At 37.9% G+C, this 125,208-nt stretch overlaps 3 protein-coding genes and 3 long non-coding RNA genes across 7 annotated transcripts; 2 read left to right on the top strand and 4 right to left on the bottom strand.

Annotated features, from left to right (window-relative positions):
• Positions 1 to 32,786: 32,786 nt before the first annotated feature.
• On the bottom strand, positions 32,787 to 33,328 carry LOC110678988. The gene is made up of 2 exons (XR_002502112.1): positions 32,999 to 33,328; positions 32,787 to 32,933 (listed from the first exon to the last, which is right to left on the bottom strand). It is a non-coding gene; the product is annotated as an uncharacterized LOC110678988 (long non-coding RNA).
• Positions 33,329 to 39,132: 5,804 nt separating this feature from the next.
• Positions 39,133 to 39,642, top strand: LOC110678586. Its single transcript, XR_002501759.1, has 2 exons — positions 39,133 to 39,307; positions 39,416 to 39,642. It is a non-coding gene; the product is annotated as an uncharacterized LOC110678586 (long non-coding RNA).
• Positions 39,643 to 40,998: 1,356 nt separating this feature from the next.
• Positions 40,999 to 41,865, bottom strand: LOC110678929. The gene is made up of 2 exons (XR_002502061.1): positions 41,248 to 41,865; positions 40,999 to 41,028 (listed from the first exon to the last, which is right to left on the bottom strand). It is a non-coding gene; the product is annotated as an uncharacterized LOC110678929 (long non-coding RNA).
• A 7,564-nt stretch (positions 41,866 to 49,429) lies between these two features.
• Positions 49,430 to 71,507, bottom strand: LOC5568987 (surfeit locus protein 6 homolog). Its single transcript, XM_001652592.2, has 3 exons — positions 71,300 to 71,507; positions 60,463 to 61,010; positions 49,430 to 49,754 (listed from the first exon to the last, which is right to left on the bottom strand). The coding sequence occupies exons 1-3, from the start codon at positions 71,397 to 71,399 to the stop codon at positions 49,533 to 49,535; spliced, it is 870 nt and encodes a 289-aa protein (XP_001652642.1). The 5' UTR covers positions 71,400 to 71,507; the 3' UTR covers positions 49,430 to 49,532.
• A 1,378-nt stretch (positions 71,508 to 72,885) lies between these two features.
• Positions 72,886 to 90,614, top strand: LOC5568991. 2 transcript variants are annotated; one of them, XM_021853882.1, is made up of 7 exons: positions 72,886 to 73,065; positions 82,494 to 82,615; positions 85,590 to 85,812; positions 85,971 to 86,108; positions 86,294 to 87,454; positions 90,214 to 90,354; positions 90,419 to 90,614. In XM_021853882.1, exons 2-7 carry the CDS (start codon positions 82,504 to 82,506, stop codon positions 90,534 to 90,536), a joined length of 1,893 nt encoding a protein of 630 aa, XP_021709574.1. In that variant the 5' UTR covers positions 72,886 to 73,065; positions 82,494 to 82,503; the 3' UTR covers positions 90,537 to 90,614. The 2 variants fall into 2 exon arrangements, with proteins under 2 accessions (XP_021709574.1, XP_021709575.1); XM_021853883.1 differs by lacking the exon at positions 72,886 to 73,065 and adding an exon at positions 79,301 to 79,324 and having other exon boundaries at positions 90,419 to 90,606.
• Positions 90,615 to 102,930: 12,316 nt separating this feature from the next.
• LOC5568998 (26S proteasome regulatory subunit 6B) lies at positions 102,931 to 124,059 on the bottom strand. The gene is made up of 5 exons (XM_021853880.1): positions 123,927 to 124,059; positions 123,785 to 123,862; positions 109,532 to 110,082; positions 103,143 to 103,628; positions 102,931 to 103,078 (listed from the first exon to the last, which is right to left on the bottom strand). Exons 1-5 carry the CDS (start codon positions 123,957 to 123,959, stop codon positions 102,994 to 102,996), a joined length of 1,233 nt encoding a protein of 410 aa, XP_021709572.1. The 5' UTR covers positions 123,960 to 124,059; the 3' UTR covers positions 102,931 to 102,993.
• Between the last annotated feature and the right edge of the window lie 1,149 nt (positions 124,060 to 125,208).

Raw genomic sequence — 125,208 nt, 5'->3', positions numbered from 1 at the left:
TCATTATTATTAAACCAACAATAAAGGAATCAATGATCGTTGAATGTTTTATTCCATGCTAAATTAACACAACATATGTAATCGAGCTTGGCGGATTTGACTTAATTAGGTTGAGCATATCATTCAAGAAGCATTACAATAGGGGTAGACAGGGCAAGAAGAAGACTGATAAATTGATTGAATTTGATCCCCTATGTTCAAAAGATATAAATAATGAAAACTGTCACCTCTCCAAAGCTTGACATGGTTCAGATGAAATTTGGTTGTGCACACGTATTTTGAAATTCATATGGAAATTACTATAGAAAGGGCCAACCTTTTGTATTCGGCCCTCTAATTCTTTGTCATAATATTTCATGGAAAAGTTAAGCCTTCTCAGATGAAGGCCTCCCAGCTTAAACGTTTCCGAAAAATATTGTTTTTAAGTCTAAATCATGCCGAAATGATAATTTAGTTACTTTCAAAGCCACCGCTTTTGCAATACAAACTAGTGGTTTTGATTACTTTGATCTATTCTTCCCGCCAAAAGCTTCATTGTTGCCTGTTGGTCTAATGATGAAAAAACGGGTTTTCTGAGGAAATTGAAAATGGCCGCCAAATTTTTTAGCTTCTAATGAAAGGTACATCCTTCCTCTATAAGATGACATTAAGTTTCTAATGTGTCCCAAGGGAAATATGAGACATATCACGCGAAGAAATACCTAAGATTTATCAAAAAATGGGCTTTTCGTGCAAACTGTTTAGCTAGTTGACGAGTGGTACGAGTGGTCCAAAAACCAAAAGTACCACTCTGTAGTTTTAGCGTATTCCAAGTGGCCAAATTTGCAGAAGCCAATATTTTTTTGTGAATATTCTAAATATCACAATACGACAAACATTCAATTTGATTATTTTGGCATTTTTTTTTTCAAAATAGTACAATTTTATTAACTTACAAACTCTTGAATGTAATTATATGAATTTCTCTCATTTAAATTTCAGATCAATCGGTTTGCTAGAGGCTGGGATACAAGTCAAAACGATTTTATTTTTAGCTTAAACTATTCCATATTCACTCAAAAACTAAATATGAAGTAGTTTAATGACGACATAACAATAAATCTAATATTACCGATTAATGCCTTTTACACTAATGCACGGTAATTGGAACCATATATATTGAAAAGGATCCATTCACCGTGCATTTGGGTTTCAACTGAAACACAATAAAAATTCTAATTTGCATAAAATCTCATTCCTCATACGATGAAATACATCTTGCTAATAGTACTTACAGCGAAAACTTGAAATTTTGAAAAATTTCATTGAACGATAGCAATGAAAAATGGGAATTTTTGGCGTTTTTACTGAATGTTGAAAAATCTAATTATCAAACAGAATTCATATGATTTTGACTACATAAACTAGTTTTTTTCAAAATTCATTGGAAAACTACTTCATTTCATCAGTTTTATCTTATTTTGCTGACAAAAGAATAATTTGTGAAAATTAAATCAATATTCTGTAGGAATTTGTATATGTGCACGGTGAATGGAGCCACGGTGAGTGGTGACTTAACGGTATGACTTTTGAAACTTTTTTGTATTTTTGAAAAAAATTGTTTGAAAAATTGTATTGTTGTATGGTCGGTGTTCAGACAGACTGGATCAAGTATTTTTTAATGATTTCAGGAAAACGTACCCCAAGCCATCGGAATGACAAAATATTGGAATTATTTGCTGTTATAATGGAACTTATCTGTTTAATGAAACATCTGTATCAAAATTCCATAAAAAAAATAGAATTGACAGAGTCCTAGATTTATTTTTAAAAGGCCAAAATATCATCTAGTTCGGTCTGTCTGAACACCGACCATATAACCTACAAATGCATGGGGTTCATTTAACGTGTAATATAAAAAATCGTACCTTTATATTTTTCTACTATCAACCTATCACAGAAGAAGAGCTTGGTGGTATTAAAATAAGTTCAAACCTGTTTTTCCGTTCATTATAGGAAAATAAAAAATATTTAAAATTTAGGGGGAGATCCCCCAGTGCCGGACAGCACCCAATACCGGATAAAGTCGAAACAATGAGAAATCATGGTCCAATCAAGATGGTGTATTAGTAGAAAAGAAAGCTATTATGTAGACTAATGTTTGCGTAGAATAACACATCCTTGAAATATGCATCTCTTTTTAGAAAAGTAGACAAGTTTGGAAATCTTTAAAAAATTGACGTATCCTCTTAATTTTGAGCCTATTTAGTAATTATTTTGAATATGAAAACATACTTTGGATCCCGCAAGCATGATCGAACATAATCCCAATTTGATAGTATGAATGTAATTTGTACCATAATTGAAGTAAATATGAACACATTACAATTTTGGTTAAACACCCCCTGTCCCTCAGTTTCGGACAGCTTTGTAATTATTGCATCAGTGTCTCAAAATACTTTCATTTTTCATGGGTTCCGTCGACCATGTTCGATATGCAATAAAATTAAGAAGAATGAACATTCACAACAACATCGTAAAATGTGCTATTTTTCATCATATATGAAAGAGGTTTTTGATAGGCATCTTGCAAACTAAGAAAAACTCAAATTTTTTTTTGTAAATGTTGCAATTGCATTGAATTGGTAATTATAAACTATTTCTATAGTGTACACATTCAATGATGTTCAAATTTACAGAATTCGAGGCATTTCCAGACCGTGTCCGGTATTGAGTGCCACCTTTCAAGATCGATCAATTTGGTACTAAAATACATCATCAAAACTCAATGTCAAAATTCATATTTAAATTTTCAATTTTATTTTTGTACGCTATAAAAATGATAATATTTATCATAAATGGGTAACACGAGCCCATCAAATCAATATTTTTCGAATTATGAATTTAGTGGCTTAAGTGTCCGGTACTGGGGGATCTCCCCCTAATATTTATGTTAAGGTACCGTGGGGCAAGTGGGTAATGGAATTCGCATAGTTGAGATTCTTCCATTTCTAGAGACTTTAAATTGAAACAAATGAGGTTGTGTATATTTTTTAGCTTGACTCCCACCATATATAAGCAGCATGCTGAAATTGATTTTTATGAAAAATTGAAGAAAAAAATACAGAAAAAGTTTTTGAAAAATGTCTCCTTACTTTTGGGGCAAGTGAAAAGTTTGCCATTTTGAACAATAAATTCAAAACCAAACAGTTATATTCACGATTTCTATTAGTTTTAACACTTGTTAAGGCTTCCCAATGAACAATAACATAAGTAACATGTAAACAAAGAAAATGTTATTCTTTTCACTTCAATTTTCTTCTGTTCAGTTATGTTAGTTGAAATGATTCGACAACATTATAACTGCAACATTTCCAATGTTAGTTCTTACTTTATAGGACAGCAATTGCATTTCTGCTCTGTAAAATTCCCACCGCTCGTTATTTGTTTCTGACAAAGTCGGATATGACGTCGGATAACTCTTCGGGAGAAAACAAACGGAATCCTTCAATAACGTATTTAGGGTCTTTTTTATGTGGATAGACCTATACCCCATTTTTATGTTTTGAACTAGCTTTACATAGACATTGCACGAGATTTCCGTGTGTTCTCTAATATTGCAACTTTTCAGTCAACGTCTTCCTTTTAATTGGCTGCCCGAAGTAGACATATTGATATTGTAATGTTTGGCAACATCTTTTAGAGAATTTCCATGATTTCTAATAGCTTTTAACGCTTGAGTATAGTGTTTCTTGAATTATCAGCACGTTATGTTTTTCTACGATAATTGCGAACCATGTTTACTTATGGCTACTTAAAGAGAAAACACAAATTCAATCTCTAATGATAAACTTTTCACTTGCCCCACCTGATAAGAAAATTGACGGTGTTTAAATTTAGTTATTTTTAGGTCTACGTCGAATTAATTCTAAAACTTTTTTATTGCAGTTTGAAACTGTCACAGAGGACAACTAAGAAGTGGTACAGGAAATTATTTTCCGCAACTTTTTTCCACTGAAAATATTAAAATAAGATAGTACGCCGCCAACTTGTTACGGAGTAACAGTTGACAGGTTAACAATTTTTTCACTCTGTTATGCAGCAATGGCTGAAAAATCTCAGAAATCTCTTACCTATCGTAATGTTCTCAATTAACTCAAAGGTTTACGCATGAGTTTAAAACGTTGTTTCACATATTCAGTAAAATATATCAATTGTTTTCACTTACCCCATTTACCCACTTGCCCCGCGGTACCTTATTGCCAAAAATCAGTAACTAGAAGAGGCTTCAAAAAAAAATTAGAAAGGAAAGGAATGTTCAAAAATAAAAATTATAAAAATCAAAAACCAAAATTTATAGATTTGCGAATAAAAATGAATCGTTGCCCAAAACTTGTTTAGAACGATTTTAGATAAGTAAAATGATTCTTCTTCTTTCTGGCGTTACGTCCCCACTGGGACAGAACCTGCTTCTCAGCTTAGTGTTCTTATGAGCACTTCCACAGTTATTAACTGAGAGCTTACTGTGCCAATGACCATTTTTGCATGCGTATATCGTGTGGCAGGTACGATGATACTTTATGCCTTGGGAAGTCGAGAAAATTTCCAACCCGAAAAGATCCTCGACCGGTGGGATTCGAACCCACGACCCTCAGCTTGGTCTTGCTGAATAGCTGCGCGTTTACCGCCACGGCTATCTGGGCCCCCAATGATATTTAGATCGAAAATTAAAATTTGGGTATTAGAGGGTTAATGAACGATGGTTTAAAAAATTTACACCCAAATTTCTTCGGAAATTCTGTCAGGAGAATTATTTATCCACAAACGTTATCTATTGCCTCTATTATGAGGAAAAGGGGTAGCCTAGAAAGAAAACAAACGAATTCGTTTCAATGCTTTAAAGCGGTATTACACCTTTTAAAAATTGGTTTTCTTATTTATTCTGAAATTTCTTCAGTATTCTTCAAAAAGTTCTTTAAAGTAGGTTTAAAAATTGTCGGGAGTGTTATGACTTCTCTATGGGAGCCAGATATCAGGAACATTACGGCCAAATAATCTGAAAGGTTTCCTTATAATTGAGGCTTACCACATTGTTTTCATTATGCTGGCATTAGTTTGCTGTGAAAAATTTGGCCCAAAGTCATCCTTATGGCCCAATGGTACCTCGCTCGACAGTAATGGACATTCCTTTGACTTCCATGGGCATATACAGTCTACTCTCCACATCTCGATGTTCTACATCTCGATATCTCTCCCTATGTCGATGATTGCTTCGGTCCCTTCATTCTGCATACAAATTCCCTCTCCACATATCGATATCCTCCTTATCTCGATATTTCCATACCTCGATGTGTTTCTGTTGATATTCGTTCCCAGTTTTCTCTCCATATGTCGATATGAACACTATCAAAGGTTACTAGACCAGATTTAAGTTATTCAGAAAAAAATGGAAACTCGAAATGAAGTTTATTTGTTTATTATTTTCCTAGTAACGGAGTGATTTTCAATCTAGTGTGCATTAAATTATTGTTCTCTGTCTCGATCTCTCCTTATCTCGATGGTCCCTTCGATATCGAGATGTGGAGCGGCGACTGTAGTATCATTGTATCAGGTATCAGGTATCAGAACGTCGGCTCAGGTGGCACGTTCCCCTCCAGATGGGAGATTTGTGCCTCGCCCACTTAATGCCTATGTCATCATCTACCTGTGGGTAAATAAGGAATAAAAGGGAAAAAGGAAGGGAAGTGGGAGGGGGAGGGGATGGTATTTACCCTGGAAGAGGGAAATACAAAACGCCATGGCGCAATAGAGCCTATAGCTCAAGAATGATCATGATCTGATCACAATACCGATAGAATCGGCAAATTCTATAAAAGAAAAGAAGCAGACTCGCTGCAATTATGAACCCAGAGTTCAATCTCGGAGACATAAGGTCTCATAAGAAGATAAGAAAAAAGACGAAAAGAAAGCACATTAATCACTTATTTCTTAGACTTTTTGACAGTCTTCTTCTGAGGCAATATGTCTACCTGGACTTTATGAAACCCATAGTTCAGACGAAACTTTTGATTCCTCAAAAGCTTCAAAGATGCATCGTCAATGTAACACATCAACAATTGGTTTCCAGAATTTGTTGGCTGGAGTTTTATAGGCCTCCAACAATCGACTGGAATGCGAGGATTCTGAAATTTAAACCGTTTCAGAACATTGTCAATGCATAAACCTTCCTTAGCATCCCAAGGAATGTTCACACAAATCTTATTCTGATGTACAGAATACGGTTCGATGATGAACTTATAATCCCCAGCTTTTTCGTTGATAGCAGTGAGCTTCTCAACAATCCAGTTGTAGCTTTCTTCATTGTCTGGAGAAAACCATACAATTCCGAACCTCAAACCAGAACCTCCAAAACTGGGAATAAAGGACGAGCTTGTTGAGGAGTATAGACATCCATGCAAGTCCCGAACAAGAGCGTCTTTCAACGCAACATTAAAATTACCATTTTCAAGCCTGACTTGAAAACGCCATTTATCACTAACATGGGTTTCTTTGGCATCAAGAATTCCACAATTGGAACTCTTATCCACAGACCCATGATCGCCTTTATCGTGCGGTTTTTTATCACCACTAACCCCAGCAACAGAAGTAGAAGGCGTTGATGATGAGTGTGTTCCTAAATCACAAGAATCGGCGATACTTACGATCTCAGGATCCACAATCTCACCAGCAGTACGCTTTCCACTATCCGATGCTGCCATCTTAGCCACGAGAAAAAAAAAGGAATATTCTCAGCTAATATAAAATGGAGAGACCGTCTTGAGCTACGATGTATACTCGTTGATGTCCACGTGAGGAAAGAACGAATGCAGTATTCGTTCCTCATAGCTGACTTGCAGCAAAGAAAGGCTGTATTCGTATACAGCGAATGTAAAAGTAGATGAATAGCATACTACGAACGAGCAATACCAAATGTATAATTTCTCGTCATAGACGAATACAACAGTAATTATACACATGATATAATCAATTTCACAGTATGTATTCTATAAGACCACTTGTAGATATACATCCAACGGAAAATACCGCCGAATAAATGACACACACATATATTTGAGTGTGTTTGCAATTACCCGAAAGTCTGTTACGAATGTATAAAATGAACAAAGGGCAATTGTGACTATAGCAGACGAATACTGTAGCAAATTTGAGGGATGGTGGATTGATAAACACCTTGACCTAAACGATTTTTTCTGTTATTTTTGATCATACTACCAACATATAATCAAGAACTTACCTGATTATAAAACAACAATTTTACAGGATTACCTGAAAAGCATCGAAAGGTTGGCAGAGCCACAAATCATCAATTCTCCTAGGAGGAGTGAATTACTTCACAGCCCCCTACTTGTTATGAGAAAAGAACAACATCTCATCAATTTTCTTTACAGCGGCACAAAGTGAGATAGAATCAGGTACAGATGCATAGTACCAGTAGACAGCTGCACATGCTGTATATGTCACTACACGTTGGCTACTCAACACATTCACACATGCAATGACAAAAAACACAAATACATGACATGATATTGTTAAAAGTGCTAAATGACACCATTTCACTTCACTAATTATCTACAGATAATCAACAAATATGCTCTTTAGGAATACATTTTTACAATTGGGTCCTAAAATTTTTAATGAAATCTTGTTTTTATTTAATAACACGAAAAAGCATGTTACTGTAACTACTTTAGCAATTTTTCCCGCTCAAATAATGTCTATATCATGTTTAAACTTTTATTTAAAAATTTGGTCCATAAATGAACCTTGACACTTTTGATCATGTTTGACGTTCGATTAGTCGACAAAAACACCACAGGGGTTTTAGTTCTACCACTTGGGTTGTTCCTATCTGACATTTCGTAAGGGACACGGAAAACAAAATACAACCTAAATATGAGTTTAGGCCAAAGGATGTGACAAAATCTAAAAAAATGTTTTTTGGGCTTAAACCAACGGAAAACATTAGAAAATTGAGTAAATATGTGTTTTTGGCCTAAACTTAAGCGTTTGGCACTAAAATTGGGACAGGGCTTTAGGACCCTATTCACTCCATATCAATCACAAAGCACAGAACTTAATTTAAAAACTAAGTGCAATTATAAATTTATAGCACCAGTATTTCACAGAAAAAAAATCTTCCGAGTGAAGAAAGATCAACACTGTACGTCCACTACCCAAGAGACACCGCACGCAGATTCTACATCTCGATATCTCTCCCTATGTCGATGATTGCTTCGGTCCCTTCATTCTGCATACAAATTCCCTCTCCACATATCGATATCCTCCTTATCTCGATATTTCCATATCTCGATGTGTTTCTGTTGATATTCGTTCCCAGTTTTCTCTCCATATGTCGATATGAACACTATCAAAGGTGACTAGACCAGATTTAAGTTATTCAGAAAAAAATGGAAACTCGAAATGAAGTTTGTTTGTTTATTATTTTCCTAGTAACGGAGTGATTTTCAATCTAGTGTGCATTAAATTATTGTTCTCTGTCTCGATCTCTCCTTATCTCGATGGTCCCTTCGATATCGAGATGTGGAGAGGCGACTGTAGTATCATTGTACTTGTCATACGATACACGAATGCAAAAATGGAAACTTTGGCAAAGAAAGGTTTTAATTAACAACTGTGGAAGTGCTCATAGAACACTAAGCTAAGTAGCAGGTGTCAGTGGACGCGTAAGCAGGGAGTGAAATTATCGGTCACGGCGATAATCATAAACCTATCGCTCAAGCCGATTTTCCGGAGGAAAGAGACGTGCGATAATATCCTACCCGTCCAGCACTGCGAGAATGTGCTCTCGCGAGATATGCACTCAGGCAAATGGACTATCGATAAACATAGGAACCCCTTATGAAAATTCGCCACAAGGAATCGGGTTGAAATTCATAAATTTGCCTTATGAAACCGAAATTTGAAAACAAAAATAGATTTCGCGGCAACCTGGAATCGAACCAAGGACCTTGCTATCGATAGACTCATACGTACACCCCGCGCCTATCGACGCCTTGGTGTGGAGTGATGCTAAAACGATACATAAAGCGTTCGTATTGCGATAATCGTTCCATCTTTCATAAGGCAAAAAGTATGAATTTCGATAGTCCAGTTCGCTGCGTGTGCAGCAGCGAATTTATATTATCACCAGCAACGAGAAGTTGGCTTCATTCTTTTCTATTCTTGTTTCGTCGTTTTGAGTGTCCTTCGCATCCGCATGTAACTTTTATATACCAAATTTCTCCCTCCGTTCGTTCAGATGGCGTGGTCGAGTGGTTATGGTGTGCGCGCGCTCTGAAAACGTTTTTGCTCATGGTCATGGGTTCGAATCCCGTCGGTGGCAAACATTTTTGTTATTTACCTTGTGATAATTATCGCGATAAGTTTAGAGCCGATAAAGTTGGATCAGTGCATATGATTGGACCGATCTTGGCTTTTCGTCGGTACAATGATCAACAATTATAGCAGTTCACGAAATCTGTTTCTCGCAGATAAAGGCGGCAACGAATTGTCGGGTTGCTTGAAAAATGCCTATTTTCGTCTCATTTCCGCGATAATTTCATTCACTGCGCGTAAGTCTTTAAAGATTTGTTCAAGGATTCTTCCAGGAATTTCTCCATGGAAATAAGAACGAATTTTTTACGAAATTTGAGAAAATTAAAAAAAAAAATCGTGAGGTATTTCTAAAGTAATTTTTAAAGTAACCTCTTATGAAATTTATGTAAATTCTTAAGTCACCTTTGATGAATAAGGTCTACTAAACGAACTCAGACCATTGAGGAAATATTTGAAGGAGTTTCTATTTAAATTTTTGGGATGAATAAAAAAACGAATCAATCGAATCTTCGGATAATATCTTGCAGAATTTTCTGAAGGGACTCCTTGGAAAACATCGGAGTCCCTTCAATGGAGAATATTCTGTAAAAAAATGCTACATAATTAGTATGGAACTTTTGTAGATTCCATGGGATTTTTTTTTTTAATTCGTTGAGAAATGATTGGAAGAATTTGGATGAAATTCTTGAGAAAATCCTAGAAAAAAATCTGGAGGAACTCAAGTATGAAACACAGAGTAGAATTTGAGGAAATATTTGAAAACTTCTCTATAGATTTTCTCGAATAACCCTTACAGGAATTTCGGGAGAAATTCTTTGGAGTTACCGTGAATTTCAGCACATTTTTTTAACTCACTAACTTATCTTTGCGGGTTTTCTTGGGAGAAATTCTGTAAAAGTCTTTTGAAGATCTCCTAGAGTAACAACTGAAACATTCGGTCTTAGGATTAGTGAAAAATATCTAGTCATAGGATGGTGTTTGGAAAAATTTTGAAAGTAATCCATTAACAAATAACTGGGGTATTGAAGTGCTCGAGAATTCCATGGAGCAAATTCTGGAGAAATTCCTGGGAGAGTTGGTAAATGAATCTTGAGAAATCCCTGAAAGTATTCCAGATGAAATATCTGGAGAAGCCGTAAGGATAATTTCTCATGACTCATAGTCTCATAACAGTCACTGAAGCTATCTGGAGCCTGCAAAAATCAGTCACTGCTAGTAAAAACAACTGATTGTTATCAAAATTCCCTGAGAATTACAGGTTTTTTCCAGGTTCCATAAAATTTCCTGATAATTCCAGGTTTCTCCAGGTAGAAGACATCCTGATTCAGAAATTGCCCAAAGATTCAAGAAAATCTTTGAGGTTCTAGTAAGAATCGATCATTTGTCAAAACTGAAAAAGCAGTTTTCTTTCGAATATTCAAAACGAAATAGAAGAACGTCAATTTTTGACAATTGATTAAATGAAGAAACTTACGTTTTTGTTTTCTAGATTGGTTGTACGTTCAGGAGAAAACTGATTGTTTAGTATTGGAAAATGTCATACTGTAAATGGAACCTTGAGGAATTTATCCAGCGATTTTTCCATAAATCTTCATAGGATTCCTTCAAGATTGTCATTTAGAGCTTCTTTAATCTCTCCTATTTCCCTAGGAACTCTATCATCATTTTTTACAGGTTTTTTCAAGCTTTCAACCAATTCCTTTGAAGATATCACCAACATTTTCCAGAAATATGCTTAGAAATTCTCCCAGAGATTCTTTCAGAAGTCCTTAAAGAAATTACCCACGAATTTATCTGGGGTTCTTTAAGATTTCAACCAGGAATGTCTTTAACAAACCTTTGTTGTACTAACCCGTTCTCATAGCATTATAGCAGATCAAGTGTTCACTGTGGTAGTACACGTTCTGTATGATTATAGCAAAGGTGTCTTGATGAGTAATAAAGATGAGGTCGGCCTCTTTTGGTTTAAACCTTCAAGTGAATAACACGTATTTTAATAAGTGCTCTTGTACAACATATCAGTTGCGACGAGAAAAAAAAAATAATTTAGTGGATTACCTACTTGGAAAACTGTGATTTGTTAGCAATCTCAGTATAGAGTGGTAAGATAAAAAAATCATAGCGGCAATAGTAGGAGCAATTGACCGTGTGTGAGCAATAGAACTGAAGCTTGTGTCCCATGAAAAATTAATCACTGTTAATTATTGGGTGCAGTGATTAATTGTTTCAAGAGGTGTTGGAATCAGTTCATTTCATCGTAGCTGTTGAATTGTGTAAAAAAATAGAACTTTCAAAAATAAATTTGTGAAATTTACGGTGCACGTGTTCGGTACAGTACAATAGATTTAAATCTACGAGACACCATTGTGAGGCCGAAACAATAAGCTTCAATATATAGGCCAGCAATAGCTTTGTGCTCTTTTGTTAATTTATGCAGTGTGATTCTGGAGAAAAGTTTGTATCGGATAGTGATCGTTGATTTCATGTGTCCGTGAGCAAATAGTTAATTCTGCATAGATATCCAAGCAACACACTATGGCTTATCAGGTGGCCAATAATCAAAAAAGTGATGTGCCCCAAATTTCAATTATTGTTCGCCATTTCATTGTAAACATGTCTGCTAAGAAATCCCCAAAATATTAGGGCATGATTTGCATTGCACACTCAGATATGAGGTGCCAAAGTTGAGCCTATGGAGAAAAACTTGTTTTTATAAACAAAAACTATGGTTTACTCAAATGAATATAACTTTTCTTCTATAATACTTACGTAAATTGTTTTTACACCATTTGAAAGCTTACAATAAGAGCTTCCTAGAAACAATAAACAAAATAAAAAAGCTTTAAAATAGTGGCTTTAATGATGTTTTTTTATAAAGCGGTTAAAAAATCGAATAAGCTTATTGTTAACACATCGAGTACTTTTTTGTCCCAAGTTGTCCCAGGCTTAAATTCAGTTCCAAGGGTACTTTGAGATGTAAACTAAAGGATCGTAAAGAATTTAGCTGCACAAATTTGCACTTTTTTAATTTAAGGCTTTTTGAATTTTTCCAATATTTTTAACCATTTTCTATTGAAAACAGCTAAAAACTAATTCAGAAAATAACTGAATTTCGCTAAATCATTCATATCATCATTTCTATGTAAGTTTTAATATATATACTGGTTTGCACAACGTTAATCGCATAAATGGCGTATATGCATTATAAGTAACAAAGTTTAATATTTCGCTATAGGCCCTATTCAAAAGTTAGTCTCGAAAACTTGTTTTTGAAAATAAAACATCAAATTTATATCATAAAACTCATAAATACGACATGAGATGGAAAAAATATTTTTGGCCGCCAGTCTGTATGGAAACCGCCCATAGTGCAGTGACTAGAAAGTGTATATTGGATTCAACTTGATTGGAGGCGGCCAGCACCGGCTGTTGGATTACCACGTGAAATCAGCATCAGCAGCATCAGCGGTGTGAAAACCAGACAGAAGGTTCTACCAGACCAGCGTCGTAAGAAAAGGTCACGTAAGTCGTTATTTCTTATTACTCATATTCTATTCTTTTAGTGTCTATTGTTTGTGAATACTTACGCCATTATGTCTTCCTTGATTGGCACGGTCGACCATTTTGTTAGAGGGTCCAGTTTCGCACAATATATGGAACGTATGGACATACTCTATCAATTGAATAATGTGGCAGACAATATGAAGAAAAGTCTTTTTATAACAATGAGTGGCCCAGTGGTTTTTGAGGAAGTAAAATTGATTTATCCAGGGAAAAATGTAAAAGATATTGACTACGCTGATATGATTGATAAACTTAAAAATCGGTTTGATAAAATTGAGCCTAATATGATGCACAGACATAGGCTGCACATGAGAAAACAGGGTATTGACGAACCAGCAGAAAATTATGTGCTAGGAATTAAACTTATTGCGGCTCAATGTGGGTTTGGCGCGCATAAAGATGAAGCAGTTAAGGATGCAATAATATTTGGTTTGAGAGATCAGGAATTAAAACAAAAATTGCTCATGAAGGATGATATAAGTTTAGATGAAGTGGAACAGATCGTCATTAGAACAGAGTTGGCGAAATTGCGGGTTAAAGCTCTAAGTGGAGAAGAAGATGGTGCTAGGTGTATAAATTCCGTGAAATACCGCTTGGGTCATAATCATAGTGAGCACAATTGGAACTCGAGCAGAAATAGTAGGCAGGAGTCACGTAGGTTTGTAAACCGCAGTCATAGTCTGGATAGTAATCGAAGCCGTTCACCAAGACGTGAATATCACATAGATAGAAGCCATTACGGAAACCGAAATCGTTCTGATAATAGAAATTATCGTCCATCATACCAACAGCAATGTCGTAGATCTGAAAATGAAGATATGCATGCTAACATCATTTGTAACTTTTGTAAGAAACGCGGTCACGTTAAGCGTAACTGTTTTAAACTAAAAAACCGTCGGGCTGTTAATTTTGTTCAGGAAAATGATGTCCATTCTGTTCAGGAGAGGGATTCGGAGAAAGATGAGAGCTATGATTTCAAGCGTTTGAGCATTCGTGATTCGGAGGATTCAGAGGATTTTGCATGTATGATGATTAAATCAGGGATTAGCGATGGTGGACCGTGTATGGTAGAAGTGGTTGTAGAGGGCAGAAAATTCAACATGGAGGTTGATTGCGGGGCAGCAGTGTCCGTAATAAGTTTGATCACATACAAAAAGTATTTTGAAAACGTTAAAGTGGCCGATTGTGCTAGTCGATTAGTCGTGGTGAATGGCCAGCGGTTGAACATTCATGGAAAAATTCAAGTTAGAGTCAGTGTTAACAACAACGAAAAACATGTCAGCTTGATCATTCTGGATTGTGCAAACAACTTTATGCCACTTTTAGGTAGAAATTGGTTGGAAGTGTTTTTCCCGCACTGGAGAAATGCTTTTGTAAGCGCTAAGGCTATCAACTCTCTTCAATCAGAAAACACCAACTTGAATAGTACGGGTAAATTTGAAATGGATATTAAGGCCAAATTTCCGAAAAGTTTTGATGGTGATTTTTCCAAACCAATTATAGGACACGAAGCAGATTTAGCTCTGAAGGATACATCACCAATCTTTCAGAAAGCATACGAAGTCCCATTCAAACTCAGAGAGAAGGTGTTGGAACACTTGGACTCTCTTGAAAGACAGAATGTGATCACCCCCATCCAGGTTAGCGAGTGGGCGTCCCCGGTAATTATCGTTTTGAAAAAGGACGATGATATACGCATGGTCATCGATTGTAAGGTATCTATTAATAAAGTCATTATACCTAACACGTATCCTCTTCCTTTGGTACAGGATATATTTGCTTCTTTAGCTGGGTGTAAATGGTTTTGTTGCCTAGATATGGCGGGGGCGTACACGCAATTGCAACTTTCGAAGAGGGCCAGGAAATTCATGGTAATAAACACTATAAAAGGTTTATACACCTACAATCGTTTACCTCAGGGCGCATCCTCAAGTGCTTCCCTTTTTCAAAAAATTATGGACCAGATCCTAGCAGGATTAAAATACGTACGAGTTTACTTGGACGACGTTCTTATAGCAGGAAGAACGAAAGAAGAATGTTACAAAAAATTGATGTTAGTGATGGAGAAACTTCAAGCTGCAAACATTAAAATAAATTTAAAAAAGTGTAGGTTCTTCGTGAATTCTCTTCCTTTTTTAGGCCACCTTATTACCGAAAAGGGTTTACTACCTTCACCTGAGAAGTTGTTGACCATAGAAGAAGCGAAAGTTCCTAAAGATGTAGCGGAATTGAAAGCTTTCCTTGGGTTAATTAATTATTATGGTAAATTTGTTCCAAGATTATCAGCCAAACTTGGACCGCTATATCAATTGTTAAAAAAAGATTCTAAATTTGTGTGGAATGAAACAAGTCAGCTATCCTTCGAAGAATGTAAAAAAGCATTGCTGACAGCGAGTATTTTGGAATTTTATGATCCAAGTAAACCAGTAGTTGTGATTTCGGATGCATGTACCTACGGATTAGGGGGAGTAATTGCACACATAGTAGATGGCCAAGAAAAACCTATAAGCTTCACATCTTTTTCTCTGAATAGCGCACAACAAAAATACCCTATTTTGCATCTAGAAGCATTAGCTTTGGTGTGCACAGTGAAAAAGTTTCACAAATTCTTGTTCGGACAAAAGTTTACAATATTCACCGATCACAAACCGTTGCTGGGTATCTTTGGAAAAGAAGGAAAAAATCAACTTTGTGTTACTAGACTGCAGAGATATGTAATGGATATGGCAATTTATGATTACGAAATACAATACCGACCATCTGCACAAATGGGTAACGCGGATTTCTGCTCTAGGTTTCCTTTGGAAGTTGAAGTTCCAAGGTGTGTGGATAGTGGTAGTGTGAAAAGTATAAATTTCTTCAATGATTTTCCTATTGATTACTCTCTTATTGCCAAAGAAACCAGAGTAGATGATTTTCTTTCTAAAATTGTACACTATGTTACTAATGGTTGGCCTCAAAGAATTGAGAATGAATGGAAGAAAGCTTATTCATTAAGGTTTGATCTTGAGGTGGTAGAAGGTTGCCTTTTATATCAAGACCGAGTATTTGTACCGTTCAAACTCCATGAACCTATACTAAAGTTATTACATTCAAATCACATAGGAATGGTTAAAATGAAACAAATGGCTAGACGGTGTTTATTTTGGCTGGGAATTAATGAGGATATCGAATGGCATGTTAAACAATGCCAGGCATGTTTACAGATGTCAGTGATACCTAAATCAACTAATAGTACATCTTGGACTCAAACAAATCGGCCATTCAGTCGCATCCATGCCGATTTCTTTCATTTCGATAACAGAACTTTTTTATTGGTAGTGGATAGCTATAGTAAATGGCTGGAAATAGATTTCATGAAAACGGGAACGAATGCTACCAAAGTAATTCGTAAATTTGTGGCGATATTTGCTCGATTTGGACTGCCAGATGTATTGGTTACCGATGGAGGTCCTCCGTTTAACGCTTTTCAATTTACGTCTTTCATGGAAAGACAAGGCATTAAAGTTTTAAAAAACCCACCATATAATCCAAGCAGCAATGGTCAGGCAGAGAGAATGGTGAGAGTAGCTAAGGACATTTTCAAAAAATTCTTGTTAGATCCTTTCACTAAAACCCTTGATATTGAAGACCGTATTTTGTACTTTTTATCTATCTACCGTAATACTTGTTCTGGTGAAGATGAGAGGTTCCCAACTGAAAAGGTTTTTTGTTTTAAACCAAAGACTTTGACGGACCTTTTACATCCAAAAAGGACGTATAAGGACCATTTGATAATTCCTGACACCAAAGAAAAACTTGACGACGAAGTTGATAATTCATGCAGTACGCCCTCCCAAGATCCTTTTCTCAAGCTGAAATTAGGAGATCAAATACTCTATAAAAATTATGATAAGACGGCGCTTGAGAAGTGGATTGCTGCTCAGTTTGTGACTAGAGTATCGACTAATGTTTTTCGAATTTCTATTGGCAGAAACACCCTGAACGCACACCGATCGCAGCTAAAGATAATGGAAAAAAGACCAACTGGTTCGCAAATGAGAGTGACTATGCAGCGAGTCAAGAGGCCGAGAACGGCCAGTGATTCTGAGGAGGACTTCCTTGGTTTTCCGGATGTGCCAATGGTGCCAGGACAAATAGACGATGATCGAAGGCGGTTCAAGCAGCTAAAGCGTAGTCCGATCGTCACGAGAAGTAAATCAAGCTCAAAGCCGAATTTGAATTAATTGTGTCCGAACAGGTCGAGCATTACATTGATTGTTCAAAGGCAAGTTGTGCTTGCGGTCTGAATTGAAATAAGCTACAGAAATTGTGTTTTGTAGAAGTTGTGTTTGAGACCTGAATTAAAATAAGCAATCAAAATGAATTTGTACTCGAAATAGTTTTAAAACCAATATTATTTATTAGAGCATGCTAAGTGTTAAATTTTGGTATCGAATTAAAGTTTTGTCAAAAGCAATCATGGTTTATTGAAGCATGTTCACTGATTTGAATTAGGATTAGCTATTTGATCGAATATTGTATTGAAAGATATATTTGTAAATAGAATCAAATTTGTTTTTAGATAGAGAAAGTTTTTAGCTAAAGGGAAAAGAATTGTTGTGTATATCTAATGGGTCGAACCCGTTCTCATAGCATTATAGCAGATCAAGTGTTCACTGTGGTAGTACACGTTCTGTATGATTATAGCAAAGGTGTCTTGATGAGTAATAAAGATGAGGTCGGCCTCCTTTGGTTTAAACCTTCAAGTGAATAACACGTATTTTAATAAGTGCTCTTGTACAACATATCAACCTTCATTTATTACTACAGAGATTTTTTTCCTAAAAGCGACCCAAATAACCGTAGCGATAAACGCACAGGTAGCGGTGCCACCTTGAACAATTTGTTCTCTAGCTTTGTTCAAAGCTAAACAAAACCACCAATTAAATATCACATCTTCTCATAAGTACTGTGTCATTTAAAATGAAAAGAACTTCCAAACGTAGTAGTTTTCGAGCTACTCAAATATGATCTAAAATATCGTGTTTTTCAGCATTATGGGACAAGTGTGCCACCCATACAGGGCAAGACGGCCACCGATTAAATATCAAGTTAAGTATAGAGTTATTTTTTTTTTTGTATTTTACTGACTTATGATCTCGCTCTAAAAGCCATTGGTAACCGAGTGTGTAGCTCGTTGTTTTTACGCACACGAATGGAAAGTATCACCACTGAGAGATAGAGGAGGATCTTCTCTTCATCGTAACATTGTTAAATAAGGTGTAAATTCATTCGTTTTCTCAGTAACAACTAGCTACATATTTGGTTACCAATGGCTTTTAGAGCGAGATCATAAATTATGCGAGATTTATATTACTTACAAAGCAAAGTTTTAGTAGCAATTAGAGACATATTTTGAAGTATACCGTCATAAGGAGCTGCTTTTTAACAAGGTTTATCACATGTTGAACTATCTATAAGTGAATTAAGCAGTGCCTAAAAAACTAAATTCCTGAAGTAGTTTTTTATATCTTCATTTCATACAAATTCGATTACAGTGTATGTATGTAATATTCGACTAGGTCAGCACAAAGTTACGAAATTCTTTTTCCATATTGGTTACGAACTTCTGCTTAGGGTTTTTTTTTTGAATTTACAAATGAGCATAACTTAAAATGATTGTAGGCCGGGAATGAGATGCACAGACAATTCAGGTGCATGAGAATTTCCATGACGAAAGAGACGACACACCAGAAAACATATTAATATAAACTAGGTATTTCCAAAAAAAGCTTTGGGATTATAATGATCTGATAATTTCTTTCACCACGACAAAAACCACTAGGGGAAAGTGGAGCAGTTTGGCCACCATAAGAAAATAATGTCCTACGACGTACATGATAATGAATTATATTGTTTTTTTTTAATGAATCAAAGTTGAAATGTAAGAGCTCATTTCTGGTTAACTAGTAAAGTTTCAACTGAGTTATGTTTTAACCCAGGCGAATTGACAAATAGGAATAAAATTTCCTGCAGAATGAAAGGGAGACAGATAGAAAATAGTCATAAATAATTAAAATTTAGTAATTCTGTGACTACCCGTGTTTCTGAGTGTACTAGACTCGAAAAATAAGTTATTTTTTTTTTAGAGACCCCCTCTAACCTCTTTCACTCACTTTACCTCTATTCAACACATATACTATCATTTTTAAAATCACATAGCTCTCCTTCAAATGATACTTAAACGATGTTTTTGTAAAGGTTGGTAACGCGGAACTGATTAATAACTGAAATTATTCATTTTATTCCAAGAGTTTAAATGGAAACGTCAAAAAATTCAGTCTGCGTAAGCCATAAAAAATCATGTAAATTTACAGTAAATTCAAGTTCAAAATGGCGCAATTCCATCACATTGAACCTAATGCCATCAAAATGAACTTAATTTTATTCAGATCACAATAAGTTGCTGTCAGCTTGGACGTTGATCAACAAGAATGACCCATTTTAAGTGTATATAATGACAAACAAATTTCTTCTTTTTCTTTCTGACGATACAGAAGCCTGCTTCTCAACTTCTCATGAGTACTTCCACAGTTGTTAACTGACAGCTTTCTTTTTCAATCGACCAATTTTGCATGTGTATATCGTGTAACCAGGTACGATCATACTCTACGCTCAGGAAAGTCGAGAAAATTTCCTTTACGAAAAGATCCTCCAACGGCGGGACTCGAACCTACGACCCTCAACTTGGTCTTGCTGAGTAGCTGCGCGTTTACCGTTAAGGCTGGCCTCCAGTATCAAATTTACTTTGTTTTATTTTTTACATCGAGTATTTTGCTGAAACTGGAATTCACGTCACTGTAATATTAGTTTTTAGTAATGTGTAGGGCTTCGACGGATAGCTTACATATTACAGGGAATTTTGAAGCCCGTTTAAAATGGATTATTGTTAAAATCAGGTCTTCAACCAAATTAAAGCATGCATATGCCAGCTATTTGAAAAATTACATAAAATAATCAAAATATATTGTTCGAAAACTATCAGATTTGAAAATAAAGACACTGACAATGCTTCTAATAAAACAATCCAAGTTTCGCCGTTAGGTTGGAAAGCTCTGATCACACTTGTATGTTTTGTTCACCCTTTCGTTTCGGTTGCATGGACACTTTTAGCTATCAATCCTACCGTGGAAAGTCTTCCTGGAAAGCATTATGTACGATTATGATCTTTGATGGGAGCATCACACGAATCAACGGACTAGAATGCAAAGCCAAATGGCACAGCCGTAATACGTTCCTGACGAAAAAATAACCGGGCTGAAGCGGAAATTGAACTCACACTTCTCTGATCAATACAGCTAGTTATTTTGCAACACTATACGCACTACAATGAAGTCCAGATTTTAAATTTTCATATATCAACTTATGTAAGTCTCAAAATTCAAGATTTGGACAGTATACTTTTTAAGGTAAAAGAAAGGAAACGATTTTTTTATATGATCGGATAATCTAGACTCCAGAACTTCATACATTGCTTACCAGTTTGGTAAAGTATTTCATAGCACTGCTAAAGTTTAAAGTTTCCCAGTTTAAAACGCATTTCGTTCATCAACATCACAAACAACATTTTTGCGAGTAATACCAACATGGGCTGGAAACATCAATAGAATGCCATTTAAAAGACTCTGTAGTTCAGAATCATATAGTAAGTGAAGGTTTTCAGCTCCAACTGCTCCAGCTGTTCAACATCATAAATATTATAGCAGATAGTGAACCTGCATGCATGAGCCTTTGTACGTGCCATAGATTCTTTTGTTCTTTTGACTTTTACTGTGCGTCGTATGTTGGTGCTGTCTCGCTCTCTCTCACGGGCAACTTGAAAACAGGGCGCACAGTAAAAATCAAACGTTTTATGGCATGCATAGGCTCATTGTAGAGCAAGGGGGATTCAGAAATTACGTTCATTGTTTTTAAGTCTATCTTAATCCACCCTATGCTCACTATCACGCTTTTTCCAAAGCCCCTAGTATATGCACTTTCACACTGCCATACATCCCCTCTCCCCTAAATGATTGGTTTGAAAATGTATTACATACTTGATTACATAGAACAATCAAAATTTTTCAAAAAGTAATTTTCGAACGTTCCCCAAAAATTTTACTTTTTCTTAAACTTTGCTATAGGAGATTTAAAACATAATATGTGATTCCCAATCTATTTCAAATATGGACGACGTTTAAAAAAATTAAAGGTTTTAAATCAAAGCTATAAGTTTCTGTAACATAGTTTTTGTACGGTACATCATTTTTATGATTCGTATGTAATAACTCATTCATGTTTCAATGCAATATTATGCACTATTGTGGACATTAGAACCAGATTCAGCCAGTAGTCCACAATGAACATCGACCGGGTATTGTGCTGGACCCACTTTGTCCCTCCAGAAATCTTTGCTGTTTGAATCAGGGGGGTGGCAAGAGCCAATATTTACCAACCCAACATCAATTCAACATGGCGTCCGGTGTTATTTCTTTGATTATTTTGGGAGGGACAAAACATATGTTTTTATGGGTAGAAGACATCAATGATACCTCGATGATGCTTAAAACATTAAACAAAATGATGAACTTATGAAAAACATCTTCAAATACGACGATTCAATGCGATATGTTTAATTGCCAGAATCTGGCACTAGCAGCGTATGAGCCGTATACTCGAAAATCAGGAACAAGCTTAGGGCAAACCGACCAGAAAGTGGGTACCAAAACGCGAAGTACCAAAACGATGTGAGGAAGAGCCGAAATGTATGCAGGATGACAGCCGTGTCGGTCACCTGGTTTGAATCAATTCACATTTGGTCTTCGTCATTTCAAAAAATGACTCTTCCACTTTCGTATCTGTATCTGTGTATACCTAGAAAAAAACAAATAGTTGAAAAGTTGCGACAGATAAAACTTTTCCAATTCTTACGGTGTTTGTTTACATTTTGTTTGCCCTGAGCTGGTGTTTTCCTGGGAAGGAGGCACAGATACTACATACGAAATTTGATATAAAATGTTTCCAAACTGCAAGATAACTCCAGTTCGCCAACAACAATCAAGGCAGGCTTGGTGAAAATCGCTAGTTTTCATTTGTTGTGTACCTTTGATATTTCTGGACAAACATTAAAAAAGGCCACAGTTTCCTATGCGTTTAATTTTCAGTTTTATTGAAAACCGTAAAAAGAGCTTCATTCCAATACATTATACTCAATTAGAATAAACGGTGATCTCGTGACGTTACTTTTGAATGTGCATGAATTGATTCTAATTCGATTTTTGCTACTTTTGATGAAATGCAAAAATATGCTTTGGCTAATTAGGCGCTTTTATCATGTTTGTCCATTGTTTAAGATCCGGGCTCACAGTGACAGTTCGTGACAGCAAAATCTCGGCTCACTGTGACGTAGAGAAATTTTGTATTGGTTTCTCCCTCCCAGGTGTTTTCTAAACACGATGTAAACAAAAGCTTTTGTGCTTAATTACAAGTATAAATGATAATTCAATAATCGAAATCAAAAAATCCAAAACAATGATTTATTGGCTCAAACAATCATCCAATGTCATGGGTGCTGAACAGCACAATTGTGCTGTTTCGTCCCGTAAGGATTATGACGGGTTACTTAATACCTTATACTTTTCTCCTCAACATTGGCCATTTTTATAAGCCAATTCTTAGAAAGCAAATTTGAAAGTACATATAAACTTCAGTCAATAATTTTCAGTTATCAACTTTTAGCATGATATTCTACAATACCTTCAATTATCTTTAATTGTTTCTTTTGTTCTAAAGTTTTGGTGAGTTTTCAAATTCTGAAGCAAATTGCTTTAATATTATGACTTAATTTTTTACTACACTTGCATTCATAAGTATTATAGAAAATTTGAAAAAAAAATCCATAAATAGTCATGCTAAGTTTTTATTTATGTTAATTTACTTCAACAGAATACGAAAACCAGATATGAAATATGATTTGTTATAATTATTGGAAAGCATTATCTTTTTTATTTTATTTAAAATTATTGTATTGTTGAATTTGTACTTCTATTTCTACCAAAAGACTAGATTTATTGAAAATTTTATGAATCCCGGGATTTCCCGGGACAAGTTAAGATTTTTGTGCCCAATCCCGGGACGAGTAAAATGGCCGTTATATATCCATAATTGACACTCTATTATGGATCAAATAGCGTGGAGTCCAACCTATAAAATTCAATAAAACACCATGGAAAACGTAAAATGGTAATTTAAAAGCACGAATTGAATCGTTTCAAATTGGAACTTCGGTTAGTAAACTATTTTGAGTATAATATTTACATAGGATTGCATAAAAATTAAAAATTGTATCGGTTTCTGAAAATCATATTATGGATCAATGTTCATATTATGGATCAAATTGTGACATATTACGGATCAGTGCGCAAAATCACGAGATTTTCAACTCAATGCATCTGTATTGCATGATTTGGCGAAAGTTAACAATGCGTCACATATTACTGCAAAAAATCGAGCTGGAAACAAGGGTAAAATGCCCTTTTTTTGTGATGCTGCATTGTAGTAACTGAGACATGAACTGTTTTCGCTCCACACCAAAGTTTCCACCCATATTTGTCGGCTAAAAATGAAATTTACAAACCTTGATGTTTCACAGTAGCGTAGCTAGGGGGGTGCGGTCCGCACCGGGCCCCGTATTCTTAGGGGCCCCGAAATCATGATGAAAATTTCTAATAGCAATAGAAATTCAGTTTTAGCAAACAAAACGTATACAGGTAAGCAAGAGCATGGACCTGAATTGGTAATATGTAGGGGCCCTATTTTTACCAATATTTTTGGATTCAAATGCACATTATTCTGTTAATCTGAATATCCGGGGGCCCAGGAACTGGTTTGTAAACTTTTAATTATAAAAGTCACATTCTGAACCAAGCCGATATATATGCCTTTTGAAACGAATATTTGTACTTCATATTTGATGCATTCTTGAAAAATACCAAAGCATTTTCCGATAACGTGAACAAACATTTATAAAGTCTCCTTTTTTACACAAAGCAGTATCTGATGTCACTTTTTCCATTTTTCGCATCCTGGTGTATTCTTGAAATTCCAGAGGAATTCCTTATGGAAAACCATCAGGACTTCTTCTAGTGCATCATCTAGAGCTTCTTCCGGGAGTACGTATAAATACTTCTTCAGGGGTCTCTCCATAAATGGTTAAAAAGGTTACTCTAGCGATTCTCCCATGAATTCGACTTGAAAAGGATTTCTCAAGATATGTTCAGATAAATTTCATCATAATTTGCTCTAGGGAATTCTCCAGCAGTCCAGCAATTACAGAATTTTCTAGAAAGATTCTTTCAAAAGTTCTTCTGCCGTTTTCTTAAGTACAGTACTGACCCGATTTTGTCAGCCACCTTTCGTGGAGAATTTTTGCTTTCACCGTATCGTTATAGAAATTTCTCCATTTTTTTAACCCAGTTTAAAGTACAGTTACTCGATATTCCGTTTCTCGATATCGAGTTAGAGAACCATAGTAAAAGTTGGTTTTCATGGCTAACTCGATGGTCCCTTGGGACGCAATTGCACTGCTTTTGTGTTATGTAACTCAATACCGTAAAACGGGGTAACTTTGATAGTTTTTTCGAAGAAAACTTGAATATTTGTGCATGCTGTTTCAAAGAATTATAATTTATATTTTTAAAACAAGTACTGGCATCCTACCTATCGTTTACTGTTGATAGAATGCCGAAAGATTTATTTTGAATTGATATATAATTTTTCATATAATCGAAAGTCGGTTTTCTGTTTTGGGGTAACTTTGATAAAGGAGTATGCGTCGAACAAAATTCAATGGATTACGAACATTTGTAGGGCATTGCATACCTCTAGGCGTTTAACGTTATATGGAAATTTCTGACTTAGATTACAAAAATGGTCCCAGTTTGTGAAAATGCTTTTCGCTAAGAGATTTGAGACCGTATTCAAGTTCTATGATAACTAGGCTGTCAAAGATAAGTGGCTAACTATTCAAAAGTACATCAAATAGTGATCGTACAACAGATTGTACGAAAATGCTAAAATTGTGTCAATTTTTAATATTTGTATAAAAAGCCTCAAATGTTTTCGATTCAAATGAAAACAGCTCTTACATGAAGTGTCATACTAATATTCTTCAGTTTTGCATTCGTTTTGCTTAACCGATTAACAGAAATTATGATATTTCGTTTAGTATATGGATGGTTACGCACTATCAAAGTTACCCGCATTATGAAAGATACCCCGTTTTACGGTACCTCCCTAACTCGATGGTCCCTTCAATATCGAGTAAGGGAGAGCTGATTGTATTATGAATATGCATAACATAAGGAAGTAATAATTTTGAAAACTTTTCTACATTTTGAATGAGAGCTTCAAAAAGATTTGAAAAAGGGACTGATAAAATCGGGTCATATTTGTATTACATTTTCAGATCAATAATTGGAGAAATATGCTTCCAGAAAAATTTACTAAGGTTTATTTTAGGGTTGAAGAAACTCATGTTGATAATTTTTCAGTGGAATCATACAAGAACTTCTCGAATAGCTCTCATGTCGTTTTTTCCGTAATGCTTTCAGTCTTTTTTAGAATCACTCCTTCATGAATTGTCTCAGTAATTTTCCTAGGAGTCATTCCATAAATTATTTCACAATTGCTATTAATAATTCTTCCAGAAATTTTACAACAAATTAATTCGGAGATTTTTCATAATTCTCCCCTGAAATTGCGAGATTTGCTGATTTTTTTAAAGTAAATTATCCATGGATTTTTCAGCTTTTCGTGAGACTTATCCAAGGCTTTCTCAAGAGTCCAGAAAAAAACAGAAAAGAAAGACTTCTCTCTTGTAGGAATTTAGCATGTTTTTCATCATGAATTCTCTGAAAATTTGTTTTGAAGAACCTGTTGAAAAATAGCTAAAGAAAACTTAGGAAAAATTGCTCAAGGTGGCTTTGTATAAATTTCTTTTTGGAATGTTTAATAAATTGTGAATGAACATAAGAGTAGATTCTACAAAATCTACGAGAGAGTCTCTGGAGTAATTTCTGAAATCTATGGAAGAATCACTGGATGATTGAAACATCACTAATTTTGGAACGAATCTTTGATTAAACTCTTGGTTCAATTTTTAAGAGTATCCTTGGATGAATTTCCGGATGAATTCTTAAACGTATCTCAAACAAAATTCTGGATAGAATTCCTTAGAAATTTTTGAAGCAATAGCTTAATGAACTCCTGAAGCCAAAATATCTGGATTAAATTGTGATGAAATTTATTTTGTTGAATTCTCTGAAGAATCCCAATTAAAACGTGATTCCTATTCAGTCATCTTTTAGTCACGTTTTTCTGGCATGAAATTCCTAAAATGCATTAAAAAAAAGACAATTTACACCGTCTTCAGCCAAAGGCTGCACAGACTGAACACAATCACTAACATTAGGCAATGGACAACACGAAACACCCAGTAGCCCAGTGATGATTTTTTCGTTTTGACGAAATGTTTCCACCGACTGGAGTGGGAATCGAACCCCCTCATCGTGGCACAATACGCCTAAACGACTAACGCCTCTAGCCGCACGGCCACGAAGCCCGTAAAGACACTTAGCCGCTACCAGCTCTGAAATAGTCGTACGTCAAATTATTACTCATTTATTGACATTTTGATTCCTGAATAAAAAAGTTAAAAATGACTTCATTAATTACATGAACAGTAGCTTAAAGACAAGTTTATTACCAATTTCAAATCGTAATATTGATTGAAAACATTTTATGATTCTGAGTACTAGACTAGTCGCATGTGAATTGTATGTTAACTTAGCGGCACACAGCCCTTTTTTAAGGTGATTATAAAACGAAGCCAAACTTTGAATTTTCAAGTGCACAAGACTGGAGAATCTGGCAACAGTTTGCGTTGAAAATCAATCAAATTGCTCGCTTCCTGATGGTGCCCAATGGGATGAATTTTGAACGCGGAGCGCTTTTTGGTTCTCAAGTCTTGTGCTCTTGAAAATTTGAGGTCTGTCTTTGTTCTATAATTTCCTTAAAGGGCCCCCGAATATGACTCCGCACCGGGCCCCGAAAACTCTAGCTACGCCACTGATGTTTCATGAGGATAAGGATAAGGATAAAACTTAGTGCTATTGTCTCAAAATGTCGAATCCAATGCTTAAAATGGCAGAAATCTACATTCTTTGGAAGTGATCCATAACCGTGGTAAACAATCATTTCTTGGCCCATATTATGGATCACTAGTTAGAAGTGCTAATATTCGGTATTTAGAATCAACAATCAAGAAAAATGTTTTCCAAAGATGAATTCATAGTAGATCGAAGCGAACGAGCATGTTTTATGCTATAACATTTGAATTTTACCACCTGTGAGAGCTAATGAATGCTGACGGCACTTCTTACAGAAAACGACCATATAATATAATGATAGCTGTGTGGTACCAACTAAATATTTGTCAAATACGCCGCTATTTAGCGATTGAACGTTGTGCTTAACATTACAATTGGTAGAAAACAAATAGTATAACATGGGAAAAATATGTTTTAAGTCAACGTTTATGTTTTGAGCGAGTTATCCGATGTTGAACGCCAAAGTGATCCGTAACTGTGTGGGCATTAGACTGACGCAAATTTTGAAGTTTTTGCTCCCCTATGCTTAAACGATGTCAATGATGAAAATGATCCTCCCAAAATTTGAAGTGCTTCGGAAGAAATTTGGTTGTGCACACGCTACTGTGAACGTACCCGTACCATATTTGACGCGGGTCCAAACTTGACGCATTTTTTAATTAATGTTATCATAAAGTAATTCTAGTTCAGACTAGCACTCGAAAATGTATTGCCTAATCTTCATTTACATGTTATTAAAGGATTCCAATCGAAAAATGTTTATTTTTGATTAATAATAGGCAAAACATAAAATTTTCAAGTGCGTCAATTTTTTCATTCCTTAATGAATGTGCTAAATATTGTTAATCAATTTTCGTGCTGTTTTACAGCAGTATCATCAACAACAGTCAGTAATAATCTTTTATTCATTAATTGAGATCGAAATTTTTCTATTTTTAAGGTTTAATACATATTTTTGTATGAAAATGTTGTGCGTCAAGTTAGGCACACAATTTTTTTTTTTTTTTTTTCAAGGCACTCTGTGCTCATGGCCACTACTGTGCCGGAATCAGTTGATCTGTAGCTTCTTTATCGATACAGATCTATTTTTAACTTATCTATATTTACATCAACTTTCACTCTCTCCTACTCTTTTACTCTCACACCGAGCAGGTAGGAGAGAGCTCTGCTGTTAGTGAGGCTAGCTGCCTGCGAAGAGGGTCAGTTTGTCTCAGTCACCATCTGATACTGACGGAGGATGGATGTGCTCCCCAAAGCACGCTCCTCCGTGCGGTGTCTTCTGGTGGCTGGACAGGTTTTTTTTTGTGGAGGGGCTGGGAATCGAATCCATGACCCTCCGCTTATGAAGCGAAAGCGTAACCTCAAGGCTACGGACCCCCCAAGTTAGGCACACAATGTTCCTTATTATTTTCTATTTTGTTCAGCATGTTTTGTTGTTTGAAAATATGAAAAGAAATATTTATGGTGCTTGCATTCAATAAATCCGTGCGTTGAACAACCCCACGCTTTATGTAACCACATGTAAAGGATCATCCATATATTACGTCATGTTTTTAAAGAGAGGAGGAGATTCATAGAAACGCAACGATTCATACAAAATATTCGCACTTTTCATACAATAAATGTGGCCAAGGTGGAGAGGGATTGTGATTGTGGCACAATTTACCGCGTTTCATGGACGTCCCCTATTGTTTCAATGAAGCTTCAATAAATACGTAGTGTACCTAGGTTCAATAGTTGGTGTAGTACTATTTATACAATAGGGAGTGTCCATGAGATACGTATCACAAAAACATACCATGTTCTACAGCAACCCCGCCCATCCGCCCTACGTCGAACTTTTTATGTGGAACCTTAAAAAAAATGTATGATTCGTCACACATTGCTGAACACCTCCTGCCCCCTAGTAATATGACGCACCAAATAAATGACCCCATATATGGTTCTCGATCGTTTTCGAGGCCCATACTGCCGTTGGTTCTACGCATATTTATCCCGCGGTCCATAAAATTTACATAGAACATGGGACAAGTAGGCGTAGTTCACGTTTTATAAGTTATGAAGATTCTCAAACGGCCATTTTTGAAATCGGTTGTTCTCGTTCTAGTTTTCGACCTATTTTTGCTTATTTTTTGCAACTTCCTTCCCCATCCAGCGCAACGTAGTATTCAAACCTTTCCCTTGTTTGATATCGCGACAAAAATACATTAAACTAAATAATAATGCTTGACTATGGATTAAACTCAATCACCGGTTTTATTTTCTACACTTAAACTAAACGCACAGCAAAAGTACTACCGGATGACGTCATTGACAACTTTTTCCAAAAGTTCTAAGTTTTATGTTCACCCTAAAGCGCTTTTTTAATTAATTGAACTTTTGAATACTGAAACTCTTGTATAGGGTACCGTGGGGCAAGTGGGTAATGCATTTCGCATAGTTGGGATTATTCAAAGCCTAGAGACTTTAAATTAAAACAAATGAGGTCGTGTATATTTTTTAGCTTGACTCCCACCAAATATAAGCAGTATGCTGAAATTTATTTTTATGTAAAATTGAGCAAAAAAGTAGGGGAACCTGGTCCAATTCGGACCCTGTTCTAATTCGGACCATCAATCATTTTTTCATACAGCCGCTACTGTAAAGATCGTGTATACTGTTTTTCTACTCACCGTCTGGCTGGGATATAACACAATAAATTTGACCCATTTTAGTTATTTCGTTTGCTTTTTATATTAGTTTGTTGTTTTGAAGTGGTCTAGTGTACTGTCGGTTAGCACTTTTTCCAAGCTTCTGTAAGCGACAATAATACTTCAATTTTTCTGTGTTATCTTATAATCGAACCCCTTCAGCCTAAACTTTCACCTGACCATATGGTTTTGAAATATCTATGCACTGTTTGTGCTCAACTAGTTTGTAAATCACAAAATGTGTGTTGGTCCAAACCGGACCTTTTGATATGGTTCAATACGGACCTCTCGAATTCCAACGAGAATACAGCCTATTCCAAGAGCTCCATCACGTGAGAGTTTCTTCGACTTGGTAGAAAATCATAGAAGTTGCAATATTGATCGATGGTGTCTTTGTTTCTTTTGTGGTTAAAAAAAGTATTCGGAAAAATAAGAAATACGGTAGACCACTGAAAAATAGAGAAAATAATAAATCATCTACTTAGAGAGTATCTTTATGAATACCACAGCCAAGCTGTATCCAAAATAGTATGACAATACGTTACAAAACACGTTTACGAGTGCTGAGAACAATACAGTCAACTCTTCCTTACGTGATTCTCTGTGTTTTTGTTCCCTTGCTCGATGGAATGCGCAGTTCCTTCAATATAGCATACTTTGACTCCTAAATTTAAGTCTAAACTTCTCCAACTTTATGTTCCCAGATTCGATGCTGTCTGCTTCAGTATCCCATACACAATACCAATTTTTTTACCAGTTTCGGATATCACCTCTTTTTTTTAAATAAAATCCACATTTTACTTGAGCTAGTTTTGACTCTAATTCAATTGAAATTTGACGTGCATTCTGTTTATTTTTTTGAGCTTCCGTTTACAGGAGAAGTTCAAAAAGCATGATACCACACAAATCAGAGTTATATTTTATTACTACCTAAGCAAAACCCCATAAAATATAACGTGGTCCTATTTAGAACATGGGGGGTCCGAATTGGAACAGTGTTGGTCCAATTCGGACCTTCTGAAGAATTTTGTTCAAACATGTCTAGTCATGTCCTATTAGAAGATATCACAAAACTCTCTGAGAGAAAAGTGTGCGCACTGAATCAGGCTTTAACGCAAACATCATGCCATTTATCGTACTAAAAAGATATGGCCAAAAAACTGTTACTAGGTCCGAATTGGACCATGTTCCCCTACAGAAAAAGTTTTTGAAAAACGTCTCCTTACTTTTCACTTGCGCCATTAGTAGGGTAAGTGAAAAGTGTATCGTTTTGATCAATAAATTCAAAAACTAACAGTTATATTCACGATTTCTATAACCTTTAACATTTGTTAAGGAGTCCCAATGAACAATAACATAAGTAACATGTAAACAAAGAAATTTTATTTTTGTTACTTGAATTTTCTTCTGTTCAGTTATGTTTGTTGAAATTATTCGACAACATTATAGCTGCAACATTTCCAATGTTAGTTCTTACTCCATGGGACAGCAATTGCATTTTTGCTCTGTATAATTAACACCGCTCGTCATTTGTTAAGAAAATCGGGTAATAACTCTTCGGGAGAAATCAAACGGAATCCTTCAATAAAGTATTTAGAAACTTTTTTATGTGGATACATTTATACCCCATTTTTTATGTTTTGAACTAGCTTTACATAGACATTCCACGAGATTTCCGTGCGTTCTCTTATATTGGAAATTTTCAATCAACGTCTTCCATTTAATCGGCTGTCCGAAGTAAACATATTAATATCGTAATATTTGGCATTTTTTTTAGAGAAATTCCATAGTTTGGCCATGATAACAGCTTTTAACGCTTTGAGTATAGTGTTTCTTGAATTATCAGCACGTTCTGTTGTTCTATGATAATTGCGAACCTTGTTTACTTATAGCTACCTAAAGAGAAAACACAAATTCAATCTCTAATGAGAAACTTTTCACTTGCCCCACGAGAGTAGAAAATTGACAGTGTTTCAATTTAGTTATTTTTAGGTCTTTGTCGAATTGATTCTAAAACTTTTTTTATTGCAGTTTAAAACTGACAGAAGGGACAACTTAGAAGTGGTACAGAAAATTATTTTCCGCAACTTTTTTCTGCTGAAAATATTAAAATAAGATTGCACGCCGTGACCTTGTTACGGAGTGATAGTTAACAGGTTAACAATATTTCGCTCTATTATGCAATAATGGCTGAAAAATCTCAGAATTTTCTTGTTTAACGTAATGTTCTCAATGGCCTCAAAGGTTTACGCATGAGTTTGAAACGTTAATTCACATATTCAGTTAAATATACCAATTATTTTCACTTACCCCATATACCCACTTGCCCCGCGGTACCTTATTTTGAACTTTAGACATTATTTTTAGTGCGTCAAATAAGGAACATAGTGCGTCAAATTAGGCACATTGAAGAATTGATGCGTCAATTAAGGAACCTAATGTGTTCCTCAAAAAGTCGTTAAAACATGGAGAAAAAAACGACTAATATAATTTTACTGATTTTACCCTAATTCTAAAATAGTTGAGCAGGCACAGCTTCAAATTTCAACAAAATCGGACAGATTTTGACGATTTGACAAATGTTTGAATTTAGAATTTTCTTAACCAAATATGGTACGTCCACGGTATTTGAAGTTTATATGGAAATTACTATGGAAAAGGCCAACCTTTTATGTTCAGTCCTCTAACTGCTCATCATAATAATCTACACGCTAACATGAAAGTACCCATTAATGGGTAAAAAAGTACCCATTTTCAAGAAAAGTGGTTTAACTCATTTAAAGAGTAAACTCGACTTACTCATTAAAGAGTATTCGCTTCGAACTTCAAATAATGGGTATTTATCACTCTTGACCTCCGATATGAACATGGGTAATAAAACCCCATTATTTTATGAGCGAAGCAGTGGATTGAGGTTATGACAAAAGCTTTGGTTTAGAAAGTTCCATATAATGAATAACAGCATAAATAACGGAATTAATAAAATACATCGTACATTTATTTCATAATTTAACAAAACAATAATTCAACATGTATATGATCATTTAGTAGACGACCCAGGTACTTAGGAAATCGCTGCAGTTGGCATTGAACTCAGCTGCAGTCATCCAAAAATCTACAATCAGAAAAACGATTGTTAAAAGATCTACTTTCTGAGAAGTATATGCTGATATTACTTACGTGTCGCAAAGAGTGTGTGCAATCTGCTCCTCCATAATTATTTATTTGTCGAACAATGAAATAAACCCTGACTTTTTTTCATTAACACCGAGCTGAAAAACAACTGAAATTGAAAATGGCGCTATTGCCTTGCAAACTACATCATGTGTACTATGTACCCATTTATATTAGCTGGAAGAATACTTCATAATGAGGTTAAAGTACCCTTTTTTATGTCACTGAAAAGTACTCTTTTTCTGACAACTCCATACTGACCATAAAAATGGGTACTAGAAACCCATTTAATGGGTACTTTTATGTTAGCGTGTATGGAAAAGTGAACACACTCATCTCATGTGAACACTTCCTAGCTACAACTTTGCCGAAAACCACATTTCGATGGGACGTAAGGATAATTTGTTATTATTGATAACAAAGTCTAAATCATGCTGAGATGATCATTCAATTACTTCAGAGCAACACTGCTTTTTTGCTGTAGAACATAGTAGCCTGGATTACTTTGATCTATTATTCCCGCCAGGAGCACCACTGTTGTCTGCCGAACAGTTGGTGAAGCATGCTACATGCAAATCCACTTTATAATGATGAATAACAATTTATCCTGAGGTCCAATCAAAAAGTGGTCTTCAACAAAGTTGTTGCTGGGAGGATTTCACATTAGAAGAATTTGTTCACATTTCCATAAAATATTATGTTCAAGAGATAGAGGGCTGAACACAAAAGATTGGCGTCTTCCATAGTAATCTCCATATAAACTTCAAATGGCGTGTGCACAGTCAAATTTCTTCCGAATCACTTCAAACTTTGGGAGGATGCTATTTACCATAAATAAAATAGTTTAAGCATAGGGGAGCAAACATTTCAAAATTTGCGTCACTCTAGAGGGCATGGTACACTTCACTTTAGTAGAACAGTAAAATTCTATCACACTTTTAAAGGGATTTAGCAATTAATCGCCAATTTCATGAGCAGGGTTTCAACACCGCGAACAACTTATCACAAGATAAAATACTCTAACACTAACTTTCCGATGATTAATATCGATCACGAATTCAGGCCTCAGGAAGGAAGTAGTTTGCAATGTCCATGTTCGCATAGTCAGCGCGATTGACAATTTTAACATTTTTACTGCCTTATTCATCCTATGATTGCAAATCATATCTTATTATATCAAAAGGACGATCGATCTAACGCTCATCTAGGTGCCTGCATGAAAAAAGTTTTCGTTATCTGTCGTTAAAAAAACGAAAATATGCTGAAAACGTCATTGGCGCTTACGTCGCACTGCACTACCTATGGCAATAAGAAAGAAAGTTGATGACAATAATCCTGTTTTGATGAATTGTGCAGAACAAGAAAATAGACTGAGGCTAGGATAAGATATTAAATAACTATATCGAACTAATCGGTGGGAATAATAAATGTAATGTACTGTAATTCTGCAAAACTTCAAATATTTACGTACAATATTACAATCATTGTAATGTCGCTTGGACAAAAGTGCATTGAGCTGGCAAGTTTCTCAATTTGGAACATACAATGAAATGAAATTGTCTGCTAGTGAAGTTATCGAGATCAACAAAACATATTAAATTAAAAAAAAAATTAAATTAAAAGTTATCACAATAATTAGTTTTGCATTTTTTCTGCATAGACTGCGGACCTAAACTACCTAAATATATATTAATCATCTTCACTATTACAAACAACATTGTTCAGCCCTGACAGTTCAGTCTGCTCATATAAATTATCGTTTTATACTTTGGAACATTAGAATGAAAATATTACATTGATTATTTTTGAATAACATGAGCACGAAGGATGTGAAATAGCACGAAATATACTTTTTAAAAGTTACTTACAAGAGTTATTTTTTATAATTATTGAGCAAAACACTTCACCACTTTTATTATTTATTATACTGACTGACAAGACACACACTGAACGGAAACATCCATTTAAAAATGAATGATACCTCAGCCAATGTTTGCGGGCTTCGTAGCCGTACGTCTAGTAGATGATTTGTATGTAGTGCCGATGCACAGGGACATCCATCGCATTTACGTTAACGCGACATCAACGCTACTAAATACTTTAATTGAATCCTATCAAGATTTGTTATGGATTCGATTCAATGCCTTAAGGATGAACAGATTTCTGCTGAATGTGGCCATTTTTTCACTTCAAATGACATTATTACCGTAAAACGGAGTGAATAGAAAAAGTTTCGCGAATAGAAACAAAGCAACCTACAGTTAGAAATGCGACTATTATGTAATGATAAACTTTAAAAACCTACCGAAATATATTTTTTCCATTGGTTCAATAACAATAGAGTATTGCTAGACTTCTTTCAAAATAAAAGTTTTGCTACATTTCTCATAAACAAATTAAAAAGAAAATATTGAAATCTCAACCCTTTTTGATAGCTCCGCCATTTTTTCGATTTCTAACATGATTAAAAATTGAAATTGTTTTTAATTATTTTTCCATTAAAATTTAAACAAAAAACTATTGATATTTACTGAACAGTGTTTCTATTCACCCCATTGCGGGGTGAATAGAAACACACAACATTTTTATAAATCTTAGTCCGATTATTTTTATTTTCTCACAGCAATTGGGGTCTCAGCAATCCACACAGTTTAAGTTGTTCACATTCGAACATGTCGGAGGGTGTTTCTATTCGCCCCATTTTACGGTATATTTTCTAGCATTCATAAACATAAAAGGTTTCAAAAATAATATTGTTTAAAATGATTTACAAAAAAAAGAAACGGATTAGTGAAAGCTGGTGGAAAATCCATTTAAAGTCACAACAATTGTGGGGCATACATATGTCAACAAGTTAAACACTAGTCGCTAAGTGGGCTGAGATAGAAATCACTAGTCTATTTACATAAAAATTGTCCAACTACGACGGACGAGGAGATGAAACCGACAAAAATCATTCGATTCTATTGATTTGTTCATGAATCGTGAAATAAAGTCATAAATTCATTTTCTTTTTAAATATGTCCAATTTCACACAAACGGACCGTGCATGGAGCATATTTTCAATGGTCGAACATTGTGTTGCATTGAAATTGAATGTAATGAAACATATGTTTTTTTTGTATACCGCAATAATAGGACGAAATACCGCAATGCTCTTTTTCACTCTTTGGGCTCATTCATTTATTTTATAACGCTTAAATTGGCCATTTCGGACACCCACCCACCCCCTTGTTACGCTTTTTGTATGAATATTTTTCAGTTTTTGTATGGACCGTCACAAAGTAAGGACACCTACCCACCCCCTTCAGCAGCGTTATGAAATTTGTGAATGGGCCCTTTCATGAAATTAATAAACAACAAGACCGGCGATCTGTAGAATCACATATAGGCCTTTTCACGAGACGTTTCAAACAGCCGATTTTGAAGCACTTTGACAGCTTTTCTATGGAGATGACAGTTCCGTGTTTGCACAGGTCTTCCACCACATGAAATCAGCCTATATAGTAAAACATTCATAATTAAGGTGATGTTTTCGTTTGGTGCACGACAATGACACAGTGTGCACACTTATTTTGTTTAACCTCATATCCCGCAAAATTTAACTCAACCGTGAGGGCAGAGTCTATGAATGGAGAGTTCTCTTACACTCAGGAAAAATATAATAAACTCTTTGGTAAATTTCTTTGCAATGCCGGCCCGATTAATACTTTTTAGTAGTTAAAAAATGGTGACATCAAGCAGGAATAAATTATAGACTATTGTACACTATAGAATTTATTTCTATGGTGTACAATAGTCTATAATTTATTCCTGCTTGAGTCCGGAAAACTTTTCGTCAGTATTGTACGTATTTCGTTAAATATTGTATGTACTAGTGTGGTGCTTCCTTCAAAAGGCAAATCGTCCACTGGAAGCATTAACGTGTCGGTGTCTTAAGGCCCAAGTAAAAATGGTGCAAAAGTCAAAACTTAGAAAGCAGTTTTCTCTCTTTAAACCAATAAATCGAAGAAAATAAAAACACACATCTGTTTTATTTGGCAAATAAAAGAGCTGGGTGTTTTTATTTTCTTCGATTTGTTCATTTAAAAAGAGAAAACTGTTTTTTAGTTTTGACTTTTGTCATTTCTGACAAGTTTCTTGAAGTGTTAGTGAGAAAAGTGATCATAAGCTGTGTCGGATAAAGTAGTCACTGGATGTTCAGCGACAACATGAAAATTTTCGATGCAAGCATCGAATACCTAAATTATTTGACTCATTACGCGTGGTAAAGATGGATAAATTAAGGCAGAACCTATGGAAAAAAAAATCCACGTGCTCAGTTGGGATTCGATACCAGGACACTTGCATGCTTGTCGTGCGCTTTACCAACTAAAGGTTGGTTTGCTACTGACAAGAAAAGGAATCGTCTATTTCGATGTGTGGGAAATTTCTTTCAAGAAATGGTCCAGAAAATCACATTTTTCTGATCGCAGTACGCAGTTGAGAAGAAATGTCATTTCAAATGGGGGCTCTCTGTAGGAAATGTTTTGACCCATTCAATCAAGAAATTTTTTCTACTTTTCTTGAGCGAAACAGCAGGCTTTAAGCTAAGCCTGATTTGCTACTGAAAAGGAATCGCTGAAGAAATTTCTCACCGATTCCTTGCAGAAATTTTCTACAGCGACTCCCATTTGAACTGATATTTCTTTTCAACTGCGTACTGCGATCCGAAAAAGCGCATTCTTGATCGATTCCTTGCAGAAATTTCCCATGCATCAAGATAGGCCGAGAAATTACTTGTCAGCAGCGAATCAGGCTTAAGTGAATACCTAGTAAATGACCTAGTACAAAGGTAATAAACTATCCGAATCAGGTGTTATTTGCTACTTAATCTTCTTATTTCGACGCATTCCCGGAACATAACATATCTGCGTCGTGTTTTCCCTAGGCATGCGAATCAATATATCCCTAAAAAGTTATGATAAACCCTTTAGCCACGACCCACCGGTTAGGTTCCTTTGTTTCGTTATCTGCTATACTGCTTCGCGACTAAAAATGGGTGAACCAACGTGCGAATTTCGATTTTTGACCAACTTCGCCGCGTCGCGAGACGCTTCGCGATCTGCTTATAAGAGACATAAAAACGCTTTCAATTTACTAAACCTAACTTGACCTAAATATATAATGCCTTGATCGTGGCAACTGTCGAAAACTATTTATTGGGTCCTAAAATGTTTTAAGAATTCTTGTTTTTATTTAATAACTAGTGGTCCCGGCAAACTTCGTCTTGCCATCAAGTAGGCTGTTGATAAACGCTATGGATCGTCCCATACAAAATGACAGTTCCGTCCATTCTCGTTTTTCCGACTTTCCCGGTGAATATGTTGGGATTTTTATACACACAAACACGTCGGAACCCTTGACGAACAAAATGGAGAAATAATCATTCAGATCCGTTGACCCGTTCGTAAGCCATTCCGTGACATACAAACACCATTCCATTTTTATTTATATAGATAGCATGTACTTGCAACTAGTTCAGCAATTTTTCCAGCTCAAATAACGGCTATAACATTTTTAAAAATAATTCCAAATATGAACCTTGACATTTTTAATCATGTTCGACGTTCGTCAGATCTCTACATCTCTGCTAACCATTCAGCTCAATTTCCACGTTATATAAAGAGTTACGAAGATGTCCATCAATTATGTTATACAATTTTCATGATTTTTAAACCTCCCCTCTCCCCTTAATAACATTTTTGTATGAAAATAAAAATTGTATAAGGTGTAAGAATTCTTCAAGTCTGCATATCTCCATATTTCGTACGTAATTTATGGACGGCCAATGCTAATTCATTGCTTAACTACACGCAAAAAAATTGTGCGGTAAGAACTACTATTTTAGGGGGTTAACTTAAGCGCTCGCACCGGCAATTTTCAGCAGACCAGAAACGCGCTTGATTTTACCATGTTTGTAGTCGAAATCAGATTGTTGTAAATTATTTCTGTCGAATGTACCAGTTATATGGTGGGATGTACCGTAAACATAGTAAATTGGTCTAAAATTCCATGGTAGTTTCAAGAATGGGCGTAGTCAGCTACAATAGTAATTATTACCACAGAATTTTTTCCCGTGTAGTGGTTCCGGCGCAATGTGCTGTAATAGAGGTGAGGAGATGCTTTTGTGTAATACACATATGTTTGAATGTGTTAGTGCACCGCTTGTGTTTTAACGCAGCAACCCTTTGCATATTGACTATGTGTGACGTCATACAGTTTGTTATCGAACGTTTCTTGGGATTCGTTGCTAGCAACCCTTCTGTTACCAAGGTTGTTCTGTGCTGTTATTCAAACAAAAACATGAAAAAATGCAGCACGCAAAGATGGCACTTCAGGTAATTAATATTCAATTGAGTTCTAACTATTGTTTTATTGTAGGACGAAATCTTGAACGAAGGGAATAGAGGCATGGAAAACAAGGACCTTACGGAACTGATGGAAGTGCTGGAATTATTCCACTTTTCACGAATACTTTGTGTGAGCTAACAAGTTTATGGCCGTAGTGCTGAAAGTCTCTATAATTGTAAAAGTTTTTTAACTCGCATATTTCTCAGGAATACAGATATTCAATGATTAAGGTCCTGAATAAACTTTCAAAAAATTTACATCAAGGCGTTTGTGATGCAGATTTTTTTCAGTTCTGCTTTTGAATAGTTCCACAATATGAAGTGTTTCTATATATAAATAAAAATGGAATGGTGTTTGTATGTCACGAAATGGCTTACGAACGGGTCAACTGATTTGAATGATTCTTTCTCAGTTTTGTTCGTCAAGGGCTCCGACGTGTTTGTGTGTATAAAAATCCCAGGATATTCACCAGAAAAGTTGAAAAAACGAGCGCGAACGAAACTGTCATTTTATATGGGACGATCAAAAGTGTTTTTCAACAGCCTACTTGATGACAAGACGAAGTATGCCGGGACGCCGGAACCAATGTGATATAGAAAAGGTGTGGAGATAGTCGATGTGTGCTTGTGTTAGTGTTATAAAATCAAAACAAACATTAAGTAAAAGGGGAGTGACGTCATACAGTTTCATCATCCCGTCAGCTAGTATCTGTGTAGTCCCGGCAAACTTCGTCTTGCCATCAAGTAGGCTTTTGAAAAACGTTAAAGATCATCCCATACAAAATGACAGTTCCATCCACTCTAGTTTTTCCGACTTTCCCGGTGAATATACTGTAATTTTTATACACACAAACACGTCGGAACCCTTGACGAACAAAACGGAGGAATTAGCATTCAAATCCGTTGACCCGTTCTCAAGCCATTTCGTGACATACAAACACCACTCCATTTTTATTTATATAGATTTATTCCAATGTTTCAACATTAGTACTATACCAAGGAGGAAGCTTCAAAATCATTTTCAAAATTTTATTTTGAATCCTCTGCAGATCTTTCTTCCCGGTATTACAACAGCTAGTTTATATTGGTACAGCATACAACATAGCAGGTCTGACAATTTTCATGAAGATCAAAAGCTTATTCTTAAGACAAAGTTTCGATTTTCGGTTAATGAATGATTTTTGAAAGTTAAATTCTTATCTAGCATGAACCCTAGATACTTAACTTAATCTGACCAATTTATTGGAACCCCTCTCATCGTGACATGTCTACTTGAAGGTTTCAAATTTACTAAACCTAACTTATTTTATTTTATTGATGTACAAGGGCGTCAGGGGCCAAGTCTCCAGCATGAGTTTGAAAACTCACACCGTCCATAATACACCGAGGGGGTTTTGGAGTTTGGGAAATAGGCAACGCAACATCTTTGACCAGCAGGTTCTTTAAGTTTTGCTTCTACTCTTGACTTCCAATACACGTATGAATGATGCAAGGTCAAAAGAACATAAATCAGTCATACATATAGCGGTATTGAAGTGTGTTTTGCCTAAGGATATTGGAAAGGAGGGATTTTGAGTGGTGTTTTGTAAATAGCTCTGTGGAACAAGTTTGTAATTAGTTAAAAATTTAGTTAATCTGATTCACCTTCTTCTTCTTCTTCTTGGCATTAACGTCCCCATTGTTCTCAGCTTAGTGTTCTTATTAGCACTTCCACAGTTATTAACTGCCATTTTCGCATTCGTATATCGTGTGGCAGGCACGATGATACTCTATGCCCAGCGAAGTCAAGGAAATTTCTACTACGAAAAGATCCTGGACCGACCGGGAATCGAACCCAGACACCTTCAGCATGCTCTGATTCACCTTGCAATCAGTAATAAGAATATTTACAAAAACATGATACTTATCTTTTCTCGGCCAATACGCTGCCATGTCTTTCCTCTCCGATGGATTTTTCCTCGTTGTAATGGCGGGTTAGATATGAAAACAAGGATAAAGAGAGAAGAAATGTTAGTGATTGTTACATGCTTTATTGCTGTATTGGCCTACAATGAAATCATACAAAATTCGCTCTTTGGATTCCCATGATAACTATCCCCATGCAGCTTACGAGAAACTCCATGGCAATGATCACTGTACGCCATGTGCGGCATTCAGGACATCTCAACAATACTGATGACGAACAACAAAAAATGAATCCAAAAGAGCGAAAACCTCAATGTTTCAATGTAGGACAATTCAGCTTTAATGCATGTGAGAAGTTCTTGGTTTTGAGAAGTTCTCACAACGACCATTCAGAATGGTTCGACGGATGTAGATAAAAGATCATTATGATAAAATTAACGCGACGACATGTTAGTAAGCTCAGAACGATTATTGTATTAGCAAATGTTAATTTAGATAGTTAAACTTAGGGTCGGTTATTGTATATAACTTTTAAGATAAGCAAGAGTAAAGCACGAACGCGAAGTAATGACCTTCCATCCCATCTTCACGTGCTCCCCACAAGCACAACACTTTATTCTGGCACCTTAGAACGTCCATGTTGTAACTTGTTCACACAAGAAATCTGTCTCGACCGAGTTGGCAGAACGCGCCCATACCTCTTTCTGAACCAAAGGACAGGGAAAATTTACTACACCTAGCTTAACCATAATATATAACGCATTAATCGTGGCAACAGAAGATTGCAACGATTTTTGTCTAAAATTATTGATTACTTATTGTATTTGACATTTGTTCCAATGTTTCAACATTGGATATTCTATGTAACTCATTAGTACTATACCAAGAAGGAAGCTTCAAAATCATTTTCAAAATTTTATTTTGAATCCTCTGCAGAGCTTTCTTCCCGGTATTACAACAGCTATATTATATTGGTACAGCATACAACATGGCAGGCCTGAAAATTTGTATGAAGATCAAACGCTTGTTCTTAAGACAAAGTTTCAATTTTCTGTTAATGAATGATTTTTGAAAGTTAAAGTCTTATCTAGCATGAGCCCTAGATACTTAACTTAATCTGACCAATTTATTGAAACCCGTCTCATCGTGACAACATTTCTACTTGAAGATTTCAAATAAACGGCATTTGGTTTATTTTTATTTTTTTTTTGTATGGTATTCAGTTGGAGCTGCCTGACAGCTTAACTTGTCAAGGCTGAACCCTCGGTCTGGATTTTAGCCAAGTTTCCCCTCTACCAGAACCAATACCCAGACAGACTAGGCAATGGCGCCCACATGAACACTGCTTTTTTATTAGTATTGTGACGTGGTAGTTTTTTGAAAAGTACCCATATTCCCTTGCTTCTGAGAAAAGGAATCATTGTGAAAATCAGCAGCTCCATCAGAATTTGTTTGAAATAGTAGTGTAGTAGTGTCATTACTAATACTGTCTAGTCGAAATGGTTTTGAATAATTTGTCATTCAAGTGCTATTCTGATTACTCCTGTCTTTTACGTAAGATTAGAGTCTTAAATGTCAATTGTCGTCAAGTCTTAACAAAATTAGGCTGTTTAGTAAGAGCTCTAGTTAATTTCATTTTTTGTTGTTAAAAGTATTTATTGGTCATTACGTTCATATATCCTTAAAGAAAAAAGTCGCTTTCCTTGTATGTTCAACAATTTTTCGAAATTAGCAAGTGTACCCTAATGATCGATCTCAGCGTCTTACTTTCCATAGTCATTTTTATAGTGAATATTGAAGAGTAAAGTTACCTTAGGCTTCTATTACAGTCTCCTATAAGATTCACTTTTCGGTGGCAAATGCAATGCTTCCCAACGCCTACTTTCTACTTGTAAATTTTGCGAAAATGAAGCTGGAATTAGATTATTTATACCGCTGTTACAGAAGAGATATTTCTTATTATGGCAATGTAAAAACCATATGAAAATAAGATTGTCGCCACTTATTTCTACTCTGTGAATCTACTAGTAATTTTCCTAACAGTTCCTAAGTATTCCCTACGTCGTATATGATAACGATGTATCTAGCTAGCTAATAGTAAGAGTGGCTACGGATCATTCTGGTTAGCAAAAGGCAAACTGAACGTCACCAATAGTATTAATGTCCACAGTTCCTAAGTATTCCCTACGTCGTATATGATAACGATGTATCTAGCTAGCTAATAGTAAGAGTGGCTACGGATCATTCTGGTTAGCAAAAGGCAAACTGAACGTCACCAATAGTATTAATGTCCACTTCGAATAGATTAATTATTTGAAATGGGCATCAATTCTATCAATGACGCAGAATGTCCGTTGGATCACATCCGAGATATTATTGCGTCTATGCCATATGAATTATGACGCGGCTTTAAGCAAAAAATGCCAAAATGTGATACCACCACTACAGGTTACGCCTTTGGTTTCCATCATATGGGCTAATGGATTATGCCCTCCCATCGCGGCAAGGTCGCATAACCAAGGGGAGCGGGTTTCAAATAAACGGCATTTGGTTTATGTGGGAATATTATTAGTTGAGTTTTGGAACCATTAGGAGAAATCTTCTTTTTTTGCAAGTATGATGAAAAAATATCCAAACTCTTTTGCAATCTACTACAGATGACACGCAGTCTTCGTCCTTTGGCGGAGAGGCCTGTGTCATCCGCAAACAAGGATTTTTGATATCCTTGAGGTAACTGAAGTAAGTCAGATGTGAAAATATTGTATAATATTGGTCCCAAAATGCTGCCTTGAGGAACACCAGCTCTTACAGGAAGTCTTTCAGACCTGGAGTTCTGATAATAAACCTGAAGTGTACGATTTGACAGATAGCTTTGGATTATTCTAACAATATATGTTGGAAAATTAAAGATTTATGATTTTAAAATCAAACCTTCATGCCAAACACTGTCGAATGCTTTTTCTATGTCTAGAAGAGGAAGACCAGTAGAATAGCCTACAAATTTGTTGGAACGGATCAAATTTGTAACACGTAAAAGTTGATAAGTGGTCGAATGTCCATGGCGGAATCCGAACTGTTCATTGGCAAAAATTGAATTTTCATTTATGTGGACCATCATTCTGTTCAAAATGACCTTTTGAAAAAGTTTACTGATGGAGGAAAGCAAACTGATTGGACGATAGCTAGAAACTTCTGCGGGATTTGTCTGGTTTTAAAATTGGAACAGCCTTAGCATTTTTCCATTTGTCAGAAAAATATGCCAATTGAAAACATTGGATAAATATATCAACTAAGAATGATAAGCTTCTTCTTCTTTCTGGCGTTACATCCCCACTGGGACAGAGCCTGCTTCTCAGCTTAGTGTTCTTACGAGCACTTCCACAGTTATTAACTGAAAGCTTTCTTTGTCAATCGACCATTTTTGCATGCGTATATCGTGTGGCAGGTACGAAGATACTCTATGCCCTGGGATGTCGAGAAAATTTCCAACCCGAAAAGATCCTCGACTAGTGGGATTCGAACCCACGACCCTCAGCTTGGTCTTGCTGAATAGCTGCGCGTTTACCGCTACGGCTATCTGGGCCCCAAGAAGAATGATAAGCTACTTCTGGAAATTTCTTGATGGGGATGTAAAAAAAATCCCATCATCTCCAGGAGCTTTCATATTTTTGAACTTTTTAACAATAGTTTAACAATGGAATATGTTAGTTTCGAGAGCATTGTCAATATCAGGTTTTGTTTGCAAAGAAATGTTAACATCAAAATTAGAATCGATGTATGTTTCATAAATATTCCAGTCGGCTCGAAAATAATTGAAAGTGGAGCTGATAGGATTAAGAATCGCTTCATGTGATATTTGAAAAGTAACAGGGACATAATCAGAATCAAAATCAGCATGAGTAATCAGTTGGCTACAATGATGACTAGAATAGGTTAAGACCAAATCAATTGTAGAAGGGTTTCTAAAAGAGGAAAAACATGTAGGGCTATCAGGGTATTGCAATGAGAAATATCCTGAAGAGCACTCATCAAATAAAATTCTGCCGTTCCTTTGCGAATTATTTCATGACCGATGTTTGGTATTAAAGTCACCAATGACATACCATTTTCGCATTATAAAGTAAAATAATTTGCGTACTTCTTTCAATACAGTATACAGTATATAGGACAACCACAGTCCATTCGATCGCAATCCAAAATTCCGTAGCTTGCAGTTCTTCAAGGTGGTCGTTCTGAAACGAAATTAAAGAGAGGGCCGCTCCACTCCACAAATAGGCGGCCCATCTTAATTAAGTTTTCATACGCTTATAATTGAGCTGAGTTGAGTGAATGAGCATTTAAGCAAAAAACTTAAGCAATCGTGATCCTCATTCTGTTTGTTGAGAATTCGGTGAAATTTTACAGAAATCTGCCATTTATTCTAAGTGTGTACCATCAGTGCACCAGTATCCGCTCATGCTCCAGTAGCCCGCTCACACTGAAAAAAGATAATTTTGCACAAAGTAAATTTGAAAACTATAACCGCTATACGGTTGAAATCGACAAATTGAATCATACTGTGGACATTTTTGTGTGTATTTACTCAAATTACCTTACTTTTTGAACTCGTGAGCGGGCTACTGGAACATGAGCGGGTACTGGTACGTTGACGGTAATTAGGTATAGGAAAATATGCTACGATGGGGGAAAGGGATGTCAAAAATTGACCCAAAACATCTATGTCTTTAAAAGTGAGCTATTAAACATAATTGTTCAAAATTAAAAAAAATAAAAGAAAACCAAACTACCAAATAGAAGCTTATTGTGCATCCCGATAAAAATCAGAAAGAGAGCTTCGCTCATTTTCCTCTTCATTATCAACGGAATTAAGATAACACACGATGAACTCATTGTGGCATCCATGAACAATCTATGTTCAAACTATCGTTGAAACGAAAATATGTAGGGGGAGATCCCCCAGTACCGGACACTTAAGCCACTAAATTCATAATTCGAAAAATATTGATTTTATGGGCTCGTGTTACCCATTTATGATAAATATTTGTGCTTATTCTGCGCGGCGTGTGAGTCGAGACGACTCGCTCTCACCGCGAGTGACGTGAGACGACTAATGTTAATCAAATGGGAACGAGTCGACAATTGTCACCTCATTCGACTCGTGTCACCTCACACGCCGCGCAGAATAGGCCCGATTATCATTTTTAAAGTGTACAAAAATAAATTTGAAAATATAAATATGAATTTTGACATTGTGTTTTGATGATGTATTTTAGTATTAAATTGATCGATCTTGAAAGGTGGCACCCAATACCGGACACGATCTGTAAATGCCTCGAATTCTGTAAATTTGAACATAATTGAATGTGTACACTATAGAAATAGTTTATAATTACCAATTCAATGCAATTGCAACATTTACAAAAATAATTTGAGTTTTTCTTAGTTTGCAAGATGCCTATCAAAAACCTCTTTCATATATGATGAAAAATAGCACATTTTACGATGTTGTTATGAATGTTCATTCTTCTTAATTTTATTGCATGTTTGATACCATGGTCGACGGAACCCATGAAAAATGAAAGTATTTTGAGACACTGATGCAATAATTACAAAGATATCATATAACAAATCAAGCTGTCCGAAACTGAGGGACAGGAGGTGCTTAACCAAAATTGTAATTTGTCCATATTTACTGCAATTATGGTACAAAATACATTCATAGGGGGAGATCCCCCAGTACCGGACACCTAAGCTTCTAAAATCATAACTAAAAAACTATTGATTTTTTGTGGTCTTGGTGCCCAATTATGATAAATATTATCATTATTGTAGCGTACAAAAATAAATATGGAAATATAAATATGAATTTTCACATTGTATTTTGATGATGTATTTTAGTACCAAATTGACGTATCATAAAAGGTGGCTCCCAATACCGGACACGATCTGGAAATGTCCCGAATTCTAAAAAATTGTACATCATCGAATGTTTTTACTTCAGGAATAGTATTTTATCAATAATTCAATGCATTTGCAACTTTCACAAGAATAATTTGAGCTTTACTAAGTCTGCAAGTTGGTCATCAAAAAACCTCTTTCATATATGACGAAAAACAACATTTTTTATATGTTGTTCTGAATTTTCATTCTTCTTATTTTTATTGCATGTTCGATACCAGGATCGATGAAATCCATGAAAAACGAATGTATTTTGAGTCACTGGTGCGAAAATTACAAAGATATTATGTAACAAATCAAACTGTCCGAAACTGGGGGACAGGAGGTGCTAGACCAAAATTGTAGTTTGATCATATTTAGTTTAAATATGGTACAAAATACATTCACACTTTCAAATTATGATTATATGCGATCATGCTTGCGTGTTTTAAATTATTTTGCCATGTTAAAAATAATTACTAATTAGGCTTAAATTTAGGGCGATACGTCAAATTTTTAAAAATTTTCATTCATCTCTACTTTTTTAAAAAGTCAAGCATATTTCAAGGATGTGATATTCTACGCAAACATTACTCTCCATTATAGCTTCCTTTTCTTCTAATACACCATCTTGATTGGATCATGATTTCTCAATTTTCGAACTTTGTCCGGTATTGGGTGCTGTCCGGTACTGGGGGATCTCCCCCTACTATCAAATTAGGATTATGTTCAATCATGCTTGCGGGATCCAAAGTATTTTTTCATATTCAAAATAATTACTAAATAGGCTTAAAATTAAGAAGATACGTCAATTTTTTAAAGATTTTCAAACTTTTCTACTTTTTAAAAAAGGGATGCATATTTCAAGGATGTGTTATTCTACGCAAACATTAGTCTACATAATAGCTTTCTTTTCTACTAATACACCATCTTGATTGGACCATGATTTCTCAATGTTTCAACTTTGTCCGGTATTGGGTGCTGTCCGGCACTGGGGGATCTCCCCCTATGTATTATATCTTCTTCTTTCTGGCGTTATGTCCCAACTGGGACAAAGCCTGCTTCTCAGATTAGTGTTCTTATGAGCACTTCCACAGTTATTAACTGAGAGCTTTCTTTGCCGATTGACCATTTTTGCATGTGTATATCGTGTGGCAGGTACGAAGATACTCTTATGCCCTGGGAGTCGAGAAAATTTCTTTTACGAAAAGATCCTCAACCAGCGGGATTCGAACCCACGGCCCTCAGCATGGTCATGCTGAATAGCTGCGCGTTTACCGCTACGGCTATCTGGGCCCCCTATGTATTATATCATATCGGTCATTCAGTGATCTTTCGGATCATATGCTTGCTAACAACAGTCATGTATCATTTCAGTTCATCTGTCTGGTAGAACGGGATTCATATCCCTAAAACTACAAAATTGATCATCATTTATAAAAAGCAAACAGTTGCACCTTCAGCACAGCCACCATATTTTCAATCGGAAGGATTTTGGCGCGTTCGAACTGATAAATTCTCCGTTGTGGTGAAATTGCTTCCGTCGACGTGATGTCGGACTGTCGAGCCGACAGAGCAAGGACAGTTAGTTCGCTTGAAACTTCACTTCGGAAGTCCAACCGGCGAACTCCAGATTGGTGTTGTGAATTCAATAGAATCTCCACTTTCTTCTGGAACGGAACGTTCTATCGAGTGGCGTAGAGAAATTTTTATTTTTTAACTTATTTCTAGAACAAAGTTTTAGATAACTATTTTTTAAGCATATTTTATTCAAGATATTCCCCGGTAGATAATTTTCCTTTAAGAGGAAAATAACCATCATCGTTTTACAAATTTTCAAAACCAGTTTTTTTTTTTGCACAAAATCCGAAAAATGTTCATGAAAATCTATCATTGAATTGCACTTGATATCTGTAATGCAATGATTTTCGTGAGAATTTCTTTAAATTTGAACAAAAAACTAGTTTTTATTTTTTGATGATTGTTGATGATTGAAGCATTAAATAATTGATGATTGAGCGTTAAATAACAAACGAAAGGGCCCATTCACAAATTTCATAACGCTAAAGGGGGTGGGGAGGACACCCCGTGATGTTACGGATCATACAAAATTTATAAAAAATATTACGAGAGGGTGGGTGGGTATCGAAAATTAGCATTTTTGACTTTATGAAATTTGTAAATAAACCCAAAGAGGAAAGCATAAGCTTTTCGCCAGCCGTTATCTTATTCTGTAACTTTTCATGGATTTCTCTTGCAATAAGTTCTGACACGCACAACATTTACAGAAAAAAAAATAATATGATTTAAAACCCTGGTATGATTCTGCCCTTCTTTGCAAGCTTTTGCATTTTCTTGTTTTTCTTCTTATCCACACGTTCTTTGATGTTCTCAGTACGTTTCTTCTGTTTTGCGTTTTTCGTGTGTTCAATCTTTTCCTTCCGCTGAGCCCATTCCTGTTTCGATTTGGCGATCTGCTTTTTGCGCTTGTGAATTCTCTTTGACAGCAGTCCAAGATCATCTTTTACCTGCAAAATATAGAAGAATGTACTAAGAAGTGAACCCACCTAAGGCTGAAAACCTCTATAATAAAGAAAATCAAATAAATCATTTGAAGAATATATCAAAATATCGCGATAATAGCAAAGATTAATAATTAATAATATTAGTGCGCTACCATCTGCCATTGCCAACTAAACACTGAAAGCGTATTAAAACATGTTCTCTTTGTTTTTGTGCCTTAGGTGTAAGTAAAAGAGTAGAGGTAATTTATGCATAAATTAGGTAAGGTAACTTATTATAATCTCGGTAGCTTTGTTCTTCGTATTAATTCTGAAAACTGATTTATATATAGTAGGGGTAGGCGAGGCATATTAGGCATTTGGTCATGAATTGCAGTTATAAGGAAGAAATATTGATGTATTTTTTACCATACGGTTCTTGTAAGATATTTATTTATGTATTGCGTACTATCGAATAAAATAGTAAGAAATTTTGACATTGTGAAGTTTCACATTTGACGATAAGACATGGATCCCTAGCTGAAGATTGTAGGCGGGACAGAGTTAAGTTTGAGTCCGCGGCTACAAAGCAAAGCCATGCTGAAGGTGTCTGGGTTCGATTCCTGGTCGGTCCAGGACCTTTTCATAAAGGAAATTTCCTTGACTTCCCTGGGCATAGAGTATCATCGTACTTGCCACACGAGATACGAATGCGAAAAGAACATTAAGCTGAGAAGCAGGCTCTGTCCCAGCCCAGTGAGTACGTTAATGCCAAGAAGAAGAAGAAGAAGATGTTGTTGAGTGTAGTTTTTAAATAGTCGATTCTTTGTTGAACAGTTGAATTTTTAATCACAAAGTTCAAAGTTTGAAAAGTTAGTAGTTCTAATGGGAAGTATGCACTTCAACAGAAAAGTAATCGCCTATCTCGATGCGTGGAAAATTTCTTCAAGAAAAGCTTTTTTCTTTGATCGCAGTACGCAGTTGAAAAGAAATGTCAATTCAAATGGAGCTCACTGTAGAAAATTTCTTGACCATTTCTAGAGCAGAACATTTTACTTTTCTTGGGCGGAACAGCATACCTAGCTTAGGGCTTTAAAATAAATTTAACGACCGGTGATCCCACATTACTCCGCAATGCATATGGCATAAGTTCCCGGTCCACAATGGTCGGGAAAAAATGAAATTTGGCCAAAACTAGTTTTATCGCCATAATCGATGAAATATGTAATCTGAATATGTTGTTTGGCGTTTTTGATGTTTCAGAAGGGGTTATTCACATATTACGTAACTTGTTTTTGAAAAGTTCTGTTTTATTAGAAATACTATCAATCTTATCAATGAATAATTATCCAATGTTATAATCATCATCTTGTTTACGTTCTGTACCGATAACTAGTACCGTTTTTTCTCGCGTAAATTTCACTATCAGAATTGAATTTCGTGTATTGTGGAAGCCGTGTGATTGAACAACACCTGTCGTGTGGACGTTTACGCGTAGATCGTGAAAACATTGCGAAATCGACCGTCGTAAATATACTGTTTGCTGCGAAATATTAGTGCTGTGTTTTGTTTTACTTGCTGTGCTCTCTGTGCACTTTTTCGGCTACCGTACTTCTCCCGTGCTGCGATAAACAACGAGAAACGAGACACTGCAGAATCCAAATTCAAGCGTAACATTTGAAAAGGGCCTAACTGGAAAACCACCGTTGCTGCCTCTAAAGTGCCTAATTCATCATGACATCGGCGTGTGATCACTGCGCAAAGCCTATCAAAGGAGAGGACGAATCTGTCTCCTGTATGGCGTTTTGTGATAGGATGATTCATTTGAGATGTTCGGTTACGAAGTTGAACAAGAATTTCGTGAACATTGTGCAAACCTGTCCAAACTTGTTTTGGATGTGCGATGAATGTGTGAAACTAATGAAATGTGCGCGTTTCAAGGCCACTGTCTCATCGTTTGGTGATGCGATTAACGCAATGACCGAGAGACAAGAACTTGCTCACGCCGAACTGAGAAAGGAAATCGCTAAGCAAGGTGAGCAGATTGCTAAGCTTTCCAAAGGGATTGCACTTTCTACTCCCACCCTCTCTGGCTCCGGGGGACTCGTGCGCCAACCTCCGCTGAAACGTCGACGTAATGAGGGATTGTCTACTAGCAAACCATTAGTCACTGGCACGAGAATCGTAGCTGATGACAATGTTTTCACGGAAGTTCGTACAGTTCCCGAACCTCCTGAAATGTTTTGGCTGTATCTCTCACGAATCCATCCTAGTGTTAAATCAGAATCAGTTGAGAAACTGGTTAAAGATTGTATTCATTGCCAGGATCCAGTCACGGTAGTGCCACTAGTAAAGAGAGGCGCTGACACCAGTCGAATGAGTTTCATATCGTTCAAAGTCGGAATGGACTCGAAATTTCGGGAGACCGCACTTAACTCGGACACATGGCCGCAAGGTATCCTGTTCCGGGAATTTGAAGGCACCGGTTCAAAAAACATGTGGCTACCTCAGTTGACCACACCTACCATTTCGATCACTCCGGCGATGGAACGTTCCCCATTTGTGACGCCCACCACCTCGATGGACCAACGCTAATTCCGCAACTCAGACGCATCGTAGAAAGCTTTTTGGAAGCCCCTAATCGCCCCAATCCAGTCCTGCCTCCTGCTGCCTGCGCTCATCACTGTCGTCTGAGTCCTGTGATTGGTGGTCGAAAGGGGGTCTTCCATCAAGCTTGCCTAGGCAAGTATTCTTGTAATTCAAATTATTCGTTGCGTGATAAAATTTCCTGCACTCAGAACGTTTGCTGCTCAGACCACAACAACTTACCATCGACGCCTACCACACATCTAATGCATCAAGCAACTTTACCAGGACGCACCACAGAAAGCACTTTGGGAGTCGCCAGTTACTCTAGCTCAGTCGCGCCATTTGCAGCCAGCGTTCTTCAAAGTCGTCCTGGCCCTGAGTCTAGTTGTGGATTGGCGGCCTCCCAGTCCGCTATCTCAGGCAAGTACAATGATGATCGAGAGCTTTCACTGCCTGATACGAATCAAATTTATAGTACCTCCGGCTACACTTCATCATCTTCACCGTATCCTGATTTGACGTTGGAAGAAGTACTCCATGGCTTAGCTGAAGACATCTCTCTTGGCACTCCTACTGCGACCAATGCTGATTCGTTATCTTTTGACATGCGTAGTAACAACGAGCATCGTTTTCAACACCCGGGACGCACAATCCTTAGCACTACGGGAGCCCCTTTGTCCCCCTCTACAGTCGTGACCATGCAGCCAGCGCTCGACAGCCGTCCCGGTCCTGTAGTAGGGTGTGGTGAAGGGGTCTCCCAACCTGTGCAGTCAGGCAAGTACACAGAATGTGCTGACAGTATACTACCTGACGATCTCATACCTTCCAGTCTGCGCATCTACTACCAAAACGTCCGTGGCTTGCGTACAAAAATCGAGTCCTTCTTCCTCGCTGTTACCGAGCTGGATTATGATGTGATTGTTTTAACCGAAACCTGGCTAGACCACCGCATATTGTCAGCTCAGCTATTTGGGAGTCACTACTCCGTGTTCAGGACAGATCGCAGCGCTCTAAACAGCAATAAATCGAAAGGTGGCGGAGTCTTGATAGCTGTTTCTTCGCAATTCAATTGCTGTTCGGACCCTACACCTGTCAATGACCAGCTTGAACAACTTTGGGTTAGGATCCTGTTGCCTGACAGAAATGTGAGCATTGGGGTATTTTACCTACCACCTGACATGAAGAACGATGCGGATGTTATTCGTTGTCATATTGAGTCAATCGCAGCCGTTCACAACAACCTCTCAGAAAACGACTTAATTCTTCAGTTTGGTGATTATAATCAGTCAGACATCTACTGGGCTGCTGAAGCGGACAATCGTCTCTCTATCGATCTAGATCGCTCTCGTATGTGCCCAGCGAGTTCTGCACTTTTGGATGGGTTTTGCTTCCATGGACTCTCTCAGGTCAACACATTGACGAACACGACAAACCGTACCCTCGATCTCGTCCTCGTCTGTGATACTGTGTTGCCTAATTTCACACTTCTTGCAGCGGCCGAAGCACTCACGACACTTGATGACCATCATCCTGCAATTGAGCTGATAGTCATGTGCCCGTTGCCAGTTACATACGAGATGTCACACGACTACACTGGATTTAACTTCCAAAAAGCTAATTTTGAGTCATTAAATGTCGCATTAATGTCTGTTGACTGGAACCATCTGGATTCGATCCCTGATATTAATGAAGCTGTCGATTTCTTCACGAATTCTGTGCTCCAAGCAGTCACGAATAATGTTCCACCGCGTCGCCCGCCCAGCAAGCCGCCTTGGTCTAACGGTCAATTACGTCTGCTTAGGCGCCGACGTTCTGCTGCCCTTCGGTGCTATTGCAATAATCGATCGCAACAGACAAAATTGGCATTCAATGAAGCAAGTCGTGAGTACAGGAATTATAATGCTTTACTGTATGCTCGCTATAAACGAAGAACGGAACAGAACCTTCGTACGAACCCAAAACAATTTTGGTCGTTCATAAATTCGAAAAGGAAAGAAAACGGCCTACCGACATCGATGTACCTAGACGAGCAGTCAGCTGACTGCGCCAGCGACAAATGCGAACTCTTCGCGGCACAGTTCCAACGTGCTTTCAACAATTTCGTTGCTGCGCCATCGCAAGTTCATGTTGCATTGGATGATACTACTCGTGATGTCTTCAGCTATGAAATGTTTGAAATCTCTGAACGAGAAGTAGCAAGTGCGATAACCAAGCTGAAGCCCTCCTACACTCCTGGACCAGACGGGATTCCGCCAGCGCTACTAAAAAGATGCTCAGCGTTGCTTATACCTTTGGTGAAGCTGTTCAATCGTTCACTTGGATGCCGAGTATTCCCACGAAGTTGGAAAATGTCGTTCCTATTTCCAATTCATAAAAAAGGTGACAAACGTAGCGTGAGTAATTACCGTGGTATTACTTCACTATGTGTCTGCTCAAAGGTATTTGAAATTATCATCAACGACTCCTTATTCAATAGCTGCAAACAGTACATCTCCAGTGATCAGCATGGTTTCTTCCCGAAAAGGTCGGTCACTACTAACCTCGTTGAGTTTTCAACGCAATGCATACGAGCGATCGATGGTGGTAAACAGGTGGACGCAGTGTATCTGGACTTGAAAGCGGCGTTTGATCGTGTTGACCACGGAATCCTTCTACAAAAACTTCGCAAATGTGGCGTGTCCGATAGCTTCATCGATTGGTTTGAATCATATCTCACCAACCGATCGTTATGCGTAAAAATAGGCTCTAATGAATCGAGCTCATTCACGAATTTATCCGGTGTGCCACAAGGCAGCAATCTTGGGCCTTTGTTGTTCTCATTATTCATCAACGACGCATCTCTAGTCTTACCGCCCGGGACAAGGCTGTTCTACGCCGATGATACAAAAGTCTATATGATCGTCGACTCCTTGGATGACTGCCATCACCTTCAGAGATTGTTGAATGATTTCGAAGCGTGGTGCTCACGAAACTGCATGACGTTGAGCATTGAAAAATGCCAAGTTATATCGTTTAACCGAAAGCGGAACCCTATTCATTTCCAATACACGCTATCTGGTACAGCGATTGAACGAGTACAACGTGTCCGTGATTTAGGCGTTTGGCTGGACGAAGAATTCACGTTCAACTATCACTTTAATGACATCGTTTCGAGGGCAAACAAACAGCTTGGTTTTGTTCTGAAGGTAACAGAAGGTTTCAGCGACCCGCTGTGTCTGAGATCCCTTTACTGCGCTCTAGTTCGTTCTATTCTGGAATTTGCTGCGATAGTGTGGTGTCCGTTCCACGCCAGTTGGATTACCCGAATTGAATCTGTTCAGAGAAAATTCCTGCGCCACGCCCTTAGAAATCTTCCTTGGCGTGATCCCAGTAACCTGCCTCCTTACGAAGACCGCTGTCGTTTATTGGGGATTGATACTTTGGAGAACAGGCGTTGTGTATCGCAAGCCGCTTTTGTAGCCAAGTTGCTTCAAGGGGACATCGATTCGCCATCCCTTCTGGCTGATGTTAGCATCTACGCTCCGGAGCGGAATCTGCGTAGACGGAATTTTGTCAGTCTCGGCAGTCGGAACACTCTATACGGACAGCATGACCCAACTAGATATATGGCAACGAAATTCAACGAAATTTATCATCTTTTCGATTTTAACATCACTATGACGACGCTTCGTAATCGATTTGCTGAATACTTTAGACATAGTTAAGTGTGCATTTCATGTAATGTTGATGTTTGTTGCTCGTTTTGTTTTTTAGTTTTACTTATATTCATTAAGACAAATTTTATGTCAGATGGATCAAATACAAATAAATAAATAAATAAATAAATAAATAAATCTTGGCTGGAATATACAATATATAATATGCAAAATATTGAATTTTCAAATAGCTCTAAATAAAAAATCAGCAAATTTCTGCAAAACAAAATAAACGTTTTTTGTAAGATCTAAGGATGCTTTTTGAAGTGCAATATTCAAAATGGCGGCGACAAGACGCGACAAGAGTTGTTTTCCATGTTCAAAATCAACAAAATTGCTAAAGTTTAATATTGAATGTGTAGTATTAAAATTTCAACCAAATATTCTTCTTTGTCCTTATGCTCGACAAAAGTGTTGAACAATAAGCTTTCAGATAGTGCGTAACTTTGGGGAAATATTGCATTCCTAAAATATAAATTTTGTACTTAATTTTAATGTTACGTTTTTCAACTTTTTGACTTCAGTCAATTTGACGTCAATTTCAGTTAAGGATCATAATTATACAATACATGAGGTAGTTTTAGCCGTTCCTTTATATGGAGCCCGACCATTGTGCGGTTGTACAATGTTAAAACCCCAGAACTACAAACTTTTCAATTTACATGGCAATAAATTGTGATTAAAATTTCAAATACCTGCTATACGCATCAAAACGAAACCAAGCAACTACAAAATGCGAAAGATTGTTTCGCACAGATTTCATATACCGTTGAAGTATCACACACTAAATACCCATTAATGGTTATTGCACAGGTGGCAACTCGTTCATCCTTGCCAAATACAATATGTACAACTTTTAAAGTACAATAATTGTATTCAATTATTTAATCATTCTCTTGATAGTAAATAATATAGCCCATTTCAATTATCTCTATTTTGGATAGCTTGCAACGCAATTATCAACTAGCAAAATGTTTGTTCAATTTTTGCTACACTGAGAAAAATCTACATGTCAAGGTCGTGTGTTTTACTTATAGATTTGCGCAAAGAGGAAAACCACATGACTTGAGTGTGGTAGCCATATGGATTTCGTAATTGACTTCACGGTATAATAACATGTTTATCAACATTAGGTTGTCATGTGAAACAAACATGAATGTCTAAATATTAAATCATGAAAACCAACTGATTTGCTTATTGAATTCGAAATGTAGTGGCTTTAGATAGTTATGTGTGATATAATATGAATGTCATGAGACTGAAAGAAGAAATTTGGTAGAAGAACTCTTGCTCCCCAAAATATGGATTCGAGGCTCCTTTGCTTGTCGCAAGCTCACTTGAATGTTTTTTTTCAAGCAAGTGAGTCAGCAACAAGCGTGGCGCCGCAAATCCATATTTTGGGAAGCCCGGGATTAGCATATTTAATTTTATTCGAAGCTGAAAGTTAGGAAAATCTGTTAGTGGAATCCGATTCTCTAACACCATACATTATATCCAATGCTAGAAGTAATGCATTTCATTTATAGAAAATTAGAATGAACTCATCATCTTCACTCGGATATCTTCACTAATTGAAAGAAAAACGAATCCGCAAATTTTCCTCTAACACTTTCAGCTTCAGAATTTGCTTCTTCTCTTTGGAACATGATGATGACTGTCGTCCGACCGCAATTTAGTTCGCTATGGGTTAATCACTAACAATTTAGAAATTTGGAACACGGAAATTGACAGCAAGCTCATCGATTTCAAATCGACCAACTTGAACATGATGAGCATTACACAGGATAACCATAAGTTAAACACACTGAATCCGTGTTGGGTGATGATCTATGCACCCATAGGTTGACACACACGAATTTGAAATGGAAAGCTTCAGGAACTTATGCGGAAAATTATGGAATTCATGTTGTCGGTTGATGAATCGGTCCATGAAGCAAAACTAAAGAATTGAATGTGTAACACACACGAAGTTTGTAAGAAAATCACAACAAATCGATATACACGTTCATGAATCGATCCATAATTCTAAACGTGTGGATTTTTCTCAGTGTATGTAAATAAAATTCAAAAGCTGTTTCGGAGTGCGGTTTGGAAAGCCTGAGCAAACATGAGTTTTTTCGTTGCGTCGCCGGGTTTGTTTTGTTTTTCTCGGCTTTCGCGTTTGCCGGGCAGTGTAGTTTGGAAAGCCCGAGCAAGCATGAGTTTTTTTTTCGTTGCGCCACCGGTTTTGTTTGGTTTTCTCGGTTTTTGCGTTTGTCGGGAAAAGTCGGAGCAAACATGAGTTTTTTTTGCCGGGCAGTGCGGTTTGGAAAGCCCGAGCAAGCATGAGTTTTTTTTCCAATAGGCCTTTTCATGTGACAGGTGCGTCTATGCATTTGTTTACATCGGTGGAGGAACCACGAGGAACGGTGCTAACTCGGGCCTGTCATTTTCATAAAAGAGCTCCCGAATCAGCTGATTTGAAACGTCTTGTGAAAAGGCCTATGCGCCTTTATGTTTTTCTCGATTGTCCGACATTTCGCGGTAAACCATTCTGCAGTCAACCATTTCGCGGAATGCCAATTCGCGGTCTACACCATTTCGAGTGTGGTTTTTTATACGGGTTGTACTGAAAATCAACTTGACATTATCACTAATAACATTTTCATCGATGATTTACCCTTCTTTTAAACACGGGCTATCTTTCAAATTGCACAGTTAAGACAGATGAAACATATCAGTACAAACCGCAAAACGGTACATCGCGGAATTATACTGACCGCGAAAAGACATGCCGCCAAATGTCGTACCGCGAAGTGGATTACCGCAAAATGTGATACAATCAACTGTTGGGTGAATAAAATACAGTTTGTTTACATTTGTCAGTTAGGCCGTTATTCTGGTACTGTATTTAACTGTTTAATTATAGCGTGACCTTTAGTAAAGCACCTATCATTATACTGGGTAAAAACCCATTATCGGTTGTGTAGACTTCGAGAGAGTTATTTTAAAGCCTATTTTTATAGCGTTGAGCCAGGATATGACACACACTTTTATTTTTAATTTGTAGCGAAGTAAGTCCTAAATAGCAGGTGCAGTAAACGTGCAGCTATTCAGCAAGACTAAGCTAAGGGTCAAATGTTCGAATTTCGTCTGTCCAGGGCCTTTGAGTTCATTCACAAATCACATAAAAAGGTTTGATTACATATTTTTGTTTAATATCCATAATCTGCAGAAATGATATTGAATCCGTATTGTAAACAATGTCGCAGGAGTTCTGCTGGATGCAGGATGCAACTGGGTATATTTATATTGCCTACCTGACGCCAAGAACTTGCAATTTTAGGATAATCAATGATATTTCATGTGAAAGGAAACAACTTTAGGAATGCGGATGCTGAAGGAAAAAATATCCAGAAAAAATACAAGTTTTTGACACATGCATTGCTGATTGTTTCAGTATTTCTATCACTTACTGAACGGTACAGCAAACAATATCGATGTTGCTGAATTTACAGTTAAATTTTGTTTGTTGAGTTGCATCAGCAATTGAAAACTTGTTTCATTGTTTTACAAAAAATGATGTATGCATTCATTGCACTCGCCATATACGTCAAAATCGTAGAACATGATTTAGAAAATCGTTCATTTTATAGGTTAAATACCATTGCTCACCTAGTTTTTGTAGCCTATCTTACGCAATTTTTCCTCAGCTTTCTGATGGTGATCTCAGAATTCAAATAGCGGTGCGCTAATGGTGAAAAAACGATTTTTCTGACAAAATTCAAGATGGCCAAATTAAAAATGGCCGCCAAAATTGTTTTAACTTCAAATGAAAGCTATATCCTTTCTCTATACGATGCCACTAAGTTTGCTATGTGTTCCAAGGGAAATATGAGACAAATTACGTGTAGAAATACCCAATATTTACCAAAAAACATGGGCTTTTTGCAAACTGTTTAGGTAGCTGGCGTACGAGGGTCCACCAATTTGAGAAAACCGAAAGGACCACCCTTAAGTTTTATCGAAAACTAGCGATCAGTGACATAAAATTGAAATTCAAACGTTGGGTGCCGATGGCGGCCTGGTTTCAGCGAGAATTGCTCAATAGACGTTTAAATTGAATTACAAATGACTGCAATTTTCTGATAATTTGGTGACATATTTCAACGAAACATTTCAACCAAATCGGCATACAAAAACCGAGTGTTCAGAATTTTAGCCTACTATTATTATTATTTCCAGCCCTGGTTGATAGTGAAAGTGACTTCTGAAGGTAATTGTCTCTCCAACCATTGTGAAATGGGTCACCGGATTGTCGGGTAGTGTATTCCTAAGTACGTACATTGTATTACCGAGAGTCGCTCCCATCCCTTATACTATAAATAATTATAGAGGTGCCTAAGTAGTTCTTTACCATATACCTACTGGGACGTTAACCAGCCTCATTGTGTAACTTATTTAATATTTACCTTGTGGCCCATCGTCTTAGCAGTTGCACGCTCCCACGCCTTTTTGTTCTTAACTTCCGCATACTTCTCGGTCTCTCCGGAAAGTTTGAGCTCGTTCATTTCTTTCTTTTCATTCAGAACCTTCCTGAGCAGTTTCTTCGCATCGGTTTCGGTTCCCTTGCGCGGCACGTCGTTTTCGTCAAACTGTATTTTGGAAAACACAATTTTACCCATAGCATTGAACGTTGGATCAGCAGATTTCTTCGCAAGCTGTTGTGCATCTGGTTTCGGTTCTTTCTCTTCCTTGAACTTCTGTACCCTTTGTTCAATTTTTTGAACCTTACGAAGAGATTTTGCAACGTTCTTTTTCTTTAGCAGTTGCTTTCGGGTAGCTTTCCCCTCTGTTGGTTGCTTTCTCTTCCGGTGTAAATATTTCGAACTGATTTTGTTCTGCATGACTTCCAAGCGAGCTTCCCGTTGAGCTTCTGCGTCTTCTTCGGTGGCCTTTGGAAATGGCCTAGTGCCGGACTCCTCGTCGTCCAGAAGGAAGTCGCTGTATACGATATCATCTGGAATTCACAGTTGGATTAGTATGGAAATCTGCCATATTCAATGACTCAAACTTAAATTCGTACAGGGTACTGTTCTCGCATAAAGTTGGTAAAAAAACTTTTCAATGATATATTTCCCTTTACTTTTGTCTTTATCGAATGATGAAAAGCATTAAATTTTGTCTAAATATGACTTTGAAATGTTCAAAGTTATCTTCAAGAATACAAAATGAATTTTATTTTATTTTATCGTACACTTCACAGGTTTAAAATTATCTACAAAATCACAGAACGAATTTCATGTTTAAACAATTTTGGGATATTTAGCCAAGCATACAAAGATATGATGTGTTGCAAATAGAATATGATATCGTCAAGCTTTCAAATTTAACTATCATTAAAAATCAAAATTTAGATTTCCTTATTCGTTCTATGACCAAAATATATAAACTCTGCTTGTTACTCACATAACAGTCCCATATTAAAGACACTTTGCTTAGCTTTAACCGCTCGGCTAAGAAAGGCCCATGTTTCAATAGTGGGTGCAAGATGTCTGTGTACATCGTCGGGTTCGCAGATGACGTCGTTTTTGCGATAACTGGTGAGACTGCGGAGGAGGTGGAGATGCTGACGGCGGAATCGCTAGACACCACTGAATCGTGGATGACTGGAGTCAAGCTGCAGTTGGCTCATCTTAAACGGAGGTGGTGCTGGTCAGCAACTGCAAGGCGGTTAAGCAGTTGGAGATCAACGTCGGACGGTACGCAATCCCATCGAAGCGCTCTCTAAAGCATCTTGGAGTAATGGTCGACGACAGGCTAAACTTCAACAGTCACGTTGACTATGCCTGCGAAAAGACAGCGAAAGCTGCTAACACAGTAGCTAGGATCATGCCCAACATTGGAGGACCAAGAAGCAGCACGAGGCGTCTTCTGGCGACCGAATCATCGTCTATACTGAGGTATGGAGTCCCGGCTTGGGCTGCAGCGTTGGGAACCAAACGTAACCGAGATAAGCTGGCAGGTACGTTCCGGCTCATAGCTATACGGGTGGCGAGTGCCTACCGCACTACATCATCGGAGGCAGTGTGCGCTATCGCCGGAATGATCTCCATCTGCATTACTCTGGCTGAGGACATCGCATGCTACCAGCAAAGGGACACTAGGAATGTGAGGAATACCATTAGGTTGGACACAATTGCCAGGTGGCAGCAGGAGTGGAATAACTCGGAGAAAGGAAGGTGGACCCACAAGCTCATTCCTAACGTGTCGGTGTGGACGACCAGAAAACATGGAGAAGTTAACTTCTTCCTGACCCAGGCCATGGATGCTTCCGGAAATATCTGCACAGATTCGGACACGCAGAATCTCCACATTGTCCGGCCTGTCCAAATATCGAGGAGACACCGGAGCATTTTATATTCGAATGTCCTCGATTCAGGGATATACGAAGCGAGATGATGCCAGAAACCGCAAGCGTCCTTAATCCGGACAACATCGTGCAGAACATGTGCCAGCATGAAAGTACCTGGCATGCGATGAACAGTGGAATAACGGCGATTATGTCGTTGCTGCAAAGGAGATGGTGTGAAGACCAGAGAGCTCCGGGTCGCGATCGGAGTAGGCTAGATCCTCCGTCGGGGACTACACCGAGTAGAGCGGGCGTAGCGTAGTATCGGTTAATAGTCGTCGGGGCGCCTGTAAACCGGAAGCCATCCTCCAACCGGAATTGCAGAACCGACCCTGGCACTTGGCCGACCAACGTCGAGTCGGAGTAGGCTGAGTCCACCGCCGGGGTCTAGCTGAGTAATTCGCGAAATAGCACCGGTAAATGGTCGTCGGGGCGCCTGTGAACCTGAAGTTTCCCTCCACCGGAATCGCAGGACCGACCTCGGCATCTGCCCGGCCAGCTTCGGAGTAGGCTCAGTCCACCGTCGGGGACTAGTTGAGTAGATCGTGTTGTTGCATCGGCAAATGATCGTCAGGGCGCCTATGAATCGGAAGCTTCCCACGACCGGAATCGCAGGACCGACTTCGGCATCTGCCCGGTTAGTATCGGTTCGGGAGATCTTCCGCCGCCGGGGAAATCTTCGTCGGAGTAGGATAGATCCACCGCCGGGACTACTCTGAGTAGTACGTAGCGTATCACCGGCTTGAGTTGTCGGAGCGCCAGTGAACCGGAAGTCATCCTCCAACCGGAATCGCTGGACCGACTTCGGCACTCCACCGGCCAGTATCGAAGCATGAAGAAGCGCGTAGCCGGAGTAGGCTAGCTCCACCGTCGGGGACTAGGCCGAGTAGCATTGTGTTTTTTTAGTGATCAGGTCCAAAAAAGTGATCAAGTCATTAAAAACAAGTGATAAATTGACGTTTCCATAACAACTGAATTGTGGAAGAGTAAATGTGCGGGGAGGCTATCAACGTGTCGTTCTCACTCGGTAGCTTAATTGGTAAAGCGATCGTCTAGCATACAAGAATCTTGGGTTCAAATCCCAGCCGAGCACGTGGATTTTTTTCATAATTTGTCCATCTTTACCACGCGTACTGAGTTAATTAATTCAATAACCATGCAGATTATATTACCGAACAGCTCAATATAAGCGTCAATTTATATTAGAGTGTTACTGCCTCTCTGTAGTAGTCATGTCGTCACTTGAGTGAGAACGACACGTTGATAGCCTTCCCGCATCATTACTCTTCCACAATACAGTTGTTATGGAAGCGATGTAGGTATGATAGGCAAACAGTTTCAACACTAAACAAATCGCACTCGCTCTGCCCGCGTGTGTAGTAACATGAGATAGATGGATATGGTTTATCATAAAGAGGCGTCGCGTGGCCTTATTATCAACCTGTGCACTTCTTAAATAGTGTTATTTAATTTTTGCCATTATTATGTATACTATTTTTAAATTAATAGAAATGTGTTACCAATGGTTATTAACCTTCGTGTTCAAATATAATTTGCTTCTAGTCTTCCGGTTGATTCAAAGCTTTTTAAATTACACATGCAAATCGGGTTGTTTAGTTTCATTTCATAATTAAAGCAACATTTTTTTCAATTTTAAATATGTATATTGTAAATATGAATATGATTTATATGCGGGTCATACGTGACGATTTAAAGAGCACTGGATTCTAGCTAATTATTGAAATACATAACTATGATTATACCCCATATACTGTTAAATGAGGCGAATAGAAACAATGTTCAGTAGATATCAGTCCTTTTTTTCATTTCAATGCAAAAATAAACACTTTTAAGTGCATCTCGAAGAAAAAATCAAATATGTTCACTTGATAATAAAAATAATACCAATTTTAAATCATGTTCGAAATCGGAAAAAATGGCGGATATCAAAAGTGTTTTTGCGATTTTATTATTTCATTCTTATTTTTTAATGAGAGATGTAGCAATTTTCACGGACTTTGGTTTCAGGTTGGCCGATTGCGCTGCAGAATCGTTACTCGTTCTGTGGCGTAGTTGGATAACGCTCTCAGTCTAGCATGGGATCGAAGCCCACCAGAACGATTATATTATTTTTCACAATTTTACATCTCAATTTGTCCAAATTGACTTTTGTGTCTACGCTCTTCATTCAATTTTCTGGTTGTCATCTGATTGACCATCACAAGTACCACCGCGTATGTGTATGTGAAAAGCGTGATTTTGACCCAGAAAACAACAAAAAAAACAACAGCGTGTGTGCCAACTTGAAAAAACTTCCTACCGTCAGCCGCCTGAAAAATCACGCTTGCACTTCACACACAAGCGTGGTGATGCTAATAGCTCGAATGCCAAAAGAGAGCAAGCCAAATGGATCTCTCTCGTGGACTGATTTCTCTCTTGTCTTCCCATCCGCACGCTCGCACGGATCGAATTTGTTGGTGTAACAAAACAGTGCACCGGTCAAAGTCGACGCTTTGGCTATCTACACACTGGCATTTGTAGTTCAAAAAGCTATCTACCACATATACAGGATTGCGTGTACGATACAAGGCAACGCGTTTCCCGGGGAGAGTGCACGCGTTGGGATTCATCGTCACAGAAACGAGTAGCATGGAACAAAGTGCTGCGCTTGCGCAGCATGCATCGCGCTGATCGCGTAGAGAAAATTAGGACTCAGATCGCGCGTCGCATGAAACTTTAGCATTTTTTGCATAGCAAACATTTAACAATTGATATGTGAAAATTGCGTTGCAAGCTAGTAGCAATAAAGGTAATCGAAAAAGGCTAAATTTTGTTGAAATAATTATTAAAAAGAACTTTAAAAGCAGTGCATATTGTAGGTGGTCAGGATGAACGAGCTGCCACCTGTGCAGTGCACATGTTGCACATGCGGACGCGACGCCTCTGGGTTTATGAAAGGGGTCTGCGTGATATGTGGACATTTGAATTCTAAACTGTAACCAACTCAGTTATTGGGTCACCAAGTGGCTCGGTAGCTTAGTTGGTAAAAGCGCTCGTCTAGCATACAAGAGTCCTGGGTTCAAATCCCAGCCGAGCACGTGGATTTTTTTCATAATTTCACCCATAATTTGTCCATCTTTACCACGTGTAATGAGTTAATTAATTTAAAACTAAAATGTGACTTGCTACCAGCCCTGCATTTAACTGTCTATGAGTTAATTAATGTTTTCAAAAGCTAATCTAATCGTCTGGTAGAATTTGTTTATTAAATATTGAAAAATTTCGATTTTTTACGATATTCCAAGAGGTTTAGGATATTTTTACATGTTATCAATGATGGTAACTGTTATACCAAGAGCATGCTTAGAAACGCCACAAGGAATCCAATATATTTTTTGAAAAAAAAATCTTAGGAATGTTAAAAGCTGTACATTAGTGTGGGACAAAATTTAGATTCTTGCTCCAGTCCACTTTTTGGATTGCATTCAGGTCCCATAACAACTGTGCAAAATTTCAGCTCGATCGGAGAAACTATATTTTAGCGCCAGCCGTTCAAAGTTTGTATGGGATTTACTATGGGAAAACTTACTTTTGCAAAGAAAAATCGCGAGAGGTCGCCCATTGACCTCTATAAAAATTCTGAACACAGACCTCGATAGGTATTTTTACGATGAAGAATATTACCGAAGACCGTGAAACAATCCGACACTTGTGAAAAAAGTTATTTAATGAAAACCTATAGGCAAGGCGACTCTGATTAACACGTAAAGGAATAACAATCGGAATAATAAATCGGGCAAAATTTCCGAATAGTCTATGCTTAATAACTTTTTTCACAAGCATCGGATTGTTTTGCGGTCTTGGGCAATGTTGTTCATCGCAGAAATACCTATCGAGGTCTGTAGGGGCAATGGGGGCAATATGAACATACGGGGCAATATTATTATTATTTCTTTATTAGAGAGACTTTCAGCCCTTGGCTGGTTCGTCTCTAATCGGGGCAATATGAGCCACCCCGAATTTGATCTCAAAAACAGTGTTTTAATGTCTAGTGTCATTATGATCTGCTACAAGATGCTTCAAATAGCCACCACAAGATCGACAAATGGAGTTGAACGGTTGTTGATTTGTGTACATTTCTGGACAAACATTTCAAAAGGGCACATCGACATTGGTAAACATTGGCTTTGCAAGCCGCTGTTGAGCCCAATTCAACTCGATCACGCTCAACAATACCACTATCAGGAAGAGCTAACACCAATCTTTCTGATAGTGGTATTAGTTTGCGTGGGCGGGCTTAAAAGAACACAACAGCAACGTTTTTAGAAAAAGGCTCAAGACCTCTTGAGCCCTTTTCAAATGTTTGTCCAGATTTCTCGCCGTTTTGAATTCGTTTTTTACCCGTGTAAAACCGGTCGTTTTTAGTTGTTTCTCGTGTCTCCCGTTGAATAAACCGATCACGCTCCGGTGTATAGTGGACATCAACGAATAGCAAGCACAATATTGTGAAAACATCTAAATAATCCGATCATACTGAGCGCGGTGAACTATTGTTTTTGTTTGTTTTTCTTCACTGTTCCCTCTGTGCACTTTCCGGGCTACCGTACAAAAATTAAGGGCATCCCCATCGCGGTTAGAGCAATATGTCCGACGCTTGTGATCACTGCGCGAAGCCGGTAAAAAGTGATGACGAACACATCACTTGCATGACTTTTTGCGAACGGATGATTCACCTTAGATGCTCGGCTACAAAGCTAAATAAACCATTTGTGAAAATCGTTCACGACAGCCCAAATTTGTTTTGGATGTGTGACGAGTGTGCGAAGCTTATGAAAATCGCACGATTCAAATCGGTCGTTTCATCGTTTGGCGATGCCTTTAAGGCTATTGCCGATAGACAGGAGATGGTACATGCCGATATTAGGAAGGAACTGGCGATACAAGGACAACAAATCGCTCAATTGTCTAAACGAATGGCACCAACTTCCCCTTTTCTGCGAGAATCTGCTTCATCTTCTCGACAACCACCGTCGAAGAGGCGCCGTGACGATGAGTTTTCCAATCCGGCTGTCACCAAACCACTTCTTTGGGGCACTAAGGAAATGTCAAACGCCGGCATAGTTACCGTCCCTGAACCTGTTCAACTGTTTTGGGTGTATCTTTCCCGTATTCATCCGAGTGTCAAACCCGAAGCCATCGAAAAATTAGTCAAAGACTGTTTGCAGAGCGAGGGCACCATCAAGGCTGTTCCACTTGTAAAACGCGGGATTGATTCAACTCGTTTGAGCTTCATATCCTACAAGATTGGAATTGATCCAAAGCTCCGCGATGCCGCCTTGAGTCCAGATACATGGCCAAAAGGATTATTGTTTCGCGAGTTCGAAGATAATAGCTCAAAAAACTTATGGTTACCATCCTTGAATACGCCGACCATCATGATATCTCCCGAAGTCGGAGCCTCGCAGTTCTCCACTCCCACCACCGGAATGGATCTTTCAAGTTAACTTCTACCAGATTACAAAGCAGCAACGTAGATCAAGCAGCCATCGTTTCCAGTATACCAGAACGCACCGCCTGTCGCCTTATGGGAGCCCTCGATCCTCACGACACAGTCGAGCAAGCTGTTTCCTGCCATCGGAGTCGTTCTGGTCCTGTCGTGCTTGGTGACAGGGTATCCCAACCTCCTTTATCAGGCAAGTACGCTTCTATGTATAGCAATTCTTCGCCTGATCAATTTCCGTGTTCCAGTACTCAATCAGTTCATGCCGAGACTGTCGACGCCGAGAATTCGATTTGGAAATCTTCATCCGAATGTCTACCGATGCTGGCCCTGGACTCAACCCCTCCTGGACACCCGGAACGCACGCTAGAAAGCCCAATGGAAGCCCTTAATCCCTCTGACGCAGTCCTGCCTTCTGCTGGCTCCGTTCATCAAAGTCGTTCCGGTCCTGTAGTCAGATGTGGAGAGAGGGTCTTCCAAGCATCCAATCACGGCGAGTATTTTCCTTCTGTACGCCCTCAGTCGTCGCCTGATATTTACATGGATTCCAGGAACATCAGCGATCCCGTACCAAAACGATTCGAGGACATCGTAGTTTACTACCAAAATGTTGGCGGAATTAACTCATGTGTGGAGGACTATCGCTTGGCTGTTTCGGGTTCCAGTTTTGATATCATCGTTCTAATCGAGACGTGGCTTGATTCTCGGACTTTGTCTAGCCAAATTTTTGGACCAGATTACGAAGTTTTCCGTTGTGATCGGAGTCCAGATAACAGCAAGAAATCTACTGGTGGTGGCGTACTCGTTGCCGTTCGACGAGAACTGAAGGCGAGGGCCGTCGAAAACGAAACCTGGAAATGCCTAGAACAGGTTTGGTTATGTGTTGATCTCCGCGATCGAAAACTGTTTCTGTGCGCGCTCTATGTTGCACCCGATCTGACCCGAGACAATGCTGTCTTCGAAACTCACTCTCAATCAGTTTTTGCTGTTATCGATACTGCTTCTCCTGTCGATGAGGTCCTCGTTTTAGGCGACTTCAACCTACCAACCGTCTCGTGGAAACTATCACACAATGGTTTCTTCTATCCGGACCCCGAACGCTCCGTAATCCATGGTTGTGTAGCCGGTCTCTTGGACAGCTATAGTGCCGCTATGATCTCCCAGATAAATCACGTAGTCAATGAGAACGGACGCAGCTTGGATCTTTGCTTCGTCAGTACCCAGGATGAAGCACCCTTTATTTCGGTGGCCCCATGCCCACTAGTTAAGGATGTCCCTCATCACCCTCCATTGATTATTTCCGTCGAAAGAACCCTCCTCGTCAATTGCGTCGATCGTCCAGCAACTGTATCTTATGATTTCCAGAACGCCGACCACCATAGTATTGCGGAAGTGTTGAGTAGCATTGACTGGGACAAAAAGAGTGCATCAAGTTTCGCGACTTCCTTGGCAGACTGCAGAACTGCGAAAAATGAAGCCAATTAAAAGAGCAGCTCTCCGCAAGTATACCAAATTTCGAACACCCTCTCTAAGATGCCATTACGTGAGGCTGAACCACGAATATCAACGCTTAAGTCGTCAATGTTTCTTGCGATACCAACGTGAAATCGAACGTAAATTCAAACTTAAGCCAAAATCTTTCTGGAAATACGTTAACGAGCAGCGGAAGACGTACGGGCTGCCATCTTCAATGGAATTGAACGGGAGAACGGGTTCATCTACGCAGGAAATTTGCCAGTTATTCGCAGAGAAGTTCTCTATGGTTTTTAGCAGCGAGACTTTAAGCAGCCATGAAGTTTCACTTGCAGCCAGAAATGTTCCTTTGAACGACCAAGCATTAGGTGCAATCGAAATAGACGATGGGATGATCTCAGAAGCAGCAAAGCAACTGAAAGCGTCCAACAATCCTGGACCTGATGGAGTACCGTCCGTACTCCTAAAGAAACACATCGCCGGCTTGCTGAGCCCCCTTCTTTTTTTATTTCGTTCGTCACTTTCGAGCGGCATATTTCCTTCTATCTGGAAGATTGCACACATGTTTCCGGTGCACAAAAAAGGAAGCAAGCGCAACGTTGACAACTACAGAGGGATTACGTCGCTATGTGCCGTGTCGAAGCTTTTCGAACTCGTTATCATGAAACCACTTCTGTCGCACTGCAAGCAACATCTTTGTCCTGATCAACACGGGTTTACTGCCGGTCGTTCCACCGCCACCAATTTGCTCTGTTTGACATCGTTTATAACCGAATGATAAACTTATCTCTTGAATTTACCCATTCTATGGCCCAAGACGAACGGATTTGAAATTTAGCCCAGTTTTTCAGGTCTTTCCCAGGCGTAAAACTGGTAAACATACGACCGGATCGACCTTTCGATGCAAGATGGTCAGCCTCCACGTTGCCTTGAATATATAGGTAGTAAGTTCATCATCAAAAAGAGAAATTATTACAAGGTTTTGAGGTAAAATTTTCAGAAATACCTTATTGAATATCCCAGGTAGAGTTAAATAGCTTTATAGTTTAACTTGTTATTGTTTTGATTAAAATAAAAGATAGAACAGATCTTCGAACATGGCAATATTAAATTTAGTACATATTTAAATGATAAACTAGTAATACGGGGTCTACCAAAATTGGTTCCGCATCGGGCTCCAAAAACCCTAGCTAGCTACTGCTTTCATTATTGATCAAGTGTTTAGAATTCTTTATAATACAATAGTTTTGCATTTAATATTATTATTGATTAACTTATGATCTCGCCCTATAAGCCATTGGTAACTAAGTGTGTAGCTTGTAGTTATTGAGCTAACGTAATATAATGGTTTTTGCGTTATTCAACAATGATATGAAGATAAAATCCTGTTCTATCTCACAATCGTTTTTATCTTTGTCTATTCGTTTGCTTAAAAACAATGAGCTACACACTCGGTTACCAATGTCTTTCAGGGCGAGATCGTAAGTTAGGATTCATTCACAAATTTCATAACGCCAAAAATGACAATTTTTGACACCCACCCACCCCTTTGTTACGCATGTCGTGACTATTTTTCAAATTTTGTATTTATGGGCTGTAACAACTCAAAGACACCCACCCCCTTCAGCATTATGAAATTTGTGGATGAGCCCTTTGGGTTTATTCTACGACTGGCGTGAGGTGAGAATTGTCGGTCTCGTATATTTAGCGAGGAGACAATTCTCGACTCGAGTGAAGTGACTCGCCATGTAAATCAAATGAGAATTATCACCTCGCTATACAATACCGGCAATTCTCACCTCACGCCAGTCGTAGAATAAACCCACTTATGCGACATATATTTTTTGAGTTTTTTTTTTACCTTGATTAACAGTAACCTGTACACTTACGAAATTGAGTCACTGTGTCCTAGCAAAGCGCTTACCTGAATTTTTGCTCGGAATTTGGAACGCTTCCAACAGGTACATGTATTTGTCGTTAACAACTCGCAAACGCTGCATCAGCTCGTCCTTTTTCAACGGCATCGTGGGAAATATTCTTTAATATTGTTAGCACTAAATTTAAACTTCGAACGCGAATAACACGTGCACTTGATGCGGCGATGTGAATGCGAATGAGAGACAAAAGCTTGTTTTGTTTTGATTTTCGATGGAAACCAAAGCGCAAGCAAACAGAGCTGTTCGTTTCGAAAAGTAAGCACGCAGCCAGTTCAAAGGGGTCTGGATACACTGTAAGATGAAAGTACCCACTTTGAAAGAAACTAGTTTCACTCAAAAAAAGAGTATAACATGTGCAAGAGTAAATCTTGCATGACTTAAGCCAAGTACGGACCTGAAACGTAAATCGCTCAAGTAAAATTTCTCCTTTTTACCAAAGTAATTTTGACAGCTGATTCAGTATGAGAGAAATGTCACTTTTACTTGCGGAATAATTGAGCGGCACATTTTTCCGTTCGGAAAAGTGACAGCTCCCTTTGATTTGTACGGCAGGCGTTACAGACGTTATGAAATCAGCTCTACTTCTCAGCAGCGTACAGCTAAAGTAATTTCGGTAGCGAAATCATTCCTTGACCGTTTCTTTTCCTATCCTTTTGCACAGTACTTATGATCAGCGTACCGGCCATTATGATCTCGCACTGAAAGCCATTGGTAACCGAGTGTGCAGCTCCGTGCATTTCTGAGCAAATGAATGGACCGGGATGAAAACTATCACCACTGGGAGATATAGGAGGATCTTCTCTCCATCGTACCATTCTTGAATAACGTGTAAATCCATTGGTTTGTTCGGTAACTACAAGCTACATACTAGAGATGGTCGGGTCTCGGGTTTCGGGTCGGGTCGGATTCGATGAGAATTGTGAACAGAGTAACAACTTGAAAGCGTTTCTATGCATCGGAAACAATGAATTTATTATCTTTTGGAGCTCGGGTTTTATTCGGGTTTCTCTTAGAAAACTTTTTCGGGTTTCGGGTCGGGTTCGGGTTTGAACAGTGAAAATTTTTCGGGTTCGGATCGGGTGCGGGTTTGCTTTTCAATTATTGTCTCGGGTTCGGGTCGGGTCCGGGTTTGAAGAATAAAATAATTCGGGTTCGGGTTTGAAAAAAGTGAAACCCGACCATCTCTACTACATACTCGTTTAGGGTTCATTCAAATATTACGTAACGCAAAAAATGTCAATTTTAGACCCCCTCCCACCCCCACATAACAGCTTTTGTATGGAAAATTTTATTTTTTTGTATGGACCGTAACATTCTGTGAGACCCCCTCCCTCTCCCTGTTGCGTTACGTAATATTTGAACGGCCCCTTACTAATGGCTTTTAGGGTGAGATCACATGAAGCAGAAATAATAACAATTCTCATCGAGTACAAATATCAGCATGCGCTTTGCGTTAAATGCCAACTAACTGTCTGAGTGCAAAATTCTTCGCGTAGAATTTTTATAGTAGTCGCCTATGACGTCATAGTCGCACTTGATAGAGTGTACCTCGTTACTGAATACTTTGGTTCAGTGTCGTGTCAAAACTTTTATAAACAGTAAACAAGTTAGTGCAATTTCTTGTGCAAGTCAAATAATGTCACAGATTTTATAAGTTTTTGAACATTGACGGTCAGTGTTATAATATTTATCGAAGATTGAAATAACATCTACATTTTGGCCACCAGTTTGAACCATCGCAAAGTATTAAATGGTAATTAAATGCTTCCGTCCGTTTCAAAAGTCATGAGGGTCATCATGGTTGCCTTCCTAAAATCACAAAATTTTGAGTATAGGGTAATTGAGTTATACTTGAATACATTGCAGGTACATATTTTGAGCACCACCTGAATTTTACCGCAATAATTGTTCAAAATACATATGTCAGCATGAGTGTAGGGTATATGACACGTAATGGGTCAAATTATTGAATGCGTTTGAATCGTCCAAATATTATCACTTTCAACTAGGGTATCCGTCTTGTTATGGAGGACCCATGCACGGTAATTTATATCGTATATCAATGTCCAAAACCTAAATATTGACATATTTTAGAAAATATGAAGTGTTGAAACTATCATGTATCTGGAGTAATAGCAGGGCTGTTACACCAGTCGCGAGTTTAGCAATTTTCCCGGGATTTCCGTTTTCCGGGAAATAGTTTTCTGTTTCTCGGAAAATTTGGCACTTTTGATCTGCCCTTAGATTTTTCCCAGCATTTGCATTTATAAGCCTCTATTGCTTTCCTTAGCCGAGTGGTTAGAGTCCGCGGCTACAAAGCAAAGCCATGCTGAAGGTGTCTGAGTTCGAATCCCGGTCGGTCCAGGATCTTTTCGTAATGGAAATTTCCTTGACTTCTCTGGCCATAGAGTATAGGGCTCTTCACAAAAATCATTTTCACTCTTCCATGAAATTAGTAAACAACAAGGCCAGTAAACGTCAAAATCCCATACAAAATCAAAACAATGCAGAGGCCTAATATCGTACCTGCCACACGAGATACGAAGGCAAAAATGGCAATTTTGGCAAAGAAAGCTCTCAGTTTTTTTTTGTTGTGAAGGTTAAGCCACTGCGTCCATTGGATTGAACTTTTGTGGCATAAGCTCTCAGTTAATAACTGTGGAAGTGCTCATAACAACATTAAACTGAGAAGCAGGCTTTGTACAAGTGAGGACGTAATGTCAAGAAGAAGAAGAAGCCTCTATTGCGTTCATCACACAGACGTTCCTAAGCAATGTTGCTCAAATGGTCACTGTGTACCCAAGCAGCAATCAGCCCTTACCGCAGGGCTGGTAGTAAGTCACTTTTTAGTGACTTGGTCACTTTTTTCGACCTGGTCACTAAAAAGTTACCATTATAGACAAAAAGTCACTAAAGTCACTTTTTTCAGGAAAATGGTCACTAAAGTCACTTTTTTCGTGATCTGATGATAATGAAATTTAAGGCAGGGATAGCTCTTCAAACATAATCAAAAAGAAATAGATATTTATCATTATCAAGGCAACTATAGTGTGATTTTGAAATAAAAGTGTTAAGATTCTTGACTCAAGTAAAATAGAGACTCCCTACTTACTTTCTGGAAGAATTCAGGTGAATATTTCATATACATGTCCAACGGAAAATGTAAAAATTTGCTGGGAAAAGTTTTGGAGAGATTCTGGCAAAACTTAGGAAGCGACTTCGGGAAGAAATTTTTGTCCGACATATTGCGGGGAAATTTAAAAATTTGGATAGGCTCGCGGAAATAACGCGCAGTGGGCTATCTCCGCACAGAACAAAAATCACATAGTGTGCGTTGAAGGCTGATTGAGAAAAAAAAACATCAATCAATAACTACTTTTCCCATCGTTGGTTGAGCCTTCCAATCAATTCCAATGCTCTTAGGCACCTATGGGGGACGCCAATTGGAATCGCGTAGATGGAGACAGTATACGGGAAATGGGGCATTGATTTCATGAACTCATCATGGGGAGCTTTTCTGTTAAAGTTCGTAAAACATGAATACCGAATCGAATAGTGGCTCACATTTTTACTTATAGAAGAAATAGGCTCAAATCCCATTCCCATTTCAATTGAAAACTTTAAACACGAACGTAGGCGAAATTATATTAGTAGAACTGCGCCCCACAGCGGACTTCTCAGTACTTAGATGTTTATGAAATTATCACACTTTTTGTTTGACGCCTGGATGCAAATTTGAAATAATGCTTCGTGTGTTCATAGCATACAATTCACCGTCGTCGATGTGATCTCTAAATTTGTTCCTGATTGTCACGCCAATCAAAACAATCACACCTAACGACGAGCAAGGCTGACTTAGATGTTAAGCCTGGAAAATTTAGTAGCCTGAGTGTTTCAATTTTCCAGGAATCAAAATTTTTCTTGCAACGCCTAATATTTTGATAAATTTTGACACAAAGCGGACTAATATCTAACAGACATGCTGAATAAATTACCAGTGAACTTTCTGCAGTAATCTACGGTTATAGAAGGAATCCTAAACCTGCCTCCTGAAAGAACATCATAAGAAATAATAACAAAAATTCAAAGAGTTTGTCATAAACTCGTCCAGGATTTCAATAGCGAGTACTAGTTTTGCTAGGAACCATTGCAAATATTACATTAGATATTCCAACATATAAACTATACATGTTTTCATTGATTATCCATTGGCAGTTTTATACGCGACTATGGTCAACTCTTTCTATACAAAAAAAAAACACGTTACTATAATGAATTCTTGAACATTTTTATTGGACGATAATAATTAATAAATGATGGTATCAGTGACCCTAACTTCAAATCCACCTGTTCATGGAGCAACACATATCCAATTTATATCGTTTATTGTTTGCTTTATGATCTAAGTATTCAAAATTAGTAATTTTAAGGGTTGTAGATCAGATAGAACGTGTGGTTACGAGTCGCCACTGAGTGATATGATTGTTTTCAAAACCTAATTTAGTTATTTCTTTATGCAAGTTAAATCTTTTTGCAAGACATTCATCGAATTTGGTTTGTCTCGAGTTCGCCAATAATCAGTGTTGTTCTAGAGTTACCGTTGTTTATTTGGAAGAAATGGTTTAATTTTACAAAAATTCTGTCGAAAATTTAGCTTGAGTTTTAATTTTTCGTTCATTTTTGAACTTGTAATTCTGTAAGGATTTTTTTTTTCAGAATACTTTGAAATACATTCACGATTTTCACCACAGTTTTGTCTTCAACTAACATTTTTCCACCGATTTATTCCACAGATTTGTTGAGAAATGCTTCTAGTAATTCGTTTTGCATCTCTACTTCAAAATCTTCAATGAATTTTTGCCTGTAAGTTCATCATGAACAGGAATTATTCTAAACATTCTATCACGAGTATCGTAGTACATGTATTTGATTTTTAATTTTTGACTGAAATCAGAAATATAAAATAGTAACCTATATCAAGTTAATGATCGTCTAGTATAAAAAAATGATGTGTGAAATCTCCAATGCGCCATCTTTTTGTCTCATTCCGGATAGCTTATTGCTTAAGATTTGAAATTACTGCAGTTCTTTACATTCTAAATGCACCCAATATGTAGATTGGTTACACAAATAACGTATTTTCATTTCACATACAACTTATTTTCATTTCAAGTCATTTTTATGACTAATACTTGTAATTTTGAAGTCACTTCTAGGTCACTTTTTGGTCACTATTTGGTCACTATTTTGATCATTTTGGTCACTAGAGTCACTATTATTTTGCTGTATAACTGCTACCAGCCCTGCCCTTACCGTAGTTTTGCAGTCTAGTAGTTCAGACACTATCAAACTATGATAAGGCCTGAAATACTACTAGAGTGGTTAGAGTGAAGAACGAAATAGTTTTATTAAAAGGTCCTCATTTCATCACTCACTATCGACACTTTTATTTTCGACACTATCACGTATATCACCGATTATCACTCATCAACTTTTGTAATAACTTCTGATATGCTTTCCATTATATCACTTTTCTCTATCAAATTTTCATCAAAATTACAAATTTATTGTTATTACCATATACCATCTGTTATCATTACTAAGTAATAAAAAGATATTCAATTTAAATTTTTCATTATTTTTGTTGCTGTAGAGTCATTACTATTCAAACTACGATTTAGCGCTACGATCAAGAAAAAATCACTTCGATCCATTCTTCTCCACTCGCTGTCATTATAAATATTTTAATAATGCATGTGTGAAGAACTAGGCAATAGTGTTTATATTCAGAGAAAAGTGGGGCAAGTGAAAAGTTTACCGTTTGGAACAATAAATTCAAAAAACAAACAGTTATATTCACGATTTCTATTAGCTTTAACATTTTTTAAGGCTTCCCAATGAACAATAACATAAGTAACATGTAAACAAAGAAAATGTTATTCTTTTCACTTGAGTTTTCTTCTGTTCAGTTATGTTAGTTGAAATGATTCGACAACATTATAACTACAACATTTCCAATGTTAGTTCTTACATTATAGGATAGCAATTGCATTTCTGCTCTATAGAATTTCCACCGCTCGTTATTTGTTTTTGAAAAAGTCGGATATGACGTCGGATAACTCTTCGGGAGAAATCAAACGGAATCCTTCAATAACGTATTTAGAATCTTTTTTATGTGGATAGACCTATACCCCATTTTTATGTTTCGAACTAGCTTTACATAGACATTCCACGAGATTTCCGTGTGTTCTCTAATATTGCAACTTTTTAGTCAACGTCTTCCTTTTAATTGGCTGCCCGAAGTAAACATATTAATATTGTAATGTTTGGCAACATCTTTTAGAGAAGTTTCATAATTTCTAATAGCTTTTAACGCTTGAGTATAGTGTTTCTTGAATTATCAGCACGTTATGTTTTTCTATGATAATTGCGAACCATGTTTACTTATGGCTACTTAAAGAGAAAACACAAATTCAATCTCTAATGAGAAACTTTTCACTTGTCCCACCTGATAGGAAAATTGACGGTGTATAAATTAAGTTATTTTTAGGTCTACGTCGAATTAATTCTAAAACTTTTTTTATTGCAGTTTGAAACTGTCACTGAGGACCACTAAGAAGTGGTACAGGAAATTATTTTCCGCAACTTTTCCACTGAAAATATTAAAATAAGATTGTACGCCGCCAACTTGTTACGGAGTAACAATTGACAGGTTAACAATTTTTCGCTCTATTATGCAATAATGGCTGAAAAATCTCAGAAATTTCTTACCTATCGTAATGTTCTCAATGGCCTCAAAGGTTTACGCATGAGTTTAAAACGTTAATTCACATATTCAATAAAATATATCAATTGTTTTCACTTACCCCATTTACCCACTTGCCCCGCGGTACCTTAATCAAATAGTTATTCATCTTTTTGACGATATGATTCTCAAGAAAAAATATATGCAACACAAATTTTTCAATAGATCTATCCATTTTATAAATTAAGGGCTTATTTTAGTTATTAATGCAACAAGTTTCAAAATGATGTTTTTTTCAGCACGAGTTGTACATTTATCCAACGAGGCTCGCCGAAATTGAAATTTAGCGTGATATAATTTGTATACCATCCCTAAGAACACAGAAATATAATGAAAAATAAATTGTTCTGAATCTGGGTATCGCAAAACCGAATTATTTTTAAATTTAATCTCTGACAATTGCTCTTGTCTTGCAATTACTGTACACAAAAATTATGGTAATTTTCATAATAGAGTTTTGATTAAGTTTTATATAGGATTTTCCATATAAACATGGATGTAAAATTTATAGAGATTTCAAAATGGTATAGAACAGTGGTGCTCAACCTGCGACCTACAGTCCGCATGGAATCCTCATGATCTATAAATGCGATCCGTTATTTCGTTGAATACACAGATAAGTTCCTTGTCATTTCAATTTTGAATTGGCTTTAGAAGATGAGCTATACACGTATATGTCATAAATCCGTCATAAGAAATCAATGGAAATTTACAGGATTTTGCCATGAAACCTCAAGAGCTCGGAATGATTCATAGGTGATTTTAAGGAATTCACAGGAACACGACTCTGAAGCACCTCACATGGAATCCACAGGAACCCGCCTAGAATTATCAGAAACCCGCTTAGGGTTCTTATAGACATTGACATATGTCCAAGAGCTGTAATAGAGCGATATTCAAAACTGAAAAGGCAATAGATGGCTCTTTTTCAATGGTAGTAAAAACGAGATCTTGAAGCAAATAAAACACCGCGGAAGTTGAACTAAACACAAAACGTTATGTATTCACTTTACACTTGATTACTTTTTTGATCCAGTTTCCTAATTGCAAGCAATTTACGTTTTTCATTTTTTTTTTCATACGTTTTGACAGTTCTCCGACCACCATTCTTCCATGCGCTTGTGTTGAAAGTTTGAGAAATTTGAGAATCCAGCGTAGCGCGATCAGTGAGTGAAATACAAACATCAGTGTCGCCGCTCGACGGCCGGTAAGAGAAACTGAATGTTCGAATGGTTTTTGTCTGTAATTTTTGCCACTGGCGCCAACTGTTAGCGTTTAAGAACAAAATAAACAGTCATTACCCTATTGTAATCATCAATGGATCATTAAAATAACCAAAACAGCCGCTATGCAAAGCATAGATAGCGCCACCGTAGCCTTGTGTGTTTGACAGAACAGCAGTGCTGTCACAATGTTAAATCCCATATACAGTGGCGCCTTTGTTTTGATGCGTTGAGCACTGACAAAAACTACCTTCAATGATCCATTGGCAAAAATGAGATATTGCTCAAAAATTCTGAAGTCTCCGATAGAAATTTTCAGAAGTCTAGTAATTTCAGGCTACGGCCATTCCATTTGCAGTCCCCAAGTTCCTCTGGAAACCTGTTATGAATCTTCAAGATTTTGCCAGAAATACTCTAGGAATAATAAGAAATCCACAGTAGAAATTTACAGAACGTCTTATAAATCTCGGGAGTTTACTTGGAATCGTTAGGTTTCACGCAGCATCCCCAGTAACCAAATATATATTCTAAGAATCCCATAAGAATGTTGAAAAGCTAGTCCACTAAGATCACGCAGATCCTGCCGAGGCTAGCCTGTCCACATTGCATTGCGTCCGATTGCAAATTATAAAGAAATACAATAGTGGTTTTCACGCCCGATGGTATGGGTGCCCTAGTGTAGATGTAGTTGTGAACCTTAGAGGAAAACAATATGCACTCTGTCTCGAAAAACACCCAGAATCCGTGTATAAATTTTTCAAATTGGGTAATATTTCCATATGCATTTTGATGAGTCTGGAAAGCGTGTGCAAGTTTCTTTGAGGAAAACATAAACAAACTGTGTATGACGAGCGTATGCTAGTCTACGTGTGTTCAAATGTCACTAAGCTCTATACAGTAGATTTATCCTTCAACTAGACAGCTACTGACTGATATCTCAATCAGCAGCTGCAACTCTCTTTATACAAACCAGGTATATATTTGTAATTCAATCACACTTATCCAAACATCATACCTCTCTCGACGAATCTTCCTCACTTTTACCTACGACGATGCATGCTTCTCTACCGACGATTCTTCTACCTGAGGTGCGACACTACCTTTATTCCAACAAAAAACCGATAAAGTCCGCTAGGAATCCCCAGATTTCACTAAATATCGTTGAAAATCCGTTGAAAGCCTGCTAGAAAAACCTAGGACCCCACAGGGATTCTCCAGAATGCAGTTCGGAAGCTCCTAGACCTAGCTAGGGATCCCCAGGATCTCGTAAGAAACATGTTAGTCTATTTGGTGTGGCTCGTATCCTTGATTAAAATACTTGATATGGTACTTCAGCCAGAGTACCACTAGTATGGATAGTCTCTTAGAAAATCGAACATAATACAGAATCTCCAACAAAAAGGGAACGCATAATAATAATCAACGCAGATACAGTGAGAGGCAAAATAAAGTGCCCACCTTACCAGTTTTCGAATTTCTCTCATTGATTTGGTTCAAATTAAAGTTAACACACCTAAATCTTTTGTGATATTTTATTTTTGATGTTCTTTTAAAGTTGCACTTACGAAATTTTGATAAAAAAAAGAATTTTACTTAAAGAAAAAGAAAATCAATTTGTATTGAAAAAAAAGTAGTGACAAAAATAAGTGCCCACTTCCTTCTTGGCCCCAGAAAAGATGATTTAAGAAAAATAAAAAGCAATTTAATAGTTAATGTGTCCTCCTTTGGCCTTAAGGACTTGCTGGAGGCTCTTCGGCATGCTTTTCACCAGGTTTTGTAGGTGTTGTGGATCTAGTTCTTCCCAGGCGCGCTCCAAGGCTTCAAAATAATTATTTTTGTTGGTAACACCAGTTTTTTCAACCCTGGCATCGAGAATCGCCCACAAATTCTCGATGGGGTTGAGGTCTGGGCTTTGTGGAGGCCATTCCAGCGGTTTAATCCGACAAGACCGGAAAAAAGACTTGGTCTTCTTTCCAGTATGCTTCGGGTCGTTGTTCTAGAGAAATATGAATTTCTCTTCAAGGCCCGTCTGGATCAGCGAAACCTCCAGATTTTCCAGCAAGATGTTAATGTAGGAATCTGCCATCATTATTCCGTCGATTTTCACGAGGTTTTCTACTCCACTCCATGAAAAACACCCCCAGACCATCACATTTCCTCCTCCATGCTTCACCGTTCCTTGGATGTGGTGCTCTGCATCACACACGAGCCCGCCGCTCTCGGTTAGACAGCTCGAGCTTCAGGAGCGCCACATCCAAGGAACGGTGACGCATGGAAGTGTGATGTGATGAAATGTGATGGTCTGGGGGTGTTTTTCATGGAGTGGAGTAGGAAGCGTCGTGAAAATCGACGGAATAATGACGGCAGATTCCTACATTAACATCTTGCTGGAAAATCTGGAGGTTTCGCTGATCCAGACGGGCCTTGAAGAGAAATTCATATTTCTCTAGAACAACGACCCGAAGCATACTGGAAAGAAGACCAAGTCTTTCTTCCGGTCTTGTCGGATTAAACCGCTGGAATGGCCTCCACAAAGCCCAGACCTCAACCCCATCGAGAATTTGTGGGCGATTCTCGATGCTAGGGTTGAAAAAACTGGTGTTACCAACAAAAATAATTATTTTGAAGCCTTGGAGCGCGCCTGGGAAGAACTAGATCCACAACACCTACAAAACCTGGTGAAAAGCATGCCGAAGAGCCTCCAGCAAGTCCTTAAGGCCAAAGGAGGACACATTAACTATTAAATTGCTTTTTATTTTTCTTAAATCATCTTTTCTGGGGCCAAGAAGGAAGTGGGCACTTATTTTTGTCACTACTTTTTTTTCAATACAAATTGATTTTCTTTTTCTTTAAGTAAAATTCTTTTTTTTATCAAAATTTCGTAAGTGCAACTTTAAAAGAACATCAAAAATAAAATATCACAAAAGATTTAGGTGTGTTAACTTTAATTTGAACCAAATCAATGAGAGAAATTCGAAAACTGGTAAGGTGGGCACTTTATTTTGCCTCTCACTGTAGTTCAATATACACACTCATAATACAGACAAAGAACTTAAACACTCTCAATCGTAATCATTGCACGCTTCAATGACTTAAACATACAATTTATACGATCGTGTACGTATAGATACATATACATCTTATTTTTTTAAGGAATCCTAAAATGGAACAGTTCTCGCATGATTTAACACTTGCTCTGGAGGAGACATCTCGGTGTGGCGAAACCAAGCATCGATGGGGAATGCGAAGGCGCACACGGTCAACGGGAAATTTGCGTAAGTTAATCAATAAAATCTGTTATTCTATTTTATTTATTTTTTTCTACATAAATTAACTTGATAACCCAACGCCAACAATATTTCGCCAATTCACTCGGTTCATGGCCGCTTCTCTCCATCCTCGATTGCGACCCATGCTCTCCAGGTCTTGGTGCGCCTGGTCAATCCACCTTGCTCGCTGCGCCCCACGCCTTTTTGTTCCGACCGGATTCAAAGCGACCATTCACAGGGCTGTTGTCCGGTGTTCTTGCAACATGCCCTGCCCAGCGTATCCTTCCAGCTTTTGTCACCTTAAGGATACTGGGTTCGTCGTAGTAGCGCTCGTGTTTCATTTTTCGCCGCCATACACTGTTCTCCTGCACGCCGCCGAAGTTCGTTCGGCGTTCAAAAACCCCGAGTGCTTGCAAGTCCTCCTGACCATAGTACACGTATTCTGCCCGTAGAGGACTACCGGTCTTATGAGCGTTTTGTACACCGAGCAGTTTCTCCTGGAGCCCATTGACGATGCGCCTTCGGATTTCACGACTAACTAAATTCAAAGGTATTTCCGTCTATCCTGACCCTGTTTCCTAGGCGGGCTCTGTCGCGCTTAGTTCCGCCTACCAGCATGTAGCATCAGTGCACCAGTAGTTGTTCATGCATCTATTTCCGCTCATTATTTTTTTATATTGAAATAGGAACAGTTAGAAGCAGCAACACACGCAAATAAATATTTTTTATAAACGTTTTTCCAATTCACTTTAATTTGCCGATGATTACCTATACTTTGCGCTACATCGTGACATATTTCGTAACATTATTTTTGATCGACTAAAATGTTTTTAAAATAAACATTTGAAAACATAACTTCCCTTAAATGAGCGGAAACCGGTGCACTGATACTATTTTGTTTTCAACGCATTTACCACCAGTCCGACTCTTGTTGCTTCGCGTTTCAGGCGGGTGAACAATTGTGCCACCGTTTGAAATTTTCTCCCAATAATATCCATGTCGTTCGCGAAGCAAATGAATTGTCCGGATATCGTGAAAATCGTGCCTCGACTGTTAAGTCTTCGCATGACACCTTTAAGCACAATATTGAACAACGTTCTTCGTGTATGGGAAGGTATGGGTTCCAACTAGGTGGCAGCATTCCAGAATTGGCCTTATATGTAATATACAATAGTATAGTTTGGCTATTGAAAATTATTGCTGAACCCCGTAACGAAGCCAAGCATACCGTTTGGTTTGTTTATTATAAAATTGTAATGTTCTACAAAAGTAAGTTTTGAATCTAAACTTACGCCCAAATCCCTTACAATTTTACACTTTTGCATTAATTGATTTCCTAAAAAATACTTCAATTGGGCTGCCCAAAATGTATTGAATAAGCCATATTCATTTAGCACCACCGCATAGATAGGGGTGATCGGGTCAATATGGGCCGCCTAAGGAAAACGTCATGGAATGCATAGAAAAACAGCAAAAATTTTGGTTTAAATGCAAGTGACTTATACCATAAAATGTTATCTTCCATGTTACGTCGATAATTAATGTTAACATCAACTTGCAAATTATTTCAGGAACTTTTTGGAAAACCATGTTTTTCTACGTGGTCACCAACCATATGGAGCATTATGAGCCACCCTACGGGGCAGAATGAGCCACCTCATTAAATCGAATGATTTTTATTCAAAACAGTATAGAGAAGAGTTAGTGGTGAAGAGTGCATTATTGGAAAGGAAATTGTATTATCTTTGCTTGAAGTTATTGATTTTAGCGGCTTATTTTTTAAAGATACATAATACATAGTAAACAGACCATGTAATACTAGTACCAAATTGCGATACTTGGTTCAACGTATTTTCTAGCAAAGTGTTCCACTTGTAATGGTGCAGAAAGATGACTATGCAGTAAAAAATAATCTGATATATTTAGGCAATTCATTTTTATGTTCAAAATATCGTTTGTTTTGCTTAAATCTTGGTGGCTCATTTTGCCCCGCCCCTTCATCTTGAAAATAATATATTGTTTTTCAATAACTTTGTTTAGGAACAATTCTAATTTCGCTCACAAACTGTTCATTATGATCAGAAGTTTCAATGGATTGGTAAAATTTACCGGAATTATAAATATAATTGTCTTACAGGCTTAATTAAAAACCGCCAAAATTATAAGCTTTTCATGACGAAGGACAAATTGGTACATTTTTGTACATATCTTGAGTGTTCAAACGAATATTCTTACGGTTTTTATTGTGGTGGCTATTTGAGGCATCCTCAAGCAGATCATAATGACACTAGACATTAAAATACTGTTCTTGAGGTCAAAACCGGGGTGGCTCATATTGCCCCGTATGTTCATATTGCCCCCATTGCCCCTAACTCATTTTGCATATATCGATCAGGGAAAAATACAAACTTGAACACAGCCCACGTTTTGCAGTCTCTATTTAGGTTGAATGTTCATATAGAGACAACAAAGAGTGTAAATTTTTATATTCATAGTAAAGTAGATATATATTAACCTCTACAATAACTTGCCCGTCTTATTCAGCAGACATATAGGTCTATACGCCGACGGTCAGCTGTTTGTTTTCCCGCCTTTGGTGGTATCACCAATTCCTATCGCCTCCATACATTCTGGAAGATTCCTTGATCTATGTAGTGTTGCGTCGTGATTTGAACATGTCTTAATCCACGATGATTGCCGATTTTTGGGATACCATCGGGTTTGGAGCTATATTTGTCGCAAATGATTACGAAATTTCCTCCAGCTCTTTGTTTGTTCACCACTTCTTCCCTTTCTTCTGTCGCATACGGCGCCGGGCTAATGTCGGTTCCCTAAATGTCATTTGCCTGAACGCGTGGTCCCCCAGTGTGGTGAACGAATCAGTCATCGTCACCCTTATTTGTCGACACAATCAGTTTATAAGTCTTAATTTCCGATATAATAAAAAAACAAGTGAAACTTATTCCATTATTTTTTTCAGCTTGTGCTCCTCAGCCCACGGAAGATAGCTCTAGCAGCCCAGCAGATCAATTGGAAATAAATACTAGCCAAAACTCGCCACAACTCAGTGGAGCCAACAATCACATTCAAAGTGATTCTGATGATCGACATGCCCTTGCTTTTGCATTCCGATCGCGACAAACCCCGCACATGCCAGGGAATTTCGAATCGGATTCATTCAATGAAAATTTCAGTCCTGCAAGGTAAGTTTGGATGCTATAATAGACAATTTCCAATACCGAAATCCTTTTCGAAAAATTGCTCCTACAGAGAATCTCAACCACTAAATGACTATCACTGCCCAGCAATAATCTAAAAAATATATTTATGAAGCAAACTGATTTGATTTCACCTTTTATAGACCAAATATTCGACGAAAGCGAAAATTCAAGAGGATGGCAGTAGGGTATGAACCAACGCTCTCAACGACTGCTGTTTCAAACAGTTCCATTTTTCCAGCCATTGTGAAGAAACGAGCATTCAATCATGAAACCCTCAGGTATGTTTTACCCAAAGCTGGTTTTAGTATATGTTATTGTCAGAGTACCTCTTTCAATGACTCACAAAATATCTATCTAGTCCGGTCTGTTTGAATAGGTACCGACAAAATAAACCTTTAGTAAGCGTTATCAAAAGGAAGTGGATTTTGATTATAAAAATACATTTATGTTTATTTATTTGCAGAAGCAGCCTATTTTTCTGTGGAAAAAGGAAGCGAAGTCATCGTGATCGATATTTTGACTACGAAACATATAAACAGCACTCGAGTAGCGTTCCAAGACAAAGAGATTTATTTTCTCCAAAATCTTCATCATACCTTGAGGGAAAAACACGCAATAGAGCTGCATCTTTCTCCTCTGGTGTCTCGTTGAACAGGAGTATTATTTCCAAGATAGAAAAAATGTCTCAGACATCGGATAGGAACCTGAAACTGTGTTTTCAATTCTCTACGCCGTCCAGTAAAAAGGTAGATGTAGTTGACGGAGCCGTGATGCAACCTAACGAGAGTAGGCTCGATTCAATGTGCTGTTCGGACGAAAACGAAATCACTTCCAAAAGTATCCAGACATTTCCTACAGATATACCAGCTTTAATACTGAACACAGACAACACTACCAAGTCGCAAACGCAAACGCTGCATTCAACGAAACAAAAGACAAATAGCTTGGAGCCTGTATGTGATATTCAGTCACGTCGTATGAAAAGCAAACGAACTTCAAAATCACATAAAGTTAAACAAAATCTGAAGCAGGAAATGATGCAGGTGCAGTTTGACGACCGGATGAGTTGTAATCTAAGCGATTTGTTGAGCTCAAGTTCATTGAGTTCAAGTGATTCAGAAACCGTTAATACTAACGAATCTGATCACGAAGGCGATGATGAGCTAACCGATTGGCCTGGAAACGAAGGGATGGTTAATTTCGCTTCCAAAAACGATTTTAAGCGAGCAAACAAAACTCGTGTAATGAAACCATCCCTTCCGCAAATTAAACAACAGGACGACATTCAGGATGATGATACTTTGATGTCTACAGATGACAACGTTATTCGTAAACTAACAAGCTACGACGATATAGAAGCAACAGCGCAGCCTTCCCATGGTGGGTTGAAATATTCCCCTGGATCATCAGAGGATCTACCATTGGATCAACAAAATTCAGTTATCACCATTACTGGACATCCATCTACAAGTCGAGTGGAGCTCAATACCGAAGGTCCCAATGATTTCTTTCCGTCTCAAGATATGTTCACTGATATTCGAGAAATACGAGCCGGGTGCAGAAGGATACGCGAGGAACGACCAAGTTTTTCTATTATTTCCAGTGCAAATGAACTTTTAGCAAGGTATGTAAAATATGAACTATGAATAATGCATACATAAATGTTTATGAAAGGTTTTCATTGTGATAGCCACTAGTGAGCCGTTCCCTATTTCCAATATAGATAAGATAAAAACTTATCCATTTAATTAGGGTGGGTTAAGCTGGAGCATTTTGATCACCGTAAGGAAAAGTTGATAAAAATCCTGGAAATACAGTCAACTCTCCCTTACTCGATATTGAAGGGACCATCGAGGTAGGGAGGTATCGAGTTACAGAACACAAAACCAGTGCAACTGCGATCCAAGGGACCATCGAGTTAGCCATGTAAACCAACTGTTACTATGGTTCTCTAACTCGATATCGAGATACGGAATATCGAGTAAGGGAGTGTTAGGTGTATTATGGAATCATCGGGTTTTTGTATGAATTCTAACAATTTTCAGACCAATATACACTACATTCATGGCTGATTTCCGTTTCCTTTTTAAATTGTAACCAACCAACCAGTGATTTATGTTTTTCATAAAATTGGTAATAACTTTCACATTTTCTGATAATGCAGCCTTTAACAACCTAACTATAATCTATTAGACCATTGAACACCCCTTTGGTTGCAAACATAGCACATAGAATAAAAAAAAAATATTCGCCTTTGTTTCTTTATCAGAATGAGTGTGGGTCAGCGAATGTTACAAACAGGGCCAAGCAGTTTGCCCGGCCTGAGACCCTTCAAGGGAAGAGTTAATTTGAAGAAACTTGGGAAGAAAGCTGACTGGCTGCGTTAAATAAGCCGTTGTATTTTTCGGCAGAGGTTAAAGGCCATCAATATTACTAAAGTTCCAAATACAAATTCCAAGAATCGGAAGAGTTGTACCGTAGTCTCATGCGCATAGATGACACAAACGTTTAGCATGCATGCTTATTACTTACTCTACCATGGACTAACGAGTTGCGGGTGGTTTTACGGATGGTGAGGGTGGACTAGTGGTGGACACGGATCTACATGGGCATCTACTCCGGCCTGCACACGATCACGGATGCGATCAACGGTCCATTTCGTTGGTCCTCACTGGATCCGCGGACTTAGCGCGAACACGGCACGTGCGTTCGATCGTCTCCTCCAGTCTTCCCATGAACAGAATCGATGTGCAACTTTGGTTTGAACCAATGGCGATTCCCTAACCTCAAATCTACCTGTTCTACGAATAAAAATTCTTGAATTTTAGCAACAAATTTGCATCCATTGAGAAGGGATCTGTTAGAAAGGACGATTTCAATAATTTACTGTTTGGTTTATAATTTAATTCTGCTGAATTAACCATTTTTAGATTCGTAGAATAGGTAAAAAGTGAGGTTACGAGTCGCCTCTGGGAACCTTGCAACTTATTTTGAATCACAAACGCGCTTCGTCTCTGTACCAGTGTATCAAACCGAACCCGATACCGAAGCAGGTTCAAGTTCGAGCGTTTCGGTTTGCACACGAGAACAGAGTACCTACAAGAAGAGTACGAAACCGCCTGAACCAACGTGTTCGGTGTTCGTTTGGGAAGACTGGTCTCCTCGCTTGTTGGCGGTTGGGTTGCTGACACGGATGAAATTGCTGACGCTGACGATAACGGTGATGGCGGCCTGCCTTTCTAGGACGCGATCCTCTTCTGGGCACGTGTGCCCCGGGAATCCTCCAAAATCGAAAAGTGGGATCAGTATTGACAAACTCACACTCAAATCTCAATCAATGATCTCTCCTACGAGAGCAAACTCATTAGTGATCTGTTTCGCAAATCTTTTGCTTGAGTATTTCATGCAAAATCACTCAATAACACTCAAACCGTAAAAACATGATTCAATTATAAAACCCTTCAATACGCATGAAAACCGTATGTTGTTGTTTACGTTAGATAGGATTACTATAATTCTACAATACTAATAAGAACTAATTGCTTCAAAATTGAGTCAAAAAGATGTTTTTTTGACTGCTGAATTGCGTGATGGACAACTCACTCTTGAAAAATCTCAAGCGTGAGTTATGAGAATTTGAGTTTCTCACAACACTTAAGAGTGGGGGTTTAGTGGTTGGTCGTGTGCCGGCAATGGCTTCTACTGTCACGAATCCTACACACTAAAAAACCCAAACATAGCACCAATTCATCTTCTTACCCTTAATTCTGTTTGCACACACGCACTAATTCCACCTATTATTTTCCAAAATTTAATGGATATTACAAGAAATGCAACTGGGAAAGGGAAAGATAATTAGCTACTCCTACTTAGAATCTTCATGTAGTTTCACACCTAATAGAAAAAACCACAACGCGAAACAAGTAAATCAACCACAGTTCGAAACGAAGTGGACGATCAAGGCTGGGAGATGTCCTCAGATACCCGCTAAATTGTGACCTTCGGCCGAAATGGGAGGAAGTCCAATTTCGCGAGTGCTAAATTCTCAAAATTTGGAACCGAAACTTCAAAGGATTTTGACCTCTCTTTCTAACGGCCAAATTCTTAAATTACAAAGCTATTTGTTATAGACAAACAAATTAATGATTTATTTTTCAAACATTCAATTTTAGATTTATTATTATTTATTCTTAGAATTGCTTTTAATTTCTTAGGGAACTTCTTCAACAATCTTACATTTTACCCCAGCCTTCTTGCTTCGCCTACCCCTAATGGCTTGCTCAGCCAATGTCAAGAATCATTATCCTCTACTTGCTTCCTCCTCCATTTTCCCATTACCTCACCTTAATTACAATAAATTAAGTAACAACATATTTTTTTCAGGTTTCTTCAAAATGATCAACAGCAAGTATTGACTCTTTTTGATATTAATACAACAGAACATGAGAAGCTTTTTGGATTGTCGAAGTTATATTCGTTAACGATGCAACTGAAGAATGGATGTGTTATTCTGAGCAAAACGAGGTAAGGTTGAATTTAAACGATTTGTCTGTTAATCTTTTCTATTTTTTTTTTGTTTTCTTCATAGTAACACGATGCAATCGGTGCGAGTGGATCATACCCATTTACCTAAGAGCATTGCTGATTTCAAACGCCGTTGTTATGGGGATACAGAAGATCTTCATTTAACAAATCTACCTGAATAGACTAAACGGATCCGGTCCGCTTGTAAATAAAACCGTATTGAATCCTATTTCTAAGAAATAAAACATGTCACAACCTAATTCAGATTGTTTTGGTAATCGAAACTTAATTAGAAGCTCCTGGATACACAAAGTAAATCGGTGTGAAGTGAATGTAAACATGAACGCATTTAATCGTAATTTGTATGGTACAACATTGTACGGTAGAAACTAACATTTTAGGGAGGTAACTTAAAACGGATCTGGTGAAGTGGTTAGAACACACGCCTCTCACGCCGAGGACCTGGGATCGAATCCCATCCCCGAGATAGTCACTAAAAATTTCAGTGACGACTTCCTTCGGAAGGGAAGTAAAGCCGTTGGTCCCGAGATGAACTAGCCCAGGGTTAAAAATCTCGTTAATAAAGACAGAAAAAAAAAGATGCACCGTGAACATAGTGATTTGTTCTGAAATGCCAAGGTAGTTTTGAGGATGGGCGTAATCAGCTAAAATAGTAATTTTTACCACAGATTTTTTTCCCGTGAATGTTATTTCTTACAGAATTCCTGGTAGAAACTCTGGACCGATCCTTGGAGGAATCTATGAAGAAAAAAATCCTAAAGGTATTTCAAGAGGACTACCTGAAAAATCCTTGGAGGAATCCATGGGAAAATTTTTGGAGTAATCGCTTAAGAATTATCTAGAGTAATCCTTGAAGAGGTTGGCCTAATGTAACTACTGGAGAAAACCTTGGAGATTTCTTGGAGGAATCTCAGAAAGTGTTTCTAGGAATATCAGGAGAAATCGCTTGAAGAATCCCGGGTGCAATCTCTGAATGAATTCCTGGGATAGTTCCTAGACGAATCTTTGGAGAAATCCCATTAGGCATTACTACAGGAAATCCTTGCGAAATCTCTAGAGGTTTTCCTAGAGGAATCACTGGAATCATTCCTCCCTTGGAGGAATCCTGACATAAGTACTGGAGTAATTACTGAAGGATTTCTTGATACCCTTACGAAACCGATATAAAAATCTCAGTTTGCAACTTGCTATGGTTGAATGTAGATGCGTTGATCGCTATCTCCAACTGTGAAGTTGTTTATCCTTTTATTAACCAAAACCGGTCGATCAACAAACAGTTTTAAATTGTTTTTACTTTGTTTTCCGTTGTTATATTCGTCTCTTCGTACATACGGAATAACCGTAATCAATCGCGGCTGTGTTCCTGTTTTTTTCTATACCATTTGTTCGTTTTCGCGCGGTTGAACAAGCGATAGACATTCAGTTTTATTCCAAGCCCCTTTGTCCCAAAGCAACTTCTGGGCAAGGGGGTAGTGTGGTTTTTAATCTGTGGCGATTTTCTCGCTTTCGAAGATAGTGGTGCTGCCAAATTTCAACACGTGAAAGATTATTGGTGGCGAACAAATCCATCTCTCTGCTCACAGTGCAATTGTGAGGTCGTAATCCGGGTCGTGGGAGTGATTTTGTGAGACTATTGCGATCCCTCCCCAAAGGGGAGGTTGAAACGCGAGGGCGTTTGCAACCTTTCCTGACATCGTACCACAGACGCGTTTTTGAAGAAAGCTTTAGTGGCAGAAGAGCTGAGAAGAAACCGAGTGAACAGTGAAACTGCTATTGCGAAATTGTTACAGCAGTTTATTTAGTGAACAATTAGTGAATTGCCTTTATGGTAACGGGGCCGGGGGGTCCCCCACCTTGGGGGGAGGCTCCCCAACTGGATGGTGCGATCTCAAGACGAGTCGCTGGTAGCTTTTCACGAGCTACACTGCCAGCCTTCATGGACAGAGATGGGATGTACGGAGATCTACACGTCCTCCGACTTCAAGGCGTGAATAAAAATGTTCTGCCACACGCACCTTTCATGATTCGAAAGTCTATACAAGCTCATCTTGGTGCAAACATTGAAGGAGCCTATCCTGAGGCCAACGGAAACAGCTACGCGCTAAAGGTGAGGAATGTCCGCCACTTCGAAAAGCTGCTAATGATGACCAAACTCTCTGACGGTACTCCCATTGAGATTATCGAGCACCCTGCACTGAACACAACGCGTTGTGTGGTCAGTTGTCGTGATGTGATCGATGAATCAGAGCAAAAAATCGCAGAGGAACTTAAAGACCAAGGAGTAAAGGAAGTGAGGCGAATCACCCGAAAATCCGGTGAAACTCGGATCAACACATCGACCCTTATTATCTCTTTGAGGGGAACCAACAGACCGGAGTTTTTAGACTTCGGCTACATTCGCTGTAGAACACGTCCCTATTACCCGTCGCCCATGCAGTGTTTTAACTGCTGGGCTTTCGGGCATACGAAGTCACGCTGTAAAATTGAAAAGGGAATCTGTGGTACATGCTCTGGAGATCACCCTTTTATCGCCGATAAGCCCTGCACCGAAGCGAAATACTGCAGTAAATGTGATACTACCCAGCACGCAATCAGAGAGCGGTCCTGTCCTGCTTATAGAAAAGAAAACGACATCCAGCGTATCAAAATCGATCAAGATGTGCCCTACCCCGAAGCTAGGCGTATCTACGAGGAGTCAAATGATCCAAAAACGTACGCAAAAATAACAGCAACAGGAACTAGCAGTGACTTTCTAAACCTCAATCAGAAGATCGACGAGCTTATGGAGATGGTAAAAACGCGCGACCGACGCATTGAACAGCTTGAGAGCGCTCTTAATGGCCAAAATACATCAACTTCAAACCTGGACGGAAATCCCCCAGCAGTCGATTGTATCCCCTCCACCTTCCAAGCAATGTTAGATAAACAAGAAGCGATGTTTAATCGAGTTATTAAGAATTTGATAGCAGCCAACATAGAAATGCAAAAAGAAGTACAACACTTAAAAAGCTCGATTAATACGCGTACCAGCATTGCACACAACGCGCTCACGCAAGAAGATTCTGTTATCGAGTTTGCAACCCCAATCGAAAGCGCTCTTTCCAAAACCCTCACACCCGAGAAACAACAGCCTAATGATGATCCGCTAGACATTTATAGCGACGATTCTCATCCTCTCGACAACATTCCGAGCTCTTCCAAACACATGGGAACACCAAGACCCCCTGTTTCTCCCATGATCCGCAAGAAGGAGACGTCAAGCCTTACAAAAAGCCATCCTCTCACTCCTAAACGACCTTACAGTAAAGCAAATTCTCCCGATAAGCTGCAGGACAGCGTGAACGCGTCGAAGGTACAAAGGCAGTCCTCTCTTACTCGGAAAAACGTTAGCAAAAACTCTAAATAGCCTTCCCATCAAAACACCATCAACCAGGCGAAACACCCTCCACCCTCAACATGACTCCACAACCAATCAACGAAGACAATTGTCTAGACTCTGCCTCGAGTAGTCGGGGCGCCGTTGGACCGGAAGCCAAACGCCTACCGGAACCTTCGGGTCGACTCCTGCACTCGAACAGTAAGTTAGATGAAGAAAATCTGAAGAAAAACAGCGCCTCGAGCAGTCGGGGCGCCGGCAGACCGAAAGCCCAGACCCAATCGGAACAGCCGGGTCGACTCCGACACTCGACGGACGAAGATCCAGCGATAGCCCCTGGTAGCTGGGGCACCGACAATGCGGACGTTCTTCCCACACCGGTATTGGCGGACAACCCTCAGCGCCGGGGGGAAGCTGAAGGAGGGACGGACAAGGGTGAGAACACCTATTCCCCTCAGGACGTCGAGGGAATCAAGACCGTTATGCCGTTAGATCTCGGGACGCACAAAGGGGGCAACCCCTGTCCCCCGAAGGACAGCGTGGGAGTCAAGAACCATCAGCCAACTTTACCCGAGCATAGTACAAGTACGGACGAAATAAACACCTTTTTTCCTACCGTCGGGACATCCTTGCCCTTGGTGGGTGGACGAACTCCACCTGCCACTGGTCTGGCTCTGTCTTGTTCGGCTCATTCATCAAGTCCCCCAGCTTCTAGTACGCAAACCAGTGAAGCCAACCGTTTTTGTACACAGAGTAACGTGTCTTCTTCTTTCACCGGCAACACCAATTTTCCCACACCGTCTCTTCCAAGGCCCACCAACTTCATCCTTCAATGGAACATCAATGGTTTCCTAAACAACTTGGGTGACCTCGAACTTCTCACGCAGACCAGTCCGCCCTGGTGTCTGGCCCTCCAAGAAGTTAACAAAGTCACTGCAGAGCAATTAAATCGGACCCTGCGAGGTCAATACGAATGGACAATCAAAAAAGGAAACAATTTTCGACACTCAGTCGCCATTGGTGTCCTACGTACCATCCCATTTGAATTCCTACATCTCAGAAGCGATGTCCCTGCCGTGGGTGTTCGACTGCAAAATCCGCTGAACATATCCGTAATAAACGTATATTTTCCATGTGGGGCGCTCCCGAATCTCCACAAACAAGTCAAAAGCCTGTTAGAAGCCGCTCCCGGGCCCGTGATATGCCTGGGGGATATGAACGCTCATCACCCTGCTTGGGGAGGAAATCGTGCAGACCGTAGAGGGACTACTCTCCTCGATCTTTTCGAAGAACACGACTTAGTAGTACTCAACGATGGCTCCGACACTTTCTACAACGGTCACTACTCTAGCGCCATCGACGTCACCGCAGTTAGTTGCTCAACTCTGCCTAAGCTTCAGTGGCACACCATTACTGATCTTCACGGAAGTGATCATCATCCGATACAGATCACCATAGCTGCTAGCTCTCCGATCACTACTCGTCGTCCTAGATGGTTGTATGAACGTGCTGACTGGGAGATATATAATGCTTCTGTTCGTGAAGCACTTCGGGCTACCGATCCCACCAGTATCCCGGACTTTAACGAACTCATCCACAAATCAGCTGAGGCTGCAGTACCCAGATCGAGTAACAAGCCCGGACGAAAAGCGCTTCGGTGGTGGACGGATGACACGCGAAAAGCTGTGAAGGCTAGAAGTAAAGCGCTTCGTGCTGCAAAGCGGCTGCCACAAGGCCACCCTGAGAAAGAAAACATGCTTAATGGCTATCGAATGTTGCACATCCAGTGCAGACAAACTATCAGGAACGCTAAACGCACTAGTTGGGAAGAGTTTCTGGAAGGTATGAACGCCTCACAAACTTCCGCGGAACTTTGGAACCGGGTAAACGCACTGAGTGGCAAAAGAAACTTAGCTCCATTATCAATACAATTGCCGGATAAATTAGTCACCGATCCCGTTGCAGTCGCCGATACCCTTGGGCAATATTTCTCAAGTCTCTCGGCTATTGATAGCTACGACGACCTCTTTAAGCGTCGTTACAATCCCTCGACAGACTCTGTTCTTAATTTCCCCGTTCCATACGATTTAAGAGGTGCAGCCATCAACGAACCCTTCTCACTCCAAGAATTAAAATTCGCTCTTGGCCGCAGTAAAGGCAAATCAGCTGGATCTGATGGCATTGGATATCCGCTGCTAAAAAATCTGCCGTTCCCCGGAAAAATCAAACTCCTGGAAATTCTCAACCAAATTTGGCTGTCGGACACTTTTCCAGCCGAATGGCAAGAAAGCCTCGTCGTCCCTATACCCAAAGCCAACAATCCAACTCGTGGACCATCAAGCTTCCGGCCGATTGCGCTCACTAGCTGTCTCTCTAAGATTATGGAACGAATGGTCAATAGACGGCTCAAACAACAACTGGAGGCTGCAGGCCATCTTGACCGCCGACAACACGCCTTTAGGGCTGGATACGGGACTAACAGCTACTTTGCTTCTCTGGGTGATATCCTTCATAACGCACATTCCGAAGGGCTGCACACTGAGCTGATCTCCTTGGACCTTTCCAAAGCCTTCAACCGCACCTGGACTCCTCTGGTACTCAAACAGCTAGTGGAATGGGGGATGTCCGGGCACGTTATCCACTTCATCAAAAACTTTTTATCCAATCGCACTTTCCGTGTACTGATTGGTGACAACACATCCAAGCTTTTCGCCGAAGAGACCGGCGTACCCCAAGGATCCGTTATTGCAGTCACCCTTTTTCTTGTGGCGATGAATGGTGTTTTCCGAAATCTCCCAAGTGGGATTTACATTTTCGTATACGCGGATGATATCTTGCTGGTAATTTCAGGCCGCACACCCGTTCGCACCAGAATAAAAGCTCAAGCTGCAGTCAACGCCGTCGTCAAATGGACCTCGTCGGTGGGGTTTACTCTGTCGGCACCCAAAAGCATTCGCTGTCATATTTGCAACACTGGACATCGAATTACCGGTTCCCCCATCACCATTCAAGGTCAACCCATTCCGCTGAAAAAGACCGTCAAAACCCTTGGAATCATAATCGATAGAGGGCTTACATTCAAACAACATTTTGAGTCTGTGAAAACAAATTGTCGTACTCGGTTAAACCTAGTGCGTACAATCTCTCGTCCACATCGATCTAACAATCGGGCCATACGTTTTCGAGTTGCTCACGCAATAATCGACAGCCGTCTAGTCTACGGTCTGGAATTAACGTGTATCGCTACTGGAAGGCTGCTCCAAACCCTCGCACCAGTGTACAATACCTACGTTCGCATCATCTCGGGACAGTTACCGTGTACTCCGGCGGACGCCGCATGTACTGAAGCTGGTATACTTCCTTTCCGCCATGTTATATCCGCAACTATCTGCAAGAAGGCCGCTGCTTTCGCCGAGAAAACCTCCGGAAATGAAAGGATCTTCCTCCTCTCCGAGGGGTGCAGAATCCTTCGTACGGTAGCCAACGTGGATCTCCCTCCAGTGGCCAAGTTTCATTGGTACGGAGACAAGAGTTGGCAGTCAGAAAAACCAAAAATCGATAGTACAATCAAGGACCGTTTTCGTGCCGGTGACAACTCCATCACACTTCGAGCGTCTGTCATTGAATGGCTCCGTAATAACTACCCAAACCACCTCCACAGATACACTGATGGCTCCCTATCGAACCGTGGCGTGGGAATCGGCATCTATGGACTTGACGTTTCGAGAAGCCTTAGTCTCGCCCCACTATGTTCCATCTTTTCCGCCGAAGCCGCAGCCGTTTTTATCGCGGCTACTACTCCTGCTGATCAACCCATCCTAATACTTACTGACTCAGCTAGTGTAGTATCAGCTCTTCAGTCCGAGTCCCCCGCCCATCCATGGCTTCAAGGTATTTTACGGTTTGCCCCACCTGACACCACCTTTGCGTGGATCCCTGGACATTGTGGTGTACCTGGAAACACAGCTGCTGATCGCCTCGCTGGTGCAGGATACGCGTCAACAAGGTATACAAACAAGGTTCCTCTTCAGGACATCAAAAGATGGATAACCAAGTCCGTCAACGCGCAGTGGGTAACCGAATGGTCCCAGCAGAGCACTTGTCATCTACGCAAGATCAAACAAGATACCCAACCATGGACCGACGTTATTTCATCAAAAGAACAGCGGATCATCTCCCGACTGCGGACTGGATACACCCGTTTATCGCACAACATGGAAGGCTTGCCTTTCCACAGATTTTGCGCCACTTGCAATACACACAACAAGGTGGAACATTGCCTATGCGTCTGCCCTCAGTACGAATTTCATCGTAGAAACCATGGACTAACGGGGAGTATTCGGGAAAACCTATGCAACGATACGACTACACTCAACACTGTCATCTGTTTCCTGAAAGATTCAGGACTATACTCCCAAATATAACCTTACCTCTACTTTTTCCCGCAGTCGGGGTATCTCTGCCGGTGGAGGGTTTCGACCTTCCTCCGGGAGAGCTCTACCTTGTTCTTGCCTCCCCTCCATTCCCGGTTTAGTGTGAAACAATTATGTTTAGTTTGAACCTGTTGCTGGCGACTAATTTTATCTCACCGAAAACGTGTTTTTCAAATTTTGTGATAGTTTATTTGTATTTTGATATGCTGCTTGAAATCCTGTAAAATTCCTTATTAAAAGCAGCCTTTCTGGCGCTTTTCTGACAAATGGTGATGAACTAGCCGTATGCGCTAAAAATCACCTTAATAAAGAACAAAAAAAAAAATATATATAAAAATCTGGCACAAAAAGGTCTTCCTAGATGAATCTAGTTAACCCCTGAATGATTTTTGAAGGAATTCCTGGAGAAATTCCTATAATTGGAGCTTAAGTAGTCGTGCTGTTGTATTTTGTACAACATAAGTATAAAAACCTCGCGAAAACTGGAAGGGTATACAGTGCCTGTTCGATGTTGGCAATATGCACAAATTTTCATGTTGCCTAAATTGAACCGTTCCAAAATTTAATGGTTGTTTTTATTAAAACTTGTATCGTCATTATTACCACGAATTAAATTTACCTGTTTTGAATATTGTAAACCTTAAGAAGGCCCACAGAATCATTGAGATTGACAGGATTTGTGACTGACCATGATGTATTTTTGTGTACATGGATTTCCGTGTTGCCAAATTCAAACCGAATCAAAATCGAACAGGCACTGTACGATGAAAAGTATTCTTAGTAAACTTAGTATTCTTATGATCACTTAAGGTGATTATAAAACGAAGTCAAACTTTGAATTTTCAAGTGCACAAGACTGCAGAATCTGACAAGAGTTCGCGTTGAAAATCAATCAAACTGCTTGCTTGGGGTTCATTCAAATATTACGTAACGCAAAGTTTGCCAATTTTAGACCCCCTCCCTCCCCCACGTAACAGCTTTTGTATGGAAAATTTTAAATTTTTGTATGGACCGTAACACTATGTTAGACCCCCTCCCTCCCTTGGTTCTCAAGTATTGTGCTCTTGAAAATTTGAGGTGTGCCTTCGTTCTATAATCACCTTAAACATTTGTTATACCCTATCTCAGCAATCATTCTCCTGCTTGTTGCGTTAAAGACAATGTTGGCATTATACCGGGCAAACGCTTGCTGTCCGAACTCGCTGACGCTCGTCGGACCTAAAAATGGAAAAACATCCTTTGCTTGCATTATACCGGGCAAACGCCTGGAAGTGCTATTTGCATGACACCGAATAGATGCTATACACAACCTTCGTATATCGGAGACTTCGGCGGCCTTCTGCCGCCTCAGTTTCTCTATCCTCAATGCGGCTTCGCCGCATGTAAATTTTGCACTGTTTACTGACATTACTGCATTTAACAAAGCATGGACTTGTTCTTTGCATATCCAAGTTTTATTCTTTAGGTTTGTAACTCTAATTCGGCCTTCTGTGATTCGACCTTTTGTGATTCGGCCTTCTGTGTTTCGGCCTTTTGTGATTCGGCCTTTTGTGATTCGGCCTTCTGTGCATTCGGCCTTTTGTAGTAGGCTAGAATGTATTCGGCCTTTTGTGATTCGGCCTTCTGTGATTCGGCCTTTTGTGATTCAGCCTTCTGTGATAATCCCTGTGAAACATATCACCTTCCCAATACTTTGGCACGCCTCTAACGGTTCATGATTTATCATGAAACGGCTGCATTCAGGCGGAGGATCTCTTAATATTGTCGCACCGCCACCAAACCGGATCGCGCCAGTGAGACTCGCGACGCGCCTCAACTCGCTGCATTTTGAAATCAGTTTTTTAGTGTGGCGCTGCATTCTTACGATTTTTATGAACACAGCGCACTATTTACATATTAGCTGCGACGCACGGGGCCCGAGAAAACAATGATTATAAATAAATGTTGGTCTTGATTTCTACCGGATACATAATATGTTTCGGCATATTATCAGGTCCTCTTCGAACGGAGGGACCGCCAGGGCTCAGTAGTTACTTATATACCACTGTTGGTTGCTGATGGTTCAGTTCGTTTACACGAGCTGTACAATCCATTCGTCGCGCGGTTTGCCACCGTCAGAACCACCACGCTGCTGTTGTGAACGAAAAGCGAGATTTTTTCAACAGTGTTGTAACAACAGCGCGACGACTGACGTGTTAAGTTTTGAAGCCAACGTGTGTTCAATCGTTTTATAATGCAACATAATAATGTGTACGTTACACTCGTTGTTATAAAAATAGTGCTAGTGAGTGTGCTAATAATGATGTTTGAAAAAATGTATGGTGATGAGAATTTGGAAATGGCATTGGAAGTGATTGTGATAGTTTTGTTAAATAGGTATACAAATTATAATTATGTGAACCCATGGCCATAATACATTTTACAATCATTTCTCTGAAGATAAACACTATTGCCTAGTTCTTCACGCATGCATGATAAAAGTGTTTATAATGACAGCGAGTGCAGAAGAATGGATCGAAATTATTTTTTTTACTGTGAATTTCTTGATCGTAGTGCTAAATCGTAGTTTGTATAGTAATGATTCTACAGCAACAAAAATAATAAAAAATTAAATTAAATATGTTTAAATTACTTAGTAATGATAACAGATGGTAAATGGTAATAACAATGAATTTATATGAAAATTATGTGATGTACTTTTGATGAAAATTTGCAGCCTTGATAGTGAAAAGTGGTATAATGAAAAATATATCTGAAGTGTATTACGAAAGTTGATGAGTGTAACCTACACTTTTTTATATTAAATTTTGGGAGGGATTATTAGAGTATGTTTAAAACTACAAATGAACTTTAACACTTCACTTTTTGCAAAAAATAAAATACTAAAATCACTAAGGTGAGCAAATACTTTTAAACTCTAATATGTGTTGCTTATCTTGACAGATAGGCCTATTTCGTCTGCGACTTACAGACTTCTTCAGTGTCGAGTGCTCGACTTGAAGAGAACATCGCATGGATCTATTATTTATACTAGAAAAAGTATGTGGGTATGTTAGAACTAGATTCTACCTGTAATCGTATACAGGGTCGTCATTTTTTAATTGTGTACCTAATCAAATGAAAGGATTGTCAAAATTACAAATTCCTGCTTGTTTGGCAGGTGGTCAATCAATGTGTTTATGTATTGTGTGTGTGAAGGTTAGGTATAAGTCTAAACAGCCAAGAGTACCCATTTCCTTGTACTTTGTTTAGTAATTTATTGTGGTTTTGTTTGAAAATTTCTATGCTTTCCGCTACGTCAAGCTTCCAAGGAGTTGAAATATGTCGTAAGAGTTTGATATTTTTTGTGTAAAGGAAATGTTGTTCATTGTAAATATTTTCTGCAACTTTTGATTTGAAATGGTGTACATGTCCTTTTCCTGTGTCTTTCTCTAAATTTGACATAAAAGAGAGAAACGATTAGAAGATAAAAACCAGCTCCCTGAAATCTGGCGGCGTTACGTTGATGATGTTTTCAGCATAGTTAAAAAACACATCTTACCCCAAACTTTAGAAACAATTAATAAGGCTCACAAAAACATTGAATTTACTTACGAAGTGGAACAGGATAACAAATTGCCTTTCTTGGACTTACTTATTGTAAAGGAACACTCATCACTACATTTGAAATCTATAGAAAACCAACTAACACTCAACGTATTATTCCAAACACATCAATTTTTGACCTAATGTGTATTTTTTTATGTAGCGGTCGCTGAAAGCTTCTTTTAGCACAAATCTGTTTGTTTTCAAAAGTTAGGAAAAGTCAGTTACAGTTAGGGATGGTACACAAATTATGTCACGCAAAATTTAAACTTTTTTGACCCCCCTTTTGTCACGTTTTTTGTATGAGTCCTCCAACATTTTTGTAAGGCTTGTCACGCGTGGCTTGACCTCGGAGCGTGACGTAATATGTGCATGCTCCTTTAGTGTGCCGATTGGTCAAAAATGACCCCAATGCACAAGGAAAGCTAATTATCGTAAAAAATCTTTTGCAGTTGAAGATACTTCAAAATCCAGTTTGAAAACGAATATTTGGAATTCAAATCAAATATTAAAACTTTTTATCGAACGTCTGGGAAATACCAAGTCGCAGGGATATCCAGTTTAAAATTTTTAGCCATTTCAAAAGAAACTGATTTTGAAATCTCGTGTTAAATTTTGTACTCCTGATTATGAGTATTTATTTAAGTTTACGTTTAACGAAGGATTCATCGGAGATTGTAGGATGTTTGACCGTGTATGATTACTGTTTCTAAACGAGATAACAAATCAACATCATTAAAATGTACGATGGATCTTTAAATTTTTAGTTTTATTTTTGCGTATAGGGAAAGTGTACCAGTTATGGCTATAGTGGTTCCCTATTTGGCCATATGTGCTTTCTAAAAAACTTTCACATGCTGAATATTCTTTAATGTTTTAACATCAAGATTCATTTGATATCAAACTACTAAAACACAAAAAATGATTAAAAATTTGAAAAATAATCAAATTATCACGTAAGGCGAAATAGGGAACCATTATGTCCATAACTGGTACACCTACCCTAAATATGCTGTTGCAACACCGGGAAGAAAATCAATAAATCGCCGGGAAACTGGGATAATTAGCCAAATGTCGATTTTTCCTGGAACAGATTAGGTATAAAAAATATGGACTAGTTACATCGGAATTCTAGACATGGTAGAAGAAAACACTTAAATATACATATTATATAGAAATTTATATGTTGTATTTATTCAGTTACTTCAGAACACTTCAAACTGTCTATTTGTAGAACTCGTGTTCGGTTTCATCTTTCTTGATGTTGTTCTTATAACCCTTCTCGAAATCTTTAGCCAAGACAATGTACCTGTAAAATGCATAAAATTAGTTGTGTATAACGTTTATCCTCTATGTTATTTTGCAAGTTTTACCTATTTTCGCGCACAGCGTGCATGCCAGCTTCCTGACAAATTGCATTGATGTCCGCGCCAGATATTTTGTCCGGCCGAGCAACGTAGTCTTCCAGATCAACGTCTTCGGATAGATTCATCTTTGCAGTGATGGTCGAAAAAATTAATCGTTTTTGACGACGATCGGGCAAAGGAAATTCGATTTTCCTATCCAAACGTCCTGGACGCAGCAGTGCGGGATCTAGTGTATCAGCACGATTGGTAGCCATGATAACTTTAACGTTGGTCGTTTGATCAAATCCGTCCATTTGATTCAATAATTCCAGTAGGATACGTTGCACTTCCCTGTCAGCGCCAGTTTGAGCATCGAAACGCTTAGTGGCAATTGCGTCGATTTCATCAATGAAAATTATAGCTGGGGAATTTTCTTTTGCCAAACGGAATACATCACGCACCATACGAGGACCTTCGCCCAGATATTTCTGGACAAACTCGGAGCCAACAACTCTGGAAATCGGAGAAATTTTAGAGTGATAATCGTGATCAATTAAATCAATAGCTTTAGGACAGTCGGTTGAGGAGACATTTGGTCGAAAATCTTAAGGTCATTTCCTCTAATAAGTTCGATCGGGCAAAAATTTGGTCGAAAGCTTATTATGAAATGATTTATTAAAAGATCATTTGGCAAAATAGCAGAGGCGTCCCGTGAGGAATTTGGTTACCTGTGCACTGACTCGCACAAACCGTTTATTTTGAATTATGAATACAATTTTTCAATTGATTTTTTAAAATGTCTTTCAGCTTAAAATGTAATTTCTTATTATTAACATCTTAAAATGTAATTTCCAATACTGTATGCAATCTTGAAGTGTCTGGAAACTATCATATTTGTTGCTCATTGGACGTATTTTTTGTTTGTTTTCTTCGTTTCAATCACTAATAGTAAGTCTTAAGAATTTTGGATGATTCCAATATACAATGTTTAGGGACAAGAAAAATTCTCAAAATTTCGCTGATATCAAGGCGATGAAAAAAAAATTTTGCGTATTAATCGCGGCCCCATAGTTTGATAATATTTGACATAAAAATGTATATTTACAGTAAAAATGACCTTTATATGCGTAAATTTCAAGCATGTTTCGTATTTTGCGAACTGAGATAATAAGTTTAATATCATATTATCAATACAAAATTTAAAGCAAGAAAAAAGACGTTTTACTTGAAACTAAACGATTAGCACATTTTTTATATGAAACAACAAATAAATAAACCATTCTTATGAACAAAATTCTGAACTTTTCTGAGATTATCATATAAACTATCAGAATTCAACTATTTACGCGTTATTTTCCAAGTTTCGCGATGAAGGATAAATTCCGTGGATTTCGTGGCTTTGGCGAAATTGCGAATCTCCATTATTCCTAACGTTGTTATTCTATATAATAATTCTTATTATTTACAGCTTGTCAATTATATCACGATATCTTAGCTTTTCGACGATGTCCAGCGCTGGTGCATCTCTTTGTATACTTTTGTTGATACATCAAAGCTTTTAAGTGAAATGATGACTGACTGTTGAACGCTGAAACCCACTTTACGTCCACCGCAATTTATCAGTTGTCGGTCTATTGAGCAAGAAAAACTATATTCACACATAGTTTATAAATCAATTCAAAGCCACATAAATTTTGTGTATTTAATAAGATAAAACATAATCAATTTGGCCAATATGTTTAAACCATCTAGTTTTGGTTCCAATTGTTACCTATGTGATAGGTCACAATCCAGATTTACTTTTTTTTTTGTATTTTTTCTTTTTGTTTTTTATATAATTTCTTTTTTTTTTGTAAATATTCATACAGTGACCCCACGCAGTTGAATCACCCACAATTTATGAATCAGCTGATTTCAAAAGACAAAATTATTATCAAACTTGTCACAAAACATCACAGAATTATTTTAACACATAGTTTCTTATCAGTAAAAATAATTCTGTGATGTTTTGTGACAAGTTTGATAATAATTTTGTCTTTTGAAGTCAGCTGATTCATAAATTGTGGGTGATTAAACTGCGTGGGGTGACTGTATTTTGTTTATATTTTCATAATGTTGTAAATACTCATAAATTTGTAAATAATTATGCTTTAACCCTAGTTTAAATGTAAATATCTCAATATGTAAATACAATCCCTTTCCCCCTATCCTTCGATACCACTTACCCTTAATACAACAAATGAATTAAATAAAAAAAAAATGAATTTGTATCGCCATTCCCTTTATGCACAAAAAAACATGGCGCGAGATACCAACCATACGGAAGCAAAACTCTCCCGGGAAATGTTCCGTATACTATGCTTCGTCATGATTTCGAAAAGTGAATTTTGCATATAAGGCGATGCAAGAGGAGCCAAAGGATCTTTCCGGTAACTAAATTCCAATAGTTCGGTCCGTTTATGACCTAAAACCAGGGTTGCGATGGATCTTCTTCGTGAACAATGATCGACGCATCTTCGCGATCCAACATTCGCCAAAATTCATTTTTCATTTTTGCGTCACGAAGAGCATCGCAAAAAGCGAACGGATGCAACGTCGAAGAAGCAAAATGAACACACCGATAAGTGGTTCGCGAAGCCTCTCCCCTCGTAGGATTCATTTATCCACGTGCTGTTCATTCTCGTGATTCATTGCAAGGTTGCTTCTTCTCGTAAAGTCAAGCAAACACTCCACGCTAAGCCAGCTCCACGCAGCGCATGTGTTAAAACTACACAGAATGAGGCAACCAATGCAGAACTGGCTGACTGAGTGAAAATTCTGAGTAGGTCGCACTAATTCTGTGAGTTGCCGACGTTTTCGCCTTCGGCTGTCCGAGATCGATGGAAAGGGAACTGTCAATGATATCCCGCGTGGCAGCAAACAGTTGGCCGTTGGTAAGATGGGGAGTTTTCTGAGATGTTTTCAAGCGAAAAGCCGGAAGGTGGTCGCAAATGCGAAAGTTTTTTCCCCATTTGCTTCCGCTTCGGCTATTGAAAATGAAAAAATCTCTGAAAATCTTTAAAATTGGAATGTTTTTTTTTTTATGTTTTCAGAAGCAAAACAAAAATGGAAACGAATTCCGCATTCCAAGCGTTCCTCCTCTGTGCGCAATTCACTCATTCAGTTTTGTTCACCACCGTTTGCACAAAACTGTGTACAGCCCCTTTGCACAGAATCTGTGCTGCACGAAAAGAGGCCAATTTTGTGCGCTCGGCACTCATTTTTGAGCGGAGCAAGTTTAGCGTGATTGTTACAAGCCCACATGAAGATGATCGAAATGAATATTTTTCTGTTCTTCGCGAAGAGCAGGCGGCGTGGATCGTACCGTTCACATTACCAACCGATGGAAAATCACCCGATGATAGCGTCGGGAGAAACAGCGATCCGAAAATGAAACACGAACGAATGAAGCGCCCGAACGGTTGTTTGTGTTTATTCGCAGATTCTGTTTTGATGCCTACGAAAATTCATCGTGCCTCGCGTTTCCGATCGTTGTTCAGCAACATTGCCTAAAACCTTAATTTAATCCAATTGGGAACTACATTTCCAACTCGAGTCGTGAGTGCAACCTAGTGCCATAATAGTGCCCTTAACATAGGCTGTGAATATTCGTTCGATTGGAGCCAACACCCAAGTGAAGAGGAGAGCGGAGCTAAGGCATCCAGATCCGGCATAAGGTGGCTCAGAGTCGACGTTACCGACGCACGGATACGAATCGACAAAGCGGCCAGGTGATGTTAATTGTGCTTCCTCTATTACCAAATGAACTCCCTTCCAATTTGTAAATATTAAATAAATTAATTGATTTAAAGTTTAAATTGAAATTTGTAGTGTTAAAGCCTAATTATTTATTTAAAGTGTAATTCCTTTCCTCCCTGTTTCGTTGTGGATACATTGATTTCGCGAAGCAATTGTGGGTTGTTAGTCCGCCCCTGAACGATAGACCCTGAGCGGGCTAAAGTGTAAATAGTTTGTAAAGATTTGCCAAGTTAATGAACTTTGAATTGAAGTTTTTTGAAGTTTTTTCTTAGTGTTAATTTCTTTAGTTTTCAAGTTTTCTTTTCATCTTTTTCTTATTATTCTTAAAAATTTTTGAAATTACAAAGTGAATTAGTAGAATAAGTAACCAAAAAGTAACACAATCAATATTGCGCCTACTATCGCGCGGCACCTGGAAGCTCCATGCAACATATATACACACAAAGCATGTATGGCGTTGACGCTTTCTCTTCCAACAGCAGACGTCGTGACGCCAGTTGCGCGCGCTTTCTCAATTTTGCAAACCAATGCAAGCGTCATGGGCAATTTATCTCTCGGGTGCACAAATTGGAGTGAACCAGATTTTACCTATACAACGCCACTGTTGCTCTAGAAATGCCAATACAAATGCACATTCCTGCTGTGTCCATACACGCTATTTTCGTGCACAAGAAAGAGTGCACGGCTGAAATGAACATTCTCTGCAATACGATGGAGACGCATGGCAGTTTGTCTTGTTTGCTTAGCTGTTTTCGCTTGCTGGTTGAGCAAGACCATGGGGGGGAGAATCAAACGGTTTGTTCACTGAGGGCGATGCACCAATTGAAGGTGAAGAAATCAAACAACATTTTCAAACAACTACACATTATGAATGTTAGAAGTATTGAGAATTATAATATATATATATATATATATATATATATATATATATATATATATATATATATATATATATATATATATATATATATATATATATATTTAATTTGTTAGTTTGAAATCTTTGACTGTGCAGTGCACCAAGTGCACCTTAGGACGAGACGCCACTGCAAAATAGATATATAGCAGAATTGAAACTTCTACATAATGGAATAGATAGGCTGTCTTGGTAGTGTCATTCTAAAAACACACCAAGCCGTTCCGCAAGGAAGGACGTTTCAAGTAATACTGTTTCATATGGTATGCCCTCTTCAACATCTAAATCCAAGGGGGGGTCTGTAGTCTTGAGGTTACGCTTTCGCTTCATAAGCGGAAGGTCATGGGTTCGATTCCCAGCCCCTCCACAAAAAAAAACCGTCCAGCCACCAGAAGACGCCTCACGGAGGACCGTGCTTTGGGGAGCACATCCATCCTCCGTCAGTATCAGATGGTGACTGAGACAAACTGACCCTCTTCGCAGGCAGCTAGCCTCACTAATAGGAGAGCTCTCTCCTACCTGCTCGGTGTGAGAGTAAAAGAGTAGGAGAGAGTGAAACTAGATGTAAATATAGATAAGTTGAAAATAGATCTGTATCGATAAAGAAGCTACAGATCAAACTGAGTCCGGCACAGTAGTGGCCACAAGCACGGAGCGCCTTAAAAAAAAAAACTTTTAATTCAATTTATTTCGCCGTTCCCTTACGATATCTATTCATCTAGTATTCATTGCTTTCTTCTTCATGCTCCCTCTTACTTCGAGCAAAATAGACCGATATGCCGATAAACAAATTTAGAATATAATTATCACGGTCGATACCTTTGTATGTAAGATATCTCAGAAGCCTATCATTAGTTGAGCCAAAAAATATGATATTTTGCCATGAGGCGGCGCTAGTGAGCATGAAACTTCTGTTTTGCGGATACTTCAGGATCAGTATTTTATACAGATGGCATCTTTGGCAAAGTTGTTCAGAAGCTCAGGGGCTATCATTATTTCATTTATTTCACCCAATCTCGAATTTCAAGGATTAAACAAAGAAAACATTTGAGATACTGAACAACTCTGCCGAAGACGCCATCTTTCTATGTGATCAGGCACCTGATATATTTGCAAGACAATTTATGCTCACTAGTGCCGCCTGGTGGCAAAATTTTAAATCAACTAGCTCGAACAATGATAGTCCTGGAATTACCGAACAACTTTGCCGAAGACGCCATCTTTCTAAGTGGTCAGGATCCTGAGATATGCAAAACAAAAGTTTCATGCTCACTAGCGCCGCCTAGTGGCAAAATCACGAATTTCCTTGGCTAACATATGATATGATGATAGTCCTTAAGCTAATGAACAATTTTGCCAAAGATGCCATTTGTCTAAGTGGTCAGGCTCATGGGATATTCGCAAAACCAAGGTTGTTGTACAAATTACAACGCACGACTACTCCCGTCACAAAAACTCGCGCGGCGACCGAAAGGTAATTATTTAATCACTCTGTGTATAAGCGACATAATGCTACTCACGAAGACATTCGTACTAACTTTGTGTCCACCCTATGTATTTATATTCGACCAAATGTCCTTTCGACGCAACGTCGGTTCAACCAAATATTATATGCTTGTTATTGCAATGAAACGTTTTTCGATCAAATGTCTGTTCGACTAAACGTTTTTCGACCAAACATCATATATGCAATTCAACTTACCTAATAAAGGCTGCTGTTGTATGATGAGCCACAGCCTTGGCCAACATAGTTTTTCCGCAACCAGGTGGTCCGTACATCAGTACACCTCTCGGGGGATCAATACCAATTTGCTTGTACAACTCAAAGTGTGTAAGCGGCAGTTCGACGGCTTCTCGAATTTCTTGTTTCTGCATATCCATACCTCCAATATCCGAATACTGAACTTCCGGTTTCTCATCGGCTTGAAGCATAGAAATCGAGCTATCAGCTTCCGGCGGTAGAACATCCACCAGAGCGTTGCTATGCTTATGCAGTGCCACACTAGCAGAAGGTTTCAACAGTTCTCGATCGATTGTGGACAAAATTCGAACGAAGTAATTCGATCCTGTAGTTGAGCCCACAATACCGTTGTTTTGATCGACCGCTTCCAAAAATTGGCCGATCACCAACGGGACCGATTGGATCCGTTTGACCTCTTCCTGGGCATGGAGATATTCCTTTTTAAGATTACGCTGTTCGTCTTTAATGTACTCCTCTTGAACCTCCAAAAACTCCAGCATTTTTTGTAATTTCTGTAAAGAGAATAGGGAATAAGGTAATAACGTACAAGTAGCCATTTGTATTTGAGTTGCTATAGGGCCAATAGGGGGAGAATGCAGCCCCCGTATGGGGCAATACGATGCACCACACTAATATTGGTTGGAAATAGTGTCTTGGAAGACATAATGCAGAAAAAAACAATATGTATGTGAGAGTTTTGTACAAAAACTGGATGAAAATCTAATTTGAATCATAATATTTCAGTATTGGACAAAACATTTGCAACTTTTTCGATTTTCCATACAAAATGACCAAGCTAGATCTCAGCTTGGATCTCAGTTATTTATGACTTGATTTGAATGAAATTTTTACATTTTTTTTATCTGGGAATCTGGAAGCCCTACACAAAAACTGTGTTAAGCAAACTTGTTTATCTCGTCAAAATCTACAACTTTGCTGGGGATACCTTAAAGCTATTTTTCTATTTGTTTAATTATGTCAATTATAAGAAATCTTAAAAAAATAAGTTATTACAAGTTATTTCCGAAGCACTGTGAAAATTTAATTTAAATCGGTCCAGATCTAACCCACTAAAATTGACCATTTTGTGTGGAAAATCGGAAAATTTGCAAATGTATTGTCCAATACTATATGTTTTGCTAACAGTCCAATAAATTATGATTATCAGAGTTTAATTTTCGATGGGGATGAGAATGGTTCAAAACATCATATGAAATATCTCAGCAAATATTCGAAACATTAATGTGTATTGAGTGAATTCGAGAGGATTCCAGAGCACCTTGCACAGGTTCCGCTGGGCCCCTTTGGGGACATTTCCATAACACGACGTGCACGTGCGACGTCTCCTTCTTCATAAATTTGAATAAACATGTCGATAAACGAAGAATAAACTCGGTACCAACTAAAATGGCCACTCTCTTACTCACGTTCCACGCACGAGTGCATACTTGGATGGAAGCGTTTTCGTTTTATGGCCAAAACATACCATGCGATGTCTTAATAAAAAAGCATGTCAATTGATGATAATAAATCTTCGAGCTGTTTAGTAGAATACCTATAAGTAGATGAAAAAACCGAATTTAGTACTATACCATTTAATTCCACTACAGTTCTAGTGGAATTAAATGGTATAGTACTAAATTCATGTTTTTTTCATTTTTAGATGAAAAAACCGAATTTAGTACTAACCATTTAATTCCACTACAGTTCTAGTGGAATTAAATGGTATAGTACTAAATTCGGTTTTTTCATCTACTTAAGCATGTCAATAATTGAAGACGGTATCAACTGATATTGCCACTCTAGAGCACATAACATAGCTTCCACTAGGAGCTTACTTAAGAGGCATTTTTTTATTACCAAAATAGACCATGTGATGTTGCAAACTTTATGAAATCTAAAGAATATAAAACGAGATTGAATTATAAAGCTAGAGCGCTCTAGAGCACTTGCAAGAGGTCTTACCATATATTTTGGAATATTTTAGTTTTAGAGCGGTTCCACAGAAAATGACGACTTTTTTTCCCAAATTTCATTTTTATATTTTTTGATTTGGATGAAATTTTGCACATGCTTTCTTTATGCCCAAAAATGCCTTTTTGCATCATCGGCTCGCCATTTTGACTCTAGCATTACTTTTAAGAAGGGCCTAAGAAAAAAATCTTTAATAATTTTCAAAAAATTATAACTTAGAAACGGTTTGTCCGATCAGTTTGGAGTCTTCCGCAAAGTTTTGTTGGGACTATCTGGAAAAAAAATATACACTGTAAAAAAAAATGTTGTAATTTTTTATATTTCGAAAATAAAGCTTAAAAATCAATTTTCTCAAAAATCGTATTTTTGATTTTTTTTTTATTTTTTTATATGTTAAAGTAGACAAAAAATGAAGTCTTTTGCACAGTGGGTCAAGATGGAGAAATCATGGACAAAAAAGTTATGATTTTTTGAAAAAAGCTGAATTTTTGAAAATGGTCATAATAAACATTTTAAATATTTTTAAACTCAATTTTATGAAAGTACGCAAAATTTACAACAAAAAAGGTTTACGGAAAAATCAGGCTAACTTTTACCGTTTTAAAGATACAGCGATTTTAATACAAAATTATGATATAATTTTCAATTTTCGGTCATTATAATATAACTTAGTAACGGTTTGTCCGATCAATTTGGAGTCTTCCGCAAAGTTTTAGGTTATTGTTGGGACTATCTGGAAAAAAATACACTGTAAAAAAAATGTTGTAATTTTTTATATTTCGAAAACAAAGCTTAAAAATCAATTTTCTCAAAAATCGTATTTTTTTTTATATATGTTAAAGTAGACAAAAAATGAAGTCTTTTGCACAGTGGGTCAAGATGGAGAAATCATGGACAAAAAAGTTATGATTTTTTAAAAAAAGGTTGATTTTTCAATATGGTCTAAATAAACTTTTTGAATGCTTTTCGACCCGATTTTATGAAAGTACGCAAAATTTTCAACAAAAAAGGTATATGAGAAAATTTTGCTAATTGCTACCGAAACATTTGAAAAGTTTATTACAGGTATGTTCCGTTTTTATCACGTTCCGATTTTGTCACGCTCCGATTTTGTCACGTTCCGATTTCGTCAACAAATTATTCCGTTTTTATCAACACAAAATTTTTTTTTTTTTAATTCTCAAAATGTTTCGAATATAAACTAAATACTTATTTTGAAGCAATTGAAATGCTTTTTAATAGCCACAGAGTTGAATTTTCGTTATTTTGTTAATATTGAGCATCTACGATACATGGTAGATGTCAAGTTATATACGATTAAATAAGGTTTAACTTCTTCTTATGCAATTATTCAATTTGAGTTTTCAAACGTAGCATGTTCTGTTGGATAAGATTGGCCCATCTTTCAACAATCGAGAGTTGCTCTGGCCACGTCCTAGCAACAACGTACTTGAAAGAGTTGAACAGACCTCTCCTTTTTCTTATATAATATGGCTTAAAAGAATTTTCTATGTAAATTTGATAGACATATATACTCCCCCTATGGTATGAATTTTTGTATGAAAATAAAAAATAATTTGTATGGCACTTAAGATACCTCAAATCCCCCGCCTCCCCCTATTACCGCTTACATGATTAATGGACGATCCCATACATGTTCAGCTCTTTTTGATAAGGGATGCACTTGTGAATGAACTCAACGGCAAGAGGTATGATCAAGTTTATTTTATTCTTAATAAGACTGTCGACCTTGTCATAGTTTGGACATTAACTTCTATCTCTCAAACTCGATAGCATTGCACAAATTAAAGCAAACAGCAATTGATTAGAGCCTGTTCCAAGGGGTAGGGGAAGAGGTCCAGCAAAACTAAGCAATTTGTAGAATACTTGTTTTTGATTAATTATGATTCGTGGTTTATGGCTAATGAGCCGTGTGGAAGTTTGACAACTATCGAAAAACTAAACATTACATATGCTTTGCATTTGTCCATTTAATCCAATTGCAACGTATATGAAATGTTTAGTTTTTCAGTAGTTGTCAATCTGTAGAAGATTTTGTTGCCAGAACGGACTGATAGACTTACATGATTATTTCACTCTTGCATTGGTCAAATGTTCTGACGTGTTTGAGTGAAGGAAACGATTTGGAAAATTATCTGTAATAACTGTGTTGGTTTTCCAGTGACAGTTGGTGACAGGTTCCCTTAACTTTTGTGAGCTTGCGATCTTAGCCAGCTGTCTCATCTCTGTCAGTTATTTAATATTATTTGTACTCAACAAAAAACTACAACTTAAGTTAGTTTATTGCCAGTCTATTTGTGATCTTACGTACAGTTCTAAACGCAATGATAGCGGAACGGCAACGGAAAGCGGAACCGGTTCACCACCATGAATCACACCATCTCAACTGAGCTGTCAACAAACGAAAGTGAACCAAGTCTGGGTCGACAAGCATGCTACAGTTCATGCTGGCGAACTGGTTCCGCTTTCCGTTGCCGTTCCGCTATCATTGCGTTTGGGTCTTAAAGCTAGAAGGCGATGGTGGTGCTGTTCTAGATTGGCGATTAGTGCATCCTTCTCGAAGTTGGTAGTAATAACTTTAAAAGAAAGATCACCACAATCATTTTAATGTTAAATTTGGCAATTCAAAGCTCAGGAAACCGTACAAAGAAAGAAAAATCCATGTAAATTTCAGCGTAAAATAATGCATATAAAGGGAATGCCAGATTTGTCGCAAATTTACATGACACATCGTGTAAAATTACACCAACATCATATAAATGTATGCCAATTGTCACGAAATCGGTTAGAGTCCATACTAGATTACACGATATCTAGCGGAAACTTACATGATGTTATTGTAATTTTACACGATGTGACGTGTAAATTTGTGACATTTCTGGAATTCCCTTCATGTGCATGATTTTACGCTGAAATTTACATGGATTTTTCTTTCTGTGTAAGTATTTATTTCAATTGCAAAACTTTCGCAACATAACTCCACATTTAATCATCAATCGGTTGTGATCAAAAATGCAAAAAAATGTACCGTAAAATCGGGTGAAGTTGATCACTTTTGAGAGATTCTGTTCTATAATTCCAAGTAGGATGCATGTACAGGTCGGACTCGATTATCCGGAGACTCGATTATCCGGGGACTCGATTATCCGGGATTCGATTATCCGGAATTTTAGACTCGATTATCCGGAATTTGTTTTTTGATGTTCTTGTTTTTCAATTTTTATGCATAAATCTGAGATAATTTGGTATTGCAATATACAATTTGCAGTTTAGAACGTATTTAAGAAAAGGGGGGTTTGAAAAAATGGATTTCTGTGTATGCAGGTCAAATTTTGTTTTTTTCTCGTAATGACCCATACAGTTCCTAAAAAAAAATTCCGGCTACGACACCGCATCATATAAATAAAATAACGAAAAAAGATAATATTTAAGTTCGTTTGTCAAAGATATAAATTTTTTTCTTAGTGATTCGATTATCCGGAGGATTCGATTATCCGGAGTGAAAAAAAAATCGATACTCCGGATAATCGAGTCCGACCTGTATTATCATCCAAATATTTTTTAAATCTGTACTGAATGGATGTGTATCGAATTATACAAACGGAATTTTGACAAAATCTTATCGTAATAACAGAAACATTTTTCAGAATTGGAGTTCTTGATTCCGGGGTGATGTTGATCAGTTACTGCGATAGGTTTCATAAATTAAAGAGATATGTTATTCACTAAATTTGAGTTCACAAAATCCGAATCAAAACTCGAAAAATCAAATTTTTTTGATAAATCGGTCAAATATAGAATTAAATGTTGTTAATTGCAGAATACATCACATTAAACGCCTAAAGATATGCAATTTTCTTCGAAATTAGTAACTTGCTCACTAAAAGAACATGGTTTTTCTCTGAAAATTGATTTTAATCCTCAATGCTAATTAAAAACTGGATTTACTGAACATATCTGGAATGTATGAAACAGTTTATTTAAATGGTGGGTTTATACAGTTCATAAAACATTTCCTAAAAATTCTGTTTTCCATGGTATAATTATCTTGAATGTCAAACCGAATTTAGGAATATCAAGCGCAGCTATCAGGTAGAGCGACATCACATAAATTGTGATATTTGAAATCGGATCACAGCTCTCTTGACAGTTTATACATGAGGGTACGGGAATGATCAACTTCTCCCCACTGATCAACTACACCCCGAATTACGGTACCTTGGCAAAAAAGCGGCAGTGTATATAAGAACACTAAGATGAGAAGAAGGCTCTTTCACAGTTGGGATGTAATGCCATAAAGAAGAAGAAGAAGAAGAAGGATGAGGATGAACAGTAGAAAAAGAAGTTGTTTCTTGTTTGATCTTTCTTTAAAAAAATGATCAGCTTGCCTCACTTCTTTGTAGTTATTTTTACAAATATGGTGTACCTTGTGATGCATAGGACATTTATGTGATTATCGTTTCAATATTCTATATTACTTTTATTGAAATTCTAACTAAAAAAACTGATACTATTAATGATTTATATCAAATATGCAATCAACTTTCATTACGAGCCTATAATAATAAACAATCTAAATGGTCGTCACAGCTCTTAAACGTCAATACTGTGCATTAATATGATGAAAATGTGTATTATCCTGACAAAACTGCAATTCTCATTTCAAATTTGTAAAATATTTTGTCTAAGAAAATTATTCCGTTTTTGTCACGGTTCCGTTTTTGTCAACTGAAAATCGCCGATCGTGTTGATAAAAACGGAACATACCTGTATAACCATTTTCAACAAATTCACCTTTTTTTTAAAAAATCATAACTTTTTTGTCCATGACTTCTCCATCTTGACCCATTGTGCAAAAGACTTCATTTTTTGTCTACTTCAACATATAAAAAAATAAAAAAATCAAAAATACGATTTTTGAGAAAATTGATTTTTAAGCTTTATTTTCGATACATAAAAAATTACAACATTTTTTTTACAGTGTATTTTTTTTTTTCTAGATAGTCCCAACAATAACCTAAAATTTTGCGGAAGACACCAAACTGATCGGACAAACCGTTTCTAAGTTATATTATAATGACCAACAATTGAAAATTATATCATAATTTTGTATTAAAATCGCTGTATCTTTAAAACGGTAAAAGTTAGCCTGATTTTTCCGTAAACCTTTTTTGTTGTAAATTTTGCGTACTTTCATAAAATCGAGTTGAAAAATATTTAAAAAGTGATGACCATTTTCAAAAATTCAGCTTTTTTCAAAAAATCTTAACTTTTTTGTCCATGATTTCTCCATCTTGACCCACTGTGCAAAAGACTCCATTTTTCGTCTACTTTAAAATATAAAAAAATAAAAAAAAAATCAAGAAAACGATTTTTGTGAAATGGATTTTTAAGCTTTATTTTCGAAATAAAAAAAAATTACAACATTTTTTTTACTGTGTATATTTTTTTCCAGATAGTTCCAACAATAACCTAAAACTTTGCGGAAGACACCAAACCGATCAGACAAATAGTTTCTGAGTTTTAATTTTTTGAAAATTGTTAAGGCTTTTTTTCTTAGGCCCTTCTCAAAAGTAACGCTAGGGTAAAAATGGCAAACCGATGATGCAAATAGGCATTTTTGGGTATAAAGAAAGCATATGCCAAATTTCAGCCAAATCAAAAAATACAAAATTAAACAGTTAGTTGACTTTTGGATTAATCTACTGCATGGAGCAAGACACTTAATCTAGGATCAAAATACACAGACAAACAAACGTCACACTCTCATCGATGTTCATCGACTATATTCTTAACGGTCGATCCAAATATATGGTAGGTGATCAATCCACCACTCGCAGCGCTCGCATCGTTTTTGTTCGTGTTTGACGTTTACACACTACCACCACCTGTCGGCCCATCGGCCAAACACGGTAATTTTGGCATTGGACGTACATGTTCCCACGACTATGATTTTGATCGCGATTTGTTCTAAGTGTTAGGGGGAAGTTTTCTATGGCCGGACAGCTTCTATGCCCGGATAGTATGAATTTTCCAAAAACGAATAATGATATTAAGATTTTAGTATTCCAGGATTATACCAAAACACATTTTTGCAGTGTATACAAACTATGACGTTTTCATGCCCAAACGTAAACCAACAGTAGCTGTTAAAAGTTTCACTCTGATACAATCTACCAAAAAAATGTGGAACGATAAAATTTCATAGTGTAGCCAGTGTAGCCACAAATGTTTCTTATAATTTAAGCTGAATTGTCTCCGTACGTGGACTTCAGTAAGTTTTGCATCAATCACAATGCAAAATTTATTAGAAAATGTAGAATTTTAAAGAAAAGCAACCTTTTCTGTAAACCATTGCAAGTCCTCTATGGCCGGACACCTCTTGTCCTCTATGACCGGACAGTAAAAATGTTAACCTAATAACTGGGATCTAATTTATAATTCGCTTTTTCATAAATGTAGGGGCACCCCCTAAATATGAGTCTTAGGGTAAGAAAAAGGCTCTCTCAAAATTTCAACTCTATTGGTTGCTCCACCAGCTGGCGCATTCAATTTGAAGTTTGTATGGGATATCCGTTTCAATTATATTGAAAATTGACCCTATGTCACTGTTTCGTTCCGTATACTAGTTAATAGCGTTCAATTGAACCCAGAATGACAAATTCACTAGTTGATACCCTAATGAAAAAAGTTGCAGAAGGTCGTATCTGGATTTAAGCTCATTTTCATTAAACTTTCAGCTGTTGAAAGATAGGCTTAAATCAGCACTCCCGTACAGTCACATGTATGCATGCGAATTATGCAGCAGCTCGCCCAGCGTCATAGGTGGCTATGATGCGCTTAGTGGCTACCACCAAGCTATGTTGCAGAAATACTAAGCATTATTGCAAATCTACTTCAGATAGTTAAAACACCAACTTTATGAATTTTAATCATGATACAACCTTCTACAATATTATTCGCTATACTATCAAGTAGCGTTTTGACATTCTGGGTTCAATTGAACGCGATCAACAATTTTCCTGAAGCAAACAGTAGATGATGTGCTGTTTCCCATATGTTTGAGCAGAAAATCCCATATTAACTTCAACTCAAATGCGCCAGCTCATGGAACGACCAAATGAGCTGAATTTTTCAGGAAGTCTTCCTTTTACCCTAAAAAATAATCCTGCCCCGTGGAATTATATAATTTTATTTTTATCCCATACTGAGCTGGGCCAGTCTAATGTATAGTCATCTCTCCATAATTCGATAACGAAGGGACCATCGAATTAGGGAGATATAACAGTGATAAATATGCGATTCAAGGGACCATCGAGGTAGCCATGAAAACCAAATTTTACTATGGTTCTCTAACTAGATATTGAGGTCGAGTAAGGGGGAGTTGACTGTACCTAAGAGCACACTTCAACCTTCGAGCTGACAAAGAAATTATGAAGAACTTTAAACGCGTTGAATTCACGAAGACATTTTCATCTGAATACGAGCAACCGCTAATACAACATAGACGGCGACATATGGCGCTGATCAAGAAGGAGTTTATGGAGCTGACCTATGATCTCGCTAATATGCTTCATACGCTGTACATCATGCAAAGATTGAACCCACAAGGCATGTGCTGACATACGAAGCACCCCTTGGCCTTTCTGTGGGTGTAAACTTTGATGGTGAAAATCATAGTGTCCGGTCATAGAGGACACATTTCAGTGCACACCATTTTTGGTACATAATGTAATCCATCATAAAAATGAATTGTAAAGGTTTATTTTTGTTCTCATGTGAGTTTTTACTTAAAATAATATTTTTTTTTATACTGTACAAAAAATAGATTTTGAAATATTATCAAAGAACAAAAAGTGTCCGGGCATAGAGGACTTCCCCCTACGTCTGTTTATGATTAAAATATATTAATGATATTAACACTGGTATTAAGAATATTATCAAGTGTGCATGGAGTTTTGCTGTTGCTGGGGTTGTTAACACAAATTTATAATTTAAATGAAATAACAATTGTTTTTTAACAGTTTAACCCCGGGAGATAGTGCTCTGCTCCAGGAGAGGACTGGTTATAGCCAAATAAAATTTAAATAAATAAGTGTTTTATTTTGTCAATTTCATGCACTTGATTTTAGTGATATAGTTTGTTCGGAGAAGTTTCTTGGTATATTAAAGCGCATCTTTTGATGCAAAAAGTTTTGTAATCAATCCACCTAGCAGTGAGATAGAAAATATATTTTTAACATTTAGAGAGACATATGGTAGGACGGGGTTGTTGGTCTAATGGCTACCGCTTCTGCTTCATAAGCAGAAGGTCATGGATTCAATCCCATTCCCGTCCCTTTCCTCGTACTTTGTAGTTGTAGCTTTTACTTGCTTCTATCTATCACTCTTAATATATCAAAATTGATGTTATCTATCACAGTTCATAGCATTTGCTAGAACCCGAAACGGACAGAAATAAACCGTTTCCCTACGCTTCCATTCGTTCATCATTATAGCATGCCTTCCTTTAAGCCTGATACATAGACAGTCTGCTAACCAAACCAGCAAGCCTTCTTCTTTCTGACGTAACGTCCCAACTGGGATAAAGCCTGCTTCTCAGTTAAGTGTTCTTATGAGCACTTCCACAGTTATCAACTGAGAGCTTTCTTTGCCAATTGACCATTTTTGCATTTGTATATCGTGTGGCAGGTACGATGATACTCTATGCCCTGGGAGTCGAGAAAATTTCCAACCCGAAAAGATCCTCGACCGGTGGGATTCGAACCCACGACCCTCAGCTTGGTCTTGCTGAATAGCTGCGCGTTTACCGCTACGGCTATCTGGGCCCCTGAACCAACCAGCAAGCCTCTCTGCCATAAAAAATACCCCACCCTATCACCCTTCACGCATAAACTGGCGTTGACGCAGTGGTACATACGGTCGACCGTGGGAGCCAGTTGAATGCATCATCAATTCCTTCCCCTACCCCTCATTGGTCTGCATTCTGACGTGGCAGGCACCATTATTGCCTAAAAATATAAGATCACCAGCACTTATACACTGAGTGTGCCTGTTAATCTCAAGCAGTCATCTGGATGGTTTCTTGTGTAAGTGCAGCTGATCTGGCGATACTGGAGTAGCAACCACGGGCGGCCAATCAAGCACAGCACAGCAAGCACAAGCACAAGCAACATTTAGAGAGACATATGGTGTCTTTGAAACAACTTTGTCGAAGACACGATTTTTTCTTCTATACTTTTTGAGATATATGCCGCTGTATGTGAGTATGAAAATGATATTTTTTATCATAACTTTTTTCCAAGATTTTTAATAGTTTTCTACAAAGTTGTTTGTCATGAAAAAAAGTTGAGTGTTCCGACCGTCACGATCAATAATCACATTGAAGCGCCCCTCGAAGCCCATTTCATTCATGATCATTTGTATTTGAGCAACAATTAAGAACAGAAATAAATTTGTTAAATGTCGGTTTTCGTGTTTGATTTAAGGCTCTACCATCAAGTGTCCAGTCTAGGTCCCGGAGAAACCCAGCGATTACACTGTGGACTCGACAAGTTCATTTAAGCCAGCTTTGATACAGGAGAAATCCAGCGATTTCGTCCCTAGTCTTAGCCCTCCAAGTTCCATATAAGTTCCCCAGCCGGAACAATGAGGGCCCTACCCCATGATTTGATGAGTATATAATCATATTCTAGTAGACAGCTGTCTTGGTAGTATAATTTTAAAAACACACCAAGCCGTTTCCATAGGGGACGTTAGCCACAAGGAAGGACGTTTCAAGTAATACTGTTACAGCAATATATATTCTTTGGCAAAAATGTTTGATTTAATAAGAGAAACAAGTATGTAAAACAAAATGTTTCTGTAAAATTCATATTTCAAAACCAAAATTTTGACATTTCTTTCAGTATTATGGGACATTTGCGATAACTTAAAAGTGTGTGATCAAAATGGTGAATATTTTATTGCACAAATTTCAAGTTATTTTCTAGTGGCGGTAGAAGTTTCAGATCAATCGGAGCTCTAGGAGTCAAGATCTACACTCCCGTGCAAAAGTTTGGGTTCACCCCCTAAAAAACATACAAAAGTGTTCTGTCCATATATCTGTGATTACACGTCCAATTGAAACTCTTTAAGCCGCATTCGAAAGGCAAAGAGTTATTCTTACTTCGTATGTATTTTTCCAAAACCATTTTTTGAATTTTGTATACTAAATTTTCACTTAAAGTTGTAACATTTTTCAAAAAACACACTGAAAAATCATATCTAATTTCCTCAGCATTGGATCGACCAAAATTTTAAATCAAAGTGTCATTAGAATCGTAATCTTATATTCTTTGAAGAGACCCTACGAAATTTTGGCGGAAAAATCTGGAAAGTATTCAAAATCAATGAAACAGTCAGTCAAGTCATCGTGCAAAAGTTTGGGTTCACCCCTCAGTATGATGCAAATCGTGCAAAAGTTTGGGTTCACCTGAGCCGCAGGCACATCATTTTTGTCAATATCTCTGCCATTTTTCACCCGATTTAAATAGTTTAAAGCTTTTTTGAGTGCAAATAATGGAGCGTACATGATTGGTTTGAGATTTCACAGATTTAAGCAAGTTCAGGTGTATCCAAACTTTTGCACGATACACCATACTTAGGGGTGAACCCAAACTTTTGCACGATGACTTGACTGACTGTTTCATTGATTTTGAATACTTTCCAGATTTTTCCGCCAAAATTTCGTGGGGTCTCTTCAAAGAATATAAGATTACGATTCTAATGACACCTTGATTTAAAATTTTGGTCGATCCAATGCTGAGGAAATTAGATACGATTTTTCAGTGTGTTTTTTGAAAAATGTCACAACTTTAAGTAAAAATTTAGTATACAAAGTTCAAAGTATATTTTTGGAAAAATACATACGAAGTAAAAATAACTTATTGCCTTTCGAATGCGGCTTAGAGAGTTTCAATTGGTCTTGTTATCACAGAGATATGGACTGAACACTTTTGCATGTTTTTAAGGGGGTGAACCCAAACTTATGCACGGGAGTGTATGTTCCCAAACTTGGCCATTTTGTATGAAGAACGGAAAAATCTCGATTACTTTTTCAAATCGACGTAAGTAACTTTCATACTGTTTTGAGAAAATTAATTTAGAAGAATTACAACCTGTCTTCTAAGACTGCTTTAAAATGAATCCTCGTTTTAACATTTTTTTGCCGTGTACATCGCTTAAATTTTGCATGCAATCAGCTCGCGTTACTAGGTACAGTTAACTCTCCTTTACTCGATATCGAGTTGGAGAACCATAGTAAAAGTTGGTTTTCATGGCTAACTCGATGGTCCCTTGGATCGCAGTTGCATTGGTTTTGTGTTCTGTAACTCGATACCTCCCTAACTCGATGGTCCCTTCAATATCGAGTAAGGGAGAGTTGACTGTAGTTTCTATTGTTTCCCACAAAAATTGTATGACAAAATGATAAGCCGTTTTTTTTAGTCACTTACGACGTTTTGTATCAGTATAAAATCGACTCAAGTAGTGTTAAGTCACATTGTCTCTTCATACAACGCCGTTCAATAAATCGTAAAACGTTCTATAACTGATAAATCGAGTTGGTTTAGAGCGGAACGTGTAGAATTCCGTCTGCGAGACACGTAGGATTGATAAAGTTTTCGAAAAATGATCTTTTTTTTTCGCCGGTCACTGTACGATATCACCTGATTTTTTAGGTTTCTTGTTAATCCCATTTATTCCTTTTTAATCTCCATTTTCCAGGTATCTGACTTGAACAAACGTTTGTGTAAACAGCAAGTTATCGTACACAATAGCTAACAATAAATACAAATACAAATACAAAAATAAAGTAAGTTTGTATACTTTTCTAACTTGAATCTATTTGAATAAGTTTTCGAAAAATGATCTTTTTTTTTCGTCGGTCACTGTACGATATCACCTGATTTTTTAGGTTTCTTGTTGTTTTATTTTAATAATCCCATTTATTACTTTTTAATCTCCATTTTCCAGGTATCTAAATTTCATATTTTCAGGAGTCGCTAAGTCGCTACTTAGGGAATCGAAAAATCAAGAGTAGGGAGCCGGTTTCGGTTCACTTCGACAGAGAAATTTTCAAAAGCTGCGAAGTTTCAGACAGTTCGGCCTACAAAAACTCTCAGTGACAAAGCGAATCTTGGAAGTGCCCAAGTAGCTCTTTACCCTATGGGTACTAACCTTATATTTTGTATACAAGTCCTCCATATCCAATTCATCCAACGTCGTGTCTTTCATTGGCCGGACGTCAGTCTCGTCCTGAAAACAAGCATGGTTCAATTTGTTTGATGTTTGTTCATAGTTTTAAAAGTTTTAGTTTTACCTTTTCCGCAACGAATAATTCTACTTCAGCCATTATTTTCGCGAACTTTTCAACTGGAACAACTATGATGACTTGCAGCAGCAGGAGTTCACACAACAATAAATGTGTTTGACAGTTCGGCCACAAAGCTTGCAGGTCTGTGCCAAAATAGAATTTATACTACTTTTAATTTATTCTAGCGACATCTGTTGAGCATTTTGTAAATATCTGATCACACACACAAGCGTGCATGCTCAGAACTTTTCCATAATAATTATTCATGTTATTCTATAGAATAGGAGCTAGGGGAAGTGACTCACATCGAATGAACATTGAGAAAAAGTAGGTTTTGTATGAACATTGCATATGCATATTTCCTTGCTTTGCAGTCAATCTTATGTATATATTTTTTGAATTATGCAGCCTTGGATTTCCAAGCTTCTTTTCAATTCTTATTTGCAGATTAAAAAAAAATGATTGATTTGCGCACATGATGAGGGATGAGGGGTCATACAGACGCTCCATGGAGAGGGAAGATCAAACCAAGTGTGTCAAACATTACAAAAGTTTCGTAAGATTCATACAAAAACCGTAACAAAGGGAAGATGGGGACCCCCTCGTGACGCTTTTTGTATTGATACTCTACAATTTTTGTATGAGCCGTAACAACCCTACCACCCGCCAGCCCCCTAAAGCGTTATGAAATTTGTGAATTTGCCCAAAATATCTATTTTATTTCTTTTTCTCATAACCCATTGCCAACACCAATTTTCCAATTTTATCCCACTAATTGTACATGAGCACTGACCGGATCTGTACATTTTCAAAGGAAAAAAAGTTTATTCTGTTTCTCAATGATCTCTGATCGTCTACAAAATAACTATTCCGAGAAAAAGTGTAAATTGTGTGGTCCTTCCTATGCTGCACACGGTAAGTTCTCAACCCAACCTTTTTTTGCCGGTTCTCCTACTAGCCACCAGATGTCGGAGTGATCGTTTAGCTTTGAAAATATTTGCCTATTCATAATGCGTTAACTAAAATATAAAATTTAATTAAAAGATAATTAAATACGCAATAATTTAATTTAATTTAATTTAATTATTCACAAATTTTATCACGCCAAAAATGGCCATTTTTGACACCTCCGTAACGCATTTTGTATGAATATTTTTCAATTTTTGTATGAGCTGTAACATTTTCAAGATACCCACTCCCTGAAATTTGTGAAATATTGTAAATTTTGCACCCTATCGGACGCGACGATTTGTAATCGTCGCCGGTGAAACCATCGCCAAAATCGTCG

The sequence above is a fragment of the Aedes aegypti genome, chromosome 3, assembly GCF_002204515.2.
Source record: "Aedes aegypti strain LVP_AGWG chromosome 3, AaegL5.0 Primary Assembly, whole genome shotgun sequence".
In the NCBI taxonomy this organism is placed as follows: domain Eukaryota; kingdom Metazoa; phylum Arthropoda; class Insecta; order Diptera; family Culicidae; genus Aedes; species Aedes aegypti.
The sequence above is the reverse complement of the archived record's forward strand: the minus strand, read 5'-3'. Positions and strand labels throughout refer to the sequence as shown.

Coding starts and splice junctions, on each gene's coding strand:
- LOC5568991 (XM_021853882.1), top strand. CDS start 82,504: ATGGAACAGTTCTCGCATGATTTAACACTTGCTCTGGAGGAGACATCT. Junction 82,616..85,589: donor ACGGTCAACGGGAAATTTGC/GTAAGTTAATCA, acceptor TATTTTTTTCAG/CTTGTGCTCCTCAGCCCACG. Junction 90,355..90,418: donor GTTATTCTGAGCAAAACGAG/GTAAGGTTGAAT, acceptor TTTTCTTCATAG/TAACACGATGCAATCGGTGC.
- LOC5568987 (XM_001652592.2), bottom strand. CDS start 71,399: ATGCCGTTGAAAAAGGACGAGCTGATGCAGCGTTTGCGAGTTGTTAAC. Junction 61,011..71,299: donor AATTCCGAGCAAAAATTCAG/GTAAGCGCTTTG, acceptor TGTGAATTCCAG/ATGATATCGTATACAGCGAC. Junction 49,755..60,462: donor CTAAGACGATGGGCCACAAG/GTAAATATTAAA, acceptor TATATTTTGCAG/GTAAAAGATGATCTTGGACT.
- LOC5568998 (XM_021853880.1), bottom strand. CDS start 123,959: ATGGCTGAAGTAGAATTATTCGTTGCGGAAAAG. Junction 123,863..123,926: donor AATTATTCGTTGCGGAAAAG/GTAAAACTAAAA, acceptor GCTTGTTTTCAG/GACGAGACTGACGTCCGGCC. Junction 103,079..103,142: donor CACGCTGTGCGCGAAAATAG/GTAAAACTTGCA, acceptor TGCATTTTACAG/GTACATTGTCTTGGCTAAAG.